General features: G+C 48.1%; 1 protein-coding gene across 1 annotated transcript; it reads left to right on the plus strand.

The window, feature by feature from the left end:
* The first annotated feature begins 57,002 nt into the window (after positions 1–57,002).
* Positions 57,003–119,038, plus strand: LMCD1 (LIM and cysteine rich domains 1). The gene is made up of 6 exons (XM_059663409.1): positions 57,003–57,294; positions 92,226–92,314; positions 97,221–97,476; positions 103,058–103,387; positions 116,959–117,174; positions 118,377–119,038. Exons 1-6 carry the CDS (start codon positions 57,253–57,255, stop codon positions 118,533–118,535), a joined length of 1,092 nt encoding a protein of 363 aa, XP_059519392.1. The 5' UTR covers positions 57,003–57,252; the 3' UTR covers positions 118,536–119,038.
* Positions 119,039–144,179: the final 25,141 nt, after the last annotated feature.

The raw sequence follows: 144,179 nt of genomic DNA on the forward strand, positions 1-144,179 counted from the left end.
ACCTTACCTGGCGAAGGATTTTACAGACTTGATTAAGTTAAAGATCGTGAGATGGAAAGTGCTATGGACTGAATTGTGTGCCCCTCAAAATTCGTACAGTGGAGCCCTTAATCCTCCGTGTGACTGCATTTGGAGAAAGGCCTACAAGGAGGTAATTAAGGTTAAATGAGGTCATAAGGGCAGGGCCCTAATGTGCTAGGATTAGTGCTCACAGCAATTCTACTTCTGGATATTTATCCAAACAAAACAGAAACAGAACTGGAAAGGATATATACACCCCATGTTCATTGCAGCATTATTTACAATATATTGCCAGGACATAGAAGCAACTAACAACCTATGTGTCTATAGATGGATGAACGGATAAAGAAAATGTGATATATAGATATGGATACAAGTATAGGTATAGGTATAGATATACACACATACACATACAATGGAATATTAAATCTTGTCATTTACAACAATGTGGACGGACCTTGAGGGCATTTGCTAAGTGAAATAAGTCAGACAGAGAAAGAGAAATGTCATACGATGTAACTTATATGTGGAATATAAAAAACAAACAAAACCCAAACTCATAGACACAAAGAACAGATCAGTGGATACCAGAGGCAGAGGGCAGGGTAATAAAATGTGTGAAGTGGGTCAAAAGGTATAAAATTTCAGCATAAAATAAATAAGCCATGAGGATGTAATGTACAGTATGGTTACTCTAGTTTAAAAAAAAGAAAAAGAAAAGAATTCTGCCAAGTAGATATTCTTGTTACAATCTTACGGGTAATAAAAATACAAAGAATGTATTCACTATTGTGATAACAGCCATCATTATTATTAGTTAAGTGTTTACTACATGGCAGGTGTTATACGAAGTGCTCATGTGTATATACACTGGATCTTGCTAACTCTAAGGTATGGTCACTTATAAGACACATGATTAATTTAAAAGAAGAAATGTTATCTCTATATATAAAAGCCAAGCTACCAGAACACTGGAACAACTAAAACAACCGGTTGCTATGATGCGTACTACTGCTGACCAACAGGCCAGATGCGGGGAAGGGGAGAGGGGGGCGGCCCCTACCCTCCTCCCCTCCCCGGGCTCCAGCTGGATCAGGGGTGGGGCTGTCCAGCCAACCTCCCACGGCCCCTTCCCCCTGCCTGGCCCCACCCTCAATCGGCCCCCACACTGCAATTGGGGGCAGGGCCACTAGCCAACCACCCACGGCCCCTCTCCCCGGCCAGCCCCTCCCTAATCAGGCCCTGATCAGGGGCTCAGCCAGCGGCCAACCTACCGTGGCCCCTACCCCTGCTGGTCCAGCCCAATCAGCCCCCATCGCGGTGAGCCAGTGGGACCCCACCCATGCATGGATTCATGCACCAGGCCTCTAGTAAACTATAATAATAAAACACTTATGGGATAACTTGTGTCCTCACAAAATTGATATATTAAAGTTCTAACCCCCAGAGCTTCAGAATGGTAATAGAGTCGTTGCAGATTGCAGATGTAATCAGTTAATATAAGGCCGTACTGGAGAACAGTGGACCCCCAATCCAATATGACTGGTGTCCATTGAAAAAGAACGCCATGTGAAGAGACTGACACCACGCAGGGAGCATGCTGTGAAGACTGGAGTTCTGCTGCCATAAGCCAACGAAGCACCAAGAGCTCAGACAGACCCTTCCCTAGCACCTTCAGAGGGCGCATGGCCCTGCCAACACCTTCACCTCAGGCTTCTAGCCTCCAGAACATGAGAGAATAAATTGTTTAAGCCAATCAATTTGTTGCACTTACAGCAGCCCTAACAAACTAATATACGTTGGAAAATTTGAATTATGTGATATTAAAATGTCAGTTGTCCAATCATGAAATAAGGTAGTTTGGTCTTCACAACAAATCTATACATGCATAGGCAATGCCTCGTTTAAGGGTGATACGAGTTCTGTCAAACCTCCAGATGGCCCACAGGCACGTGAAAAGGGGCTCAACAGCACTCATCATCAGGGGAATGCAAATCCAAACCACAACGAGATACCGTAGATGGAGAAACTGAGGTACTCAGTATCTTACACAAGATTCATGCTATGCACTGATGGAGCCAGGACTGAATGCAGCACTGGGTTCTTAAATAATATCCGTGCTGCCTCCCAGAGGCCCCGATAACTACACATGTGCATGCACACATGCGTGTGTACACACACACACACACACACACACACCCCTCTAGATTTATACTTAGGTCCTCAACGTTTAGACCATTTAGAACTAGTGACAAAGTTCCATCCCCAAAGAGGGATGACCATATGCCCACGGGGACTCACAGCTTACTATTCTTTTTCACACTCTGTGGCCAAAACCAGGACAAACTTTGCTCTTCGCTCAGGCCACTTCTGTGCCCGGAGCTTTAGCTCTTCGCTGAGTAACGGACATTCTCCAGGCCGTCCCTCAGTAAAATTTTAACCAGGAGCAGATCGGAATGCGTTCTCCTCAAGGGACACAGCAGGAATGCGGACAGAGGCCACCGCCTGGCCCTCTGCACAAGTGGGACACAACGTCTCACCATCCCTTTCTGAAGCCTCCCACATGGCTTAGGGGACATTCGTGCCTGGCCTGGCAGCCCTGCTGAGTTCTGGGCGTGCCTCTCAGCACTTAGCCCATTCCCTATGTTCTTTCCATTTTTAAACGCATCTTGTGGAAAGGGCATTTGCAAGAGCCCTTAGAAATAGTCCACGTGGTGAGGAATGGGGAAAATGTAAAGACAGTGACTGCGGGCTTTGTTTAGGAGTCCAGGATAAAGTGCCAGGGCTCCACGCACACCAGGCGGGTCAGCAGCGGCTGGCCGCCCGTCCGCAGCGGGAGGCTGGCTCTGCCTGCTCCCTGCAGTGTCCCAGGTGCCTGTCCTGGAGCCTCGCACACAGCAAGCACTCAACAACCCTCACAGAATTCGTGAGAAGGGAATGCCTCCTGTTTCAGGGGTTTTCCAGAGTCCCCTGGCTGTGCCTGCAATTTTACACTCATTCCTTTGGACTCAAATAAAAGTCTCCTAGTCCAATGCACTAAGGACCAAAAGTCAAATATCTTACAAGAAGAAGGGAAGAAAGAAGAATGAAGAGTGTAGGCAAATAGAAGCCCGAACAAAGAAGAGACAAAAACAAGACCTCCTACGTGCTCGGTACTCTCCAGGCAGCTCCCCTGCATTTAGGGGGACCACACAGTAGCTTTGCCCTGAACTGACTAGGTTCCCAGGAGGAAGGACTTTCAGGCTACAATCAGGGAAGTCCCAGGCAAACTGGAGAAAGTTGGTTATCCTGCTTGTGTCCTCTTATTGAATCCTCACAACAGTCCTAGATGGTACATATTGGGAGTCCCACTTTACAGATGAAGAAACCGAGGTTCGGAAATGTAAAGTCTTGCCTAAAGCCATATAGAAAGTTGTTCATTTGGGCAAGACTGAAATCAAGACATGTCTAGTTCCAGAGACCAAGCTTACCAACCAGACCCTGACATGAAACCCAACAGACTTCATAGTTTGTCCAAATATCATTCCGGCCTCCTAATCCTCCGAGGGCAGCAAATCCTGGCTCGCCACCTTTGAGAACTTCCTGGGATAGGTCCCAGGCCTGCACAGGGCAAGTCTTCAATAAAAATCTGTTGAATGAATAAACGGTCAGTTGGGAAACCATCCTCCTCCTCCCTGCAGTCTAATCTGCACAGTGACCTCTACCTTTGGGCCTCAGTTTCCCTGAGGTTTTCTGAAATGGAAGGACCTGGAACCAGATCTTCAAAGGTAACAGGTTTGAGAGTGCAAGGAGGAGAGGGCGAGTGCCAGGAGGGCGGAAATGCATGGACATGGCCGGGAGAAGGGGCGGCATGAGCAGGAGGTGTGAGTAAAGCAGACTGGAGACGCATGTGTCAGAGCGATGGGCCCAGAAGGCAGAAGGCTCGGGATGCCAGGACTAACCCAGGCTTTTCAAAGTGAGACAGCACAGCCCAGGAGGACAGAGATGAGCCTCTGGGTAAAGCAGAAAAGCTTTAGACACCTATTTGTTTACCTTTTCTCGTTGTTTTTAAATTGCCCTTTTGTATGCGTTATAATGAAAATAATGTGTTACAGAAGGGGGACACATACGACGTATAAGTAACATACATAGGCATACTGGGGTCTCAGGTTTTACAGCTGAGGTGCAGTCAAAATACTGGGAGTCACTGTATTTGACTAAGGGGGAGCTTACTTTTTTAAAGCAGGGAAATGAACTGGTCAAAGTCCACACTATAACTAACTTCCTGTTCGTTTGACCTTTATACCCCCAAAAGCCATGGCACTTTTCTTCCAATTTCTGGTTAGTTATTGTGCTGTATTATCTCAGTTGAACCAGCTATAGATTTGTGTCCATTCTGACTCTTGGTCACATTGGAGATCACTTAGGATATAATGCGAAGAGAACTAGATTAGTGCTGACTGGCCAAAAATGAGCCGAGGGGACTGACATTGTGTGCATTCATGACTCTTTTGTGTTTGACACTGACAAAGGTATTGAAAAATACATTGTTATTTAGAAGATGCTGAGTGTTGGCACCTGGAATACAAAAGAGGAAGGAAGTGAGAGTGAGAGGATGAAGGGGGGGAAAGAAGTGGAAGGGAAATCTCCCTGTTTAATGCAGACTCAGGCATGTGAATATATTGCTACAATTCAATGTAATATGTATGATATATAGTGGGTTTGCAGTAAACAGTATTGACTAAATGAGAAGAATATTTTAAAAGAGTTAAACAAAAGGGAAATAAAAATGTCTTGAAACCCCAGAGGAGCAAGTGCCTGGCTTGGTCTGGGCAGAGCAGGGAAGAGTCAAGGTGGGCGGTGACATATGAAGAATGACTTTGCAGGCAGAGAAAATGACGGTGGGCTTGCAAGCCCAGGGAGCACACTCAGTCACCAGCGTGGAAGCCTCCGTCCCAGGCATCCCAGCAGTGCCCCTCTGGGGAGAGGGAATGGGTCAGGGCCAAGGTAGGTGAGGAAGGTTGGAAGATAGATGCTGCCTGAATCCAGAGGTGGAAGAACAGAGACGTCAAGGAGACAGACAGGAGGGGGGCAGCTTTTCAGGAACCGGTGGGGAAGGTAGAACAGGGAAGGGAAGAACAAATCCAGAGCTCTGCCTTCTGCTTTCACAACTACCTCATCCAACCACTAGATGTCACCAAACACAAAACCTGCTGGAAACTCAGGGGGAAGGAAGCCAGGGAATCTGATCTTAAAGAATTCCTGGTCTCAGCGCCCAGGAATTATCTTAAAGCTAAAGAATGTTACACCCAAATCACTCTAGGTCCAGGAGGACTGATGTTCATAACTGTCGCCGAAGGAGATGCCACAGCTCTGGTGTCTCGGTATCACGGTATCTCACTAAACGCTCAGAACATCCCCGAGGGGCAGTACCCCGAGTAGCCCCATTTTACAGGTGAGAACACTGAGGGCCTGAGAGAGGTTCTCACGTACTCAAGTTCACACAGCTAGGAAGTGGATGAACTAGGATCAAACACAGGTCTTTCCAACTTTGCGTCTAGGCTTTTCATCTACACAATGACATGCGTCCCAGGGAGGTGGCAAGCTGTCACCAGCACCGTGAGTCACCGGGCACAGGCTCCGATGCAGACCAGAGCGATTCTTCCATTCATTAACTCCGTTATTCTAATACAAGTATCTCCCCCGGTTTTGCAACAGCTGGAGGGGAATGATAGCCTGGCTCACCCCAAACAGGAGAACTTTTTTAAACTTTTTTTGACCTCCATTATATATGTTGCACTTTATTCGCGGGGATGAGAGAGGTATTGTGTTTTTAATCAATTTATTTAGCTTCTCCGTGTTGTCTGGTGTGGGATATTATTCAGCTGAATGGATATGTTGTCTGATGCAGGAGGTGGGTGAGAATGTCGGCAAAAAGAGAGACATGGCCCACTACGAGGCCTGGAAAGCTCAGCCAGGTTCAAACTGCCATTCCAACCTCAGAAGTCGAGGGACGACACAATTTGGAGTGGAGATGTGCTACAAGCCTAAAATAGACAGATTTTGAAGACTCGGTGAGATCAAAGAAAGTAAAATATCATTAATACGTTTATATTGTTAGGCTGTTAATAATGATATTTGGGATATATTGAACTAAATAAATCTATTTTATTAAGCTCACCTGCTTGAGTTGACTATTTTCCTGTGGCTCCTAGGAAACTGAAGGTGGCACCTGTGGCGGGCACTGCGGCTCCAGGGACAGTGCTGAGGTCCTGGGGCACAACGGCATTGAGGCCGTCCTAAGGGGCTCGGGCTCTTCTGGCAGCGGAGGATAAGCTGTGGTTTAGAAGCACCGGGGAGAGGCCGCCTGGGCAGGGAAGCTACGGGCTGGGAGAGCACTCTGGGGGGGTGTTAGGATTTCCCAACTGCGGAATGTTTAGGACCAAACAAAGCAGAGAAGGGAAACTTGAGGGAGCTGTTTCGGAGGAGAAAACACCTGCCGGGTCAAATTCAGATGATAGCACGCAAAAGGACACCTGATCGGTTACAGTCCTTTGGAGGGAAGTTTCTACTCCTCAGCCAATCACACCATCAACCCTGGCCAGCTGAGGTAGAACGGGACTGAGAAGAGAGTTTTCAGGGCGCAGGGAAATACAGCGAGAACGCCTCGGGGAAGGCCTGCTCCTGTTTCCTTGTTAAGGATCCAAGAGAAAAACCCGGCCTCCTTGGGCTCCAGACAGCAACACCCAACAGTGCGCTCTTCTAAACCTCCCCGCGAGGCCGCTGACAGGAAAGGCCGTCGCCATGGAAACTGGCCCCCGCCGGGAAGCGGAGCGGCGCAAACACAGACAGTCTCACGGCCCGCTGGGTCCACAGCGCCGACCAGTTGGTAAATATTACACCAGGCACATACCAGAGACGCAAAGCAAACAGTAAGTCATCCCGAGGCCTCGCCGGCCGAGCTCCGCGAGGAGATGTTGGACTTGGAAACTGGGTGGCTCGCTTCCCAGCTTACAAAGGACCATCTCCCAGCGCGACAGGGTGACGATGGGGCACCTCGGCATTCGCTGGCCCTGGAGCATCAGGGGCCCGTTTTTCTGCCGTTGTGGTGGGTTTTTTTCAATAAATTCAGTCGGTCCTGCATATCTGCGGGTTTTGAACCCAAATGTTTCGCACCCGCAGATTCAACCGACCATGGAGGGAAAACAGTGTTTTCGCATTTGCAGGTGCAGTTTCCCAACCGCAGACTCCCATCCAGGGTGGCTTGACTCCACAGAGGCAAAGGGCCAACTGTAGCGTCAAAAGTTATTGACTTGTCAGTCCTCCCAGTTAGTTCCGGTTTATTAGATGGAGGCCACAGCTCTGGTCCAGCAAGAGCAGAAAGCTGTCCTGTACTCTCCGAGAGCCTGCGATCTGAAATCGTGTTTTTCAAAAGGTGGTCTCCTAACCGCCCTTAATCCGAATGAATGGAGGAGATGATCTAAAATGCAGGTCCCAGGCCCCGTCCTGGACTAACTGAATCAGAACATCTAGGAGTGGTACCTAGAAGCCTGTATTTTCAGCAAACTTCCCAAGTGATACTCATCCCCAGTAAAGTTTGAAAATCAATTCTCCCTCCGTTGTTTTTGCATTTCTGAAATGAATTCTTGGAGCATCCGCATTGGAATCCCCTGGATGCCTGTGTGTGACCATCACCCATATCTCAGAAATCCTCACCTCTGGTCTCGGGAACCAACATGTAGACTGAGACCTCAGGAGGTTCCTGCCCACAGAGAGGTTTGAAGCACTGGCCTAACGCAGTGTGAAGCAGCGCTCCTCAGCCCTGCACGCACCGGAGGCTGGAGGGCCGGGGAAGCAGAGAGGCCTGCCCGCCTCCAGTCTGGTGCACTAGGTCTGTCTGGGAGGGACCGAGACTTTATATTCTTACAAGCTCCCAGGTGACGTCGATGTTGCCCATCTGCAACTCAGGTGACCCTGAGTAGCACTAGAGTAAAACAGATTATTCTTTATTTTTAAAATATACCTGTGCATAAAAAAATCAACACAGAACCTATTGAAACAAAAATAGCCATGCCTTTTCTTTTTTCTGGTGGTTGTGTCTTTTTCATCTCTTTTAATATAGAAAAGTGGTCACCATGGGTGTTTTGAGTGTGTGTGGGGAGGGGCGGGGGGATACACATAAAAATTTACCATTTCTAAGTACAGTTCAGTGGGCATTTATACACTCACAGTTGCTGTGCTACCATCACTTTGATCTGGAGATCCCATACTCATGAAGTAGTCACTTCCCAGTCCCCTGAATCCCTGGTAACCACTACTCCCTTCTCCCACTCTATGGATTTGCCTCTCCTGGACATTTCACATAATGGCATCGTGGAACATTTGTCTTTTGGGGTCTGGCTTCTTTTACTTAGCAGCATGTTTCTGAGGTTCATCCACGTTGCAGCAGGTACCAGCACTTCAGGCCTTTTGATGGCTTAACAATATCCCATTGCATGGCTAGACCACATTTTCTTTATCCGTTCATCAGTTGATGGATATTTAGTTTGTTTTCACCTTTTGGCTAATGTGAATAGTTACTACTATAAACACTCATGTACAGGCATGTCTCGTTTTATTGCTCCTGGTTTAATGCACTTCACAGATAGTGCCTTGTTTTGTTTTGTTTTGTTTTACAAGTAGACAGTTTGTGGCAGTCCTGCATTGAGCAAATTGAAAACCTTCTGGAGAGGGTTCTCCATTTTAGAGTCTATTAAGAACATCCGTGACACATGGGAAGAGGTCAAAACAGCAACATTAGCAGGAGTTTGGAAGATTTTGATCCCAACCCTCATGGATGACTTTGAGGATTTCAGGACTCAGTGGAAGAAATAGCCAGAGATGTGGTGGAAATAGCAAGAAAACTAGAGTTAGAAGTGGAGCCTGAAGATGTGACTGAATTGCGGCATCTCAAGATAAAACTTTAATGAAAAAGGAGTTTGCTTCTTGTGGATGAGCAAAAAAAGTGGTTCCTGGAGATCCAACCAACTCCTGATGCAGATGCTGTGAAGACTGCTGAAATGACGCCAAGGGACTTAGAATATTACACTAAGTTGGACTATTACACTAATAAAGCAGTGGCAGGCTTTGAGAGGGCTGACTCACATTTTGAAAGAAGCTCTATGGTAGGTAAAATGCTACCAAATAGCATCACATGCTACAAAGTATGATGGATGCAGCCAACTTCATTGTCTTGTTTTCAGAAATTGTCACACACCCCAGCCTTCAACAACCACCACCCTGATCAGCCAGCAGCCATCAACCTCAAGACAAGAGTCATGTATTTTTTGGTTTCCCAGTGCATATGACATGCTGTATTGCTTTATTTCCTTTGATGTGGTAGTCTGGAACCAAATCTACAATATCGCTGAGGTATACCTGTACAAGCTTTGAACACCATTATCAATTCATTTAGGTATATATCCAGGGATGAAATTGCTGGGTCATATGCTAATTCTGTTTACTAGTAATTTATTGAGAGACTGCCAAATCGTTTTTCACATGGATATCCCATTTTACATAGCAACCAGCAATGCATAAGAGTTCCAATTCTTTCACATCCTCACTAATACTTATTTTCCTTTTGGTTGTTGTTGTTATGGCCAACCCACTGGGTGTGAACTGTTTATTTCATTGTGGTTTTGATTTAGTATTTCCCTAATGACTATTGACATTAAGTAACTTTTCATGTGCTTGAGGGCCATTTTATCTTCTTTGAAGAAATGTCTATTCAAATCCTTTGCCCATGTTTTAATTGGATTGTTTGCCTTTCTGTTGTTGAGTCATGTTATTTATATAGTCTTGATACTTAGACCCCTATCAGATACATGATTTAAATAGTTCATCCCATTCCGAGGGATGTCCTTTCACTCTCTTGAAAGGCCATACCGTCTTGAAGATTAATTAAATTCCAAGGCAATGTCAATGCTACAGAAGTTCATAACAGACAAGGGCCTGGATGCTTCCAGTCAAAAACATTCCAAGAAGAAACTGAAGCCTAGAGAGCTACAGTGGCTATTCCAAGGTCTCGGGGAAACTCGCCAGTATTAGAAAGGACAAGAGGATATTCAGTCCACTCCCTCAACACCCAACATGCATATGCAAACATATACACATGCATATGATATCTTTTCATGTCCGGAATGTTAAGGGCACTGAAATACACCCATAGAAAGTCACCTCTTCTCAAAAGTCAAAGTGCAATACACCTTTAGAGTTTGTTTGTTCATACCCCACTTCCTTTTCAAATGGGTTTTGTAGAAGCCAACAACAAAGGGTCTCATGAGGTTAGTAAAATAAATACAGGAATAGGGAACTAGACAAAGGAAAAGGAAAGAAAGGAAATAGGAGGCACAGTAGTATAGATAACATAGAATCTATGAGTAGCTCCGAATTTTGCTGTGAGCTCCCTGGCAGCCTGGAGGGGGGAAAAGAAAAGAAAATACTACATAGTTCTTAGTATCAGGGCTAGTTATTCTTAACAAATACTTCTCCTCATGGCAATTCCCCAAACCATCATCAGATAGTTAGAAGGTCTCCTCATGATTTAAACACATTTTGGTAAGTGTTTCTGAACACTGACAGTCTCCCATTCCACCTTCCCCTTGATATTTTGCAGTAGAGCAGCTCATGCAGACACAGAAAGCTGCGTGCTAGCGCTAAGGGAAGATGGCGTAGTAATCTTGGGAAAGGACTTGGAGGGCTCATGCATTCAGCTGCACACACCATCCCCGATACAGCCATCCTCAAACATCACGGACAGTCTACACCACACATCTCTAGGAGTGGAACGATTCCAGAATCTTAGATAACTTTCCAGGAAAACAGAATGGGTAGTCTCCAAGTCCAAAAAAATTAACAATTCCTTTTTTGGAGAGAGAGAACTGCATCTGAGACATGGGAAAGATAAATCTGTGGAAAAAGTCCAAATAGACGTCCCCTAGTAAGATGATGTCTTCTGAAGCAAGGAATTTTCCAGTAGCCGATGCTTAGTGAAGTAGCAAAGCAAGAGTCTTTCTCCCAAGGGGACTGTTCACTATTTTAGTTAATTAATCCAACACACCCTAGCGACAGAAAACTGTCAAATGAATGTATGTGAAGGTGGGGAAGAAGGAGGAAGTGGAGAGTCAGAAACCAGGAGAAGTGATCATGGTCAAGCAGAGTTCTCCTTTCCATTGTGTCTACGGATACTTTTTAGTTCTTTAGTTAGAGACTCCAAGTCATAAAATTTAACAGGTGAATCACTGTATTCATTAGAGTCTTTAATCAAAGGCAACAGAAACTGATTCAGATTAACTGAAGCAGAGAAGAAATTTATTGAAGGCTGTGGGTGACCCCAAATGAGAGGAAAACTCCGGATCAGAGGAGGAAAAACAAGGCTTAGTCTCTTCAGGACATAGCATTCTTAATTAATCACCCCCAGCCACGTAGGCTCTTGTATCACTGGGCAAGAGTGAAATTCCTGGGCAGGAGAGTCTGACTATTGCAGCTCCGGTCAAATGTCCATCCCCCAGCCAGGGGAAGGCAGGTCACCTGACCAGCGGTTCTCAGTGGGGGGCGATTTTGCCCCCAGGAGACACTTGGCATTGTCTGGAGATGCTGTTGGGCATCAGTGAGCTGTTACAACCAGGGATGCTGCTGAGCATCCCATGATACACAGGCCAGCCCCTACCACCAAGAACCCTCCCACCCCAACTGCCAATGGTGCGGAGGTTGAGAAACCCTGGTCCCGACTGATTGGTCCCAAAGGAATGCAAAGAGGACATCCCATCAATGAAAAACAGGTGTACAGGGGACACGTCCAATGTCTGCTCCGTTCAGCTTCCCTTGAGCCCCTTTGGCCTCGTCTCTTTCTCCTGCCCCAGCGTGTTTCTACCAGCGCCCATGTGCAACTTTCTCCCAAGGATGCTGCTTGGGCTGCTGGAGCCACTTGCGAGCTCAGAGAGCTGGGGGACTTGGAGTGTACACTTCCCATGGGTGACCCTGCGTTGTGGGGGGTGGGGGGGAATTCCGCTCTCTGGCCTCAAGTCGGGTGCAGTTTACACTCCAGAGCTCCCATGGAATCAGGCTGAGGATAGGGGGTCCCTTGCTGGGCAACTCCTCCTGTCCCAGGCCTACTTCCCAACTTCCTTACCAGGTTCTCCTGGAAACACTTTCTTTTTCTTATTGGGGTGACACTGATTAATAAGTGTATTGGGGTGATGCTGGTTAATAAATGTATTGGGGTGACACTGGTGAATAAACATATATGGGTTTCAAGTGTACAATTCTGTGATACATCATCTATCTATTGCATTGTGTGCCCACCAAAGTCAAATCTTCTCCCTTCACCATATATTTCTGAATAACTCATTTGAACTTATATCCCCTCTGAGGGTCTGCTCTGGGGAACCTGGCCCAAGCCAAGGTGCTCTTCCCAAAAGAAAGGACAGAAAAGATCTTGCTGGGCCGCCCAAAACAACAGAGACCCACCACAATGCCATGAACCTTCTTCCTGCCCGGCTCCCAGCTCTGCCCTCGCTACGCGATAGCACACTGGGTGGCCCAGGGTTAAGTGCATGGGCTTTGCCGTCACCCCTGGATCTGAAGCCTGCTTTTGCCACTTTGCAGCTCTGGGAGAGCTCTTTCCTCCGTTTCCCCCTGTTTCTACCTATGAAACAGGCATAATGCTGGGACCGCCCTCACAGGGTGGTCTTGAGAATTAAAGGGAAGGATAAGAAAGAAGCCTTTATTCTGGTGTGGCGTCCTGTTTGAATGCTGATCAAATGGGTGCCCATCCACTGCAGATGCTGTGATTACTAATAACTAGAAGAAGAATCTCTTGCACAGAGCAAGGAAAACTATGCCTGTAAATTCATTAGAGCTGCACAAAGTCAGCTTTTTCAATGTGAATCCAGAAAGGAGGGATTTGCAGGAAGGTGACCAAGACACTTACAGTTTGTGAAGTAATGAATACCTTCGCCTCACTGTTTTTATTTTAAAACCAAACCTGTCACAATGTCTACCATCCACAAATTAACAAACAGCAAATGTTGGCCAGAACGTGGAGAAAAGGGAAGTCTTGTGCACGGTTGGTGGGATTGAAAACTGGCACAGCCATTGTGGGAATCAGTATGGAGATTCCTCAAAAACTTAAAAGTAAAATTACCTTTTGGCCCAGCAATTCCACTTCTGGGTTTTTATCTAAAGAAATGTAGAACACTCATTCACAAAGACATGTGCACCCCTATGTTCATGGCAGTGTTATTTGCAATAGCAAAATATGGAAGTAACCTAAGTGTCCATTGATAGAGGACTGGATAAAGAAGAAGTGGCGCATATATACAATGGAATATTACTTGACCATAAAATAGAGTGAAATCTTACCATTTATAACAACATGGGTAGACCTAGAGGGTATTAAGCTAAGTAAAATAAGTCAGACAGAGGAAGAAAAATATCATATGATTTCACTCATATGTGGAAGCTAAAAAAAAACAACTACACAAAATAACTGAACAAACAAAACAGAAACAAACTCATAGATACAGAGAACCGACGGATGGTTGCTAGACAGCAGGGGGCTTGGGAAGCAGGTTGAAAAAGGAGAAGGGATTAAGAAGTAAAAATGATCACAGGGATGAAGTACAGCATAGGTAACATAGTCAATGCCATTGTAATAACTATGTGTGGTGCCAGGTGGGTACTAGACTTAGCAGGGGGATCACTTTGTAAGTTAAATAAATGTCTACCCACTATGCCGTACACCTGAGACCAATGCAATATTAAATGTCAACTCCGATTGAGAAATAAAAAGAAATTTTAAAGTACATGGTTACCTTCTGAAAATCAATAATAAAAGCAAAAGAAGAAAGAAAGAGGGAGGAAGGAAGGGAGGGGAGAAGGGAGGGAGGGAGGGAGGGGAAAAGGGAGGGAGGGAGGGAGGGAGGGAGGGAGGGAGGGAGGGAGGGAGGGAGGGAGGGTCATTATATTTAAGTCAGCTAAGAAACAGCAGCCAGGAAGTGCCCTGCCTAGAGGGGTTCTGATGGGTGGGCTGCAGGCCAGCTGTTATCTAGAATGACACCTTCATAAGCAGAAGCAGAGACTTAAGGCTCCAAGATGCTTTCTCATTATTAACAACAGGTTGTGCTTTCTAATCATTACCAATACATACAGCAAAATCCCCTCTGTGGCCAGCCCAGGCAACATCCCTTCGGATGGCTGGAGAGGCAACGGCTCACCCAGGCAGGAAGAGACGATTAGACAGAGGGAGAATTACGGGGCTTAATCACAGCAAGGAGATGTGGAAGGCACGAGAGAAACCACAGTGTGGACCCCTGGGAAGCTGAATTGCTAGATCCTTGTGGAAATCAGAGTAGCTGAAGTGCAAGGTGGAGATAAATGCCTTATGAATGAAACATAAGAGGTCGCTAGTCTGCAGCTAAGAAAATTAGATGTTTGTAAGCAGCAGAGATGAGCAGAGGAAAGCCAGCAATCCTCACGATGTGCAAACAAAGTCCTCCAAGTGGATGGAAATCAAACAAAGGCTATTACGGGAGACCTAGGGTAGGGGCAGAAAGCTGGTCCCTGGGTGGGAAGGGAGGAGGAAGAGCTCAGACAACTCTCATTTCTCTGCCTTCTCTGCTGCTTGTCTGGTAGAGACATAGGGTTCTCAGTGAGGTGAAGAGGATGCCTTCTTCTAAGGCTCTGCAACTTTAGGAATTCTGATGGGTGGGCCGCAGGCCGGCTATTATCTATTCTAGAATGACACCTTCGTAAGCAGAAGCAGAGACTTTAGGCTCTAAGATGCTTTCTCAGTATTGAAATAGCCACACGTGGCTAGTGGTTCTGATACAGGAGGCACCAGCCACATGTGGTTATTATTTAAATTTAAAATATTTAAATTAAATAAAAACAAAAATTTCATTTTACAGTGGCACGGGGTGCTAATTCCAGCTCGGTGGCTTGCTTAAGCAAGCCGCATTCCCCCCAGACCTCGGAATCCCTCCCGGTAAGCAAGGTCTGCATGACCTCTTCCAGCTCCAGTGTCCTCTGCTCTTCAGTCTGTCCTGGCAAGCAAGTCAGGAGGAGCATCACAGCTAAACAGCCACACACCTGCGCCTGCAGTCCCAGAGCTGTCCGAGGGCATGGCCTTCCAGGCACAGCCTGTCACTTAGCACTTAGAGTGTGCTGGGCACCGTACTCAGAGCTTCACATCTATCCAGTTCTTTAACCGCTGCAACAGACGTGGAAACCGAGGCTCGGAGAGGTAAAGTCACTTTCTCGAGCTCACAAAGTGGGGAAGTAGAGCCAGGGTTTACACACAGCAGGCTCCGGCATCCGTGCTCTTGACCTCTGATGACTCACAGCATCAAGCACCACCAGCAGCACTTATTCAAAGTAAACATGCTCTTCCCAATTGGCACCCCCACCTTGGCCATCCCACAAAGCAGCAGGAGACTAAGGGGGTGAGGAGAAGAGACAGGGAAGGGAGGAGAGTGAGAGAGGGTACAGGAAGGAGATGGGGAGGGAAAGACGCCCGACAGACAGAGATGGCTCAAGTTCTCAGCCAGGGGTGCCTACAAGGGACCTGTACTATTTGGTTTTCCAGTCTGACACCTGACCAGGTGATGGATGAGTGATTCCTTCCACTTGCTGGGAGGAGAGAGCAGTGAAGACAGAGGCAGTGGACAGAGGCTGGGGGCAGGATAAGTGAGGTCCCGTTGGTTAGGAGCATCTAGTCCCTGGTAGAAGCACTGCTGACCTGCACTGACTCATTTAATCCCCACAACAGGCACTTCTTGATCCCCACCGTGCAGGTGAGAAAAGTGAGGTGCAGAGGGTGAAAGGATCGCCCACAGTCACACGGCCAGGGAGTGCTCCCCTGAGTCTCATCTCTGCTTAGTGAATTATCTTCAGTCTCCATGATCATGAATTACTGTTGTAGCACTTCGTCCAAGTGCTTGTTCCCGGAGGAATGGAAGGAAGTCTGCGCTAGGAGTCAGGAGACCTGGGTCTGGGGCCACGTCTGCCTCCAGCAAATTCTGATCTCCACAGGTTCTTTCTTCTCTCTCAGCCAGCATTTCCCCATTTATAAAATTACCATCTACACTAATAAAAGAGAAACATGGTAATTGGCGTACGACCGCTACACTTTTCATTGGCTAATCAGCAAGATATGCAAATTAGCCAAAACCGGTTTGGCTCAGTGGATAGAGCGTCAGCTTGTGGACTGAGGGGTCCCAGGTTCGATTCCGGTCAAGGGCATGTACCTGGGTTGCGGGCACATCCCCAGTAGGGGATGTGCAGGAGGCAGCTGATCGATGTTTCTCTCTCATCGATGTTTCTAACTCTCTATCTCTCTCCCTTCCTCTCTGTAAAAAATCAATAAAAAAATAAAAAAAAAGATATGCAAATTAACTGTCAGCCAAAATGGCGGCCGGCAGCCAGGCAGCTTGAAACTAACATGAGGCTTGCTTGCCTCAGTGATGGAGGACTCCAACGTTCCCCGCCTGCGGCTGCAGGCCTCTGAGCAGGCAGTTTAAGAAACATTGTAACAAATACCACCGGACTTCAGCCAGCAGATTTGCAACATTGTAAGCAAAGGCCAGAAACCTACTTTCAGCACCGGAGGCCTAAGAGCTGGAGCCAAGCCTCAAGGTAAAGCTGGCCCAGGATAAAAATAAAAAAAATAAAAAGAAGATCGGTTGGGAACTTCAGTCACCCCCAGCCTGAAAACAGCCCTCAGCCCCTCACCCAGACTGGCCAGGCACCCCAGTGGGGACCCCCACCCTGATCCAGGACACCCTTCAGGGCAAACCAGCCGGCCCCACCCATGCACCAAGCCTCTACCCTATAGAGTAAAAGGGTAATATGCCTCCCAGCACCGGGATCAGCGTGACAGGGGGCAGCGCCCCAACCCCCTGAGCAGCCCTGCTCTGTGCCTGATAGGGGGGAGCTTCCCAACCCCCCCCCCCCACGGGCTCTGCTCTGTGTGTGACGGGGGCAGCGCCCCAACCCCCTGATTGTCCATGCTCTGTGCGTGACGGGGTGGTGCCGCAACCTCCCCATCGACCCTGCCTTGAGTGTGACAGGGGATGGTGCCCCAACCCCCCAATTGGCCCTACCCTGAGCGTGACTGAGGGTGGCATCACAACCTCCCAATCTGCCCTGCTCTGTGCATGATGGGGCGGCGCCCCAACTCCCCAATCGGCCCTGCTCTGAGCCCGACCAGGGGCTGCACCTAGGGATTGGGCCTGCCCTCTGCCACCCGGGAGCAGGCCTAAGCCAGCAGGTCGTTATCTCCCGAGGGGTCCCAGACTGCGAGAGGGCACAGGCCGGGCTGAGGGACCCCCCCTCCCTCCCGAGTGCACAAATTTTTGTGCACCGGGCTTCTAGTACTGATATAAATGATGAGCTTATGTAGGAGTAGCAGTAGTAATAATATTAAAAGTACTAGTGGTGGCAAAAGAAGAACTAATAGTAGATGCAATAGTGATTGAAGTAATATTAGTAGTAATAGAAGTAGGAGTAATAGAAATAGCAGTGGAAGTCATAGCAGTAATAGAAGGAGGAGGAGGAAGAGAAGAAATAGTAATAGTAGTGATGAAGGAAGTAGTACTAATAGAAGAAAGCATAGTAGTAACAGTAGTGTCATAGACATAGACATAGTGACAGTAGCAATGGAATTAGTAAAATATAGTATTAGTAACAGAATATGTAATAGAAGTAGTGGTAATAATGAGAGAGGTAATAATAATGAGTATAGTCAGCGAGGAGGAAGAGGAGGAGGAGGGAAGGAGGAAGACACTGCCAACATTCACTGACAAGCACTATGTGCCAGGCACCGTTCCAGACATCATGCTGAGTGTGGCTTGTGCACTCACTCCTAACATCCCTTGTTAGATAACTACCTATAATTATGCCCGTTTTACAGATGGGAAAACTGAGACCTGGAGACATCAACCTGTGCAAGGGGGTGGTAGAGTTTGTGCCTTGACAGTCAGCTGTGTTGCAGGTTCCCAGGCGCCCCCACCAGGCCTGGCTGCCTCTCTAAGGCCTCCCTACAGGGAGTAGCTCTGTCCTCGCAGCTTTTACTGTGCTCATTCCAAAAGTCTTGCTACAAAACCTAGCAATTTGGTCCCTTGTCTTCTGAATTAGAAGGAAGCTTAGAACTCACTTCCCTCAGATAAGGTTCTGCATAAATACTTTCCATGGAATGCCCTCTCTGCTTTGTTTGAAAGATCCACATGAGACTGGTTGTCACCCAACACTCTGTTGACATTTCCTTTTTAAAGAACATAACGTACATTCTTGGGCTGGATTCAAACATTCTTACATTTTGTATTTTTATTTTTTTTAAAAAAAAAACTATTTATGGAAAAACACAATCTTTGGAAATGTTAGGTGGAAGCCCGCTTCCTCTGTGATGAGGGGCATGAGATGTCAGCCCTCGGCAATTCTAGGGGCATTCTCCCCTCCCCCGCCCCAGGAGTGGCACAAAGCTTCAGAATAAGAACATCAACTGAGCACTCAGTGTGTTTCCGGGACTGTGCAAAGCATTTCCATGCATCTTTGTCATTTAATTCTCTCCATAACCTTATGAAATAGGGTGTTGCCATCAGCCCCATCTATAGGTGGTGAAACTAAAGCTCCCAAACGTTAAGAAAATCTCCCACGGTTGTAAGTGACAAGGAAAAGAATCTTAAATACAGGCCTGTGTGAATCTAAACAGGACTCCCGGATTGACTGGGAATAGCTGCAAATAACCAGCTAAGGGAATGTAAGTAACTACAGAAGGAATGAAATCTTCATTCAGTAACACACACACACACACACACACACAAATGGGCATGAGAGGTCACTGGTAGCACCCACCCAAGTAAGATGGGAAGGCAGAGGCTCTGTGAATATCTTCACAGTCATCCATTCATTGTTTATTCAACAAACATGTACTGACCACCTGGAATGCCAAGCAAAGACCTAAGAACTAGGGATACAATGGGAGCCAAGACAGGTATAGTACAGTCCTGCCCTCCCAGGAGCTCACAGCTGAGGGGAGCCAGCAAATCAATAAACAGTTACAATTCAGTGGGAGAAATGAAACGCCTAGCTTAACACAAAAGACTATAGCAATCTGGGAGGAGACCTGATACAGCCTAGGGGGTGATCATAATAGCATTAACTTACAGAATTTCTGGGAGGACTAAATGACATCAACTACACAGAAAATGTCCAGTCCAGCACCTCCCACAATTGTTTTAGAATCCCAGCATTAATCACAGCTATTTGTGGATGTGTGTGCACCAATAGATTGTGAATTATTCTGGGGAGGGACAACATGCTGTTTCTCTCTGTATTCTCGTACCTCGGACATAGTAGCTGCTCAATAAATGCTTGTCAAACCCGGCTGGCGTGGCTCAGTGGTTGAGCATTGAGCTGTGAACAGGAGGCCACAGCCCAATTCCCGGCCAAGGGCACATGCCAGGGTTGCGGGCTCAATCCCCAGTATAGGGCATGCAGGAGGCAGCTAATTAATGATTCTCTCTCATCATTGATGCTTCTATCTCCCTCTCCCTCTCCTTTCCTCTCTGAAAGCAATAAAAATATATTAAAAATAAATAAATAAATACTGGCCAAATTACATTGGATGCCACTCTAACAGGACCCAGGCATTTCAGTGGCTTCAGTCTTCCTTCTCCTTGACCTGCGGCTGTCAAAAGGAGGCAAACCCATATGGCTCATGTCTTAAGCAAAACTTTAAGAAATGCTGCCAGCCATGAGAAAATAACCATGCCCTGGGTTCCCACACCCAAGGAATTGTTTGCAATCACGTGCCTAGTCTGCACTCTGCCCTCTGACCCGTGTTTGCTAGTGTGAGCAATCAAGAGGCTACTCTGAGAAATTGCACGGAGCGAGCAGGAAATAACATTTGGTTGGTATCTGAGCCTCTGGTCGCTCTCTCTGTGGATGCGTTTTCACATTCACTTCTCAAGCAGAGGTCTGTTCCCCCAAAAAAACTGTTCTGAAGACACAAGACCTAATGTCCTAGCCCTCTGCTGCCTAAAATTGCCAACTGCTCCCTTCTTCAGCTCAGGAACTGCGTCAACTTTCAGATCCTAACCACAGGGCCACAGAGGAGCCAGACACGCTAACCAAATATTATTTGCTTCCCTGGTTTCTAGTGCATTCTACAGGAGCATTCAGCTCCCAGAGACCCAAGACTCTGTGAATTATGACCCCAACCCTTCACCACTCACTCAGGCACCAGTCATATTCTCAGACACCTCAGGTGGCTCCAGCGTCTCATTCCAAGTGTTGACTATGCTTTCTTTTTCCAACGTTATGAATGTGCTTCTTTTTAAGACATATTTTGCTTGGAAGGATCTGCATGTCCTCACTACCAGTCTCTCAGGCTTCACCAGCAGAATATGCCCCTTAAAAAGTCAAGCACAACTGATCAGAGAGGTTCAGTGCAGACATTCAGCAGGAAGGCAGCGAGATCTGCTACCTCGTTCTAAGACAGTAGTGGGGTCAGGAGGGGAAGGCTGTGAAGGGCATGAGGTCACAGACGTGCCATGGGGGGACCATTCTTCACTCTGAAAATTATCATTTACTTGGAATACCTCTTCTGTTCCATGGACGTGAGGCGTGTTTTCTTGTTCAATGAGAAAATGGAAGGAATAGGTCATTGAGGCCTTCCATTTTTCTCATTCTTGTCATAGAAGCATGCAGAAACCAAAAATGCTGCTAAGTTAGGGCAGCCCAGGGATATTTTGAGCCTGCATTTCTGGCCATTTCTCTCTGTTTTATGTGGCTTCCTGCTCTCACATCTGATGAAAATAGCTCTTTCCATAGCAACACCACATAGAGATATGGCAGGTTTTGGTTTCTTTTTAAAGCAATACTGTTTATCTTGAAACTGAACAGAATTCTCCCCCTCTTTCTCTCACTCCTCAATCACACCAGTGTTGGCAGGCTCTCTTGAGGGCATGTGAGGACACCTTAGCCATCTTTACCAAGAGGCGATAGTTCTTTCTCTAGTCTCCCATATGACATTAATCCTGTGTCCTTATAAACAGTTCTGAAATTTGAATGTTCAAGTCCAAGTTCTTAGGCTTGATGTTCAAGGCCATTTTCACAATGGCCCAGCCTGCTTATAAATTTCCATGTCCTAGCACTGCCTACATTTTACTTGGCATGCCAACAATGCCATGATGCTTATCTGGGATTCAAATGTACCTGGACTTCATGGTCAGCCCACCATTTCATTACAGTCAGTTTCAATATATCACTTCCTATCAAACACACAGTTGCTTACACACACATAAACACAAATACATAGACACTAAAATATACTCTCTATTACATTCAGACAGTAAAGTAGAATTTTACTGAAGGTCTGTGGAGAGAAACTGAAGAAAGGCATTAGGTTGTGATCCATTTGGCCAAATCCTTTAATAATTCTTTTAACAATATTTCCTCCAAGTACCTTTCCCTATGATAACTGTCAAGTTTATCTCTCCCCTCTTTACGCAAAAATCGTTCTCCAAAAGTTAAACTCTTTCTCCTCACCCCACACTCAGTTCAAATATCCACTGAACAAAATAAGAGCCAGGAAACCAGCTTGGAGGTTTCAGTGAAACCAGGTCATTAGGCATACCCTGGTGACCCAGCGTTCCTGGTGAGTCGCTGGCTGGGAGAGGTGGGTGCTGATGCTCAGTTCACTGTGTAGAGTTTACAAATACATCAGGCAACTCTGACTCCACAAGTGTAACCACTGTTCCCTCTTCCTGGAATGCCCTTCCCACATTGCCTGTCTGATGAACAATTTAAGGCTTCAAGATCCAGGTCAAGAATCACTACTTCTGAGAAACTGTGGGGATTTCAGACATGTTTCCTCATCCAAAGGGAAAATATGGAAGTCCAAAGCAGACCACTCTGACTTAGCACTGTTACACAACCCCTGGGTTTCATACTTGTTGGCATATCCCTTGGCCCTATTATAGCATACATTTCTTAAAGGGGAAGTCTTCCTACCCAAATCTCAGGCCAGCACAGTGCCTGGCAGAGTGTATAAATATATCAATAAATGTTTGTCATATGTAATTTTATTTTTACCACACACCTGAGAGTTAGGTGGAGTGGGGGTATATATGAATAGCAATCACTGGGCAAATTCCTTTCCCTTTCTGAGACACAGGATATATTGTGTGTGCATGCTGTAAACACTTTCCACGCATTAACTCATTCAACCAACACAATAACCCTATGAAGTGCACACTATTATCATCCATGTTTTACAGATGGTGAAGTTGAAATTTAAATTTCCCTTCCACAGATTTGTTTTGTTTCAAATACTTGTCTCCCACCCTGGGAGGCCCCTCTGCAGGAGGAATATGCACTCAAGCATGACTATGTGACTTGCTTTGACCTATGGAGAATAAGAAGTGGTATGTGTCGCCCTGGCCAGTGTGTCTTAGTGGGTTGGAACATCGTCCCATACACCAAGAGGTCGTTGGTTCGATTCCCTGTCAGGATATATACCTAAGCTGCAGGTTCGATTCCCCAGTCAGGGTGCCTGTGGGAGACAAACAATCAATGTCTCTCTCTCTCTCTCTCTCTCTCTCTCTCTCTCTCTCTCTCTCTCTCTCTCTCCTCCCTCCCCCCCCCAAAAAAATCAATAAACATATCCTTGGGTGAGGATTTTAAAAAAAGAAGTGTGTAATTTCCAGAACTGCAAAAATCAGTATGTCTCAATTCCCCCAGCCCTACGAGCAGCCTCTGCTCATCACCCTACCATAAAGATCATGTAATGAGAACAGAAATAGAGCTGACCCCATGTTCAAATAGTACAAAAAAATGAGCCTTTGTTTTGACCATGACTTGGGGGTCAATTGTTACCTCAGCATAACTTAGCTTAAACTTATGAACGAACTCAACTAACCTGGTCTTTTTTCAAATGAATGAGACTAACATCCACCTATCCACATAAGCCATGAATCTGGAATTTATCTATGGTGCCTCTTCTCCCTTCCCCACCCCCTCCCCCCAAAAACAAATTCCAAGTCCTGTCAGTGTGCTTCCTAAAACTCCCTTAACTGGAATACCATCTTCTTAGGTCAGGCCACCGCCATTTCTCCCCTTGGCTACTGAAATGATATAGCTGAACTCCCCAACCCCACCACCTTTTCCTCCCTCTATACTACCCTCCACGGATGCTTTAAGGACAGCACCAATCATATTACCCTGGTGCTTGGAAGTCTTCAATGCCTTCCCATTGCTCTCAAAAGTGGGAGACAAGTCCCTCTGTGACCTGGCTCTGCCCACCTCCCCAGCCTCATCTTACCCCACCCTCTCACTTAGCCTCAATGATCCAGCCACTATGGCCTTCTTTCCACCTTAAATAGGTATCTTCCACCTTCAAGTCTTGCATATGTTGCTCCTTCTACCTGGGGTTCTCTCTCCACTACCCACCATCAACCCCCACCTCACTATTCAAATGTCACTTCCTTGGGGGAAGCCTCCAGGACCCCCATAGTTTGGTTCTGGCCCCTTAATTAAGTCTTTCATTGGATCATATACTTCCCTTTCATAACATTTTTCACATTTGCAATTTTAGATATATTTATAGGATTGCTTTATGGAGCCACCTTCTCAACTAGACCATAAGCTTCATATTGAGAATCATGCCAAATTCATCTCTTAATATGAATGCCCAACCATTTCTGAAACATGGAAGCTGCTCAAACATTTGGCGAATGAACAAGTGAAATAAAGTTCCTTTCCATTTGTATATTCTAGCGCTCCTCGTAATGCTTGAAAACCCTCCCCATTCAATTTGTTGGGTCCAAATAAACCCCAGATACCACAATAGTAATATTTCATTAGTGTTTCTCAAGGCCCTTTTACATTAATTTCATTTACTTAGGTCCTCTGGCCATGCAGGTAAGTTAAACTCAGGGCTTCTCTGGATCCTGGCCCTGCGCTGAAGACAATAAGATGAACGTGAGTACTGGCAAGTAGGGCTGGGTCTCTGCAGCCTCAGAGTTAACTCGGTCAGGAGCTAAAACGGACTGTTTTTCTTTGGGAATGCGTGAGGGTGAGGACCAGAAACGCAGCCCTGGCTGATATTTTTCCCTCAACAACCAGCCAGGGATTTGGACATCCCAAGGGCATGGTCTGAGCGGTTTCATATAAACAGTACCAGAGGCCCACAGCGAGGCCCCTGTGTTTTTCTAGGCCACTGGTCATGACATTGGCTGTGCCACTGTTCTTACTGATGGTCGTCAGAGGAAGGAGGGCTGGGCCAGCCGCCAATAGAGGCTCCGTGATTGGGATAGCTGTTTATCTCAGAGTTCCAACCCGAGTTCCCAAAAGCACCCTTGTTGAAGGTCACAGGACAGGGGAGCCCAAGCGTCAGCAGCATGGGGTACAAGGAAAAGCAGCAAGTTTCTCCAGTGCTCCTGGGTTCAAATCTCAGCACAGCCACTTAGCAGGGATGTAAACTCGGGAAAGTAACTGATTTCTTTGAACCCTGGTATCTTCATCTGTTGAGTGGGGACCAGGGTGAGGATAATTCTTTCTACCTCTGAGATTATTAAATGCATACGAAGCACCCAGCGCATAGGAGGTACTCAATAAACATCCACATCTTCTCTCCATCCCTAATTCTTCTTCTAGCAGAGTGGAATTCTCAGCTTTTACCCAAATGGCTAAGAGAGTGATTCTTTGCACCTCATACTCTCATCCTTACTTTAATGGAAAAGGCAGAATGTCTTTAGTTCCTTTAGAAGAATGACAATGGGGCGGGGCAGGGGGGGTGGCAGTGAACTGTATGAGAATCAACAGAACATTATAGAAATGACTGAACGTTAAGAAATAGCTTGCCCTGGCCAGTGTCACTCAGTGATTAAAGTGTTGGCCCATGCACCAAAGGGTAGTGAATTCGATTCCTGGTCAAAGGGCATGTACTTGGGTTGCAGATTTGATCACTGGCCCAGTCGGGGTGCATGTAGGAGGTAACCAATCGATATGTCTCTCACATCAATGTTTCTCTCTGGCTGTGGAGAAAAAGGAACACTCGTGCACTGCTGGTGGGAATGCAGACTGGTGCAGCCACTATGGAAGACAGTATGGAGTTTCCTCAAAAAACTGAAAATGGAACTCCCATTTGACCCTGTGATCCCACTTCTAGGAATATATCCCAAGAAACCAGAAACACCATTCAGAAAGGATATATGCACCCCTATGTTCATAGAAGCACAATTCACCAAAGCTAAGATCTGGAAACAGCCTAAGTGCCCATCAGTAGATGAATGGATTAGAAAACTGTGGTACATCTACACGATGGAATACTATGCTGCTGTAAAAAGGAAGGCACTCTTACCATTTGCAACAGCATGGATGGAACTGGAGAGCATTATGCTAAGTGAAATAAGCCAGTCAATGAAGGAAAAATACCACATGATCTCACTCATTCATGGATAATAGAGACCATTATAAACTTTTGAATAATAATAGATACAGAGGCAGAGCTGCCTCAAACAGATTGTCAAACTGCAGTGGGAAGGCTGGGGAGGGTTAGGGGGCAGGAGGGAGGGGGGTAAGAGATCAACCTAAGGACTTGTATGCATGCATATAAGCATAACCAATGGACATAAGACACTGGGGGATAGGGGAGGCTAGGGGACTGTCAAGGGCAGGGGGGGGGAAAAGGACACATATGTAATACCCTTTGTAATACTTTAAGCAATAAAAAAAAAACTCACAAAAAAAAATGTTTCTCTCTTTCTCTCTCTTCCTCCCTCCCTCCCACTTTCCATTCTCTAGAAGAAGGAGAAGGAGAAGGAGGAGAAGGAAGAGGAAGAGGAGGAGGAGGAGGAGGAGGAGGAGAAGGAGGAGGAGGAGGAGGAATCTCTCCTCCTGTTGCAGAAGTATTAATATCAATGTCTATCTTGTCCTGGGCCAGTGGGCCAGGCACTGAGCTGAGGGCCCTGCATGTCTGCCAGCAGTGTGACGGAGGGCAAACCACCCCGCTATGCCTCCATGGCACGTGCTGAATAAGGATGATAATGACAGCTCATCATAGGGCTGCCGCGAAGAGGAAGTGCTTAGAACTGCACGCATAGTGAGTGCTCAGCAAATGATAGGTCCTGTCTTCACCCGTGTGCATGCTGGAGCGAGTGTGCTGGTTTCCCAGAGCAGACACAGGTACCTCCTCCCAACTCGGTGCTTAGCACATGGCGTAGCTTGAAATCAGCTATCATGGCATTTACAGCACAGAAATCAGAAAACACTACAAATATTTTTTTTATTTTCAGAGAGCTTGTTATCAGCTATCTACCAGAACAGAGCTCTAATTATTCTTTCTGTCACCCATGAAGAAAATGGCTCTTCTGGGGAGGTTACGTGACTTTCCCAAGGTCACGCGGCCAGTAAATGGCAGGGTTGGGAGTTATATCAAGTCTGTTTGGCATCAAATGTCATAGTTTCTTTCTACAACAGATGTGCTGATATTTAGAATAAAGGAAGAGGTAGCAACTTGCATTTTTAATAGGTTCCGTATATATTGTGACGGTCTTAAAAAGAATCAAAATATCTAACCAACTATTGTTAATTTAGCAAACTCCTTTATAGCAGGTGCTTTCACTTTCTAACAGCGCCTCACAGTATTTATTCACGAAATCCTAGCCATGACTGAGGTCCTTTTTACTGTCGTCCCACTTTCTAGATGAGATAACAGAGGCAGAGGGGAGAGAAGCAGCTTGTTCAGGGTCACGCAGTGGAACAGAGATGCTGCACAGAATCTACTAGTAACTCCAGAATCTGCTGTGCTCTCAGCCATGGGACTGGACTGAGCCTCCATGATACCGAGGAGCGCTGGCCTCGAGCTCCAGCACAAAACCCGCCGCACTCCTCTGCCCCTTTGCCCCGGGAACTCAGTGGCACTGTGTTTTTACTTCTTGAATCACAGAGAAAATATTTACGGAGGCTCCACAATCGCACCCAGGGGGCAGAAGTCAGTTTGCACAAGGGCCTCGCAGGTGGACTTCTTCTGTCAGCAACATTCTAACTGTGTCACGAACCTCGCCTTTGGAGCAAGGCCTCGCGTTGCCGAGGGTTGGCGGCTGCGGCCTCTGAGCGCGTGGCCCGAGGTGGTGCATGGGAAAGATCTATACTGATCACGTCCTATTTGAAAACTGAATTCTGTGACTCCCAAATTTAGGAGGTAAATGAGGCAAGTCCAAGTAGATTCGAATTACAATCACTTCCCCCCAAGTCTATTGCTGTGACCTCGGACCTGGGTGATGGTATCACGGCCTGTGGTTGACTTTAGATGGGTCTCCTGGCTTCCATTCCTGCTGCCCACAACTCTGTTCTCCAGAAATTAAACACAGTGAGACTCATAAGGTATAAACGACATTACATTACATCCCCACTGAAGCCCTTCCGTGCTTTCCCCTCATGCAAGAATCAAATCCAAACTTTTACCATAGCCCATCAGTCCCCAAGAGATCAGCCATCAGCCAATATAATATCCTCAACCTTATCTCCCACCATCTCCCTCTATTATCTCAGCTCCAGCCAATGGGTTTCCTCTTCCAGTTCCTCCAACAGGCCAATTCCTTTTCACCTCAGGGCCTTTGCACTTGCTGTTTTACTACCTTAAGTTTTTTTCCAAATGGAGATATGGCTCTTTGTCACCATTCAAGGCTCAACTCTAATACCACTTCCTCAGAGCACTCTCTGTGAGCGCCCCATTTAAAGCGCTTCTCTAGCATGTTCTATTCACACTCTATTTCCTTCAGAGCCCTTGTCACTTGCTTATGCATTTCCTGGTTTGGTTCTTTTTCTCCCGCCCCTCCCCACCCCAAGCTAGAATATAAATTGCATGAGAAAAGGACTTTGTTAAGTTCACAACTGTCTCCCCAATGCCTGAAACAGTGCCCAGTACCAGATAGATGTTTAATCGATATTTGTTGGATGAACAAATAACTAGTGATGAAACATAAGCAATGGCTATGAGTCTACCCAATGTGGAGTCACAGCCTCCAGATCACAACCAGAGACAGACAAACAGGGACCTCAGTCCTATTTCCCGAATAGCAGGGCTGTTGTGGAAATGTCCTATGGCAGTGGTCGGCAAACTGTGGCTCGTGAGTCACACGCGGCTCTTTGGCCCCTTGAGTGTGGCTCTTCCACAAAATACCACGTGCGGGCGTGCACGTACAGTGCGATTGAAACTTCGTGGCCCATGCGCAGAAATCAGTATTTTGTGGAAGAGCCACACTCAAGGGGCCAAAGAGCCACATGTGGCTCACGAGCCGCAGTTTGCCGACCACTGTCCTATGGTATCATTTTTTAATGGAAGGAGAGGTCTCCAGAACTGATTGACATCCAGCCCAAGTCCTCAGGAAAGCAAAGTGATTTGTGGGATGAGGAGGTACCTGCCATTCTGCCTGTACCACATCTTCAGATTGGAAAGAGGGGGTGACAGACAGAGCCTCCCTCATCAGACCTTTGTACAGTGTGGCAGGAACTGTGACTTCTTTCTAACTGAATGAGCAGAGCAAAGGTGACAGCATTTCATTAAACAAGACTCCACCTCAACAGACTGGAGTGAAAGACGCTCTCTCCATTGCTGGCTGCCATGTTGTGAGAGAGCTACCTGGCAATGGCCAGCAGGCATCCTCTAGAACAGTGGTCGCCAACCTTTCGGACCTCGCGAACCACCAGTGGTCGACGGACCACCGGTTGGCAACCACTGCTCTAGAAGCTGAGGGTGACCTCCAGGTCACAACCAGAGACGGACAAACAGGGCCCTCAGTCCTACAACCAGAGCGGATGGATTCCGCCCACAACCTGAGGAGCTAAGAGTAGTTCTTTCCACAGTCAAACCTCGGATGAGACCACAGTCCTGGCTGGGAAGACTCTAAGCAGGGGACCCAGCTGAGCTGTGCGGGGACTCCAAACTCACAGAACCTGTGAGGTAATTAACATTGATGTTGTTTTAAGTCACTGACTATGTAGTAGGTTGTTACACAGAAATATGAAGTAAATTTAACACAGAGGAAGTTAAAGCCATTCATTCATTTATAGAAAGGAAGGCCCTTCACTAAAGATGTCTGCACTGAGGCCAAGTCAGAAGCGATTAGAATTTATACCGTAGAGCCTGACATCAAGAAAATGAAGAACACAAGGCATTTATTTGCCACTTCAAAGACAAGTTTGGTGAACCAATGGCCAGTGCGGTTGTGATGCCCCCTGGTAGTTTGCATTAAATTAAGCAAAATCCCCTATGGACTTGTCTTCTGGAGCAACCGGGGGAAAAGACAGCCAGGCCTGGGGGAGAGATTCCTAAGAGATAGTGCACATACTGAGAAGAGAACAGAGCAGGCTGAGACCCTGGGCCTGGGAGAAAAGGAAGAAAACGTTCTGCTGAGCACAACAGGGGCCCCCCATGTAACGGGAGGCTTAGCAAGAAAGGGCCATGGGCTCCCAGGTAGCAGCTACCCTCTCTCCTGTCTCTCTCTGGGAACAGCGACAAATAGCTTCAGATCACTGACTTGCTTGGGCAGGAGCGTAAGGAAGGGGGTGCCAGGGCACACGTAGTCTGGGTCTCCCTGGCAGTCCGGTTCGCTGGGTGAGCTGGGTGAGCTGGGAGGTACACGATGATGCTGGAGAGCACCAGCACTGGGCTGAATTCTGAGGATGAGTTAGGTTTCAAGGCCAACCACTTCCCAAACTCCGGGGTAAGTTTCATAACACACTTGTTATGATCCCACGGGAATCATCCTCATCCCTCGCAAGTCATTAAAGTCAGTGCCTGGTGATGGCTGCCACCAGGCACCAGACAATTTTGGGAAGTGAAAGTACAAAGATGTAGCCCAGATGCCAAACAAATAAGCCATCATGAATAGAGCCAAGGGACCCATCTACACCCTAGGGCATTATCTTCACATCGCCTGGCCATCTCTTCCCACAACAGGGCGTGTTTCCTCCTGGAGGTTATGACTCAGCTGCCCGGCTGTGGCTGGCGTGTCTGTCGGGCAGGCTCCCGTTATGCCCTGGGTTCTCGCATCTTCTAGGAGCGAGGAGGACACATGGCAAGGGGCTAGGGAGGAGAAGGAAGGCAAAGGAGCTCTCTGGGCAGTAGAATCAAAGAAATGAATGGGACTGAGGGACAAAAGGTGTTGGAATAGGACTGGCATGAATCCAGAGGGGAGAGGGCGAGACCCAGCCCAGGCTGGATCAGCACTAAGGACCAGGAGCTGGCCTTCAGAGATAACCATTTCCCGCGAGAAGTGGTTCTCAAACTGCAGTTCCTGTCTGCACAGCATCAGCATTACTTAGAAATTTGTTGAAAGTACAAATTCTTGGGGCCCATCCCAAACCTACTGCATCAGGAATTCTGGAGGTGGGGCCAGTCAGTCTGTGTTCACGAGATCTCGGGGGAGTTTCAATACCTGCTAAAGTTTGAGAACCACTGCTCTTGGGTACTCAGGGCCCTCACATTGTCCAAATCGAGGCTCTACCTGGGAAATAACTGGGTTTTGTCTATATTTTTCTCACCCGCCTTCATGGAATTGTATGAGTCCTATCTGCCAGGCCTTCTCATCACTACTCTCTCCTCTCCCTGGTCTAAGCCGCCTAGTTCACGCTCAGGTGTTAATGCTTGTCATAGAATGAATTACCGGCCCCACTTTTTTATCCCTCCTTCTAACTGGTGCCTTTTGCCATGAAATCATGCAGTCCCTCTGCAAGAGGCAGATTATATGACCCCATCCCTTTCCTTTGGGCTTGGTCCTATGACTTGCTTTGGCCAATGGGATGCTAGCAGATGTGATGCAAGCAGGGGCCTGAAAGGTGCCTGTGCTTCCCAGCTTGCCCTCTGACACCTCTGCCATCCCAGGCGATGGGCTCCCCAGGGAACCACCACCCCTCAGCCTGGGCCCAGAACAAACACATGTACAGCAGAGCCTGTGCCATCACATAAGCCAACGCACTGACTTACAAGCAGAATTGTGCACCCCAGGATCCTGGGTTGGTCTGTTGCCCAGCCAGCAGTAGCTGGCATTGGGCACCTATGGATCTGGGTGCTAGTCTCCTGGGTGATCTATCTCCCCATGACATCAGGCTCCTGAAATCCCAGCATCTTATAGCAGAGTACCCTGCAGGCACTGGGAAGGACACAGTGAGGTATATACTGAGGAGGATCAGTTTGAGGGACCGAGAGCTCTCGACGACTCTCCAGGTAACTGGGAGCAGAGCTCCCACAAGACACTACCGAGTCAGACAATGAGCAAGACAGACAACAGTGGGTTTGAAGAGCATCTATAAAGTAAATCACTTCTTAGAAGAGAAACATTATTAAAAATGTATTCCAGCCCTGGCCGGTTCGGCGCAGTGGATAGAGCGTCGGCCTGCGGACTCAAGGGTCCTGGGTTCGATTCCGGTCAAGGGCATGTACCTTGGTTGCGGGCACATCCCTAGTGGGGGGGTGTGCAGGAGGCAACTGATTGATGTTTCTCTTTCATCAATGTTTCTAACTCTCTAGCCCACTCCCATCCTCTCTGTAAAAAATCAATAAAATATATATTTTTTTAAAAATGTATTCCAAAGGGTCACACTTCCCCAGCCTGAAAATATCCAAAGATGGAGACAAGAGAGGTAAACTGGAAGAAACAGAAAGAGCCATGTTCTATGATAGTTTCCTTAGTTAATCTGAAATCTTCATGAGCTGAGAGTAACCCAGGAGGGGTTTCCATGTGGGAATATCAGGGCTCCCTACCTAAGTTCATATCATAATAAAGAAAAGTTTTTTATTTCTAAAAACCTGCTTTTTCTGTTTGGCTTGGCCTCACCTGCCTAGCATCTACTCTCTCTTTGTCTGCAAGCATCACCCTGTTTTTCCTGGAGGGAAACCACCCAGGTGCTTCCCCTCCCACTGCCATGGCACCAGATGCACCCAGGCCTCACCAAGCGGCGTATTCTCCGCCTGACCACAGGGACTGGTCAGGACAGGCTCTCAGCTCCATCGGAGTCACTCACAGGGAGCCTGAGGCTTCTCCCTTGCCAGTGCCTCCAACTGCAGGGGGGGGGGGGGCGGGGGGGGGATGGGGACTGTCACAGGACCCCACCAAGGGGCAAACTGAGAGATGGGTGTGGGGACTGGAGCTGGACTATTACAGCCACTTTGGCCAAATGAGCAGGAGTAACCCTCCCTTTCCCTGTGTGGCCAGACCTGTACTGTGAGGCACTTGTAATTTCTCTACCAATGGCTAACGAAGAACTCTTAATTAATTTAATATTAATGAGTAGAATCCGGGAGAGGCCCACAAACAGCAACCTCTATATCCTGGGGTGCTGGACTGGAAATCTAATATTAACTAAGCACCTTCTATGTCCCACAGCCTGAGCCAACCATTTTCTTACCCTGAGGGCAACTATACTTGCTTCTACCCAAGGGGTCCTCCTTACTGAAAAAATCTCTCTGCTCTTCTCTATCCAGTGCACTCCTACTCATCCCGCAAAACCCTCCATCACCTCCTCCTCTAGAGTTAGGTGCTGCCTCATCTGGGCTCTCACAGCACCAGCCCAAAACTCTGTTACCACCTGTGTCATACTTCCTTGTTTTATTTATTTATGTATTTTTAATAATTCTTTATTGTTTAAAGTATTACATATGTTCCCTTTTTTCCCCTATTGTCCCCCCTCCAGCCTACCCCCCGCCACCCCCACCCCAGGCCCTCACCTGCCCCCATTGTCTATGGCCTTGGGCATGCATATATGCCCTTGGTTGATTACTTCCCACCCATCCACCCTCCCCGCCTTCCCTCTGAGATTCCGCACTCTGTTCCATGCTTCCATGTCTCTGGATCCACTCCGTTCATCAGTTTGTGTTGTTACTTAGATTCCATATATGAGTGAGATCATGTGATATTTGACTTTCTCTGACTGACTTATTTCACTTAGCATGATACTCTCCAGGTCCCTCCATGCTATCCTTCCTTGTTTTATATCTAACATGTGGTGATCTTTTTATTACCAAAATATGAGTTATTCAATAAAAAAAATATCCTAAAAAAACCACGAAGGAATAAGATAAAAAGTGAGATAAATTCTCCCTTTCAACACAGTGTCTCTCCCCAGAAGTAAGCATCAACAACACTCAGTGTGAATCCATCCGATGCTTTCGCTCGCATGCAGTGAACTGTGCATCTGTCCCAGGACCCATGAACTCTCCAAGGGCAGGAATCTGGCTTCCTCGCCTTGTGCAGGTACTGTGGGGCCATTCTGCCTGGATTCCAACCCTGGCTCACACACTCACTAGTCTGCAACCTGGGATGAGTTAACTCATTCAGACCATTTCCCAAGACCATGCACACACTGTGGACTGGACAAGATGAAGTGGGAGCTGGCAGGACACGTTCCTTCCTCAAAACAGCAGCCACATCGGTACTTAAAACCAGTCAGAATGATCTTAGCTGGTCTGGCTCAGTGGACAGAGCATCGGCCCGTGGACAGAAGGGTCCTAAGTTCTAGTCTGTTCAAGAGCATGTACCTCAGTTGCAGGCTCCAATCCGGGGCCTTGGTTGGGGAGCATGCAGAAGGCAACCAATCCATGTGCCTCTCTCACATCCATATTGTTCTCTTTGTCTCTTCCCCGCCCTTCCATTCTCTCTAAAAATCAATGGAAAAATATCCCCAGGTGAGGATTAGCAAAACAAAAAATCAGTAAGAATCAAAACAATTAGAGATAGGTCCACAGAGCTTTGCAGGAAGAAAACTGAAGCCCAAAGACATAGGGGCCGATCTCTCAGCGGCTGGTGGTTCAGCAGGGGCAAGAACAAGACCTCCCAGCCCAGGTCCAGACTTTGCAGTAGAAAGACAGCGAGGCCCTGGTGCCCTAGATATACAGCGGGTCAGTCAGGCCCTACCTGGATACCTACATGACCTTGAACAAGTAGGACCCCCTCGGTTACTCCATTGATAAAATGCAGGTACTAATTCTTTCATTGAGTTAGTAACAAGAACATATAAAAGCCCTCAAAACATCAGTAAGTAAAATACAACAAAGGCAATAGGAAACGTGGGCAAAATAAACAGACAATTCACAAAAGAAGAAACGTAAGGCCAAAATATATATATATATATGAATTAATATTCCATATCCTTAGTGCTCAAGGAAATGCAAATCAAAATTACAATGGGAGACCACTTTTTTATGTCTATTAGCTTGGAAGCAATTTTCAAATATGACAGTTTCAAACATTGCATTGGACGTAATCTGCGGGCTCTCTGATAGGTTGCTGGTGAGTGCATACATCAGGGAAACCACTTTGGAAAACCAAGATGCACACGAATGTTCAAAGGCCATGTTTACAAGAGCAAGAGTCTGCGATCGCCCAAAAAGTCCTGGGGAGAAGACTGAATGAACACACCGTGGGATACGGTAGTCATGCATGCAGTAGTATGTAGGGTAACTTTCTACAGCCGTCATTCAGATGAACCACAGAGAAGTCATCATATGGATGGATCCCAACAAAGTATTACATGGAAACCAAGTCCCTAAAATTAGGTAAAGTGTGGTAGCCTTTTATATGCAGATAAAAAAAGAAAATGAAATATACACATATATACTTATGAATTTACATACATTCTTATGCCTGTATAGAGAGGAAAGCCAGAGGGTGGGGACATGGGATTACCTCTGACAATGGTTACCGCTGATGGTGTGAAGGAGAGAGCCACACTCTTAGATGTCGGGTCAACTCCTGAGCTTGTGTTTTGAAGTCCAGGTCATGAGTGTTCATCTCATCGTTAAAATTTGTAATTTTGGGTGTGTGTCATAAACCCAGAGTCATTATTAATCTAATTCTGTGGAGCTGGGGACCAATGACAATGCGGACAAAGATTCCACTTGGCGGTGAAACGGAATTTTTGGCCTGGAACACGCATGTTCCCCTGGGAAGGATCGTTCCCTGGAGTCTTTGTCCACCAGAGTCAAAGAATGAATCTATGGACGGGAGGTGGTATAGCAAAGGTGGAAATTTATTGAAGAACAAGTACAGACTCCCACGTGGGGAGGGAGAAAGAGTCCCACTGAGTTCCTTTTCCCTGAGGCTTATAAAGGCTGCAGATCTTGGTGCCTTGATATCCCCTCTGATGGGTCACTATTCCCTTAGACTGGTTACTATAGTAACTCCTGAGCTCCCCCCACCTCCTTCCTTATTGTTTTCCTATTCCCTTTGGGGTTTCTTCTTCTCCTTCTGGATGAAGGGCTTCCTTCCCTTTATCTTGTAAATATAGACCTTTTGCTGTCCCCAGCTCCCTCATTCTATGGAAATGTGCCTGTTGCAGCTTTTCAGCTTCTCTATTCTGTGGAAATATACCTTCTGCTGCTCTGCAGCCCTGTGCTTCTTCCATGGTCCCCTTAATTTCTAAAATTTCCTAAACCTGTCTTTTTCACCCCTAAAAATTCCTGCTTCAGCAGGTGTGTCATGAGGGTTCAGGAATGGCCCAGCTCTTAGGCACCTCCTTAATAGCAGCCAGCTGGGGGCGGGGGGGGGGGGGGGGTGGGGGGCGGGGAACTGGGTGTTGTGTGCATATGTGGCTCAAAACCAGCTTGAAAGGAGCTAAGAAAATAAAAGTCCTTTCACACCTTCTCCATCCACCTGGGGGCTCAACTGATTTTGTGAATCAATACCATCGCTTGGCTCTTTGGAGCTCCTGGTTTGAAGATCACACAACTCTTGTCCGGTGGATAACAAGGCCCAGTTACTTCCCAAAGTCTCCAGTGGCCCTTTCTGAATGGTCACTGTCCTCTTTAAAGTTCTGTGGCGGGTCGGCACTGCCCTCCCTTCGGAAGGAACTCTCCTAGTCGGGTCTCTGGCCCAAGGATTTCGCAGGCCTAGACTTTGGGTTAAAAGAAAAACTGCTTTTGGCAGGAAGGGGGTGGGGACACCTTGTTGACACTGCTCTCCCTCGGGCTGGAGGTGAGATTTCTTTTTCCTCCCACACAACACAGGGAACAGAGAAGTCATTTAAGCCTCATAAATACTGGCAGGCTCCAAAAGCAAGTCGCCAGCCTTCAAAACATGTCTCTGTTTCCTTTGGCCAATTTGCAAATCCAGTCATATTTTCAGATCACAAGGTAAACAGAGGGCGGAGAAGAGTAAGGAGGCCTAACCTGGGCGGGCCAGCATCTTCCCAGAGAAGCTAGGAGAAACGGCCCTGGATAGAAGAGCAGCCACGCCCATACTAGCCCCAACGCCAGGAGGGTAATTTTTTTCTCTGCATCTTCAGGGGGAAAATCAGAATGTCCCTGAAAAGGGTGCCACACCTATCCCAGTCTCGGGGCTCAGAGGCAGGGAGCAGGTGGTGGGGGAGGGGGAAACTGGTCCAGTCTGTCATCTCTAAAGCTCTGGGATGGAATGGGCAGCCTGGAGAGGTAGAAAGTGACCCCCGTCTCTTTAAAAAACACAACCCCCTGCCTTGTGGTGAGCCCCTCTGAGCAAAGGTGCTGGGGAATGTTCCCGAGGGGGCAGAAGCTGGAGGGCGGGAGGCTGAGACCAAAACCCTCTGAAACTGAAGGCTGAGCATAAGCTCCAGAAGCCTGTGACTCCAAGACAGACAATGAACCAAGAGACTAGACGATCTTGAAGTTTCTCCCCCTTCACCACCACCACCAAACCCCTGGACTTACAATCAGTTCTCTGTGTTCAGGCTGTTCTATGAATTCAGGCTGTTCTATGATGTAAAGTGAGAGGGCAAGGGCTACGCCCTCCATCTTACCCCGGATCCTCCATATTTAGGCAGCAGCCATCAGCCATGTGCTCGGCAAGCAGCTTCTTCCCAGAAGCCCAAGCCTCTGCATTTTAAACTAACCAATGACGATCAAGGGAAGTGCGCGCCATAGACACCACCACATCCTGTGTAACAAGACCCCGACTTGCAACTGGCCAATCGGCAGGGCCCACAGTCCTCCCTCCGCCCCTTACTCCACCCCCCTATAAAACCCCTCCTACCACAGGACTAGCTCGCTCTCTGCCCCTTGCTGCGGCATCGACGAGTGTGGTCGGGGAGCTGAGCTAGCTCGAATAAAGACTCTATCTGCTTTTGCATTGGACTTGGCTGGCTCCCTGATGGTCTATTGGGGATCCTGAAATCTGGGCTTAACATAAAGCTCTACCCTAACTGGACTGTGGGCTCCATGGAGGCAAGGATTTCCGGGTGTTCGCATCCCTGTTACAGCAGCTACAACAGTGGCTGACACTAAGTACTGGGGAAACATGTGTTGATGAATATGGAGGAAAGAACCCTAGCCAAGGCCTCGACTTCTTTTCCGTAGGTGATCCAAGGACAGACAATGCCTCATCTGGCTGCCGGTGGCAGTGGCTGGGCTGCAGCAAATGTTCATCTTTGGAACGTCTCTGCACAGATTCACAGAGTCCATGAGTCTAGCCATAGCCACACCTGGGGATGTCATGTTGGAGCAGCCCTGAAATGTCCCTCTGCCCCAACACTCGAAAGGAAGGTAAACTGTGGCCCCGGACACCAGATGTATAAAAAGACTTCCGCTGCCCTGGACTTCAAACCTCCCCATGTTGTTGACATTGAACCCTAATTATGTTGACATTGGTCTCCAAGGTAAACAAAGCTTACAGGGGAAATGTTTGGACCTCGAGATTCCTGTTTGCTCCAAGTTTGGACTAATGGCCGGAATAATGAACATTACCATTCATTTCCTTTTAAAGTGCTGCTGATAATGGAGCTAAATGGACAGCCCCAAACCATTTCTATTGGTCAATTATCAAAAACAGTCTCTGGAATGCCATCAATATGCCCCACCCCTGTGGAATTTCTCCTGGAGGAAATGCCAAGAATGGTACCTCCATGAAGGCCCCAAGGTTCTGAGAGTAAAAGCAAGGAGAGAAAGGAGAAGAAGGGGAGGGTAGGAGAGATGAGGATGCCAGACAGCAACAGCTCATCTGATCTGCTGATCTCCGGCCAAAGTATTGTTACAGAATTTACCAGGCGACCGGAGAATATGAGCCTGGTACAAAATTAAGCCTCTGAAGTACCTATCCTCACTGAACCCTTCAACAGCCCCAGACAAAGATTTTACACTCTCCATTTACCAGATGAGAAAACTGAGGCCCAGAGACCTGTCCAAGGTCACACAGCTGAGGTGTGACCAGGCTGGGACTTCTGCTAAAGTCTGTGCTCTTGACCACGGGTTTGCCCTGTCTTTGTGCCCAAATCCTGCTCCTCTCTTGTCTCCACATGCATCCTTCCCCATCCTCTGAGGATGGTTTCTGAGTGGCACTGAGACTCCTCAGGCCTGGAAGAACAGAAAGGGAGCATATGAAGTAAGGACTAACAGAGGTTCCATGTGGCTGGGTAGTAGACTGCAAAGGCTGGAGATGGAAGCAAGCTTTGTGGGTAAGCCAATGAGCTGGCCAGGGCAGGGTTTGAAGTGGGGAGGAGTGTGGCCAGGACTGTGTGTTAGAAACATCATGCTGACTGTGGCGTGCCAACCCTCCTGGGGCCCCAAGAAAGACAGAAACCGGGAGGTGGAGGAGTCATCTGGCCCACGGCACTCCCAGAAGGGGCAAGCCTGGACACCTCAGGCTAGTCACCCAGCCTGGGAAGCCGGTCCCTGTTGGGTCTGGCCAGGAGGCGGTCATGAGCTCAGCAGGAGAGAAGGCACTGCAAGGCTCTGCTCCCGAGTCACAGCTGGGCCATCGCACAGAAGGCTGGCCGAGAGCCAGAGCTGCCTTTGCTTCTGACACGGTGGTGCTGCATCAAACTGGAGTGAGGCTCATCCTTGGTACATGAGGGCTTAAAGCTCTGAACATGAGCACCAGAAGCGTTGCTGCTCTGAGTACGGTCCAGAGCCCAGCAGCATCAACATCGCCTGGGGGCTCCTCAGAAATGTAGAATCTGCCCTGGTTGGTGCTCTCAGTGGTTAGAGCATTACCCGCAGACCAAGGAGTCAAGGGGTTCAATTCCTGGTCAAGGGCACATACCTCGTTGCAGGTTCCATCTCTAGCCCTGGTTGGGGTGTGAGCGGGAGGCAACCAATTGATGTGTCTCTCTCACATCAATGTTTCTCTCCCTCTCTCTTCCCCCACCTCCTCCCTCCCTTCTACTCTGCCTAAAAATCTTGGAAAAAATATTCTCCGGTGAAGATTAAAAAGGAAGGAAAAAAGAGAGGGAGGGAGGGAGGAAGGGAGGGAGGGAGGGAGGGAAGGAGGGAGGGAGGAAGGGAGGGAAGGAAGGGGAGAGGGAAGGAAGGGGAGAGGGAGGGTGGGAGGGAGAAAGATTTGCAGAATCTCAGACTCCACCCAGACCAGCTGACTTGGACTCTTCAAGTCAGAAACGCTGTCCCAGAGCTGCCTACGTTCTGCCTACGTCAGAATCCCAGAGGCGCATTTCTGGAATCTGCTTGACATATTAAGCTCCCCAGGTGAACTGGATACATGCGGAATTTTAAGAACCAGTATGCGACACCTGTGAAATGTCTTAAGGACGTCAATATAATGGCATTCAAACCACATCTTTCAGATGCCTCCCCGACCCAGGAGAGTCACAAAAGTTCCCTTTGAGATGCCATGGAAAAATACCATCCACCTCTCAGAAAGGATGTGTGACAGCTCATAAACGGAGCAGGTGGGCAGCTAAGTAGAATGAGTTGTAGGAAAACTCCACCAGCCCACAACCCACTACGCACCTTTCTCCACATTTGGACGATGACAGAGCCCCAAGTCCCACCTCTGGTTTACGTCCCCGCGTCTTATGTAAAATCACAGGTTTTCCCAGGGAGAAAAAGCACATTTGCATTCAGACGAAGTTGTTGGTGACTTTTCAGAACCTGCTTTTCCCAGTGGCAATCTGTCAGCAAGTCTCATTCTACCTCCAAAGAAAACCTTGAGGGTTCCACTTCCCCACACCTCCATGGCTGCGTCATGTCTCGTTCGCATGTCTGCCAAGAGCATCCCAGCTGGTCTCTCTGCTCTGACTCCTGCCCCTCTCTGATCTCCGCCCCACGTGGCACCCAATGTGGTCACTGAAAGATGTAATTCACATCATGTCATACTCTAGCCAAGGGCTAAGAACTGCCTGCATCACTCTCCTTGGCTGGAACAAATTACCACAAATATGGTGGCTTAAAGCCTTATTGTCTCACGCTCCTGGAGACCGGAGGCCCAGCATCAGTATCACCGGGTGGAATCAGCCTGTCCACAGGGCCACGCTCCGCCTGGAGGCGCGAGAGAAGAATCTGTTCTTCGCCTCCTGCAGCTTCTGGAGGCCGCCAGCATTCCTTGGCTTATGGCCACATGAGTCCAATCTCTGATTCTGTGGTCACACTGCCTCCTCCTCTGTCTGTGGCAACTCTCCCTCTGCCTCCCTCTTTATAGGGACAAAGGTGATGGAATTTAGGGCCCACCTGCAGAACCCAGGATAATCTCCCCCATCTCAGGATCCTTAACTTAATCACACCTGCAAAGTCTGTTTTTGTCCTAACATCACATTTACAGGTTTTAGGAATAGGAAGTGGATATCTTTGGGGCTCATTACTCAGCCTGCCACACTGCCTTTCCATTGCCCTTGATAAAATCCAAAGTCTCTTGACTGTGGCCCCACATGACCTGACCTCTCACCGCCACTCAGACCCCGTCTGGCTCCACCTCCCTCCTCTCGCAGCCCATGCCTCGTTTGCGTTTAGATCTTCAAGTATGTTCCTGCCACAGGGCCTTTGCCCTGGTGGTTCCTTTTTCTTGGAATGCTACTACTCTTGGCCTCATTTGCCGAAAGAATAAATGCGATATTCCCAAGAATTCAGAAAACAAGTTGGTGGGAAAAATAGAAGCAGCAACATGGGTAGAGCTTAAACCAACCTACTTCTCTGTTTTGCCTATAAAGTTGTTTGGCTAAAGGTGCTTGTACCTGTTTTTTGGTTTTTTGTTGTGGGTTTTTTTTTTCAGTTGCCTAATACCTCTAGTTACCTGTAGGTTCCCTGGGAAGGAGTTGCTTACCAGCAGTCACCAACCAGTGGTCTGCAGACCACTGGTGGTCCGTGAGGTCCAAAAGGTTGGCGACCGCTGGACTAGACAGCAGTAGCTAAGCTACAACTGGGTATTGAGAGGAAGCTCAGATGGAACCATCCGCAGCCTCCTTGTTCTTAAAAAAATAAGACAACCCTAGGTACAGAAAGCTATTTTGACTTCCAGCAATAATTTCAATGATGTTTCTTCTTCTAGTGATCCATGAGTGCTCGTTGTTGATTTTGGTGGCAATGTGTAAAGGCCACTGCTAATGGCTGCATCCTGACCGACGGACGGGAGCCCTGCCTGTGGTGAATGACCTGTGATTATCTCCTGACTCTGAGGGCAGGTCTGTCGTTAAATGGCATTCCCAGGTGCTATTGTGATGAAAATGTACACAGATGTTCTTTCTTGCCCCAGAGAGAAGTCAGTTCTGTATAGTTATCTGAATCAACAGCAGCCACTGTGTTATAGCTGGTGAGTGGCCCAGAGTGATCATTCCCCCTGTTCCAGTTTGCCTGGGTCCCTCTCCATTAGCACTTTGATTCCTGCATCCCAAGTGATCCCTTAGTTTCCGGTAAACTGGGATGACTGGTCTTTCTAGTGGTAACTAACAGGCCTATCCTTAACACTTGAGGGACCCAGGGCAAAAGGGTGTAAGTAGAGGTCTCCATAGTGTCTGTCTAAACATATAGATGTTATAAATCAAGTTAACGCACTGCTCAATAAACGTGTTCCATCCTCCTGCTGTGATAAATGTCTTCAAAGCAACCTGGAAGGCCAGGCTTGAGCTCTGAGCTCTAGGACTCCCACCTGGCTTCCAGTCTACCTCTATCTTCTCTTCTCACTCCTAGCTGCCCCCCCCCCCACTCCCCCACCCCCTGCCCCCCATGGGTCTTGCTCATTTAAGTGCAGACACTGAAACTCCATCCACGCCCATAAACAGCCACCTCTTGTTTCCCCCCTCCCAGGGTCGGGGGTCTAGGGGTAAGTGTGATAATGTCCATCCTTGGAGGAGATGCCCCCAGGGAAGAAGCCCACTCTGCCCTGGAAGTGGGATTAGGGCTCTTCAATCAGGGTGCTCTGGAGTCCAGGGGACCTAAGCCTGGCCTGCAAGGGGTGGGTCACCAGAGGGCCAGAGTGGGGTCCCCAAGACAAGAGCCACTCTGCCTGAGTCTAAAGGCAACATTAGGAATCACCATTCACTGGAGGCTCCTTGAAATGAGAAACCGTGAGATAATTTTCAATTACCAAACACACCACCAGGTCCTACTGGGCAAAGGTTAGAGTTGTTCAACTCAAAGGAAAGTTTGCACAAAGCTTTATAGATGCTCTCAGACTCTTCCTGGAAAGAACTAACTAAGGTCCTCACTAGAGGAAATGAAATACTATAGCAGGGAATAGAAGTGTGGCAGTGAGGAGGCCAGGAGCTTAAGACTCGCCCTTCTGAGTCCATGCTAACGCAGGACTTCTCTTTTCCTTCCTGGGGTTTACTTTGACGGATGATGCAGATTGTGGTCAAAGCATCAGTAGGTCAGAAGCACTGCACACTGAAAATGACTGGTCCGCTCTGGCAGCTCTATTCATGAGTGTGGCGGGTGTCAGGCAGCTGGTATTACACAAATAACAGCACAGAGGTGATCTATTGTGAGGTGGTGGAAAAGATCACGAAGGCAGAAACACCGATGTCATGGCTAAAAGCATACTGCCAGGTAAGCTGGATTTAGATAAGGCCTCTGCCATTTGCTAATAGCAAGTCATTAGGTGAGTTACTTCGCTTATTTGAGCCTTGGTTTTTCTTGCTGTGCAAAATCGGGATCCAAATAAGATCTACCACATGTGACTGGTATGAGGACTGAGATACAACATAGAAAGAACTTAACCAGTGTCTCTAACATGGTAAGTGTTCCAAAATACTGCATGCTTGTAGTAAGAGAAGAGATGGTGATGGTGGTGATGTGATAGTGATCGTGGTGAATGTGACAGTGATGGTGGCGGTGAATATGATAGTGACAGCGGTGAGTGTGACAGTGATGGTCGTGGTGCTGGTGGTGGTTGGTGATGGTGGTGGTGAATGTGATGGCGACGGCGGTAACTGCAGCATTGCACTAGTAGAGTAGTACTAGCTGTTGTCAAGAAGAGGCAGTACCATTGTAGTTATATGGGGCTTAGGCAGATTCTAAGGCTCACTATTCTTGAGTCTGGAAAGAAAGAAGACATCTTTATTAATAATAAGATAGTGGGTAAAAGAACCCCCTTTGACAGAGGAGATGATGAATGAACTAATCCTGTGGTAACTGCAGAATACCAAATAGATCTGCTGGGAGACACAGGGAAACATGACTCACTCAAGCCTTCATTGAAAACATGTGGCATAAACTCTGCAGTGCCCTTAGCACAGAATCATCTCAGGCCGCGCGAGGGACGCCAAGAGAAGCTGCTGAGGGAGCTCACCGTTGTAGTCGTGGTTGGTCGGGCTCAAGCTGAGTCATCCTAGCGATTCAGTGGCATCTCAAGCGATAGACGACGGATCACTCACAGGCAAGCCTGAATCACCACCTCCACCAGCAACTTACCCCATCCCTGGCCAAACTTAGGTACTACTCAATGTGTATAAATGAATCATTTCTAAATTAAGCATGAAGATTTCCAAATTAGCTCAAAATGATCTAACATCTGGACAAGAGATATATCTTACTGAGTTGGAGGAAGGGACATTAAGAGAGGGAGAGAGAAATAGAGAGAAGGCTATGTTCTCTAAGAAAACTATTTCCTTTTGAAATATTGGGTCTATTTTTATAAAAATGACTGACTCACTTTATTTTTCTGATCACTGAAAAAGAAGGGGAGTATGTGTAATGGATTGCTTTACAACCAAATAAAGATGTCATGTGGCCACCAGGCTTTCTAATTTGGTTTATATTATTCTAGCTACATTTAAAATGCACATGCGAGCACGAGATTCATTCCTCAGTTGGATTGCCCAAGGTCTTTCTACTGTTACAAATAGCTTCCCGCAAAGCTTTCGCATGCCTTCTGGGATGCGGGAATATAGCTCACCTCACAGCGCTCTCTGACCTGGTCACCCCAAGTTCTTGTTCTTGTTTCTGTGGACTGCGAGCCTCACCACAGAGCTCTTGGCTCTCGGGAATACACTAGGAAGGTCCAAAGGCTCTCTCTGCCCTGACTTCTCAGCGCCTTTTGCTATAGGTTTTCCAGTTCCAGGCCACAAGGGGGCCGGGGGGAAAGCATTCATAGTCATTTACCCTGAGACAGATCGGGGTTCAACTCCTGGCTCTGCCATTTCACTCTACATGACTACAAACAAGTGGCTTATCCTCTGGGAGCCTCAGCCTCCTCATCTGTGAAATGGGGACACTGAGAGTGCCTCACTGATTGGGAGGATTAAGTGTGAGCATATTTGTAAAGGGTTTGGCTCAGAGCCTGGCTACATGGCAAGCGCTCCACAAATGTTAGCTCTTAATCTTTCTAATGGAGGAGTATTTGGAGTTATTTATTCAGACACCCCAGAAGTAAAGCCACTTGAAACTGATGTTTTAGGTAATAAAAAACTGTAATCTCCGGCCAAACCAAACTTTCACCTCAGGGCCCACGCTTTTCCGATCATGACGCTCCCCATTCATCACCTGTAGTTGTAATTGCTTGTTTAAAGATCTGTCTTCCCAAGGAGAGTAGATCCTGTGAATCCTTTTTCATTGCACATGCCCAACACCCAGCAGAGCTCTTGGTACAGAAAGAGATATACAATAGTAATTTGTCGAATGACTGAAAGACTGAATGACTGATGCGCCGATGGGATGACAGACTGAATGAATGAACCACAGACCAAATGGCTGAATGACCAACTGAGTGACTGACTAAATGAATGAATGAATTGGTCATCTAAACTCAACTGGATGATATGAAAATACTTTCCTAGCATGACAAAAGATGAGACTACTAAATACAAGATTTTTAATTTGAAAAGATAGCATCTTTGGGGGGAGGCTATATTATAACTGTTTTTTAACATCTTACAGTTAAATTCTTTATTTCCTAACCTCCCCCCCCCCGCCCCCAAAGATGGGATAGATGTTAATATCCTACTGGAAAACATTACTCACTCCACACTCACGTGGCCCTCAAAATGCATATCCCCCAACCTCCATCATAACCCAGGATCTGCTTGACAGCTTCTGGCCTCAGTGTGTCTATCCATGTCAGATGACATCATGGCCAAACCATGTGTCTTGGGCTATGAGAACAACTGGGGGAATCAACAGGAAGCCCCAGACCTTCCACTGCCTGACTTCTGATAACTAAGACTCTTTCCTGAAATCTCCCACCCAGCCCTTTCTTCTGGGTGAGCTCATCCAGGCTCTCCAGAAAGGCTGGTCAGGGCTAAGGCATGGCTGGACTTTGTCAGGGGGATTTGGTGTCTTCATACCTTCTTCATCAGACACAGGACACACTCATCTTTCAGGAGCTCTGGAATCCTGCCATGGACGTCTGGACATTCCATTGCATTCCCACGGGGCCTCTTAGGGTGTGCATGGTTAAGCCATAGGAGATCCAAATTGTTTTTAAATTAAAACCTGCCTCAAATGAACATCTTAAAACAACCGCTGAACTAGTATTTTGACTAGTCTATCCTCCTACAAAGAATCTGTGATTGTAATGAAGTAAGTGAAACACATATTCAATGTCATTTTCCTGGTAAAAGGGAGGGGGAAACTCCTAAATTCAGGCTGATCAAAACGCCAAAAGTCACAGGGAAGATTTTCTAATAAGAGAACCAAACATGGTGACTGCCTACCTGGCAATTTGTAAATAACAATTACACAGCTGCCAGGAATCAAACACCTTCTCCAGGCCAGGCACTAGAACACATGTTTTCTATATATCAGAACATCTCATCTGCATGGCAGTACTATGACGCCGGTATTATTGCTTCCATTTATGGAGGGGTAAACTGAGGTTCCCAGGAGGTGCCCAGGCAGGAATTTGAAGCAAATTGTCTGACTTCAAAGCTGGTGCTCCTACCCCTCCACAGGCTGCACCACAGCCACCGAGATAGGAGGGAAGGATGACTGCCGATGAGGTGGGATGGCATGGTGGGATATAACTTAGGCGGAATAAAACAATGCCTGAAAACTGGAGGAAAGCATGGAGAGAAGATCACGTGAACACATGACCACAGTTTTCTAATAGAGCCACTGTCATCAACGGGAGAGCCCCTCAATGGGTTCCAAGGGCTGGAAAGCACAGACAGATGACAGCGCTGGGGACACAGAGTCAGCCCAAGGGAGTGAAGCACCTTCTAACCATGACAGCTGTCCAGAACTGCTGGCACCGACTGCTGACACAAGGAGCTCTCCGACATGGGAGGCATCCACGCAGAGGGTAGGAAACGTCCTGTGGAGGCCACCGAGGTGAGGGCGGGACGCCTCTGAGGTCCTGTCCTACTGTTTGCTTTGGGCAAATGCTCACTCATCGGCTAAGAAAGTGCACCCCTGCCTGCACGCAGCCGTTATCTGTCACTGATGAGCAGTAAAAGATCTGTTCAGGGTGACAGTTTCATCTCCTTGAAGGTGGAGGAAACAATGAGGGGACCTATTATTCTGAACCTATTCGTGATAAACAAGGGAGAATTGAGTGCACCTGAGAAGACAGAGGAATCTTGGGGAGAGGAAAGAAATATGGCCATTACTGCACACCAAGAAATGGGGTAGGTGCTTTACACAGCTTCACTCCTAAAGCTGGGTACCACCCCCTTGAGGTAGGGCTGATCATTTCCATTTGAGAGCTCGAACAATCCCAAAGAGAGGTTGGCTTGCCCATGGCCACATAGCTAATATGTGGTAGAACCAGGGTTCGGACTCAGATACGCCAGACTGCAAAACCCTCACTCTTTTCTCAACAGTGTGCTGCCAAACCCAGTGAGTTGGAGGCTGGCAGGGGCGCTGAGAGAATGGTACCTCGGGAAGGTAGATTTTGATGGGTAGAAAAAGGAATAATAATGTGGGGAGGCCTGGGACAGGAGTTGGCTGAAGACGCCTGCCCCTGCCTTGACTTTTCCAAACAAGTCTGAGCCCTCAGGTGTTTACTTAGAAACGTCCTTGCTTAAAGGACGCATGTATCTTCTCAAGGATTCTTACCCCTACTGATAGTATCTAATAGTTAATTTTAGTTCAAGCTGTTGTTACAATAAAGCCTAAGGAGGCAGGTGAACAGGGCTCTTTGCTCCTATAGCCAACCAGTCCCTTAGCCTCTCCTTCACAGAAATGCGTGTCAGAGTAATCCATTCATCCGTCGCTCAGGGGCTGACCAGCAGCCCCAGCAAGTGGTCCCCCGTGTGAGGAGCCCTGGCATAGTAAGGCTGCAGCATGGGTAGTACACAAGGAAGTAGGTCAGAATGGGATGCCCAGGCAGGTCAATTTAATCATAGAGGACAGACAAGAAGGAGAGAAGAGATGGATCAAGCCAGACATCACCCCCTTTGCACGTCAGTCTAATTTCAGCCCTGAGCCCAAGCACAGAGCTGGCCCCAAAGCACAAATGATGGAGGTTCACACACACAGGACCTCAGATACTTTAATCCAAACGAAATGCACACATGTCAACTCTGCCCCGAAGGTCACATCCGGAAACATCTTCACCATCATTTTCCAGAGTATAGGATGATTTCAATACCTCACGGAGAGATGTTACCAGGGAACGCAGGTTCACGAGGCTTTGGAAAATTAAAATGCCCGTAAGGCAAACAGAATGGAAAAGATGAGCGTGAGAAAAGATGTGAATGATGACTAACTACAATGATTTTTATCGCCTTTGTCTCCTAACTTCCCCTGAGAAACAAGGGTGCCATGATGCTCCGAGCAGGCCTGCTGAGTAGACTCTTATTCTAAAATTGAATTTTATTCTAAATAGTCCCCATAATTAGGTTGTGGAGGGTTACCTACAAATATAGCACAGGTAGTAAGTGTGGATGTGTGGCGGGGAGATGAAATTTCTTTTACTTCCATGCTAGGGATGCAGAGCCAATAGTGTAGGGATTACATGTGATTAGCAGAGCTTGGCAGGTGATAGACAGCCCAAGCAATGGTGCTGGTGCTTTAGTTGTTGTTTTATAGGTTTTATCCATAACAACTTTGGAGTCTGGGACACGTGGGTCCAAATGCAGGTTCTGCAACCTGAATTGTAACCTGGGGGAAATTACTTAATGTCACCAGGGCTCAGTTTGCTCTTCTATAAATGGGAAGAAGACCACCTGCTTCAAGGTGCTGGGAGGATACAGTGAAATCGCCCTTAGATAGAGAGCAAAGTCATGTTGATGGTAGCTCAGAAGTGGCACTTGGTACCAATTATCCTGGGCATGCCCCGTGAGGCTGGAAAACTCCCCTTTGAGAGGCCACTGTACACCCACCACCCAGGCCCCTCCAAGCTAGTCCACCCCGCCCCAAACACCCCTCCTCCAAAGATCAAAATCATCCTTAGACTAGGAACTTGAAGTCGCAGTACTAACCTCTAAGCCTGTATAGTGAGTCACACCAACACCTCACCCCCAATGGGCATGTAGAACACAACACGTAATTTGCTACATCTCACTGCCAACTCCATGCAGGTCAGCGGATCATAGTGATCCAAGCTACAGAGGGCCCAGCTCAGCAAAGTGCTCCACATTCCCCAGCGTCTCACACCCAAGCCTCATCCCCAAAGATTCAAGGCTGGCTTCCCGTTAGCTGGAACCCTGGCCTGGAGACACTCCACACTGGGAAAGGCCACCAGGGCTCAGACCCGGCTTCTGCACACCGCCCACACTCACTCCTCACAATGAACCATTTTTACAGATGAGGAGACTGAGGCACAGGGAGTGAAATACCTACAGTCACTTGTCAGTGGCTGAAGGAAAACTCCACAATCTTCTCATGACACAAGGGCAGCCATGTGAAGGCCCCCCAAATTTCTTTTTTGGCCTCTCCCAGCACTTCTACCTGGTTTTCCTGTTCCAATTAGTTGCCGAATCCCAATTCCTTTAACAAATTCACGTGCCAACAGCAAAAAGACTATATAAGAAACACACGGGGCAGCCTATATCTCAACAACCTAGGGAAGGTCGCCCAGGCCTCTCCTAGACCCCCCTTTGGCTTCCATATGTGTCAGGACCCTCCAGGAAGGGGGAGTAACAAAGGGCCTATTAACAAAGGAGAAAACAGGGTTCAAGGAACTCACTAAGGAGGAGGAAGCACCCCAGGCCGGTGACAGCAGGAAGCCAGGAAGCGGGGACGCCAGGCCCAAAGGGCTCAGGGGGAGAGCGGTCTCAGGCGGCCAGAGCTTCTACAGGCAGAGACACACCACCACCTTCAACACCCAGGCCGGCAGCGGGAAGTGGAGAAATGAAGTGCACCCACCTCTGACCTCCGCAGGAGCCCCTGCTGGCTGAGCCCGAGGGGAGTCCTTTGCTGGAGCAGGTCAGCCTCCCAGGCAGAGCGGGAGGAGCCGGAGCCAGGAAGGAGTGGCTCTGGAGGGACCTGAGGGCATCCAGGCGCCCCCAAGCCTGGGTCCTGTCTCTGCACCTCCCCCCAGGCCGAGCCCTCCCGCTGCCCCAGCGTCTCCTCCGTGAACCCAGCTGGCTTGGGATCCTGATTAGCTCTGAGGCTTGAGCAGAGCTTGTTTCTCACCTGTAACTGGAATCACAACCTGGACCACCTGGGGCTGCTTTCGGGATGGACAATCCAACCTCTGCCCCACCCACTCGCTGCAGGCGGTGTTTTCTGGGCCTGTTTGTGAGCAGCTCTTCCTTTTTATCCAACAGCTCAGCACCTGAGCGAGGCTGAGGCTGCAGCGGGAGCCCAGCTCTCTGAGCTTGCTCTGCCGCCCGAGGGGCCAAGAAGAAAGCAGCAGAGAGTCGGCCAAGAACGACAAAGACCCAGTGAGCAAACCTGGGACAAGGCCCAAAAGAAGAACACAAAGGCACGCTTCCCAACAAGCTCAGTCACCTAGTCGGGCGTCACAGCAACATGACAACCTCTGTCAGGAAGTTCCCAACCACCAGCTTAGAGCCCAGCCTGGTCACCGAGAGACTAAGGATGCTGGGCTCCTGGGCCAGGGCAGCCCTGCAGGAGTCCGGAGGGAGGGACTCCTTAAACCAGTGACCAAGCACAGAGCGCAAGGAACGCTGCGCCAGAAACACCGCGGTGTGCGTGTCCCAGCTGCTGGTGAAGATGCGTGAACAGCAGGTCCCACCAGCTGTACATTTTGAAAAATAAAACTTTATTAAGTCAAAAATTTAAAAAAAACAACACACACACAATTTAACCTCATAAGTACTGACAGCACACAGAAAATACCAGGCACGCATTCCCCTCACCTGTTCACTTCCTTCCTGCGACCCAGACGGGCTGCTGCAGAAACCAGAGAATAACACACACACACACACACACACACACACACACACACACACACACGCACACACGCACGATGGGTAGGCTGAGTGTAGCGTTAAATATTATACCTATGGAAATTTAATGTGCAATATGTTTCCACCACCACCACCACCATAACTAGACCCCTCTTTGAGATAAAGAGTAAATGCTAGTTTAAAAAGGAGCTCCTCAACACATGTAACTTTTTGCCCCAGGGAGCTTCAAGAATTATGAGAAGCAGGGGTATTTCTTTTAAAAAAAAAAAAAAAAAAAGAAGAAGAGGCACCAAACTTCACTCCAAGAAGTAGCAGAGGGAATAACAAAGTAGCAGAGAATTAAACCTTTAAAACAGGCCCAAGAATCATGAGAATGTTTTCTGAGCTGTCTACCAAAGGACCACAAACTCAGCAGCTTAGAACAACACTCATTTATCATCTCATAGTTTCCACCAGTTAGGAGCTCAGACATGGCTGAGAGGGGTCCTCTGCTCAGGGCATCACATGGCTACGATCCCGGTATCAAGGTTTCCGCTGGGGCTGCGTCTCCCCTGATGCTTGGCTCCTCTTTCAAGTTCATGTGGGGCTGGCAGAATCCATTTCCTTACAGATGTAGGACTCACCGCAGCTTCCTTAAGGCCAGCAGGATCTAAGCAGAGATTTCTCCTGTCTCCGACTTACACGGACCTTCTTTTAAAGGGCTCGCCTGGTTAAGTCAGGCCCACTCAGGACGATCTCCCTTTTGATGAACAGTTAGGGACTTTAATTACATTTGCTAAATCCCTTCACTTTTCCCCAAATCCCACCATCTTTGCCTCATTCTATGGGTTAGAAGCAAGTGACAGGTATCACCCACACTCATGGGGAGGGGATCACGCAAGGGCCTGGGTCATCGGAATTCTGCCCACTGTGGACAGTTATAGACGAACACGTGAATACACTTCGTAAGGCAGGAGGAGTAAAGATCATTATCCTCATTTTTCAGAGACTCTTAAATATATTGCCCAAACCACTGATCTCACCCCCATGACAGCTGAAACACACAGAGTTCTTCTGGGTCTGAATCCTGTGCTCTTCCCACTCCCTTGTCTACCTGGCCAAGAGGGTAATGGCTCCACCACACCATCAGGTGGGAGATGTATCTGAACCTCAGACCAAAGGGATCACTTGCTCCCGGTAAATAATAACAAATCTGTGTTGGACGTGGCCTTCCAGGTGATGGTCAGCCACACCACTGTTAGTGAAGCAAGGATCAAAATGCAGGGCTCTGGACTCCTGGTCCAGTGCTCCTTCACCATGGGCAGATCTCCTTCTGTCTTTCCCTGTCCCTGCCAAAGACAGGCTATGAGGCAGGGGGATACTCGGTTCCAACAATCATGTTTTGTTTTTATCCCGATGTTTCGGCCTTAAAGGCAACGTCTTTCTTGATCTACGGGGGCATCCAAAAATATGGAAAAAAATAAGTAGTTATTCTAAAATTAAAGTTACTGTAAGAATGGCAGGAAAGAAACCAAAAATTTTAAACTGTGAATAATTCACCGATATATGGTACAAATGATGGCCCAAGTGGATACAAATTAAAATACATTATGTGGTTCATGGTATATATATTTATATCAACTAGTACACATTAAAATATACTAGGTGAAAAAATATAGTATAAAAATCATAACCAAAGAGAACCTATCACTCAAGTAAGCCACGCTTGCTACATTGTAACAATTTTAAAAATCTTCATTGTGAGCGAGGGTTATTGGGATTTCCTAAAGTAGTTAGCATGAACCCAAAAGACCCGGGTTCAAGGTTTTGCTTGGCCTCCTTCTAGCTTCGTGATTTTGGACAAATGCCTGTCCCTCCCAGCACAGTGCTTGAAACAGAGTATACCGGACACTCAGCTATGGGTGCCCAGCCTCTTGGTCTCACCATCTGATAATGAGGGGCTGTTAGTTACTAGGCAGGTTTCTACTATTAGAACTTCTCAGGTGTCCTTGCTGTGAGTGAAATAGTAAATCAGATATTGCCACACCCCTGCTTGACACTCTTTATAATTTCCCTGTCCAGTACAGTAGCTATTGAGCTTTTGCAACGTGCCTGATCTCAACTGAGATGGCCTGAAATATAAGACACACCTAACTTCAAAGGTGTAGCATGAAAGAAAGAACGTAAAATATCTCAATAACATTTTATATCAATCATATTGCACAATGTTTGGGATTAAATAAAATATACATAGTTCACCTGTTTCTTTTCACTTTTTAAAATGAGGCTACTAGAAATCGTAAAATGACATATATGGTGCACATTATAGCTCAGTTGGAAAGCAATGATCTATAGCTTCTTACTGTTCTCAGATAAAAATTTAACCCCCCTTAGTGTGACCTACAGGGCCCAACACGACCTAACCCCTGACTACCTGTCTCAGGTCCTCTCATACATTCTCCATAGGCCGAGTGTAGCGTTAAATATTATAACTATGGAAATTTAATGTGCAATATGGTCCCACCCCCAGAACCATAACTAGAACCCTCTTTAAGATAAAGGGTTGCCGAAACCGGTTTGGCTCAGTGGATAGAGCGTCAGCCTGCAGACTGAAAGGTCCCGGGTTCAATTCTGGTCAAGGGCATGTACCTTGGTTGCGGGCACATCCCCAGTAGGAGATGTGCAGGAGGCAGCTGATCGATGTTTCTCTCTCATCGATGTTTCTAGCTCTCTATCTCTCTCCCTTCCTCTCTGTAAAAAATCAATAAAATATATTTTTTTAAAAAAAAGATAAAGGGTAAATGCTAGTTTAAAAAGGAGCTACTCGACACATGTAACTTGTTGCCCCGGGAAGCTTCAAGAATTACGAGAAGCCGGGCTATTTCTTTTTAAAAAGAGGCACCAAACTTCACTCCAAGAAGTAGCAGAGGGAAAAAAAAAGTAGCAGAGAACTAAACCTTTAAAACAGACCCCAGAATCATGAGAATTCTATTCCATGATTCAGAAGGAAGTGAGCAGGTGAGGTGATACTCAATGGCTTCGCTTCTATTCCAGTGGGGGGAGACATGTGAGGCAGGAATCTTTCCTGTCTTATTCACTGTCTTTTGTATTCACAGTTCAGGACCCAGCCCATTCTCCCTGACCCTCATTGCCCTCAGCCAGGCTGACCTTATGATCCCTCTGACGTAGCAAGCACATGTCCATCTAGGGTCTTTGTACTCATGACTCTGGAATTTTTCTGGAATTTTCTTTCCATGGTGGCTCTACTCATAGCTGATTCATTCTCCTTCTTCAGGTCTCAGCTCACATGTCACCTCCTCCATCAGGCCTTCCTGGACCACCTGCTTTGAAGGAGTCACACATCCAGTAAATTCTTCCTCCATTTGTGCCCCCCATGGCACTTGTTGCCAACCTTACTCAGTTACCTTATTTAATTATCTGTTCGTCTGCTAGAATAGAAGCCCTGTGAGGCCCGAACCTTTCCTGTCTTATTCACTGTCTTTTGTATTCACAGCTCAGGACCTAGCCCATTGTAGTTCTCAGGTCAACATTTGTTGAATGAATGAAGAAATACATGAATGAATGGTGAAAAGAGCATAGGTCAAAAATCCCAGTTAGGACAAACCTAGTTCTAGTGATGAGGACAACGCTACCATCTTACCAGGTGCCCACTCTTTTCCCCTATAATCAGTCCTTGATGGTCATTTTAGAGGCAGTGGGTATAACTGAAAGGACACGGTCTGGAGGTAGAAGCTCTGAGTTCAAATTTCAGTTCTGCCACTTACTGGCTGTGTGACCCTGGACAGAGCCCTTGACTGTCCCCGATCTCCATTTCCCCCCAGAGTGGTTGTCTTGAAGTTCAAATAAGAGAGAATCTTATAAATATACCAGAGAGCCCTGGGGGTATTTCTAAGACTAAGATGTTATTAAAAGGGAGAGATTCTTTCATTTACCTGGATGTCCCCAGTACCCAGCACAGGGTTTGGCTTAAGGCAGGTGCCCCAAACCGCTGGATGGAGGAATGAAGCTTCTAATGAATGAAGCCTCCAACAAGCCCCAGCATCACAAAGCAACGAACCTTGGGGAAGTCAGATCTCTCTGCTGTTCAGGCCTGGAGCAGAGGTCTCATTTGCTCTCCAAGGGAAGCAAGTGGACCTCAGAGTTGGAGTGAGGCTGAAGTGTACCGGCCACATCGCCTCCGTTTCCCAGAACAGCCCCAAATGACAGTAGTCTGTCCAGGTGTCCACGAAAGCTCTGTCGGTCTCCTGAAACATGTGGCTCCCGGTGTCCGGGTCAGCAGCCTCAGCCGGGAAGAGAGCGAGCTCCAGCCCGCGGCAGGATCACCTGTCAGCCACAACACGGCCTCTTCCAGAAAGGAGAGATTGGGCCACTGCAAGCAGTAGTTCCAGATTCCCACACTCTGTGAAACAGCCACGATAGCCGCTCCCTTCACTGCAACTGGGCCCAAGGGTAAAAATTAGGAGAGGAGGAGGGAGTGTTGTGTTTGGGGCTAACAGTGTTCAAGTTAACAAAATCAGGATGATTCCATGGAACAATGCTTTCTCAAGACTGGCAAGAAGGTGCCTGGGAAGGGAGTGGTTTCTGCCCAGCTTGCCGGGGATAAAGCTTGCCTTTGTTATTCTCCCGGCTGCTGAATTAGAAGGCCTCAGGCATGACAGCTCAGTGCAGCACTATTGTTCCTAGCATTTGCTACTGAAAGGCCTGTTCACGGGAAACCTCTCTCTGGCCAGGCTTCTGTTGGCTGCGGATTATGTGTTTACACACCGGCTTAACATGCAGCCCACCAGAGAAGTTTGGGCAAACCAGACCAGGGGTAGCATTGCACCATCTCTCCCTCGTCCACCTCGCCTGCTCGCTGCTGATGAAAAGCCAGCCTCCAGCCTCCATTCATTCAACACGTGTTTTGAACATCTGTTACCTGCTGTGTTTGGGGCTGTAGCTGGGAAGCAAGCAAGACACACACCAATGACAGCAGAAATCCGAGAAAGAGGAAAAGGCCATTCCGGGCCTTGCAACAAGGGAGTCACCACCAGAAAGCCCTTTCCAGGAACCTGGGGGTCACAATTTGGGATCACTGGTCCCGGTTTGTGATTGCTGGAGATGATGATGTGTTGAGAACCAAAAGGCTTTTAAGAAGGAAAGTACCTCCGATAAGAAGGTCTAGGACAGTGATGGCGAACCTATGACAAGCGTGTCAGAGGTGACACGCAAACTCATTTTTTTTTATTGATTTTTCTTTGTTAAATGGCATTTAAATATATAAAATAAATATCAAAATATAAATCTTTTTATACTATGGTTGCAAATATCAAAAAATTTCTATATGTGACATGGCACCAGAGTTAAGCTAGGGTTTTTCAAAATGCTGACACGCCAAGCTCAAAAGGTTCGCCATCACTGTCCTAGGGTGTGACCTGCAGCTCCCCCTGCACCCCCAAATCAGTCCCACATGATGTGCTTTGAAACAACACCACCCTTCCGCCCCTCCAAGGCCAGGTTTTATTTTAGACCCTTGAGCCTGGTTTCTAGCACGGCCAATGTGGGGTCCAGGATGGAACCCACACAAAGAGCAGTTTTTTTCCCCAGAGTGAGAAGGGGCTTCTGTTTAGTCCTCTGTCCTGGCATTGAAAATGCCTGTGGGAACCCAGGTCCCAGGTCCGTGGAACTGGCTCAGTAGAGGAATGTGGGCTTCGAGGCAGACAGCCGGGCGTGGAGGGAAACCGGGCCAGTGCTGTCCCATAGTTGTTGTTAGATGCTGCAGCACGAATTTCCTGAATTATGGCTTGTAATCCTGTGCTGCTTCTCCCCAGGTGAGTTCCCCCCCCTGGGTCCCCGGTGAAAGCCCTGCTGGAGAGTTCCGCTTCAGACCAGGCACCCTCTGTGATCACGTTTCTTCACCTGTCAAACGGGAGCGATGGTCCTCGTGGTAATGAGGTGACTACAAGGACATGGTAAGCGAACATGCGGGTGGGAGTGAAGACCTACGCCTCGGCATCCATAAAATCAGGACGGTCTTCGCTTCCTCGCGGAAGCAGGAGGCTTCACACCAGAGCAAGTTATGAGAGGCAGGCTCATATTTACAAACATCAAGTTAAAATACGCATCACTCGCTGGTACGCTCACCTCCTCTCCGGGGATTGGAGCATTTGCCCAGGTTGGGGGGAAGGGAGCCGGCCACGGCCATGCCCCTGCAAGCCACCTGCCCTCCCTGGGCTGCACCCCTCCCAGGACCATCAGGCAGGAGAGGCGGGAGGGGAACAGAGCTCAGCATTTATTTTTGGACCCAGCTCACTAAAAATATCTCTGCCTTCCTGTTTGATCACTCTCCCTTTTGACCTGAATGAATCGCGGCCGGCGGCCCGCCCCTCCCTCTGCCCGTTGTCCTTTAAAGGAGAAGGGCGTGGGGACGGGCTCCGGCCGCTGGAGGGAAGGGCGCGAGCGGCCGGGGCAGGCAGGGGCCGCAGCGCTGACATCAGGGCAGCCCCAGCTCAGCTGCAGCCTCCGGCCCAGCCCTGGCCGCCCCGAGGGAGGGGGAGGCTGCGCGCTGGGATTGGCTGGCCCGGTGCGAGCGCCCGCGCGGATTGGCTGGCGAGGTTTTAGAGGGAGTCCCACTCTCCAATTAAAGGGCCCGCCGCGCCCCGCTGCGCGCAGAGCTCCGCCCGGGCCCGCGAACTTGGCCATTCAGCCGGCGCGGTCCCGGCTGAGCGCCCTCGCGCCTCCGCCTGAGAAGCCGGGCGCTGTGTCTCCAGCCCAGAGAGGATGGCGAAGGTGGCCAAGGACCTCAACCCGGGAGTCCAGAAGGTGAGCCGCGACTTGTCTGTACTTACCCAGACATGTTCTTCTCCCCGTTCCCTCTCCCATGCGTTCCGGGAGACTTAGCTAGAAGCAAGAAGGAAAGTCATTAAATTCCAAGACTTCGCAGCAAACAAAATAGTTGGGAAAACTTGTTTAAACTAATAGGCACCCCTTCAGGAATAAAAACAAACAAACAGCAGCAACAAAAAGCCCTGGTGTGAAGCATTTGCAATGAGTCTTAGTTCTTTGGTAATGCTAATTAAAATTTAAACAAGGTGAAAACCTGCTTTTACATGGTCATCCAATGGTGTGTTGCCAGAGGGGGAGCCCTACCTCTCCCTCTCCCTCCCCCCTCTAGTGATGGAAGTGAAGGTAGGAGGGGGGGGAGCGAGGGGGGGGGACTGGCTTGTACTGTTTACTCACAAGGAATTCCCCCTTTCGCTGCCACCCCAGTGCTCTGTGTTTTCCACGCGCGGTTTTTTAGTTGGTGATGTTGGCAGTGGCAGCGGTTCCAGCTCACGGGAACTAATTTCTGTCCCCAAGGTCTGCACGTTTCCCTCTCTCCCTTTCAAGAAGGGCTGGCCAAGAGCCCAGGAGGTCATGGGTGAATCACTGCAGGAGGGGCCTGTAGCTCCAGCACCCACCAGGTCCTTACCTGAATGCAGTCGGGAGAGGGCACAGGCTGGAGGCTCACAGGACAGGAGCTGGAAGGGAGCAGGCCTCCTTGGCCAAGGGAGAAATGGGGCCCAGGGTCAGGCAGAGTTGGCCCCAGCAGGCAGCAGGGAATAAGGAAAGACTTAACATCGAAACCCTGGCCCTGCCTCTTGTTAGCTGCATCGTATGGACAGTCTCTTTTCCGAGCCCCTCTTTCCCTGTTTCCAATGCGAGGATGGTAGCTGTCCCCCCCCCCGCCCCCCCAGCAACAGTAACAGTGATGGTACAGTGTAGGCTAATCTCCTAAAGCTGTCTCTCCCTCCACCACCCCCTTTTTAAAAAGATCCAATCGGCTTTATTGAGGGATTCGTGAACCGGGGCAGAATCCTACGTACTAAATAGAGAGGTGCTCCAAGAAGTTCCACATCGGTTATTTTTAAACTCAGATTTCAGGGGGCTTGGTCTTGCAGGACAAAGTCCTCCTTAGATATCTGCCATTACCTGCGGGGTAGAATGAGAAGAAAAAAAAAGAAATTACGTCAGAATCAAAATAAAAACGCAAGCCCAGCCACTTAGAGGCGCAGCATTCAGGCATCCGATTTATAGCTGTGCCTCTGCAAGGCTGACCTGCACCGACTCCCACACAGAGGCCGGCGGACCCTCTGCACCCAGTCAGCCTTCATCCGGGCCTTTCTCTGGAATGCTCCATGCACCCCTTGCACTTGCCGGACTATTTGCAGAATCAAGCCCTCTCTCCTTCTGTGGAATTCTCGCCACACTTTTGACCCACTTTACAGTTGTGGGTCTGTGAAACCGTTTATTCTTGTATTATTTATTAGTTATTGTTTTATCTTCCATATGAACAACTGTAAACCTACTTTTGCCCCACCCTGCATATACTCTATGATGTGATCGCCGCGGGAAGTCTAGTAGCCATCTGTCACTGGATAAGTTCTTATGATATTCTGGACTACATTCCCCGCCTTGTTTTTCTTCTTCTTTGCATAGGAGAGTGTGATTATCTAGGTTAGAGGTGGGACATGTTCTCCTTGTCCCCTCTGGTGTCAGCTTCCTCGGCCTGCAAAGGGTTTATTTTTCATTTAGATCCAATTACAGGCTTAGAGAAGGAATGTGGTGGGTAGAGATGAAAGGGCAGATAGTCTTTACCTCTTGGGCCTATGACAATCAGTAGGAAGATCGCCACTTTGTAGCTTAACCAATGTCTTCAACTCAAAAAGTCAAGGGGGGCGGGCGGGGCGGGGGAGAGAAGCTCTCCTTGCTGAGCAAATACAGTGTCATATCCACAGCATGCTGAAAAGCTTTCATTGCATATTTACTTTTTAAAACTGCAACAAGTCGGGGGGGGGGGGGTTATAACATTTGGCATAATCACATTTCAAAATGATTTCATAGACACTTAGAGCGTCAAGGGACCTATTTACAAAATGAGAAATGATTTTAAATGGCATATAAGCTGTCTCTACTGCCCTACCCCCCCTTCTCTCCCCACCCCCAGCCAGAAGCTGGAAAGTCATAAAATGGTCTTCAAGAGAGAACATAAAATACATAACAACTGGAGTAGTCTTAGAAGTCCTCTGACCAACCCTAGACAGACCAAGGGACTCACCATGTGTCACAAACAGTTAGTGACAGAGCTTAGAAACAGCTCCCTACCTCCTCTCATCTGCGCCAAGTCCAGTGTTCCCATTGGATGGATGCTCTTGAGGTATTTGTTTTGCTGCTGGGGAAGAGAGGTCTTGTAACACAGAATTCCCTGAGAATGATGAAATAGCCAGCTCTGCTTGGTAACAAAGGGCCTTGAGTAAGCGGCTTGCCATTGAGAGGCAGGGGATGAGAAGTAAGGGCCTTGAGTCACGGCTCACACGCCATTTCTCTTGGTGCAATCAGTCATTGTTGTGGGTTTGTTCTTCTATTGTTTACTAAGTGTATTTAAGAATTTGGGGTACTGGTATTCTTGTAACCAGATCTGGGTTCAAATCCCCGCTCTACCACTTACTGGCTGTGTGCTCTTGGGCAAGCTAATTAGCGTCTGAGTCTGTGCCCTCAGTTGAAAATTGGGAGCCAATAGCAGCATCTACCTCCCAAGGTGACTGTGATTATTAAATGAGATGATGTATATAAAGGGACTTAGTACATGAGCTCTTAAATAGAGTCAGCCATTGTTATTGTCAGTGGCGGTGGTACATCTCCATGGGTGTGTGAATGCTGAAAGGAGTCTTTGGGTAAATGAAGGACAGACTTTTCTTTATAAGTGTCCAGAGCAATGAATTTCCATTCGGCTGAACCAAAGCCCATTGCTCTGCCTCGATGAGCTAGGACAAGACCAATGATCTCATCTGCATTCTAGCCCAAAAGATACATGGAACATGGAACTCTTGTCACCATTTAGATAAGGGCACTGAGGGCCAGAGGGATCGCGCTCCTTATCTGAGGTCACTGAGAACCTGTGCTGAAGCCCATTGGGCTTTGCAAGTATACAGGCCCCTCGGCTGCCAAGGAACTGGCAGGAATTCCAAAGGGACGAGGACAAAGAGACCTAAGAGCAGGCTCACTGTTGACTGAGTGTGTGCCAGTGGACTGGCTCCAAAAGGTTCTGTTTTTCACCCCTCAGCCCAATGTCAGGGGAGCATTCAGCGATGGTTCTTCTGAGCGCATTGCCAGCTGGGCGTCTCCCTCCACCCTGTCCACATCACATCCCTCTTGGCTTTCCTGTCCTTCAGCTTTCTCCCCCCCTCTGTACTCAGCCCTTCCTGCTTTCACCTCCAGTTCCTGCAACGTGCAAAACTGCTGGCACGTCGCCTGGGTGAGCAGATCCAACGTAAACACGGCTCCTCGAGAATTGTCGTTGGCTCCCTCAATCTTAAAAATATAGTAAGCTGTCACTTAAAGACTTTAATAGCCATAGCATTGGAGACATGCCCATAGGTGTATAAGCAACTTGGCCCACAAGAGAGCCTTCGTTGAGAGAGAGAGAGAGAAAGAGAGAGAGAGAGAGAGAGAGAGAGAAGAAAAGAAAAACGAAATAAATTATCTAAGACCTTAAACAATGCCCCAAAACAGATGCTGAAGTCTTTACTTTGTAAATTGTAGATGCTTGTCATATTGTGCAGACGTGTCGTGTCTGAATATGTAGGCTTGGGGGCTAATGATTGGCTTTCACCAATGTATCTGCCACCTGTGGCGAAGGGAGGCAGGGAAAGGCTTAATCACAAAGCATCTCTAGGCTTTCCTCTAAGCATCTCAACTCCAAGGCCTTCTACAAGTAGGACAGTGGAAAGGGGACTTTCTGTTCCCCTCTGAAGGTCAGTTAATCTCTCCACATTAACCGACCAAAGGTGACAAGGGTGAAAAAGAATAGGTTGTATTCAGCAAAGGCTGGGGACCAGGAAGGAGGGACAGGCTCATGTGTCTTTCTTTTTCACCCCTACTCCGCCACTTCCAGTGCGGAAAAGGTCAGGATCAGAGCAGTGGGGAACTAGCTCCCCTGCAAGCCACTAGAGTCAGCCTCAGAAGAGGAATTTGATTTGACTTTAAAAAGGAAATCATTTTTTCTTTCCAAGCCGCTTACTCAAAATAGTGTGTGTAAAATAAAGTGAAAATCTGTCATGTTAAGTACAGGCCTTGGGAGTTCTCATATCTCCAGTGTTCGTCCATCATGGTTTAAATATTTATTATAAGAAAAGTTTTGGGGCAAGGGGTTGAGTCATTATAACAACTGCAGGCATGTATGCACTGGGTGACATTGGACAGGCCACTTTTTCATGAAGTGGCAGAAATTGGATGAGAACCTTCTAGTACGTTGACCTTTCCTGTCTACCAGGCTGTTTCCCAAAAAACAAATCATTATGGAAAAGTGGGCCTAAAACTGTTTCACTGAAAGCAGAACTGTGGAGTAGCCTTTCTGGACACCCAGAAGAAGAGACAGTTGCTTTTTAAGTGCCTTCATCTGGAAATGCCTCCCCCCAGCTTCCCCCCACCTTCCCCCGAGCCCCCGCTTTCACTTGGCTGGCAGCTGCCATGATCTCGCCAGATGCAGGGCCACCAGGCACTTCTACAGGAGCCCCTCAAGTTCATGCCATTTCCTTAACTTCACGTGGAACTTGGGGTGTCCCGAACCCATCTCAGAGCTTCTCATATATCAATGGCACAGATCTACAGAAGCTCAAGAAATGTTTTCTATGAAGCTTTTATAGAAAGAGTTAAACAAGGGGCTGGGGCTCATATATGTCCACGTGAGACTCTTTTGGTGCCTGAAACTTATATTTGGTATCTAAGTCCAGATATCTGATGTGGAAATTCAACTGTTTTCACAAGAACAGAAACAATAATGCAACTGCAAAGCCTTGTAAAACTCCAGATCAACTCTCTGGCTCATTGTCTGCTCTTTCATGTGAGAAGCAAACCCTTTTACATTTGTGGTCTTACTTTCACCATTGATTTGGCTCTTGTCCCTTCAGGACTCCGCGGGAAGACTGATTCGTCTGTTCTCTGTCAGGGCAAACAAGTTTGAGGGAAGGCAAAAGAGAGGAAGGAAAGACATTTCTTAAATGCACACGGGGTGGTTGACATTTCTCACATCTCATTCCATTTAGCCTAAGGGCTGCCATGCGAAACTATCAATGACCTTTTTAAACGTGAGTACATTAAGACTAAGGGTTTAAATCATTTGCCTAAGATCAGAAGATGGCAGGTTAAGAACACAAACCCATTCTTCTCTGGTTCTAAACTTACGCTCTTTCCACTCCAAGAAGAAATGAAAAGGCTTTCATCAGAAGCAGAGGTCTGGTGGAGAGGAACTATGATCATTGCCATGAGCTTCACAGAGATCAAGGCCTTCCTACACAGTGATAGTCTGATTCAGGAACCACCCAGCATTTGCCAAATGTCACTACGCATCTGTACCTCTCTGATATCGCTAGGTCACCACCAGGTGTCTACTACCACCCACACCAAGTCAGAGCCATTTCCCAGGCATAGAGCAAGGGCTTCTAGATTTCTCCTGGTTCCTGGTTTTCTAGAAGCCTTATAGAATTCTCTAGGGAGGAGTTGTAGGCTGGCAGGGAGACAATTTAAGGCATCATATAATGTTACCCTGAAATCACTAAAGAAGCAGTAACTCCTGACAAAAAGAAGAAGAAAAAATAACCTCCCAGAGATCCCAGGCCCAGAGCTTCCAGGAAACTCTAGCCTAGGGATAAGCTTGTGTATCCATGCCTGGTCAGGCTGACTCATGTTCTACCGCTAGCACGTGAATCAGGACCAAGCAAAACATGGTGCAGGCCCCCACCAGGACATGCTTTAAAAGGGAATACGATTGCTGAGGGGGCAGGAACCAAAGGCTCCCTTTGGCAACTCACTCTCGACGGACAAAGCAACACCAGGGTCCGGCCCATGGTTGCTGTTTCGAAGCCACATGATTTCTTTGTGGATTGTTTTCCTTTTCTTCCTCCTGTTTTAAAATACTGGCTTCTTTGTGAAATCAGTCTTTGGAGAACATGCAAATGAATCACTATATAAAAGAGCTGAGCCAAATGTAGCGATCTGCTTGGTCAGTCCCTTAATGTTGGAGATGGGACATGGGGGAGAGAGCTGGTGTAGCCAAAATTTACATGTGACGTGACTGAGAGGTGCATTGACTCACAGCATCTTTGATGAATATGAATAAAGGAGAAAAGGGTATCTTCTATGTTCCTTCGCTTCCATGCTCAGAATACTGTGATTTCAACTTCACATCCTCAGAAGGTCAAGTGAACATTTTGGCTGTGAACTTAGCTTTGGCCACAAGGTTTAGAGGCCATTTAGAGGAGTGGTCAATCACATGACCTTTGCAAGCAAAACATCTAGATGTGATTCATGTTCTGCCATTTGCTAGGTCTGCAACCTTCGCCAGGTCGCTTTTCTTTCTGGACCTCTGGTTCCTCATTGGAGAGAGAAGAGTTAGTAGTAGTTCTACCTTTAAACAATAGTTAATGAGATAAAGCAGGTAAAGTGCCTAGATGCATAGTAAGTGCTCAAAATATATCCCCTCCTGCTGTTGTCGGCATCCCCATCATTAGCACAGTGCAGGAATCCCAGAGGTAGTTGAGTGCTGGAACGTGGAAGAGCAAGTCCAGCTTACCTACGTCACACGTGGCTTCTAAGCTATCAGATTGCAGGACCTTCTCTTTGTAGCTAAACTTAGACCTCGCCATAAATATACTCAGGCCTCATCATATGCAAAACCATGTCAATGACAACCATTTGCCCTGCGGGTCTGCTTGCTACACTTCCAAAAAAGCAGCCGTCCCCGGAGAGGCAACCGGTCATTGGCCTCGGATGTGTGATCTTACCCAGGCACTTCGTACCCTCACCAAGCCTTGGATGTCTTACTTATAAGTCAGGGTAGTAGCCACTCGTTTCTTCATTTAGAAAATATGTTTTCAGTGCTTATTATGTGTCAGGTGCTGTGCTGAGTGCTGAACACAAGACAATGACTGAGAAAGTCTTGTTCTCAGCCATGTGAACTTGAGTCTGATGAAATTCATTTCTCAAAGATGGGAGAAAGGCCAAATCATGCCAATGACCTATGATTCTTTGTCCCTCGACCTCCGCCACCACACACACACACACACACACACACACACACACACACACACACACCTTTTTCTCCTCTTTTGATACCCACCCTCAGATTTCCCAGCACTGCACACATCTGAGCCAAATCCCAACCCTGCTCATCTCAACAGGGTAACAGTGGAATGAGCATGATAATTCTTCTCCCAGTTGCTGCACCTTAAACAGAGCATTGAGTGGAGAGAAGTCTGAGGCAAAGGCGACTGACCACCACTGGCAGCTCTTAGGTACCACTGGTAACCAGTGGCCACTTACGCCTCCTTCCTGACCTGTGGTGGTAGACAAGTTGTCTGTGCTCAGTCTATGTCTTCAGAGGCTCTGTCCTTCGTGGTGTTGATGTCAGGGGCACCAAAGGGCAGGAGCATAGGGAAAAGGCTCTTGGCTGACTAACACCCCATAATAAACCTGCCTTAAGAAGACAGCATCTATTTGGGCTGCATGACTAAGTGGCATTTCCAGGTCTGATGCTGAGGCTGAGCACTGAGGTGACTGGCCTGGTTCATTGGCTGGCTGGAAGGGGTGGAGGGAAAGCGACAGCCCTGCCCTCATCCCAGAGCAGAGCCACCCACCTGCCTGCCACCACCTGTGCTCCCCACCCCAGCCCTGGCCCTGTGGTCTTCAGTGTCCTTGTTAAGATGGTCTGGCCCTAATATGGGGAGGGGTCAGCACTTGGGGCTTCTTATTTTTAGATGAAGTCAGGGAGAGAGATTTTTTTAATCTTTTTAATGGATAGAGGTGACGTTAAAAAAGGGATCTGTGGATAGAATTGAGGGTACCCAGAATGAAAATGCATCTTTACATCCGCAACATGAAACTGAAATTTAGCAGTTTCTTCAATTATGAATGAAGACAAAGCCCTGGCAGACAAAGCCCTGGTGTCTTCTTTTTAAAAAAATAAAATAAAATAAAGCTATTGTACATGACATTTACATTAGAAAAAGATAGCTAGATACAGGCCCTGTGTCCTTGACACCAATGGAAATCTGGTATTTTCATAGCCTATTCCAGCAGTGGGAGATGCCCAAAGGACCACTTCTACTGGTCCCATGCTGAAATAGTAGTAATTACATCAGCTGCAAAATTAACTTAATAAAGGCACAAATGTTACTAACTTTGTTTTTATAAATGTTTGTAATCCTATATATTTTATTATATATGTTTAACACATTGTTCTGGGAAGGAACGCTTTCATGTTAGTCAAAAGAACCCAGCTATATTAAGACCTCCATTGAAATAAAGCTTTACATGCATATATATATATATATATATATATATATATATATATATATACATACACATATACACACACTAGAGGCCCAGTGCACAAAAATTTGTGCACTCGGGGGGGGGGGGAGGTCCCTCAGCCTGGCCTGTGCCCTCTTGCAGTCTGAGACCCCTCGGGGGATGACCACCTGCTGGCTGAGGCCCGCTTCCTGGGGGATCGGGCCTAGGCTGGCAGTCAGACATCCCTCTGGCACCCTGGGAGCCCTCAGGGGATGTCCACTTGCCAGCGGGGAGCAGGCCTAAGCTGCAGTCGGACATCCTTAGCACTGCTGAGGAGGCGGGAGAGGCTCCCACCACCACCGCTGTATTGGCAGCCATCAGCCTGGCTTGTGGCTGAGCAGAGCTCCCCCTGTGGGAGCTCACTGACAACCAGGGGCAGCTCCTGCATTAAGCATCTGCCCCCTGGTGGTCAGTGTGTCATAGTGACCAGTCATTCCCAGTCGTTCTGCTGTTAGGGTCAATTGCATATTACCCTTTTATTATATAGGAGTGCCTGGCCAGCCTTGGTGAGGGGCTGATGGCTGTTTGCAGGCTGGCCACAGCCCCTTCAGGGTGGGGGGGGTCCTGCTGGGGTGCCTGGCCAGTCTGGGTGAGGGGCTGAGGGCCGTTTTCAGGCTGGCTAAGCCCCCCAGTGGGGACCCTCACCCCATGAGGGTTTGGCCAGCCTGGGTGAGGGGCTGATGGCTGTATGCAGGCTGGCCACAACCCCCAGCCACCCAAGCTCCCAGTGGAGGCTGGCTGGAAGCAGGTATCTGGGATTTATTTGTCTTCTATAATTGAAACTTTGTTACCATGAGCAGAGGCCTCAGCCGGCTCAGGGCTGGCGGGAAGCTTGGCTTCCTCCATCACCCAGGCAACCAAGCCTCCTGCTTGCTTCAGCTCCGTGGCTGCCGGCCGCCATCTTGGTTGGGTTAATTTGCATATAGTTGCTCTGATTGGCTGGTGGGCATGGCTTAGGGCATAGCGAAGGTATGGTCAATTAGCATCTTTGTCTTTTATTAGTGTAGATATATATATATATATATATATATATATATACACATACATACATATACATACACATACACACACACACACACACACACACACACACACACAACTATAGGGGATTGAGATCTGAGGTACTTGGCATAGAAAAACTGGGTTTCAATCCAGTTCTGCCACATGTTTCCTATTACCTTGGACAAGTCACATTAGCTCTGAGCCTCAGTTTCTTCATCAATTAAATGGGCCTAAAAGTTTTCCTCACACCAATTATTTATTTAGTTCTGAATACAAAACTTGGCAAATAATGAATGTGTGTAAGTTAAACATGAGTTATCACCCTAGTTGGTTTGGCTCAGTGGCTAGAGCGTCAGCCTGTGGACTGAAAGGTCCCGGATTCGATTCTGGTCAAGGGCTCATGCCTGGGTTGCGGGCTCGATCCCCAGTAGGGGGCATGCAAGAGGCAGCCAGTCAGTGATTCTCATCATTGATGTTTCCATCTTTCTCTCCCTCTCCCTTCCTCCCTGAAATCAATAAAAATGTATTTAAACAATAAATAAATAAACATGAGTTTTCACTATTAAAAGAACTAATGAGTGAAGTGGTAAAGAGAATAAAAACATTGTTTTGATTTATTTTATTTTATTCATTGATTTTAGGAAGAGAGAGAAGGAGGGAGGGAGAAGTGGGAAGAGAGAGAGAGAGAGAGAGAGAGAGAGAGAGAGAGAGACATCAATTTATTGTTCCACTTACTTATGCATTCCTTGCTTGATTCTTGTATCAGCATGTGCCCTGACTGGATATCAAACCTGCAACCTTGGAGTATGGGGGCAACGCCATAACCGAGTGAGCTACCTCGCCAGGGCCAAAACATTATTCTGATGAAACTTATTACCTACCTCTGATTTTGCAAACTTTAAAAATTTACTTTGTGCAAGCACATATGCCATGATTATGTGCCAGGTACTGAGCTGGGAAGTGGAGAAGTAAAAGGAAAGGAATCCCAGGAAAGGAACAGCCAGTTCAGCCATCCAAGATTATACCGGTATCTAAAGGCCTTGATCAGAGATACAAACATGGGCCTCAGAGATCAGAAGAGGAGGTACTCAACTTACCTGGCGCTGTCAGGGAAAGCTTACCCAAAGGCGACATGTGAGCCAAGTGCTGAAAGACAAGGATGGATGAGCTATTAGGATCGGGTCACAGTCCAGTTTTATGCCTTCCAAGTCTGACACCCAATGTTTTCCATCCTATTTAACTTCTAATTTGAGGGATATCATCCATCTTACACTGTGGAGAATGCATTCCCCTGTATCCATCCATGATGCACATCTATGATTTTCCATCTGAGAACTTGCTGTTCTTGCCTCTCGACCAGAACCCTTTGGGGTGGTGGGATGGCAGGGCCTGCCGAGCTGGCCTGCAGGAAACTTCTAAGCCCAGCAGTGGAGTGCCAGCAAGCGCAGCCCCAGCGAGTTTGATTTTTTGCAGGAAGATGTAGATTCATGTTATATCAGAAGATAACTGAGGATAGACGAGAGAGAGAGAGAGAGAGAGAGAGAGAGAGAGAGAGAGAGAGAGAGAGAGAGAGTGTCTACCCTCAGTTATCTTCTGATATAATATGAATATATGGAAAGCAAGGACAAAACACACACACACACACCCCAGTAGGATTCTTCGGTGAACTGAGAGGAAGAAAATCAGCCTTTGAAATAGGGGCACTTGATTGACAAGATCCAGAATCTTGCAGCAAAACCATCCCTTTTGCACTGCTCTGATTTCCCATCGCCGACGGGTCTACAGTGTGGGCCCCTCCTTGTCCTGTTGTGGAGCAGATGATGCATCAAAATGAACAACACGCTGCTTGGATATTAAAATGCCACTGCGGGGATTGTTCTGGATTTTTGTCAGTTGCATATGGTACGTTAAATAGAGAAAAAGAGATCCCGCTAATTAACTAGAAAAGGAAATTATGGGGATCCTCCCTGTGTTTGCAAGGACCTGAAGAAGAGGCAGGTTTTGATGGAAAAGCTGTGTCTCTTCGTGTCTGTCCTAACAGCCAATAGGCCCAAGCAGCCTGCGGGAGAACGTGCTGTAAGAAGATTCATGCTAATTAGAGCATCTACACTTACCCACTTGGCACTTTTCCTGGGACCCAGCCCAGACTGGGGCCCTCACAAGGGAAACAATCATATACCTACTTGAAGAATTCTTATACTGTACTTTTCAGCAATTAGAATTAATTTTCAACAGGGGGAGTGGGCTTTGGAGATTCTTGAGGTCAACTTCCTTGTTTAACAGATAAGGAAACAGATCTGGCAGGCCAGGTCAGAGAGCTTGTCAGTAGAAGAGCAAGGAGTAGAATTTAGGGTGTCAAAGTACTTCAAGTCCAGAAAGACTTAAAAACTCTATTTTGGTCCAAGTACCCCATCTAATACCTTAAACATGAGATGAACTGGGAAGCTAAATGCTGTAAGAATACCACTGGTGAGCACTTATTCCTCCTAAGGCGGTCTGTTTTTTCTTAATCCCCCTAATTATTAGGTAGCTCTTTTTTTATTTGAGCTAAAATATCTCTCTCCCTCTCTCCCTCCCTCCCTCCCTCCCTCCCTCCCTCCCTCCCTCCCTCCCTCCCTCCCTCAGACTTCTCACCCTTAGTTCTCTGTTTCCTTAGTTCAAGCTGCAATGGCCATTTCCTGTTCAGCATCACTTCTGTGCGCCTCCTCCATCTGAGCAGGGTCTTCCCTCTCCTTCCTTCTTTACTCGGTGGGCAAGGCCACTCCCACACCACCAACTATCCTGTTTCTCAGGGGAGTCTTTACAGTGGGAAAATGTGCCAAGACAAGGGAATCGGACATTTTAAAGCACTAAGAGAAGTACTCCAAACCCAAGTCGTAAATACTCATGAAAAATTAGCACTGTTCCACAGGCCTCATTCATAAAAAGGAGGAGAGAGTAATATGAAATCAGAGAAGGCTATGGAGGAAAAGATGAAAAACTTGGTTAATAAAGAAAATATCTTTTAAAAGATTTTTTTAAAATATATTTTCTTGATTTTTTACAGACAGGAAGGGAGAGAGATAGAGAGTTAGAAACATCGATGGGAGAGAAACATCGATCAGCCGCCTCCTGCACATCTCCTACTGGGGATGTGCCCGCAACCCAGGTACATGCCCTTGACCGGAATCGAACCTGGGACCTTTCAGTCCTCAGGCCGACGCTCTATCCACTGAGCCAAACCAGTTTTGGCGAGATTTTTAAATTATTTGCAAAGTTGTCATAACTTATTACTTACTATATGGAATGCTAAAACAGTAAGAGAGCAATCTAAGTTTTATGTCCTTGTGACTTTTCCATCTAAAGGAAACGCTCAGTAAATAAATATGAGCATTTTAATGAGCTGGCCATTAAAATTAACTCTCATTTAAAAATACCTCTAAGAAAGTGAAAGACAATCCACAGAGAGAAAATGTTTACAATGCATATATCTAACAAAGGATTGTATCCAGAATGTGTAAATAACTCCTATAAATCAATAATTTTTAAAAGCCAACCCAATTTTTTAATCCTCACCTGAGGATATGTTTTTTAATTTATTTTTAGGGAGGGGGAGAGAGAGAAAAAGAGAAATATTAATGTGAGAGAGAAATATCGATTGGTTTCCTCCCATACACACCCCAACCAGGGATTGAACGCACAACCTTTTTGGTGTATGGGATGAATGCTCCAACCAACTGAGCCACCTGGCCAGGGCAAGACAATATAATTTTTAAAAAAATAAGGGATGACTTACTGAACAAGTATGTCACAAAGAAAGATGTCTAAATGATTAATAAGTGTAGGAAAAGATACAAAACCTTATTATTCATCAGAGAAATACAAATTAAAAGGACAATAAGATAGCATTATGTACCCAGCTGAATGGTAAAATTAAATAATGACAATAGCAAGTGTTGACAAAGATGTGGAGCAACTGGAACTCATACATTGCCAGGGAGAATGTAAAATGGTACAATCACTTAGGAAAACTGGTAGCTTCCAATAAAGTTAAATGTATACCTACCCTATAATCCAGCAATTTCACTTCTAGGTATATACCCAAGACAAAGGATCGTCACTACTGTCCTCAAAAAAAGCTTGGACAAGAGTATTTGGAGCAGTTTTATTCATAATAGCCAAACAATGGAAATAATTCAAACCTCCATCAATAGAAAAATGAATAAACAAATCCTTTTATATTTATACAACAGAAAACTAATTAGTCATAAAAAAAATATCTAATATTTGCAACAACAAGGGCAATCTTAAATATATTTGATGGAAGTGAATCACAAAAGCCCACCTACTGTGGTCTTCCATTGATGTGATCTCCAAAACCGGGCAAAACCAACCCACAGTGATCGGAGTCAGAAGAGTGGGTGCCTTTGTAAGAGGCTATTATTGACTAGAATGGGGCATGAGGGAACTTTCTGGGGCACAGGACGTGTGCCGTGTGTTCATCCGGACGGTCGCAGAGAATATCCGTGTAATCAAGTGAATACTTGAGATGTGTGAATTTTCACTACCTGTAAATTTTCCTTGAAATACTGTTAGAAAGTAAAAAAGAGCCCTAACCGCTTTGGCTCAGTGGATAGAGCATCGGCCTGCGGACTGAAAGGTCCCAGGTTTGATTCCGGTCAAGGGCATGTACCTTGGTTGTGGGCACATACCCAGTAGGAGGTGTGCAGGAGGCAGCTGATCGATGTTTCTAACTCTCTATCCCGCTCCCTTCCTCTCTGTAAAAAAAATCAATAAAATATATTTTTTTTTAAAAAAAAGAAAGTAAAAAAGTCAATGTTTGATAAATAATTGGGAAGTGTCATGTATCCAAACAGAAGGGTGTGGGGACAAGGAGCTGAGGGCTGGGCTCTTGCTGCAGCCCGTGGAGCAAGCATGTGAATGGACCGCTTTGTCTCGGGGACCTGCTCCTAGGGATTCTTTCCAATGTTTCCATGGACCTTCGTTTGGAACTGAAGTTTCTGTGTGACGGGTCCCTTTTCAGCTTCACCTCTCGCTACAACATTCTGCCTCCCCCACACTGATTGGCCACTCGTTCCCTGACCGTATGCTTTCTGCCTCACATGCATGCAGCCAGGCCTTCTTCTCTATGGGACAAAAACCTCCCCCTTCCCCAGGCCCCTCCTCCATGAAGCTGTCAGTCCTCCGGACTCCCGGTGTGGATTTACTCCCTTACTGAATGGACAGTTTGAATGTCCCTGGAACATGTACACTCAGCCTTGCCTGCTTAACTCCTGTGCCTGAATATCCTGTTCATGCCTAAATTCTCGTTTTAGAAGTCCTTGGCTCCGAGACCATAGCTTATTCTCCTTTGTGTGCCCCCACAAAGCCTGGCATACAGTAAGGGCTCAACAATGGCACTGGATAGACAATGAAATAGAGTGAAGGATACAGGAGAGAGAAGGAAAGGTTTCAAAGGAAGTCAGAGCAACTGGGTTCTCCATCCTGACAGAGGGGAGGGATCCTGCAGGGATGGAAAGGGGGAGAGAGAACATGAGGCCAGAGGATACGAGACAGACGTGGAGTAGAGTGGGTGAGACCACCGGCCACTTCCAGTTGCCCCACACATGGAGCTTAATCTAAAACCTGATTCGTGGACCGAGATCAGGAGAGGGGTGAGGGGAGAGGGAAGGACTTTCCTTGGTGCTGTTGTTTAGGTTTAGGAAGGATCTTGAGATGAAAAGGAAATGAACCTGAGAGGGTTGGGGAAGGCATGATTCCAAACCAGACCCTGAACTTCTAATGTCTGGTTCCAAGTTTATGATCCTCCTTCCAGTTTGTCTACAAAAGGACTGACTTCAGGATGGAGGATGTGAGCCAAGCCTTTGCCGTGTTTCCTTCCTTCAGACAACTCACTTGAACCTTCATCTGAACCCGAGGCCCCCGTTTCTGGCCGGGAGTCTCTTGAGAACAAACGCCAATGGTTTGCCTGGTCTGGGAGGCGGTTGGCTCAGATCTCGAGACAACAGCAGCCCCGTCTCGGGAGAGTTGGCCCTCCTGAGAGGCAGGAGCCAGCGAGGCGACTGGACACTGGCTGACGTTGAGTCCAAACCACTCCTAGCTCAGGCCCATATCTCCTTTAAGTTTCTAGTCCTTGATGAATATTTATACCCAAATAGGGCCAGTGGAAAAGTTCCATCTGGGTGGATTTTAAGAGTTTTGCCTTTGCTCAGCTCTGCTGACCAAACTCAGGAAAGTGGTGGAATCTTTGCCAAGTGCATGCTCTTTGAAGTGTAAGAAATTCTGAGAAGGCGCTGGGTCCATCATATTTCTTCTTATCCTGAAGACTTAGAGTTGGCACTCCCTTTTTTAAAAACGCTTAATATCAACACCTCTGGGCTTTGTAATTTTAGCCAAGCCCTTGACACCGAGCTGACTGCGAATGCTCTTTTGAAACAGTGGGTGACAGCCCATGCTAAGTTGTGCTGGGGCTGAAATTGCTTTCTTAGTTGACATTTTCCCCATGTTTTAAAAATCATAATGGTTCAATTAATCACTTTGCTTCTGCTCTTTACTTTGCTAGTAGAGAAACAGCCCCACATTTTCTCCTTAGTTTTGCTAATTATTCCATACTCGTCAGAACCAAAGCACCAGAAACTTCCACCACGTTCTGCCCTTGATATGAGGGGCAAAAATAGAAGGCTTGCTCTTGCACTAGGCCTAGTAGCTGCACTTATTAAGCATTTAGGCCACATGCAGGCATTGTTCTACATAGTTCTTTTCTAATGTTTCCACCAGCCTCACTTTACAGATGAGTAAACGAAGATTCAGAAATAAGATTTAGGGACTAAGTAAATTGCCATGATGATATAACTAGTGTGATGGATGTGAATAGTAAATGTAGGGAATCCAATCCACATCTGCACACTCTTCCCTCTGTACCTTTCCCATCTGTACCCAGCATGTTCACCCAGCAGGGTTCCAGAAGGATAGGCCGTGAGCATGCTGGTCATACAATGAATTCAGTTGGTACACAGTCATGCATTCACAAATTCAACCCCATGAGCATCTTCCTCCCTCTCCAGTTCCTCCTCCTTCAGATTATGTCAAGGAGACAGCCTCCACTTGGGGCTTAAGTGTCTCTAAGACCTCAGACACTTACCTAATTCCACGTTCAAGTATAAGTCTATGGGGGCAGGGTCCCTGCATGTCTAGTTCATTGCTCTGTCACCAGTGCCTAAAATAATGCCTTGCACATAGTAGGTCCTCAATAAACATCTGTGTGAATAGCTTACTTTATAACACTTTCATTTTTGCCTTTCATCAGTGCTTCTTGGTGCATTGATGGAGAGTGGGCCTCAGGCTCAGAGCGTTTAGAGCGCAACAGTATTAGCGAGAATTTAATAATGCTGTTTCATATTTACTGTATTTTTATGGTTACCTCCCATTTATATACATTTTAGGGATAAAGATTTCAAGAAATAAGTTTTTAAGAAGTGATTTGTTTCAAGAAGAAATATAAGTAAAGATACCACACAGATGGCATATTGGGGACAAAACTAATGAAGGAGGAAGATGAGTCCCTTAAATATCTCATGTCTGGTACTCTCTACTCTCTACAGCACTGTACAGTTTTCAGAGAATCTCATGTACATCATCACAGTTGATTCTCAGAACAACCCCATGAAGCCCATAGGGATTGCGATCCATTTTAAAGATGAGAAAATCGAGTTTCAGATGCAGAAACTGCTCGCCCGGGGCACATAAGCAGTGAAAAAAGTAGCCAGGGCTCAGGTTCAGCTCCTCAGCTCCAAGGCCAACAGTTCTCCCTCACCTCTGCCAGCAAATCATTTGAAGGGCGGGCGTGGATAAAGGGATATTCCAGAGCAATGCGCCAAGACCAGAAATGCCATGGAAAGTCTACAGAACTTAATGACTCTCATGGATGGGCCTGGCTTTCACAATTTCCTGGTGCTTGTATAGATTCTGTTTCATGGAAAGCCTGCGGTTGCCACGTTCTGAGTTTCTCTAAAGAAGTCTGATTTTCTCTAGTGAGGCACCTTCCAGAAAGTTCAGAAACTGGCACTCCCATCGGGGAACATCTACCTTCTGGGGTACCTCATGGAAGGAAGGACACAAACTAGAAATGGGCCCCTCGATGAGAAAAAGCCCGGTTCTGCCCAATCAGAAGAGCTTCCTTTCCAAGTCTACTTGCCTCGAGTAGCTGACTGGCATTCAGACCGCAGGTCCAGTGACTGCACGGGCAGGGATACCGTAAATGTGGGAGAACCAATGGGTTTGAGGGGCAAAGAAGGTGAGTGGGCAGTTCCATTGGTCTATACATGAAGACATTTTAGGAGCTTTAAACACCCCTGGAGATAAAGCTGAGATCTGGAGGGAAGAGTTGAAGCCATCTGAGTAGATTCATACATAAGAGAAGAGCATATTGAGAATGAAGAGAAGACAAGAGCCAGGGCTAGAACCTTGGAAGGGAAAAGGGAGCCATTGAGGGGGAAGGGTTGGCCTATAATCCTAGAATCCAGGGTGGTTCTTTTTCCTTCTAACACCTCCTGCAGGCATCAGCCTCAGATGTGTTAGCTTTTAATGCACCAAGAAGCATTGATGAAAGGCAGAAATGAAAGTGTTATAAAGTAAGCTACTCACACAGATGTTTATTGAGGACCTACTATGTACAAGGCATTATTTTAGGCACTGGTGACAGAGCCATGAACTAGACATACAGGAACCCTGCCCCCATAGACTTACAACCTAGCGGAAAAGAATGACATTAAAGAGTTATATCCACGACGAACTAATTAGAATTGTGATGCGTACAACTAAGAAATACAAGACGCAGGGTTTTCTAAGTCCATATGTTAGGGGTGTCTGAGGGAAGATTAGGAGTTTGTTAGGTGAAGGGAGTGGGAAGTGGTCCAAGCAGAGGGAACTGAATGTGGGCAGGCTCAGAGGTATACAGGAATGTGGCATTATTCCCGGGGCATATGGTTAAATGAATAATTCTAAATTTACTCAAGAGATAATTTTCTGGAAAGAAACTTGGCTTCTGTAGTTCTGATTTTACATTTTAATTGTGTTAAATGAGCTTCAAAGGTGAGATCTTAAAAGTGAATCATTTATAAAGTGAATTACCATGTACTAATGTCTGTTTCATAAAACTGGGCTTAGAGAAACCTGGCCTAAATATTCTCTTAAGGTATTTTCGTTTCTAAGAATCTGTGACTTTCTTTATGTCATATTTTCTTAAACACAGAATTCAACTATAAAAACTTTGTACAACTACTGCATTATATGAGTTAAAACCAAAGAAAGGAGGAAATACTTGAATGTGTATTGAATGTTAGTTTTAAAAACATATAACAGCAAAAAAGAGAGAAGGGGGAAGCCATTTATAAGAAAATACTTGTTTTAAATGAAAAAGTCTTGCTAAACATCATTACACTAAAACATAAGTGTTTTTTTTTAACATCAAGGCACCAATATTGGATGAAAGGGGTGTGTATGAGTGTGTATGTGTGTGTGTGTGAGTGTGTGTGAGTGTGTGTGTGTGGGGGGGGGTGAGTGTGTGTGAGTGTGTATGTATGAGTGACTGTGTGTGTGTGTGTATGTGTGTGTGTGTGTGTGTGTGTGTATGTGAATGCTTCCATTGTATGAGTGAACCTAAGAACTTGGGCCTGAGATTCCCAGCAGGAACCATTTGCATAAGCAAGGCCTGCAGACTTTCTAATAACAGAGCAGTACATGGACACAGCACATTTCCTTTTAAGACATTAAGATTCAAATAGGCAAGATTACAAATTCTCCAACTTGGTTTGCTAAGTCTCTCCCATTTCCAAAATTATTCCAATAAAAGTGTGTTATCATTGGAAGGATCAGAAATGCTGCAAGTTAAGAAATCAGACACCCCCCCCCCCAAATTACATCCTTATAGGAAGGCCTCAGGCCGCTGAAATCAGGAGTCCTGTAAAGGATGGGAGGTACAATGAGGAAGCATTGCTGGCCTCTAGCTTACAGTTTTCTACTTGAGGAGTCAGTCGATTAAGAGCTGAAACCTAACAACCATGAAGCCAATTTGATTTTAACTCCCAAGCACAACCTGAAGATACCAGGCCTGGGACTCCACAGCTTGTTCTCATTTAGGAAATGGGGTGGGGGGGCAGAGAGTCCCTACTCGGACTTTCTTTTCCTCTATCCTGACATCCCCGAGCCCCTTGGTAAATCTCTAGATAAGATTCCCAGAGGATCTGGGTAACTTCTGGCCCCTAGTGAGGCTGGTGGTTTTACTGATCTCTTCCAAAAAGCTGGCAGGGCCTGTCTAAGAAAAGAAGAAAAAAAAGACCATTTCAAGGAAAAAAAAAAAGATTACATTGGAGCCTCTGGAAACACTTAGTTTGGCAAGAAACGCCAGGACAGCTCTTGACCTGTGGGATCCCGTTCAGAGTGGAAGAAAGCAACGCCCCCTGGGAATCCGCGTGTCTGGCGAGGTCCATGGGAAGTCTGAAGTGCAAAGGCTGGGGGACCCTCCTCCCGCCCACTGTTTCCGTGAAGCAGGGAACCCCTCAAATAATGGGCCGACTTTCTAGAAACAGGGAGTTCTCAAAAACAGAGGGGGAAGGCTTTGCCCCTCCGCTGCTCCTGTCAGCCTGCGTGCGTGCACTTCCTGTGCCGTTGGCTGGTCAGAGGCTGCATCTCCTTCAGAGGGAGCTGGTGTCAAAGACCACACTGGTTCAGCCTTAAAACTCCTATCCCTGCCCGAGCCGGTTGGCTCAGTGGATAGAGTGTCGGCCTGCAGACCGAAGCGTCCTGGGTTCGAGTCCTGTCAAGGGCATGTACCTCGGTTATAAGCTCCTCCCTGGCCTGGGCCCTGGTCCTGGTTGGGGCTCGTGCAGGAGGCAACCAGTGGATGTGTTTCTCTCACATCGATGTTTCTCTCTGTCTTTCCCTCTCTCTTCCACTCTCCCTAAAAAAATCAATGGGAAAATATCCTCAGGTGAGGATTTAAAAAAAGTCCTATCCGTTCAGTGTAGCAGGGCCCCTCATACATGGACGCGTGGGCCTGATTTGGATACAACCGCGTGTAAACATCAGCTCTCAGCAAGAAACAAGCGGGGAAGAGGCCTCAACCCTGCCAAAGAGTGTCAGCCGAAAGGGTCAGCGTCCTCGCTTCTCGGTGGCCCTCGCGCAGACCCAGGGACCAGCGCCATCACCTTCGGGATCAAAAGATATTCTGCGAATACCTCGCCGCTGCCCGCTTTCAACTGGGAGTGGGAACCCCGCCTTGCAGACGGCTTCCTACAGTTGCTACAGCTCTTCCATGCAAGCGCCTCTGTGGCAGGCCTTTCCCAGAGCTGCAAACCCTTGAAAAATGTACTGATTCGAGTCTTATCACCTCTTTGCCTATATTTTATGAACGTGCTAAAGACACAAAAAGGTACAGATATCGAAAAGGCAGACTGGAGAAAGGAAAAGGAAGGGGCAGACCATCCCTATCTTGCTGGCGGAGCGTCTGCTGTGTGCTGCCAAGTGATAATGGGGTGGGAGGGAGACATTACTAACCGGCTCCATGGGGCTGGCAGGCCAGGCCGGAGAGAGGAGGGAACTGGGCCTGTAATCATTCATTTTTCGTCGGGAGATTTCCAGGATGCGGTTAAGAATGGGGTCACTGTCGGGGTGGGTGAGGTTTTAGAGGGAGTCACCCCCAGGCAGGCCTGGCCGCTCACTGCAGCCGTGGCCCGGGTCCGGGCATGCCCCCGTGTCTAGAACCAGCTGGGATGGGTGAAGCTTTGTGGCCAGAGCGGGAGGGGAGGCAAAGGCAGGGTCTTAAACAGAGAGACCTTTCATCTTATATTTCCCTCTCTCCACATCTGGACTTGCTTTTCCACTCCGTTTTCAGAGCTAGATTAACCCTTTGTGTCCACACCTTGGGGATCTCTGATCCTTTCCTCCCCTGGAGGGGAAGAAAGACCCAAACAAGTGATTACAACGATAGATGTTCCATAAAGTCTCAGGCCTGGTGGCTAGGAGCTAGCTCATGGGGGAGGGAGAGGTACCGAGCCTGGGAAAACCAAGGACCTCCCTGAGGAAGGGACATGGTTTCCAGAACTTTCCCAGGGGCATGTTCATCGAGGGCCTGGCAGATGATTAGGACCCACCCCTTCCCGAGGGTCTGGGATCCCTCCCCCGCCTCTGCGCCCCCAACCTGGCCCCAGCACAGCAGGCTTCTGTGACTCCCTGCTCCTGCCTCTCCGCCCTGATCTTACCTTAATCTTACCTGTGAAACACAATGTGTATAGTCTGTCCCAAACCCAAATTCTCCTAAAGCTGAGCCTGGGCAAACTATCTTGACAGACAAAACAAGACAAAACGCCATTTCTTATAGAGGGTAGCTGGTACCCTTTTGTTGGGCATTTATACAGAACTTTATTGGGACATCAGACACTGCGAACATCCTGCGCTAAATCCATCAAACCAGCTCTTCCTACCACAGCCGTCCACGCGATAAATTTAACATATACAGATCACCTAATAGGAAAAGAATGGAATCTGTACTGTGAACTACCAACAACCCAGGCACTTGTGCAATCAGAACAGCACCCACTAACCGTTTTCCCTCTTCTGTTGCTTTAAATAGGATCGGTCTTTAAAAACAAAACAGGAAAAAAAAAGATTTCCATCCATAGAAGTCTAAGTACTAGATCACTTGCGTTAATCTCAATTTGTTTAGTCTGTGCATTTCTGTCCTCATTACACAATTCAGGAAACTGTATCTAAATCGAGGAGATTTCTTCACATCTGTGCTTGCCCAGACAGAGTAGTAGAAACGGCCCAGGGCAGCCCCGGGGGAGAAAGGACACAGCCACACGCGGCCCTGCGCACACAGAGGTCACCTCTGATGCAGACGAGGACTTCGCTGCCGGTATCGGAGTAGCCGTGCTTTTAGGAAGCGCTTTATCTGAAGTGGTTTCCCTGGCTGATTTGCACGTCATCCTGGAGCCCACAGGTCCAATGGTCCAGAATGAAAATTCAAACAGGGAGAAAGACCGCCGGCAGCCAGCTCCGCACACTCCTCTGCCTGGTGCTACCGTAGCTAAGCCTGTGGTCTTGAGGCCAGAGGGGTTAACGCTAGACCCCTCCAGGATCTGGCGACAAGTCCCCTCTTCCCTCTCCCACTTGGGGAAGGACGGTTCTCTCGGCCACACCTGCAGCCCCGGCCTGAGGCCTCCGCAAGCAGCGGAGGAGCGTCAGCAGGGAGATAAGTGAGCCAGAGGACAGGCGAACACAGGGCCCCAGTTCTGCCCGAGACTGGAGTGGGCAAGACAGGGAACGTTCATTTCACATCAAAACAGGAAAATACATATGACGGAAATGCGTGCCAAAAAGCATCCTGATGAAAAGCAAACACAGGAAAGAGCCTTGTTGTTGGCCTTCCCAGCATCCCTGGGGTTCTGGGCCCGCTGCACCACCGGTGGCAGGGCCCGTCACAGGGAGGGTTTGTGGTCGGGAAGAGTGGCAAAGGGAGAGGCAGGTATTGTGCTGGTGAGTTACTGATTTCATTACTCTGTTAAGGTTTTGTAGGGGGCCTTGCTGAAAAAAAATGAAGTGATTAAGCAAACAAACACCTCATAGACAACAGTATGGTGATTACCAGAGGGGAAGGGGACTGGGGGGAGGTAGAAGAGGGGATAAATGGTGATGGGAGGAGACTTGACTTTAGGTGGTAAACACACAACTTTTAAAAAAAAGACTTGTAACCCCTTTTTAGCAACTCATGTTTTCAGTTGTTGGGGAGCTTCAAAAAGTGGAGGAAGTCCAGACCCCTGTCAAGATCCTGGGGTTCTTGGGCAGGACAGTGAAGTGCCCCCTTATACTTCCCAGCCAGGCCACTCCCGAAAGGACGAAACTTCCTAAGGGAAAAACAAACTGACAACTCTTCGTGCTGCAGCTGGTGACCATCTGGGGCCTCCGGTGTCCCCAGTTTGGGTTCCTCCGTCTGACGGGCTCTCTCAGTTCCCACCCCCCATGGCCCTGCAGGGTGGGGAGGACTTCCCTGTCCTCAGGCCCGGCAGAGGGTCTCCACAGCCAGCCACGAAACTTAGAGGAAGAGAAAGGGGGGTAGTTTCCCCTCTGTACAGCTGTTAAGAACGTTATTGCATTTGGCACAAAAGTCTATGAGGCAGGCTTGTGCCAGGGCAGCTGGGACCAAAATGAAATGACAACAACAGAAGTCAGACCTGCGTGAAAACTCACCTTGTAGGAACTGTGTCTGCAAGTTGAGTATGGTGGTGGGTGTGAAGCCAATGATGTCAAAATCCAAGTTGGAGCAGCTGAGGACACAACAGTGTGGCCCCGTTGTTTCCAAACTTATCTGCACATCGGAATCCCCTGCGGTTGGGAGGGTGAAAAGATCCGCAGGTGATCCTAACGGGCAGACAAGTCCCTCACTATCAACGTATGGTACCCGGGGCCTGGCAGGGCAGCTCAGTTCATTAGAACATCATTCCAAGAGGTCAAGCTTGCAGGTTCCAGCCCAGGGCACATACAAGAAGCAACCAATGAATGCATAGATAAGTGGAACAACACATCGATGTTCCTCTCTCTCTCTCTCAAATCAATATAAAATAAAATTAAAATAAAAAAGTGTGATCCCCAGGCCAGCAGCACTGGCTCCCCCAGATTGGCCAGACCAGACTCTGCATGTTAGCCAGATCCCAGGTGAGCTTTACGCTAATCCATGTCAGATTAATTTGAGAAGCTCTGCTTTTCTCCTTCCTGGCACTGATCACATGTCTAACTCTACATTTCTGTGAGTTATTTGAGAAAAAAAATATGGAAGGGCCCCCAAAGTATCTTGGAAATGGCTTCTTGGCAGCACTTGCAGGATATTGGTTAAATTAAGGTGGAGATTCCAGATTCAGAGAGACCTGGGTTCAAATCCAGGCTCTGGAGCTTTAATTTGACCTCTGTGAATCCTCTTCATTAGGGAGCCCAACTCCTGGCTTTGTCACTGAAAGTGTTTCATCCAGGCCCAGAATCAGTTTCCAGCAAAGCCACACAGCGAGTTACCCTTCAGTGGGCTCGTGTGCAACCTTGGGAGACCAGCAAAGATCAGTGGTTTTCAGACAGATGTTTACATCTAAATCCCCGGGAGGGCTTGGACAGCCATGCTGGGCCCCACCCGCAAAGTGGCTGGTTCAGTAAGTCCAGGGTGAGGACTGAGGATCTGCAGTGCTAACAAGTTCCCGGGTGCTGCTTGGGGACCACACCTTGAGGAGCCCTGCAAGGTAACCTATCTCATGCGGGTGTTGCAGGATTTGCATGAGCTCAGGCTTAGCTCAGCGACTGGAAAACCGCAAAGCCCAGTACTTGTTACAGCTGATATGAATTCTTTTTATTATGGAAAAATGGGACTTACTGTAATAACTACATACAGCCAGGTGGGTACTAGACTTATGGGGGAGAAGGGGGAAAATGGAGATTACTTCATAAATTATATAGATGTCTAATCACTGTGCTGTACTCCTGAAACTAATCTATACTAATAAAAGAGAAAGATGCAAATTGACCATCCCTCCATGATTGCCCACAAGCCACGCCCACCAGCTAATTAGGAGTGAGTATGCAAATTAACCCGACAAAGATGGTGGGTTAATTTGCATACACAGGTGTCAAGCGCCCCAGGAGGCAACAGCGGCCATGGGCTCCCAGGACCTTCGCCAGCCCCCGGGAGGTAAGGCCAGCCATGCCTAGCCACGCCTGCGGGCTCCTGGGACCATCGCCGGTGGAGAGCAGAGCAGGAGAGCGGGTGGAGAGCAAGAGGTTTGGAAGACTTGGCAGAGCAGGAGGCTGCTGGACATAGAGCAGAGTGAGAGAGAGGGTGGCTTGGAGGATGTGGCTCCCTCTGTCACCCGAGCTTCCTCATCACAGCTGTGGAAACTGACAGCAGGGAGGAGGAAGTCCCACCCCGTCAGAATCAGCCAGAATCAGCCATTGGTCAGACAGCTCTCAGCGACCAGACAGCAAGGACTCTCATTTACCTGCATCTCAGACCATGACAGTAGAGAGGAGGGACTATGTCTAAAGAACAAACTGTTGTCACAAGGTAGCTCTGCAGCCAAAATATGCTGGTGTTATCTACAGAAAATGTCTGAAGAGCAGCGTGCATCTGATCTTGAAAGAAGGCGGCGCCTGCGACAGATGTATCTGAATGCTACTGGAAAAACGCTCTGATGCCAGAAAACACCGGCATCATCGACAGAAAATGTCTAAAGACCAACGTGCCTTTGAAGTTGAAAGAAGGCAGTGGCAATGACAGAATATGTCTGGAGAACAGTCATCAACAAGTACTACCAATTCTGATAGAAACTGCCGTCTCAGCAAAAATGGAGTACATGAGGATGCAATTCTCGAACATAGTTGTGGTGGAATGACTGTTAGATGTGAATTTTGCCTATCACTAAATTTTTCTGATGAAAAACCATCCGATGAGAAATTTACTCGATGTTGTAGCAAAGGGAAAGTCTGTCCAAATGATATACATTTTCCAGATTACCCGGCATATTTAAAAAGATAATGACAAATGAAGATTCTGACAGTAAAAATTTCATGGAAAATATTCGTTCCATAAATAGTTCTTTTGCTTTTGCTTCCATGGGTGCAAATATTGCATCACCATTAGGATATGGGCTGTACTGTTTTAGAATACACAGACAAGTTTATCACCGTACTGGAACTTTACATCCTTCGGATGGTGTTTCTCAGAAGTTTTCTCAACTCTTTATTTTGGATACAGCCGAAGCTACAAATAAAAGATTAGCAATGCCAGAAAACCAGGGCTGCTCGGAAAGACTCATGATCAACATCAACAACCTCATGCATGAAATAAATGAATTAACAAAATCGTACAAGATGCTACATGAGGTAGAAAAGGAAGCCCAATCTGAAGCAGCAGCAAAAGGTATTGCTCCCACAGAAGTAACAATGGCGATTAAATATGATCGTAACTGTGACCCAGGTAGATATAATTTTCCCCGTGTAACTAAGGCTGCTGTTATATTCAGAAACGACGATGGAGAACCTCCTTTTGAAAGGGACTTGCTCATTCATTGTAAACCAGATCCCAATAATCCAAATGCCACTAAAATGAAACAAATCAATATCCTGTTTCCTACATTAGATGCAATGACATATCCTATTCTTTGTCCACAATTGAAAAAGGCTGGGGAACAGATAATGCATTAAGACTCAGAGACAACAGTGTAATCGACAATAATACTAGACAAAATGTAAGGACACGAGTCACACAAATGCAGTATTATGGATTTCATCTCTCTGTGTGGGACATGTTCAATCCTATTTTAAATGCAGGAAAATTAACTCAACAGTTTATTGTGAATTCATATTAAAAAATGGAGGCCAACCGGATAAATTTCATCAAAGCAAACCAATCTAAGTTGAGAGTTGAAAAATATAGTGGTTTGATAGATTATCTCAAATCTAGGTCTGAAAATGACAATGTGCCGATTGGTAAAATGATAATACTTCCATCATCTTTTGAGGGTAGTTCCAGAAATATGCAGCAGCGATATCAGGATGTTATGGCAATTGTAACGAAGTATGGCAAGCCCAATTTATTCATAACCATGACATGCAACCCCAAATGGGCAGATATTGCAAACAATTTGCAATGCTGGAAAAAAGTTGAAAACAAATCTGACTTGGTAGCCAGAGTTTTTAATATTAAGCTGAATGCTCTTTTAAATGATATCTGTAAATTCCATTTATTTGGCAAAGTAATAGCTAAGATCCATGTCGTTGAATTTCAGAAACACGGACTGCCTCAGGCTCACATCCTCTAATTAATTCCCTTTCAATGTGCATGAATTTCATGCACCGGGCCACTAGTATAAAATAATACTGAATGTCAATTGCAATTGATAAATTAAAAAAAAAGAAAAAAGATGGGACTTAAGATGGTCCCTAAAGAGTGGGTGGGGTGGAAGCCCTCTGGGGTTTAGGTGACCATGAGCAAAACCACCGAATGTATATGTAGGAGAACTTCTGGAGGCCCATGACTGGGAAGAGAACCTGGGTGGAAACGGGAGATGATGTGGGGAGTGGAATGGGGAAATGTGGACAGGTGAGGCGGCCACATCCTGGGAGCCTCCTGACATCGAACACTCAGCAGCCTTGAGCCCTTTAAACGTGGTTAGCATTACTTCAAGCAAGGTGGCTGCTCGTACCCTCAATATAAACAAGCTATTAAGAGTTGAGAGTAAACCCAGAAATAATAGCAAGTGGTTATGGTTTTTGTCCCTTTCTTTTAAGTGATGTCTCTAGGAAACAGATTCATCGTCACAGCTTGGGTCACAGTGTGACTCCAACTCCCCAGAATGGTCCTCAGCACAGCTGGCCAGGCGTCCCTTCGGGGAGAAGCCTGTAAATTAGGTGAAACCAACACCTGGTGATTTTCTCCCACAGTCACCGCTCAGGACTCTGATTCACTTTCCTCTCTGGCTGCCGCCTTGACAACTGCCCTTGAGGCCTGTCCGTTGCCTTGAACATCTGTCTACACTTTAGTTTATTTAGCAGAACAAGGTTGGATGATAGAAATCCCAGGGCCAAGGTGATCATGACATTTTCCTAGTGCTCCCACCCGAGCCCCTCCAGGACTTCCCGCCCCTGCAAACACACCCTCCCACCCCTTTGGATCCAACAGGCCTGATGCCCAGAGCCCAGGACAGACTCGGAGGAGGCTGTCGGGGCCTGGAGACCCCTGGTGTGGTGGGAAGTCACGGGATCTGGATTCCACAGACATGAGTGTGAATCATGCTCTGAGCAGCAAATCCCATCAGTCCTCTGAGCTTGCTTTTCTCATGAGCCAAACGCAATATATCCACAGCCTACGGCTGATAGGAACATACTTAGTAAACTGTAGAGAGCTCGGTGCAAAGTGCCACGGCAGAGCGGACGAGAGCCTAGCTCTGCAGTAAGGCTCCTTGGTTCCAATTCCTGCCTCTAGCACTTAGGAGCTATTAGATCCTAACCTCTCGGCCTGATTCCTCATCTGAAAACGAGGTTAGTAAAAGTCTCTCTCTCATAAGTTTATCAAGTAGCTTTAGTTAAATATGAAAATGCTGGGCATTTCCCCCCAACACATAAGGCGTACTCAGTAAATGTTAGTTCCGTCGTAAACATTAGGAGAGATCAAGCGTGTGCTTGAAGGCCAGTACAGATCCGTGTACATTGGAAGGTGCCACCCCCCCAGATGAGCACCAGTCCAGACCACTCTGAAGGCACAAGTTGCTTCTGTGCCCAGACACACTGTCTTGCATTGCCAGTTGACTAGCAGTAATGGGGACACCTCACCGGGCTGTCTTAACTGCTAAGGAAGAGAATGCTTAAGGGAAATCACCCCGTGGGCTGTCAAGCTGTTATTATTTTGGGATTGTTGGTGGTAGTGGGGTAGTTTCCGGGATCATTTTTCTGGATATGATCTCAGCTCTTCTCTGGACCTTCTCATAACTTCACTCCACCCCAGCCATTTCCACCCTCTCTCCTGGGAACCCTAGGGGAGGGTTTGTGTTTAAGTAGTGGAGCATGTTGACCAATAACCTTTAATAACACGTAAGCTTGTGGCGCCTACTTGCAAAAGACATGTCCGAGTAGTTGACTTGGAATAGAATTTAGTGCCAGTTCAGAACACCCCAGCTCAGAAGGCAAGCCCATGCAGAGTCAGGAGGGTATGGGATGGTGTTAAGGTATAATTTTCTAAAAGGTACAACCATGACTCTTGTGCAAATATGAAATAGAACTTAGCAAAGATTTTAGTCCACTCATTCGCTAATGAAAGAATCAGTAAGAGATTCCAATCAGTTAAAAAACCATTTAAGAGAAGCATGGAACAGAGAATCTCAGAGGGAAGGGTGGCGGAGGGAAGAGATTAACCAAAGAACTTATATGCATACATGCATTGCCCATGGGCACAGACAATGGTGTGGTGAAGGTCTGAGGGGGAGGAGGGGTGTGAGTAAGGGGTGGAGGAGAGTTACTTGGGGGGTGGGGGAAGGGGACATCTGTAATACTTTCAACAATAAAGATATATTTTTAAAAAACTTTTAAGGAGCTAGGTATTCATAGTCAATTTAATGTTAGGACAAGATTGATGGGTTAGGTACAAGACTAGTTCATGTCCTCTAGGACAGTGGTCGGCAAACTCATTAGTCAACAGAGCCAAATATCAACAGTACAACGATTGAAATTTCTTTTGAGAGCCACATTTTTTGAACTTAAACTATATAGGTAGGTACATTGTTATTAACTTAATTAGGGTACTCCTAAGCTGGCCTTTGCTAAAAACGTCCTCAATCTGATTGAGGTACGTTCACTGAGGTCACCCCTTCCAACTCTCCCATCCACACTCGTCGTGTATACTTGTTTCGTCTAGCTCCTTTACGAAAACCGACTTCTGCGCATGGGCCAAGAAGTTTCAATCGCACTGTACATGTGCGTCCGCTTGTGGTATTTTGTGGAAGAGCCACACTCAAGGGGCCAAAGAGCCGCATGTGGCTCGTGAGCCGTGGTTTGCCGACCACTGCTCTAGGACAATAAACCATAACCTTTGGAGTTATCTTCTTCAAAAGAACATCGCCACTGGAGAAAAAGCTCCAAGTTAACATGTCACACCGAGTCTTGGAGCAGAGCTAAGTACATTTCTCCAGATAATCCTCGAGGGTGTGGGGGCAGAGGCAATGATTTTTTAGGGAGAATAGAAGAGAGAGGGAAAGACAGAGAGAAACATCGATGTGAGAGAAACACATTGATTGGTTGCCTCCTGCACGAACCCTGCCCAGGGCCCGGGCTGGGGAGGAGCTTGCAACCAAGGTATGAGCCCTTGATTGGAATCGAACCCGGGACCCTTTGGTCTGCAGGCCGATGCTCTAGCCACTGAGCCAAACCGGCTAGGGCTGGATAATTTTTAACAATGGTAAATGATTATTCCACTTTATAAACAACCTTTCACCCTTACATGATGCTTACAACAGCATTGCTGAGACAAAAAGGGCAAGGAAACCCCACTTATCAGAGAGGAAAACTGAGTTACAGGGAGAGAAGCTGAGCTGGGCGGAGAACCCCCATTGCCAAGTCCAGGTCTCATGCTCACCCCTCAAGTCCGCATTGCATTCCCCCTTCCGGGGTCCTCTTCATCTGCAGCCCTACATTGTTCTTGGTGGCATTTTCCCATCTAAGATTTCCCTTGGGGTTCACCTGAGGTCCATGCTCAAAGGCAGGCGTCCCGGTCGCCCCGCCCCTTGCATCCCCAGGGGACTTGGTCTGAGTCCTTTTCAGCCACTCACACAATTAGGTTCCACAACATCAGATGAACCAGATCCTACTACCCTGAGCCAAAGAAAATTGTCAAAACATTTTGTCCTCCCCTCGAAAAAAAGGACAGAATCGATGCTACATTCCAAGAACCCATTTTTTTAAGTGACAGGTCCTTTTAAGCTCTTCTCTTCTCTGCTTAGCTACTGTGGGCCACTGTGCCATCTGTCATCAGAGATGCAGTCCGCATCAGACAAGCCCACAGTGTATAAGCCGGGATATCTCACTTGAACACTATTTCTGGTCGGCACCCCCTCTCCCCCCACCCCCCCCACACACATAAGCAGGATCGTTTTCTGGGCTGGAGATAGCTGGGCTGGCTGGCTCCGGGCTGATAGCACGCAGTGCACGGGTGGCTATTTAATGTGTGAAACAGTCTGCCAGGAAACTGGCTGCAAGTGTGGCCTGATGCCCCAAATCTATTTCTTCCTCACAACGCCATATATTTTCCTCTCCCACGGACTTCTGTCGCCATGGAAACTGTCCCACCAACAGGATGGAGACAGGGTCCAACCCTCCGCTCCCTACACTTAGTTACAGAGGCAACACGTATACGTGAAACCAAGTAGAGTAAGAAAGACTATGTATGGGTATGCAGTTAGGAAAGTAGGTCCCCTGAAGTCCCCTAGCATTCTGAAGCTGGGGGGGGGGGGGCGCGGAGGGGGTTATTTTGAGAACATCTGGGTCTCTCAGACTGTTTACACAAGATAGAATGACAACGACAAACAGTCGGTACAGAATAAGTGCAGGCTACGCCCTCCCATGCAGCACCCATTTCTCCCTCACAGTAACTGCACGGGGCAGGTGGTTCTTATCATCCCCGTGACACAAACGCAGAAACTGAGAGTCCCCAAGACCCATCACCTGCCCAAATTCAGCTGAAAAAGGCCCAAAATGGGGAGTAAAACCCTGACCATCCAACCCCGAAGCCTGGACCTCTAACACACAGCCGCCTGCTCCCCACCTCCCACCTCTCCCCTCACTTCCCATCAGGCCAGGCTTCAAAGGCTCCGGCAGCCAGTTCCATCCGGCGTCTCCCGTTTTCCTTTGAGCATGTGATCCTCCCTGCCCCCGGCCCTGGACCACTTTATCGCATCCCACAGAACAAGGGCTCTGCACAGCAAGATGTGGGCAACCCCGATTCCGCCAGGTTTCTCATTTTCCAGAGGAGCAATTTAGGCGGGGCGAGGAAATGAGTCGCCTCTAGCTGCACAGCTCATAAATGTCAGAGTTGGCACACCGGCCAGCCTCCCTCCCCTTCCCCGCCCCCCTCTCCCCCCCCCCCGCCCCTCATCCCCCCCCCCCCCCCCGCGCCAGTGCTCCGCTTGCTGTGTTGCCTCACATCACTGTTTCTAATCCAAACCCTGAGCCAGCAGCTCGACTCCCCTGGCCAAGCACCAGGGCTAATCCCCTTGTAGGCTGACGGTGAAATCAGCCGCTCATTAGAAGAACCATAAAGCTCAAGCATGCAGGGTGCTGGCCACTTAGGAGGTGCTTCCACACGGCTCTCCCGTTCCAGGCCTCGCTGCCCCTGGGTGCATTTAAAACAATCCAATAATGAAGCCCCGTTCACAAAGTGTACGCCTCCCAGAGTCACCTTCGAACTACCACGGAGTGTGAAAGGATCGCGGAACCTCAACCAGTGGAACCCAAGGTGTTCAGGACAAGAGGCAGAGGCCTGCAAGGTTTCCCACGCCAATGGCTCTAGGAGCAAAGTTCTGCCTGGGAACGAAAGCTCCCAGTTCAGGACGAGCGGGTGGCGGTGCGCTTCATCTTGTTTTTCCATTTTAACACGAACCTTAACACCACTATGAGCAGGCTTCCCTTCACATACCTGCAACATGGCTCTAGCTCCCCCAAGCTGTGAGTGCTTATTAGAACCAAGAGCGTGGACCCGGCGCGAAGAGCACGCTCAGACGGCGGCCCCCTGCCCGTCAGGTCCTTGTGTACCTTTCTGCCCTGGCACGTTCTCTTCCTTCTGCCAGGAATCCCTTTCTCCTTTCCTGCCAGCTCACCTTGCACTGCCCTTGTCCACAGTCACCGCTTCTAAGAAGCCTCCCAGGATTTCCCATATGGGTTTATTGAAACCTTATTCTCTGCTCCTAAAGTATTTGTGAAAATAACAGCAGCTACCATTTTTTAGTGCCTAATACAGTCAGACTCTTTACATGCATTATCTCTGTACCTGTTTGGCAGGCTCAGCTGGTCCAAGGTCAATGTGGCTGCTAAGTCACGAAGCTGGGTTTGGAATTCAGGTCTCTCAGGCTCCAGAATCCATGCCTTTCTACTACACAACTGGCAGCTTTCCTGCCTCAGAATTACCCCTTCCAGGAGCAGGTGATAAATATGTGTTTCCTGCTCCATCTGCCTGTAGACTGTGTCTTCTGGGGCGTACCTGAGTCTTACGATGTATCCCTGTGCCTGGCACACAGGAGATGCTAAATAAGTGGTTAAGTGGAGCCCTAGCTGGTTTGGCTCAGTGGATAGAGCATCGACCTGGGGACTGAAGGGTCCCAGGTTCAATTCTGGTGAAGGGCACATGCCCGGGTTGTGGGCTCGATCCCCAATAAGAGGTGGGCAGGAGGCAGCCGAGCAATGATTCTCTCTCATCATTGATGTTTCTATCTCTCCCTCTCTGAAATCAATAAAAAAAAATAAAAATAAATAAAATAAAAAATAAATGGTTAAATGGATCAATAGCTTATTGAATGATGAGCTTTTCCCTTTATCTAATTAGCTGATGGAGCCTTGTTTTTGATAAAATCATAATGTACCAAATCACACTCCGCACACCCCACTCCCAACGTACAGTCAGGTAAGTTTCTCAGCCAGCAGGTCCATATACTAACCCACTGCTTCTCCAGTTCTAATGTAATACAAGTCTCCTACATTTTTTTAATATGATGTCATTGATTTTTTAGAGAGAGAGGAAGGGAGAGGGACAGAGAGCTAGGAACATCGATGAGAGAGAAACATCATCAATCGGCTGCCTCCTGCACCCCCCCACAGGGGATCAAGCCCACAACAAGCACAGCCCTGACCAGGAATCAATCCAGTGGCCTATCGCAAGCATGTCAAACTCAAAGGCTAACACGGGCCAAATAAACAAGGTTCAAGTTTATGTGGGCCGCAAGAAACAAAAGCTTCCATTTTCATAGAAACATAGGTTTATTTCGATGGAGACACGCTGAATACAAAGGGCTGAAATTAATGAGTCGTCGTTAATGAGTATTCGTTGTGGGCTGCCCGTTTGACATGCTTGGCCTATGGGTTCCTGGCTCGACGCTCAACCCTTGAGCGATACTGGCCTACATTTTGTGACATTGAAGGTTCCGATTTAAAAGGGCCGGGTGGGGCCTGAGGGTCTGCATTTCTGGCAGACTTCCGGTGACGCTGCTGATCCCAAGACCTCATGTGAGAGCCGTTTGGGTCTAAACGCAGCAGCAGCAGCAGCAACCATCGAACTTCCGTTCCCTTTGGCTGGTAACGCAAAGAAACAACCTCACTCGTGGGTTGTGCTCCTTCCAAAGCAGGACCAGACTGCGAGTGCTCCTGGTTTTCCATGTTTTAGCAAAATGTCTAAGTTATGCTTTGGGCTATAAACATTTGGCAGCATGAACATTGGCTTGCACTTTGGTTTAATCACACCCTCCCAATAAATTACAAGTAAATGAGGGAGAGGGGACATTTGCTGGAAGATTCCATTCCAGTGACAAGTGGATGGGGAAGTGGAGGAGGGGGAGGGAGGTGGCAGATGGTCCCTCACAGGGCCTTGGCAGCGAGTGACAACTGCAGGCTGGGAGGGAGCCGCTGCACGTTTGTGGGAAGTGCCCCACGGCCTGCCCTTTCCCAGCGGGTCTCCTGGTAAACAGTCAGCGATGGCTGGTTCACCACCCCTTTGCTGGCATGCCCAGTGTTTCAGAGGTCAGGCATCCGGGTCCCAGATGTTTGGAAGGAAAACACCCTCTTTTCTGCTCCTTTTCCAGATGTCCCTGGGCCAGCAGCAGTCAGCGCGAGGTGTGCCTTGTTTGAGATGCAAGGGGACCTGTTCAGGCTTCGAGCCGCACTCGTGGAGGTAAGGGAGTTTGTCAGGAGGCTCCGTCCCCTGCGCTTCTGGGCTGTCCTCTCAGGGAACCCTGGTGATTCTCTGCTGGGGCTGCTTCGGATGCAGGCGTGCTGTGGGGAGGAGTGACCTCTCGGCCTAACTCAGAAATGCCAGAGAGCCCTCAGGAGCCAGGACGAGGCAGGAGTTTAGTTCTCCCTTAACCGTGTCAAGGCGGAGGCCCAGCCCAGCAAGCGCTGCCCCCGGAAGGTGTGGGCAGCTGTTAGCTGGTGCCTGGTCCACTCTGGGTAGAGCTCTGGCCTGGGGTTGGGTGCATGGGGCTGCTCTCGTCCTGCTGCACCATCATCCCTGTGGGTGAGTTCTGATCTAAGTGCCCCTGGGACAGAAGTCAGGGTGTCCACATCCCTAAAACCAAGACCTGGAATTCATACCCAGGGGGAGGACCCCAAGAGCCAGCTGGACTTTTCTTTCTTTCTTTTTTTTTTAGATATAGTTTTATTGATTTCAGAGAAGAAGGGAGAGGGAGAGAGAGATAGAAACATCAATGATGAGAGAGAAACATTGATCAGCTGCCTCCTGCACACCTCATGCTGGGGATTGAGCACACAACCCAGGCATGTGCCCTGACCAGGAATTGAACCGTGACCTCCTGGTTCCTAGGTTGATGCTCAACCACTGAGCCACACCGGCCTGGATGGACTTTTCTTTCTCTTATTCATTGAGGGCTCTGAAAACTGGAGGTGGGGTTGCCACACTGTATAGTCCCACTGTTCACACCAGCATCTCTGTGCCTGGCACCCCAGGAGCTGTGCAGGGCACAGCCTGCGTGACTGTCCCTGCAGCCCTGTGAGGCGCCGTAGGGCACGACAAAAAGAAAGCGCTTTTGTCTCCCCTGCCAGAGCGACGCCCTGGGAGGCACTCAGCGGGGGGGACAAAATTTGGGACATGTTTATCTTAGAGATATTAACTTCCACTGTGAGAAGGCAATTCCAAAAGTACTGAGCTGAGCTAAATCTTTTGCATTTAAATGTTAAAATAACCCTAAGTGGTGTAGGATCTCCATTCTGCAGAACAGGAAACGGACGGTGGGGAATGGGGAGATGGCGACTAAATGGCCATCTCACACTCGGGTCTGTGGGGAACCCCATCCCGTGCCGTGAGCCTTCACAGCACAGAGCTGTTTCTTCACTCCATTCCTTGACAGTCCTCCCTCACAGGAGCTCACGTGGTCTTCTGGATGCAAAGACCCTCAAAGGGTCATCCAATCCCAATTCCTGTCCCCTGCACAAATTCCTCCCACAGCTACAGCACTCCCAGGACGGGGAGCCCCCCACCCCCGTTTTGGCCACTTGAGCTCTTTCTGGCCTGGAGGAGAGTCACCCATTGGTCCTGAATCTGCCCGGAGTATCAGGGTGCCTGGTTTCGTAGAACAATGTTTAGAACCATCAGCTTAGGACCTTCAGACAGCTCCTTTCAGAGTTCTGGGGGCAGCGGGCTAATGATCCCCACATGCACACACACAGTCCATTCAGTAGCATGTCCTTTCTCACCAGGTTCACAGCCCCGTGCTTTCTGTAGTCTGACGCCTGAAAATGACTGTTTCCTATGGTTGGTCCAGTTTTCTAGGTGTTTCTGGGTGGCGGGCAATTCTGGGCCCGGGTTCCTCACGGCTGGAAGCAGACGTCTCTCAGCATCGTTTACATCCCTACATTTCCTCACCATCTGATAAATGATTTGAACATTGAGTGAGTGCATCCTTGAGAAGGGCAGCTTGCATCCTGTGAACTCTTTGGTTAGAACCACCTTAACAGGGACCTAAATTCAAGCCATCCAGGAGCAGTGAGGTCCCACCTTTAGGGAGAAAACTATGTCAAACCACTTTTATGCTCCAGTTCCCATACTCTCCTTAGTCTGAAATAGACGTGAAGATCCAAGTAGCCAGCCTGGGTTAGTGGGAAAGGCCCTCAAGTAAATCACAGGACAGCATTCACCATTCACGTGCCGACTCTGCCTGAACAGGGCTCCTCCCTTCTCTAAGCCTCAGACTTCCCAGCTGAGAAACGGGGGCGTTGGAGCTGAGGTGCTCTGGGGTCTCCTCTGGCTTTACAATCCCATCGTTTCAGGCAAATTGTTTATAATCAAACAAACGATTCACATGTTAGAATTAGAATGGAATTAGTGTCAGAAGCACAGAAGAGGAGCATCGCTTAGAGAGGAGGGTACAAGAGCAGGCTTTCAGAACAAACATATGATGAAAACAAGGGGGAGATTCCCAGTAGCCTTCCCTTCAGCATCCCGCTCTCCCAGTAGCCACACCCGCTCCTTGCCCACCTGGCAACCCTCACAGGACACTGGACTCCCCCCAAGGTGGGGCCCTTCTGGGACTCCAGGTGTTTCAGAGAGAGCCCAACGCAAGGTCCCTCCCCAGCATGCAAAGATTTCTTTATATTATTATTATTATTATTATTATTATTATAATCCTAATTAGCTTTATTTTTTCAATATACACTGCCTTCAGTGGGGAGAGAGAAAAAAACACCCTGATTTAAGGAAAACTGGAAACATAATATGAAAAATGGAAGAGACCACTGGCGTCAAGTTACAAAATGTTGCATTCTTCAGGGGGCGCCCTCCGGGAGTCCCCCCTGTTGGTGCCCTTCTCCTGCGGCCCTGACCCAGGCCAGCTGCAGCAGCCGCCTCCGATACAGTGTTAATTCTGCCCCTTCTCATGGGCAGGGGATCGTTGTAATTCCGCAGTAAAATAGCTGGGTTATTTCCTATGCTTTTCGAGGGACAACCTGGAGAAAGTCGCCCGGAGCTGCTTAAAGTCCCGAAAGGGACCAAGTGGTGACTGTCCCACTGGTGTGCATCGGGATCACCTCGGGAACAGGATCCCAAATGCCCAGCCCGGGGCCCATCCAGACTCATCCATGCCTGTGACTAGCGAGGCCGGGGCAGGGCATCTCCAAGTTCACCCAGCTCCCCGGGGGATCTGATACGCAGCAAAGTTTGGAGCAGGGGTCCTCAAACTACGGCCCGCGGGCCACATGCAAATACAAATATTGTATTTGTTCCTGTTTTGTTTTTTTACTTCAAAATAAGATATGTGCAGTGTGCATAGGAATTTGTTCATAGTTTTTTTTTTAAACTACAGTCCAGCCCTCCAATGGTCTGAGGGACAGTGAACTGGCCCCCTGTTTAAAAAGTTTGAGGACCCCTGGTTTGGGGACTCCTCAATAGACCAGACAGTCATCATCTTAGGCTTTGCAGGTCAAATGGTGCCCATCACACCTAGTCACCTTGGTCCTTGCAGCATGAAAGCATTAATTTATGTGAGGACATGGAAATTCATTCAAAATTTTTTACCCACTTAAAAATGTAAAAACTATTCTTAGTTCATGGGCCATCCAAATGTAGGATTTGGCCTGTAAGCCATGATTTGCCAGCCCTGATGTAGAACAGCCCTTTGATTTGATGAGTAAGAAACAGACCTGTGGACCTAGTATTCAGACCGAGATGAGATCCCAAGCCTGCGCCTTTTCCACAGTCAAAGGTTTTCTGTGACGGGCTGCAGAAATGGCCGTTTTAACACCACTGAGGACCCATGTATCTGTGTCCTCTACAATCCGGGTTCCTGGAAAGAGAGGGTGGACTTCTATAAAGCCCCAGCCGTGGACCTAGCAACATGAGAAGTATGCATAAAGGAGAAATGATGTGGAAGCCACCTCAAAGAACATCTCATTCGTTAGCATTTTTCATTTCAAAATTTGCGTTCCCACATCTCCACTAGCCCCGGGAAGTCTGCGTTAACCAGGAAAACAATGGCAGCTTCTCCTCCCAGTTTTACGTACAGACAGCACTGGGGAGGTCAGAGGGCCCATGGGAGACCGGGATTTCCTCCTCCTCCCACCTCCTCCCACCTCCTCTCACCTCCTCCCACTTCCTGCTGTCGCTGCCCACTTCAGACCCACGGTGCTGTGGCCATCTTCTTGGAGAAGCTGTCTCCTCCGTGCCTCGTAAAAGGGAGAGGCGAGAGGACGGTACTGATCAGGAAGAAAATGCCCCAGTTCCACAAATCACGCAGCCTCTTCTCATGAGAACGAAAAGACCCGTCTTTGCCCCGCATCGCCTTTAGGGTCATAGTCTCCCTTGAAGTGCCAGACTTATCCTTGAGTTTGTCCATTGTGACTTTTCTCAAACTGCGGCCTATGAATGGGAACTTGGGCTGCAAGTTTCTCCTGAAATAATGTCGCAGATGCTGCGTTCCTCCCCCACTTGACGGCGCACTGCACGTCAGTTCACTAGACAGGAAGCAGCTCACACTAAACAACGGGCTCCACCTCTGTAGCCCAGTTTTCCCAGCGCACCTCCACTGAGCCCTTGTCCTCGCGCCACACACTGACATCCTGTGGTCCATCCAGCGAACCCCCACAGCACATGCACCTCTCACAGGGCCCCACTGAGTCCACTTTACGTGATAGCGTCCACCCGATTCTCTCTCCCCTCCCACCCCACCTGGAAGTTCTTTGAAGGTTGTGAAGGGGCCTCCTTCCCCTCAGGTTACACCAGGGTTTCTCAACCTCAGTGCTACTGACATTTCAACTGGATGACTCTTTGCTGCAAAAGAGGGGCTGGGGACTGTGGGATATTTAACAGCATCTCTAGCCGCTACCCTATAGATGCCAGAGCACCCCACTGCGACAATCAAATGTGTCTCCAGACATTGCCAGGTCCCCCAAATGCAGTGCCATCCCAAGGGCCCATTGGCCTCAGGTTACCATGTGTCTGCTGCTAACCTTTCCAAGTGACTCAAGTTAAACTTTGCACTTGCTTTCAGAAGGGTGGATGCTGCCAGCAGGAGACCACCTCTCTTTCCCGGGGGTTGATCTCACTTGTCTCCATCTCTACCCGCCCCCAGGAAAATATGCAAGTCCTGCAAGTGCAGCCAAGAGGACCACTGCCTGAGCTCCGACCTGGAAGATGACCGGAAAATTGGCCGCCTGCTGATGGACTCCAAGTATTCCACCCTCACGGCCCGCGTGAAAGGCGGGGACGGCATCCGGATTTACAAGAGGAACCGGATGATCATGACCAACCCCATTGCCACTGGGAAAGATCCCACCTTTGACACCATCACCTATGAGTGGGCTCCCCCCGGAGTCAACCAGAAACTGGTAAGACAGCTTCCTCCTACCAAGCAGTTATTTTCTTGCCCTTGTAAATGTTAGCCATGCCACAGCTTCCCACATTTCAAGAGGGCAAGGTTACAGAAATAGTAGAAATGGCTGCTGTTTCATTTCTGTTCCTACCTTACTATGTGACCTTGAAGTGAAGACTGTCTGGGCCTCAGTTTCCTCATCCATAAAATGGGTACAGTTGTTCATATGACCTCTAGGGCCCTTCCAGCTCTAGTACCTGGCTGCTCATGGTTCCCTGTGGGCTCCTCACTTCTCAACAGAGGATGGCTTATCATCCAGACATCTCCAAGTGCTTGTCTGCATCTGAGCCCTGTTCATGTCCCCTCAGCATGGCTGGGATGTGCCATTTGCAAGCCTTAGGAGAGCAGAGAAATGGCTTGCTTCTCCCTCGCAGCTGAAGTCTCTTGGGCTTAGAAGGGAGAGCCAAACTGGCTTTTCCCAGCTGTGGGACAGAGGCACCCAGAGAAGGCTTGTGCAAATAGTTGGAGAAGGCCTGAGGAGGGCAGAAAGGATAAGGCCCACAGAGAATGGGTGACTTGCACAAGTCACCTGCCTACCCCCTGGAATCTCTGGGTCCTCCCTGGACAGCCCCTGGAATCTCTGGGGGCTCATGAAAGTCCCCATGTTGGGCATCGCCCCAGACCATTAAACCAGAAACTCCCGATCTCAGGGTCAGAATCCCCAGAAGTGAGCACTTGAATGCTGCCCCAGGTAGTGCCATGTGCAGCCACCTTCAAGACCCACTGGACCAGTCCAGTTCTGAGTGGACCACGCAAATTTCAGCACATAAATCACCTGGAGAGCCTGCCTAAATCAGCCGGGACGCTTGGGTCCTGAGATTCTGCACTCCTGACAGGCTCCCAGGCGATGTAATGCTGCTGGTCCCCAGGCCACACCTGGGACAGCAAGAGCCTAGGTCAGTGGTTAGCAAACTGCGGCTCGCGAGCCATATGTGTCTCTTTGGCCCCTTGAGTGTGGCCATGAAGTTTCAATCGCACTGTACGTGCGCGCCCGCACGTGGTATTTTGTGGAAGAGCCACACTCAAGGGGCCGCAGTTTGCCGACTACTGGCCTAGGTGATTTCTACATGTTAGTGAGCTAAAGGAGTTTTAGAGATGCAAGCCTGACATTTAGTTAAATCTCACCTGGGAGGAAAGGAGAGCCTTTGGAATCCCACCTGGTTCCGTCCCCACAGGCTCCTCCCACAGCTCCTGCTATACCCCTGCCACTCAGTACCCTGTTATACCCCTGCCACTCAATACCGTTATACCCCTGCCACTTAATACCCTGCTGCACCTGTCACTCAGTACATCACAGCCCACTGGCTGTCCTCCTTCCAGCTCGGAACACACTAAACTCATCCTCCTCAGGGATTTTGCACTTGCTGTTCCCTTCCTTGGCGTGTCCTTTCCCTGTCCTTGCATGGCTGGGGCCTTCTGACAGTCAGGTCTCTAACTCTCCAAACTGCAGAAGATGCCACCCACTCTTTGGCTCTCTTCTCTCTCGCTCTCCATTGTTTCTTTAGAAGCTTTTAGAAACAAACATAATAGTCTCATGAGCGAAGCTGGGCCCACGAGGGCATCCTGTCCTGTGCACTGTCCTGTCGGCCCCTTGCGCCGTGCAGGGCGCGTGGTGGGCGTGAGTATTTGTGCTGCGTCGCCGCCCTGCGCAGTGACACTCCACATGGGTCTGTGGACGGGGCCGCTGCACAGAGCCCTCGCAGCCAGTCCACAGTGAGAAGTGCAGCCGCTGAGAATAAATGTGGGGAAAGTTTTGTAGCGATTGACGTCCAAGGGTGTGATCCCTGTGGTCAGACTCCCGTGAAAGTCTCACGTGACTCGTGCGCCCTCTCATCGCGTGCAGGGGCCCACAGAGCTCTCTGCGATCGTGGGAGAGCTAGCCCGACACCAGCCCCTCACCACAGAGAGTCTGAGCAGCACAGCTCCGATCTACGCGGAAGAGGGGCTACCCCCTTTGGTTGAAGAGGACAGAGGCACAAATTGCTTTTTAAAGCTGTATTTTTGAGAGGTCTATCTTAAAAGAACACTTCAGCATTTGTGAGCTCAGCCACCCGGTGGGGTAGGAATTATTTTACGTGTAAGGACACTCAGGTGGTTACCTGGCCTTTGCCAGCTTGAGGGGCTGGGCAGGGGCAGGTCCCGGGCCACAGAGGGTGGCGCCAACAACAGCAGCGCCAGGACTTGCCGGCCGGTTCCAAAGGCGGGTCTGCCTCCGGTGCACAGGTCTGGGTAAGCCATCCAGTGGGCCTCTGAGATGTCAGTGGAAACTGACGCGAGCAGCTCTTAAAAGGGCTGGCTGTGGGCGCCAGGAGCTGGCTGGTGAAACCCCCCAGGGCTGGGCCCCAAACTAATCAGAGGACGGCACCGTCGGGCCATGGTTAATGCTGGCTCATACACCACAGGGTAGATAGGCCCCTCTGTCGGCCCTGCATCTGGCCTGCTGAGCAAGTCACAGTCTTGAGATTGGACGACTCTCCCTTCCTACTCAACTTCCCGACTTTGTTTTTTAATTCCCAAATGGTGGGGACTGATTATACTTGGGAAATGGGACCAAATTTTGCTGTCATCCTTCGCAACCGGAATTAAAGCCAGAGAACTCCTTAAACCTTTAAAATCTGGTCACAGTAAACCTAATTGCTAATATTTATTGAGTACTTACTGTGTGCCAGGCACTATCCAGGCATGACCTCACCTAATTTTCCAACCTTCTTAGGGATGTACTGTTATTATCCCCAGCTACAGGGGGGGAAACTGAGGCTCAGAGGGGTAGCCACATGCCTCCCAACTCCCCAGCTGATTTAAATGGCAGAGACAGGTCTTGAAGTCAGGGCTCCCTGACTCCAAAGCTTGGGCTGTTCCAGGCCAGGCGAACTGGGCAGGTGGAAGGGGAGGCAAAGAGACGGTGCCCAGCTGGGGCTTGGAGCTGGAACAGGAACACAGGGTCCCCGGGAAGGAAAGCTGCCGGTCCCCAAGGCCCCAGCCAGGAACCCATGAGCTCTGCAGGCCACAGACACCCGCGGCCAGGACAGAGCCATGAGAGGGCACTGTGGGTGCAGGGCTCGGCCACTGCTCCAGGCTTCCAGAGTTTATTTGTAAAGCTGAGCGGGAAGGGGTGCAGCCCTTTAAGGCCAGAGCCACAGACATATCCCGGGACCGGGGAATCCTGGCACCAGGCCATAGGGACCCAGTCCACCCACCTGACATGATGACAAAGGGAGACCCCCCGCCCCCGCCCAGTGATGGGGGACATTTTTTTCTCTGCAAATCATCCGTCTTCCAGAGAGGCGGAACAGAGGGGGCTGAGGCCAAGCTGCTGAGTTCAAAGCTGCCTCTGCCACAGACTAACCGTGTGACCCTGGGGAGTTGCTTAACCTCTCTGCGCCTCAGTTTCCCAAGAGGCACTATGAGTACCTTCCTGCTAGGGGTGTTGTCAGAAGTAAATGGGTTCACGTAGGTAAAGCACCTAGAAGAGCCTGGAACTCAGTAGCCGCCACGTCGTAGCCATTCCCATCATTCCTTAAACCACTCGGCTTAGGGAGTGGGCGGCCTTCATGGAGGAGGTGCCTCTCCCAGGAGCCGTGCCCTGAGGCTGCCTCACCACCCGGGCAGAGAGAGCCAAGCCCTTGTTCCCACTTCTCCAAACTCCTTCCTTCGGGCCTGGGAGCAGGGCAGGCCCCAGGCAAGAAGTGGGAAGCGCTGCTGTGGGCGTTTGCCTCCCAGGGACTGTCCCTGCCCAGCCTGTTGGTCGTGGGACTGTTGCTTCCCTCGTCCTCTGGATGGTCTCATCCACCCCCCAACCCACTGTCCCCAGAAAGGCCCTGGCCTGCAGGGGTGCTGCTCGGACGCACCCAGGAGGACCTGTGAAAGGGCTCACTTCCAGGCCCCTCCAGGTTCCTAAGTCCGAGCCTCTGGTGGGCCCAGGGGAGCTTTGCACAAGGCCTCCCAGCGAGTCCTATGCAGCATAAAGCTGGAGACGGGGTTCCTCAGACCTACCTGTCTGGCCTGTGCTGGAAGCCACCTGCAATCCCATTCTGGTCAAAAGAAAAACCATGCGTCACCCTGGTCTTCCCAAGACTGGTTCAAGGATAAGCCCTTCCTGCTGGGTAGTCAGCTGTGTGGCTCCATAGAGATCCTTGTTCTGCCATGTGTTGGGTGAAGGACCGTGGCCTCTTTGGCCACAAGAACCCATCACCCCCTTGGCCCCTTGCATGGGCTGTAGACCCAGGTGAGCGCTGCTGCTCATCTCTCTTAGCCGTGGTGGAGATCAGGTGAGTCACCACAGGCTTCTCACACTCGCCAAGACCATCATGACCGTGCAGTCTACTCTGAACTTTGCGGATGAGAGAACTGAGGCCCAGAGGGGTCGGCACTCTCTCGGTCTTCCACAGAGAGCAGCAGCAGGGCTGGAGCTGGAAACCCAAGTTTCCTGACACCCAGGACTCTGTCCACCATGCAGGCCATCTCCCGCATCTGGGAAAGCACCGTGAAAAGTGTTAGGTTCTGTGCAGGGATTAACAGGAGGTGCTGTGAGCCCACAGTATCAGAAGGCTCCTCAGCTGGTGTCCCTAGAATCCAGGGCAGAACCATGGCCACCATTCAACTGGTGAGTCCCACAGGAACCCAGGTCTCCTCCTCCCCTTTTCTAAAAACACTCTTATCCAGAACTCATTTATGATGAAACCCAGCATATACCAGGCTCTGGACTAGTACCCCCGCCCAGCTTCCTCACCCCTGCTCCCTAAAAGCAGATGACTGCTCATTATGAATTGCAGTTGATTCACACAATCCCCAATGATGAGATATGAGACAGGCAGGTTCTAAAACAGTAAGTTCAGCAGCAGCCACCTGGGCAGTGGGATCAAGCAACCTGGTGGTGTGTCAAGGTCATGCCCAAGGTCAGACACAGAAATGGAGAACAGTTGTCAAGGATAAGCACTTTGCCTTTCACAGTTCCTCGTGCTGCGTGACTCTGACCTTTACTTCCCCCTCTCCCCCATCCCCAGGACCTACCCAACTAGAAGATTTCTGTTCATTTATTTTTTTTTCTAAAAAGGCCAAATTGGTGGTTATTTCTGAACATATTAATATTCAGATGGTTACCATTCATACCCATGTGGAAATGTTACTGACTTCAGACCTTATTGATACTACTGTTGGAAGGTGCCTTTGCAGATTTTTAAATTAATAAACCATGAAAACCCTTACATCCATAATGATTTAATTATATTTTTCCAAGAAAAGCAATTTTAAACTAGATTGACTTTTTTAAAATTAGGCATCGACATGAGGTTAGTAAAAATACTCCATTTTGAAGGAAACAAAATCCATGTCCCAAAGCCAGAAAATCTAAAATGAACACCTGCTTACATCACACCATTCTCATCAAGGAAGTGACCTGTGACTACCACTTGGGTGTCACCACTCCTTCCCTGGGAATCCTTGGGTTCGGCCAAACCCTGAAGAAGCTGGAGGAGGTTCCCCAGTTCTCGGGTCTCTGCTGGGGCTGGAGAGTCACGTCGGTTTCTCCCCCTGCCCAGGGCCTGCAGTACATGGAGCTCATCCCAAAGGAGAAGCAGCCGGTGACGGGCACCGAGGGCGCCTATTACCGCCGCCGCCAGCTCATGCACCAGCTCCCCCTCTACGACCAGGACCCCTCTCGCTGCCGCGGACTTTTGGAGAACGAGCTGAAACTCATGGAAGAATTTGTCAAGCAGTATAAGAGCGAGGCCCTCGGTGTGGGAGAGGTGGCGCTCCCAGGGCAGGGCGGCTTGCCCAAGGAGGAGGGCAAGCAGCAGGAAAAGCCGGAGGGCACAGAGCCCACCGCCCCGACCACCAACGGCAGCATCGGCGACCCGACCAAAGAATACGTAAGTCTCTCCCAGGCCGTGCAGGCCTCCTCCCCTCATCCCTGCACTCATGCATGCAGTCAGGCCTCCAGCAGCGATTGGTGCTCATTCACTCTGCGCCTGGCACTGTCCCGTGGACAATAACACAAAGTCATGCCCTGCAGAGTCTCTCTGCCCAGTGGCAGTCACGGACAACCAAACTGTGGCAGCTTAGGGAAAGGGCATGTACGCTTGCTTGGGTGAAGGTGGGTGTGGGTTAGGAGCCCAGGGCCATGCTGGCCTCAGAGCTAGGAGCCGCCCAGGCCCTAAAGAGGTGAGCAGGTGCCATGAAAGGCTCAGAGAGCAGAGCGGAGGCAGAAGATGGAAGGAAGTCCCATGTGATTAAAGGCAGGGTGAGCTGGGGGGAGATGGACACCAGGCTGGCCAGGTCAGCGGGGGTCGCTTCCCGAAGAGTCAGGCCATTCATCCATCCATCCCTCCATCCCTCCATCCCTCCATCCATCCCTCCATCCATCCATCCATCCATCCACCCATCCACCCACCCATCCACCCATCTACCCATCCATCAATCCCTCCCTCCATCCACCCATCCACCTATCCCTAAGTGCTGATCAGCCTGTGCTGTTTGCTGAGCCCAGGAAATCAAGCAGCATACTCTCCCCACATGGGAGAAAGCCATGGCTTACGGCTTCACTCCAAGGGCCATGGGGGCGGTGGCAGGCTCCCCGGGAGGTATCGTGGGATTGGACCCCTGCTTCTGAAAGCTCTCAGAGCCAGAGTGAGGGTGATGTTGCGGGACGGGGCAGGGCGGGGGGGATCCTCTGGAGGCTGTTTGGGAACACACAGAGGAGCAGGGTCTGGGTGGCGGAAGCCTCAGGGATGGGTTTGCCTCATTCTGTCCCTCGGGAAGTGAAAGGACCAGCGTGAGACTTTGTCGTTGCTGAGTTTCATGGCTGCCAGCTCCCTTTTGCACCAAACCCTTCAGCAGTCAGGTGACCTCAGGCTTCCATTTAACATTTGGAGGTAGAAGTACACGGTCCTCAAGCACATCACCTGGCTTGCTGGGAACAGGCTGCAGTCACTGTGTGAGCCAGACACCCAGGGCAACGCCAGCCCAAATGGCCCTGTCCCCGCTGCTGCATTGACGCAGACTTGTTATCTCAAACCGAGGCCTGCGTCTCCCACCCCCGTGCTGTTGGCCCGCCATCTAGGATTACCATCTAATAAACTGTGTTTATCTGAGAATTAAGACAAAAGAACAAAGCTTACTTTCTCTCCCACACATCTGGGGGTGATGCTGAAAAGACCCATTTCTCGGGAGGACGACACGTCCCAGGGACTTTAAAATTAGATCCTGTTTTATAAACAAATCTCCCCCCTGACACTGCCTTCTTTCCACCCTCAAAGAGCTATTTGTCCTTAGGATTAATCCTGTGTGATTCCAAGTTGGAAGGCAACTTCTTTAAGTCGTTGTGACATTTCCCAGTTGCTATTCCCGAGAGCCACATGTTGATCTAAGAATGTTTTTTCTCTTGGACTCAGCCCCACAGTTTGTTCAGGGTGGAAGTGGGGCAAAGGTGGCTTGGTATCCCAGATCCCTGCCCATGGTCCACTTTCGGAAACACTTCTGACACTTAGGAAGCATTTAAACAAGACCAGACAGTAAATGGCAGATTCCGTAGTGAGAAAATAAAGTAGGGACTCCAAAGGAAGCCACCTGTGGCTGGCCTGGGCATTGTCCTTCCTTCCCCCACCTCCAGTCTTAATGCAATAACCAATTATGTGATTGATTATGTCACCAGCACTAGAGGCTGAGGTCTTGTCTTGTTCTTGTTCATCTCTGTCGCTGCAGCCGTGCCTTTGATAGACATAGCAGGTGCTCAGTAAATATGTGACCCATGGATGGGTGAACAAATGCATGAATGAATGAATGAATGAATGTTCATACTAAGTTGAGCCTGGAAAGATGGGGACAATCAGGATGGCCATGTTGCCTAGGGGGAGCAGGAGATCGAGGTCACGTTTATAAGCACCTGGTTCGAGCCTAATGCGATGCTCACTCTCTCAGGGTCTTTGTTTAATCTGAACAGTGGCCTGGTGGGGTGAATTTCACCAACGCCACTTACTGGTGAGGAGTCAGAGATTCAGAGAGGAGAGGTAATTTTTCCAAGGCCCCCCAGCTGCTAGGTAGAAAAACATGGATCTGAAAGTCTTTCTGGAGATATGAAACCCTGCTTGTCGTCTGTTCCGGGAAGAAAGGAGGCTGCTGCTCTTCTTTAACTCCCTCTTTATCTCCTTGAAGCCAGTGAGCAAATCCTGTCAAGGTAGCCAGATAGCCCGCCAGGCCATAGACGGTGTATGGACAGCAACGCCAGGTTTAGTGTGGACATGGCTGCACTCCCTGAGCGGTTCCGCCTTACCCCGGCGGGTGGCCGCATTAGGTAGACCTGGGGGCTGGCCATCCTGGGTGCTGTGCCCTTGTTTCTCATAACAGGGCAGTGTGGGCAGGTACCCAAGGCAAGAATCAGGTGCAAGGTCTGATTTCTGCTCCCCTGATGAGGGCAATGAACTTGACTCGAAGTGGTCAGGGCATTCAGTTTATCCTGGGGGTGAGGAGGAAATTGTAGGACTTGGTCTGATACCCCAAATCCAGAGTTTTACGGAGAAAATGGAGGTCAGAGGGCAGGCACGTGAAACTATTATCCTAGAACTGTATTGGTAACATATCGCCGCGTATCATCCTAATAGTGGTCATTATTACTGCTGCTAATAGCGACAGTTTGGTGGGCGTTGCTGGGAGGCAAGGGAGGGAGTGCTGAGCTCTGCCGTGTCTGAAACTCCCACACCCAGGGGCCCGAGGAAAGACCATGGGGTTCAAACCAAATGACAGACCCCAGTCCATCCTTCCTGCTTCCAAAGGCCAATTCCTCAGAGAGCGAATGCAAGGGTCGGGTGGCCATGTAAGCTTGGGAGGCCTCAGAGTGAGTAAAAACGAAGGGCTTTTCTAGGCTAAAGCAGTGGTTCTCAAACTAAAATCGCTAGACGCTTGTTCACATTCGGAGGACTGGGTGCCACCAGCGCTCCCTGCTTAGGAGGTACAGGCGGGGCCTGAGCATCTGCCTGTGTCACGAGCCCTCGGGGTGATGCCGACACTGGCCTGGGGGCCACACTTGGAAAACCACTGCTCACGAGTGTTACCAATGACCTTACACATCACCTCAGCGGAAGTGGCATCAGCAGTGGGTCTGTGGTGAGGGCCCAGGAGATGATAACCAGGCATTTCCTGGGTTTATGTGGCCTCCTGGCTTAGGGCGTCCAACTTGGAGAAGGCTACACATCAGTCTCACGTTTTCTGAGTTGCCATGGGGAGTTCTGGAAACACAGGCATGGCATTTAACACCCTGTTTACACCCGACCCCGACCCCTGTGTCCTTGACCACAGGACACTCAGCAATCAGGGGCCACCAACCAGCTCCCACTTTGCTAGTGCTGTGCCCCCGCCGGCACTGGGGGCCAGTTCTCCTGGGAGCTCACCTGGCTCCATTCTGGTGCAGCTCAGCCTGTCACAGTCATGACCTTCCTCAGGGACCTTGGGCAGGGCTCAGGCTCTAGTGAGCAAGGTCAGCTGCCGAGCCCCCTCCACCAGTGTCCTCAGAGGAAAGGCTCATCCAGACCAGAGGAGCCTCGCCGCCAAAGCCTTTCCCAGCTCGCCCCTGTGGGATTCCCACCCTCGGGCTGAGTTCTGAGTGAAGCCAGGTAACGGAGGGCCAGCCTCAAGGGCCGGCCAGGCTGTGGGGACAGTGCCATCTGAGCCCGACCCATCCTATCGGCCAGAGCTGCCCAGTCATTCGGATCTGAGCAGAGTTCGCAAATCTGCACCCCCAGCTTTCAACCCCCAGGCCTTCGGGCGACCTAAAATCAGCCGTGGCACATCTGAGATGACCCAAGGGCTGTGGCCGCCCACGCGGACCGCAGAGCAGTGCTCTAAATGTGTTACTATGAGACTGAGGTTAGGAGAGGCAGACACCACAGGTGAGGTCTTGAGAAATCCCTCCTCATGGGGACACACCACGGCAGAAATATCCCAGACACGAACTCACCCCCTTGGCCCGTCCAAATCATGCCCTTTCAATCAGTGAGGCCAATTAAAAACCCCAAAATGTTTAGCCTCCCTCTTGCCCTCATTGGCCCACTATGTGCTTGTGGAGGGGTGGGAACTCTTTACTGCACAGCAGGCCCATTCATCTCTTTGAACCCCCCCCAACAGCCAACTAGAGATGTTACAGCCATTTCACAGATGTGGAGCCTGAGTCACAGAGAGCTTAACCGACTTACTGATGAGAGATGTGGCTGGGACTGCATCAGACCAGTGGATTGTGAGAACTCCTGGGTGGGGCCCAGCTGTGTGGGTACACCAAGGCAAGGGGGGTGTATTTCGGTTTCCGGGGGTGGACAGCAGTGTTTGGAGTAACTCACAGCCCAGCCCAGTGGATACTTTGGGGACCTCTTGTCTGGGTGCCAAGAACAAGGGAAGGACTTGCCTGCCCCACCCCAGTCCCATCCACCATGGGTCTTGGGGCTTAAAGGGGTTCTGTGGCCAGGGAGCTGCCAACTCCAGCAACCGAGACCCTGTCACACCAGAATAGCGTGCCCCAGACTCCCTTTCCAGGCCCCCCACTGCTCCCCACCTCTCCCACCTGGAAGGAGGCTATGGGTGTCTGTGCACCCTGCGGACAGTGACCTTCCTGCTCTGGTTGTTACCATCTCCACCAAACCGTTTCCCTGCATTGAGGGAGCTTACTGGATATTCTCTCAGAAATGGGATCTACAGATTTCCTGGGCATGGTCCTTTTGCCCAGGCATTTCCGCCCTTCCCTACACCCCACACTTGTAACTGAAGAAGGGGGAAAGGAAGCCAGAACATAACATTTACTGCAACCTCCACCCTTTAGTGTTTCTTATTCTGCCCCCAGCCTCGCCCACATCTCCCTTTATCAGGCCAAGCCAGCCAAAAGAGTGACTCAGAGGAGGGGAGTAGGTTGAGAGAAGGGAAGACCTTCCTGGAAGTTGTAAGGATTTGTTAGTTTGGTCCAACGTGTAGCCTGGCCCCCACCCTCCTCTTCCCACAAGAATGCAGAGGAAGGACTGGTGTGGGCCCCGCCCTCCACAGAGGTCTGCCGCTCAGATGGAGACTCAGCAGCTGGCAGCTCAGCCCGACTCCAGCCCCAACAAGGGACATATTTGTGGGCAAGGGACTTCCAAATCTCTGTCCAAGCAGATGTTTGGCTCGTGGGCTTGGCACGCTGGCTTGCCTGCCAGCCCCTCTCTGGGAATATGAAACCACTGCCCGCCCCCCACCTTGTGCCCATCCGAGCTGGAGGACAGGAGGGTCCCGGGCCCAGAGAAGCAGCCCCGAAAAATCACCATGGTTACCAGGCTCCTCAACATCTGCCTTCCTCCTCCCTGTGGTGGAAATATTTTAATAACAGTAAAGGAGTTATTTTTTCACAGAAAATTCCCTTGATCCCACTTTTTATTCTTGTAAATACTTTTCCATGTTGCCACATAGGCCTCACAAGCATTTCTCTTCTGAAGTGGACCACATAAGATTCCATTGACTGAAAGAGGGATTGGCAAACTTTTTCTGTTAAAGGAAGAGAGTGAATATTTTAGACTCTGCAGCCACACGGTCTCAGGCACAGCTACTCGCCTGTCTTTGTAAAACTAATGCAGCCACAGACAGTGTCAAAACTGATGAGGATGGTTGTGTTCCAATAAAACTTTATTTGTAGACACAGGGAGTGGGCTAGATTTGACCCATGGAGGTAGTCTGCTGACCCCAGAACTAGAAGAACCATAAAAAAAGTAGTTTTTTTAATGAATGACTTTGGCTTTATCTGATTTTATTTTGCAATTATAGGTTAGTAGAAAATGGGGATGCTGATGATGATGTCATCAACCACCTAGGTTGTGCCAGGCACTGAGCCAGGATGTACATAGTTATTTTATTTAATCCTAAGAATTATCCTACAAGATATATGACCCCGCCTCCCTTTTTTGAAGACTAACATATTAAGAGAAGTTCTTAGCCAAGTTAAACAGTGTTTTCAAACTCCAGGTCACAACCTATCAGTGGATAGTAAATCAATTTAGTAAATCATAACCAGAATTTTTTTAAAAATTACTTTGAAAAAAATAAAACACAGAAGTGCTTCGGGGGTGGTAACTATTTTTCTGGGAACCTTTTGTCTCAGGGTGTGATGCGCACATGTGTGTACTACCTCGGGTAATACCATGCATTTCCTGCTCTGGATCACAGACCAAAAGAAACACGAGAAAACACAGTTAGGAAACTGTCTAGTGAGCTCGCTGGGGAGCGGTTAAATCAGACTGGAACGCGGGCCTGCCTCATCCCACGCCCAACACAAACTCCAAAGACCAGGCACTACGGCTGCCGGAGCCCCGTGATGACCTCGTGGAAGGTTCTCCCTGCTGGGCAGCCCCTTTGGCAGACGGTCCGTCGTTGCCCACACACTAATGAGCAAAGCTGGATTCGAGAACGCCCAGGCCCATGGTCTCCTTACAAGAGAAGCATTGTGAGCCTTCCTGGTTCCCTCTTCCCCTCCACCAGACACCAGCCAGGGAGACTCGGTTAGAAGTGCCTCCATCAACACACAGGAGGGCTTCTGGGATAGAAACTGCTTTCCTGGGGACCTTCTGTCTCCAGGGGGTGTGTGCACATGTGGAATGTGCCCCATATTCAACCACCTGCCCCAAGGACGCGGGAGGCCACGGGGGGCCAACCACAGTGACCTCACATGTAAAGCATTTCCCACGAGCAGGGCCTGCCACCTGCTTCAGAGGAGGAAAGCGAGGCTCCGTGAGGTGGGTGGCTTGTCTGAGGCTGAGCAGTGACAAAGCCATGGTAGAGGCCTTAGTCCAGAGGCCGTGGTCCTAAGCATGGCACCCAGCCGGCCTGTCCTGCCCAGGCAAGAGCCTCAAGACGGTGATAGTTACGGGGAACAGAATGCAACAGGGTAAAGATGCCAGAAATGACCAGGAGCCAGGAAAGAGAAGGGAAGGGAATCGAAGAGAAGGGAAGAAAAAGGAGAGAGGAGAGGAGAGGAGACGAGAGGAGGGGAGGGGAGAAGAGGGGAGGGGAGAAGAGGGGAGGGGAGAAGAGAAGAGAAAAATAAACACTGACTGGGATACGTAAGGCCGCAAAGCAAAGATGGTGCACAATCACCATAAGAGGAAATGAGGAGACGCTGTTTATAAGTGAATTGGGGAGCATTTGTATTGGAAAGGACCCAGGCCGAGTGCAAGGCCTTGTGCTAATATTTACTGTATTGTACTGGTGCGGCTTCACAAGGCACTCCGGGTTCGGGCTGGGTAGGCCTTTGGATAAGAGCCATCCAGAGGAGCCAGCGGGATGGAACAGGACTCTGGCAACCCTGACGGAGAGATTACCGCCGGTTTAGAGGGCTCTCTGTATCTGCTGATCCCTCTCTGAAGGCCAGCGAGGTTCGGTCCTTAGAGACAGTTCTTTGGCCGTTACTCTTGGCCACCGGCCTTAATCTGCTGTTGCCTAAAACTGTGTGTCTTGACCATGTCCATGACAGAAGTCTTCAAAATCCCTTGTGCCCACGCCTGACGGTCCCGTTACCTAAGGCTACGCATCAAACCTCCCCAGGATGCCGAGCAGGGGTGGGCAACCTCTGCCGGGGGCCATACAAAATGATCAACTTAAAAATTAGCTGCTATATTTGGTCAAACATTTAATGAACTCATCCCTACGGCCTTGGCAGGGCAGACCAAATGACGTTCCCCACCCTGGTGTAGAGGCTTAAAACAATAACCTCTGTTGGCGATGAGGGCAGGGCTCAGTGGGGAGAGCTTATCGCTGTCCTGTCCCCGCGGCATCAGCCAGAGCAGCTCACAGGCTGGGGCTGGACTCCTCTGACTCACACGTCTGGCCTTGGTGCTGGGAAGACGCGAGCAGCTGGGGCTGGGCCAGCCGTCGCTGCTGTGTGTCTTCTCCACTGGGTCGCCCCAGCCTGGAGGCCTCAGGACCGCTCCCGCCTGCGCTGGGCCAGGGTGTGTGCAGTGACAGGGGGAGCCCATGGAGGCTGTGTTGCCTTTTCTGACCTTCCTCGGGCATCTAAGAGATCCCTTCCATTGGACAGAAGCCAGCATTAAGGCGGGACCACATTCACAGGAAGGGGCTCAGACACCCCACTGGTTGGAGGAGGGCCCGAGAATCTGCAACATCATTTTCACACACTGAGGGACCCCAACCCTGCAGGGGTCTTAGTGGCTGAGGTGAATCTAAAATGCGCCTCAGCTTTCTCACAGCAGGTGATTTTACAGGTTACAAAGGCCCGAAGTACGGGACTTTCGAACTCTTTCAGTGGCATCCTCTTCGTTAAGAGGCTGGTCACCGGAGCAGGGGCAGGGCAGACCTTCATGGCACAGGGAAAAGGTCAGGTTTGTGCCGCCTGTGACAGGTTTGTGCCACACGTCGTCCCCCCGGGGGAACAGTCTGCAAACTGAGTGTATGGCAAACACTGGAAAGGGTCTCATGAGCAAGCTCTGATTTTTATTTTATTTTTTTTTAGAGAGAGAGAGAGGAATGGAGAGAGAGAGAGAGACAGAGAGACAGAGAGACAGAGACATCAATGTGAGATTGGAACATCGATTGGCTACCTCCTGCACCTCCCCCTTACTGAGGATCGAGCCTGAAACCCGGGCATGTGCCTTGACCAGGAATCAAACTGGCAACCCTTTGGTGCATAGGATGGTGCCCAACCCACTGAGCCCCCGTGACCAGGGCACAAACTCTGATTTTATATAGCAGGGAGTACGAGTAAGAACCAACTGATACGCTAATAAGTGCTCTTCTCTAAGCTTTCCAACACGGTCCCAGAGGACTCCTACTTGACCTCACTACCTCCTTCACAGGCAAAGCAGCCTAGGAGTGGCCACACCGGGCTTTCTTAAAAAGAGCCTAGAATGGAAGCACGCCCGGAATTCTAATTGGATTTCGCTGAACGCGAATCAAGTTGGTGATACCGTTTTTGCTGGGTTTATTTATAAGATCGTTCTGAAACACTCTCTGACAGTGGTTCTCCCGACCCCATCAGCATCCCCTGGGAACGGGCAAATTCCTATGCCCCATCCCAGACCGACCGAGTCAGACCCCCTGGGAGGGGGCCCTGCCGTCTGTGTGGACAAGCCCTCTGGGGGAGGCTGGGCAGGCTCCAGTCTGAGAGTCACTATCTAAGAGACGGTCGGGTTGGAGCGAGATCAGAGCAGGCCCACCAAGCCAGGCCCTGGTTGTAGCTGAGTCTGGGGTTGTCCCAGACAGTGAAACTCACACAACTCGGAAGGAATCCTGGGCCTCCTAAGCCAGCGCACACCCCGCCTTCAGCCTGTCTGTCACCGTGGGAAAGTGTTAACTCCTCTGAGCCTCGGCTTTCCCATCTGTGAGGGGGGCTGGGGCAGGGAGTCACAGGAGGTTTTAGCTAATGATTGTTGAACTCCCACCAAGTCCACTAACTGCGTTACCTCATTTCATCAGGCAACAACCCTATGGCGTTGTTAGTATTATTAGTAGTATCCTCATTTGACAGGTGGGGAAACTAAGGCACAGAGAAGCTGGGTAACTTGCCCAAGGTCACACCTCTCAGCCACCTCCCGCACTTTAAAGATTGTAAACCACGGCACCAAAGATTATCAAAGTAGACGTTTGTCCAGAGACAGCTGGGGCCGGGATTGTAGGACCCCAGCAGGCGAGGCATTCTGACTCTTGGAGGCCAGCCTGCCCCTGGTGGCCGGGGGACCAGCAAGGTGACCGTCAGGACAGTCGGCCCCAACATTCTTTGCGACGACAGGGAAAGAGGCACGGAAAACAGCTCAGAAGCGAGAAGGAGTAAATTGGTTCCTGACACGTGCTGACAGGGCTCATTAACCCAGACGTCTTACTTTCATAAAATGGCAGTGGCTCTGTTTACTGATAAGGGCTGGCTAATGTCAGCAACGCGGCCAGGAGCCAGGGGTGCCGGGAAACAGCGAGGGAAGAGGCCACCTCACAGAGGCCCTTGACAAAGGCCTTTCAGACAGCGGAGGAGCTGGGACCAAGCTCGGGAGCACGAATCCCTCCTCCTCCACGCTGCCGCCAGAATTCTCTCTCTGCAGTGCAAACCAGCACGGCATTCCTCGCCTCAAGAACCAGCAATGGCTCCCCATTACCTCCAGAGTGAATCCCAACCCATGACCTGGGTTCAGAGCCACCCATGATCACCTCCAAACTGCTCTTCTGCCCGCGTGTCACCCATTTCCTTCTCTGGGCCACGGGTGCCTGCTGATGCCCTAAGGCCAGCCAGGCTCACCTGTGTCCCTCTCCCTCCCCACTGAAGCATCATGGTGATACCCAACCTGGTGTCTTGGGACGACAGTAAGTCCCTCTGTGGGAGGAAAGGACTAGAAACTTCATTCCATGAAATTTAGAGAGCCAGACAGACAGACAACTCGCTTGGTACTCAGCAGCCCTTGCCAAATAGTTGACCCTTCCCAGCTACACTGAAGAGATGTTGAGAATAAACGAATGCTGACTCATCACTCACTTTTGGTTCAGACGTCTGATGGGTTCCTGGTGAGCTGGGAGCTGGGACTGGGTCGCGTGCAGCGGCACGGGGCTCCCACACCACTCATTCTTGTGGGCAGAACTGAAACCACAAACCCAGCCCATTCTCAGCACCATCGGCAGGCGTCGGACCAGTTAACATTCCTTCTCTGGATGTTCATCCCACAGCCAGGGCTGTGCTCAGGGACGGCACGTGGACACGCTGTCATTGGGTTTTCTTTCCCCACCTTCCACCGTGTTAATTTTTATTTCCCCTTCAGGCACAGGAGGATAGTAGGTATGTGATCCAAGTGTTTAAATTAAGAATACTAAGTGAGTAGGCTCTTCACACATGCCTACTCCTCTCTGTGTGGCAAAACAATAACTACTTCCATGGGAACTGACATGTAACTGCTGCTTAGTAACATAGGGTTCTCCTCCGAAGCCAGGTCAGCGAGTGTTTTGTGGAAAAGGCCAAGTTGCTAATATTTCAGGGGTTGTGGGCTAAGATCCAAATCAACGAAGTCATGTGGGCACTTTATGTAACAAGAGAGAAAACGAATTTCCACCATATTTTAAATATCTGTCATTCAAAATACAGTTGATCCTTCAACAACACAGGTTTCAACTGTTTGGGTCCCTTGCAGTTCAAACCCATGTTACTCCAGGGCCGACTGTATTTTCAGTCCACAGTTGGGAATCCAAACGTGCAGAGGGCCATTTTAAGTTCTATGCCGCTTTTCCACTGAATGGAGTGTAGGTGCCCTCCACCCCCATGTTTGAGGGTCAACTGTCTAACATTATAATTAAGCACACGCTTTTGTAATACAGGCTGTACTAGTCAGTGCAGGGTGTCATTACAGGGAACTGGGAATAGCACAGAGCAGGTGGCTTAAACAACAGGCATGCATTTCCTCACCGTCTGGCGGCTGGAAGTCCAAGGTGCAGGTGCCGGCAGGGCTGGTTTCTGGTGAGGCCTCTTCCTGGATTTCGGATGGCCACGTCCTCCGTGTCCTCTCGTGGCCTTTCCTCTGTGACATGCAGGAAGAGAGAGAGAAGTTGCTTGTCTCTGGTCTCTCCTCTTACAAGGACGCCAGTCCTGACTAGGGTCCCCCCTTTACAATCTAATTCAACCTTAGGTACCTCCTTAAAGGTCCTGTCTCCAAATACAGTCACCTTGTGGTTAGGGCCTCAACATGTGAATTCAACATGGAAATGTGGTGGAGACACAATTTAGTGCATAACACAGATATGCTTGTGAGAAGAACTGAATTTTTTTTTTGAGAAAACATTTCACTGAATTGGAGTTCAAACATAAAACCCATTCTTCTCTGGTGGGTCCTACAAGAACAGGCCATGGTCAGGTTTGGCCACAGCCACAGCTGTTGGCCACAGCAATGCCTGATCAACCCGTAGCGGAACCAACCTTAGCTTGAGACAAGTGTTCCAATCCCAGCTCTGTCTCCTGTCAGCTGTACTTACTGAGCAGTCGCTCAATCTCTCTGAACCTCAGTTTTGCCATATCTTGGGGGGAAATAATGACTTCCCTAAAAGGAAGAGAGCTCCAGCAGGGGAAACAATTCTCTGGGGTTCCTGTAAGAGGTATTAGTGATAATGCGAGTTCCTGAGCACCGTGCTGAACCCAGACCTGCCCTAAGGAAATGCTAGCCGCCATCACCACCATCGTTGTCATCATCATCATCAGAGTTCTGTGGAGCAGGAGATGACTCCCAAATGACTCACAGGATTGTATGGATTGAGTGTGTACTCTGGGTAGGATGTGATGAGGCTGGCAATTTACCTCTGTGGTTTTCCTCCCAATTTAATGATAACATCAGACAAATCCCTACTGCGCAGTGCTCCTCCAAACTGTCAGTCATCAAAAACAAGGAAAGTATGAGAAACTGGCACAGCCAAGAAGGAGACAGGACAACTACATACAATGTGGTGTCCCGGAGGGGGTCCTGGGACAGGAAAAGGACATTAGGTAAAAGCTAAGAATACCACAGACCAGGTAGCTTAGACAATAGAGATTTAAAGTTTGGACTTCAGTTAATAATCACATCTATATTATTCATTAATCATGGCAAATATACCAAATTAATGTAAGCCATTAATATGTGTCACAATTTTTCTTTAAATCTAAACCATCCTAAAATTTAAAGTATATGGCAAAATAATCATACATGGGCAAAAGTCCATTCCAAGTACAAGGTGGGCCAGTGGGTCTTCATGTAACAGGATGAAAGGCTGGCTGATATGCTTTCAAATTCCATAGTAACTGACTTTTGGGAAACTACCACTTGAATTTTAATGTGGAATCAAAGAAAACTATGTACAGTTTGCTGGGAAGGCGATTAAAATACCCCTCCCTTTTCCAGCTCCATATCAGTGTGCAGCCAGATTTTCTTCATGGAGTTTAAAGAAAACAGCATCATGCAAAACATGAAAAGGGGAGGCAGTGATCAGAACCCAGAGGCGCTTGTTGAGCGAGTCATTACAGGGATTTGCAAAACTGTAATGCAAGGCCACTCTTCTCACTACACTTTCTGTTTTGAAAAAACAGAATTATTTTTAATTACAAATGTTTATGTTAACATTCTGGCTTACTGTCTAATGGATTAATATATAATTATTTAATGTTTTCTCAGTTTTAATTTCTCTTATGGTAAATATCAATGGCTATCACTTTATGAACAGAAGTTTTTATACTCTTTTTAAGAGTGTAAAGCGTCCTGAGAACAAAAAGGTTGAGAGTCACTGTGCTAAATAAGTATTTTATTTGGTCCTCACACCAACCCCCTAAGTGGGCAATATGAACCCACTTTGCAGATGAGAAAACTGAGGAACGACAGTAACTTGCCTGAGGTCACCCAAGAAGGAAAGGGACTGGAGTTGAAGCTGGACCCTGTGTCCCTTTGCTCTCCTGACTGCTTTGTATCTTCGGGGTCCCCCCCCAACCCTCCAGGTCTGTGAGCTCTGCAAGGGAGTGGCACCCGCCGACAGCCCCGTGGTCTACTCGGACAGGGCCGGCTACGGCAAGCAGTGGCATCCCGCCTGCTTCGTGTGCACCAAGTGCTCCGAGCCGCTGGTGGACCTCATCTACTTCTGGAAGGACGGTGCGCCCTGGTGCGGCCGCCACTACTGCGAGAGCGTGCGGCCCCGCTGCTCCGGCTGCGATGAGGTGAGAGCCAGTGCGGCTGCGCGGCGTGGGGCACCCCTGCAATCGCGCGGGAGGACCCAGAGGCCAAGGAGTGTGTGGCTTCACTGGAGATGTGACCCGCAGAGAGGAAAACTGAGGCTCAGGCCGCACTCCATGCTCTCTGCCTGTTTCGCATCTGGAAAACGGGGCCAGTATTACTTTGCACCCCTAAGGTTGCTGGGATGGGTCAGACGCAGAGTGCCTGTCCAGCCTTGGCCTTGGCCCTTGGTAGGTGCTCAGAAGGACATGACAGGGGCTGTTAAGGGGAGGCACAGTCCCTGGCTCTGCATCTAGTACTTGTGTGGTTACCCAGCTCCTGGGCCTCAGTTTTCTCCCTTATAAAATGGGCAGGACAACAGTGTCCATGCCATGTTGCTATGAAGGTACATGAGATACTGAGTGAAAATGCTGGCATGGGCCTGGCTGAGTAACTAATACATGGGGGCTGCTGTTAGTCTTAGGATAAAGGAATATAGTGTGATATCACAATACAACGTTAATATCATATAATACAGTAGCTAGAGATGTTATGAGAGGGGTTCGACGCTCCACTATAGGTTAAGGCTAGAGGAACGCTAAGGTATATTAGTAATGACAATAATAACTACTGTCATCAGGCCTATGGTGACAGGAAACTCACTACCTTTATCGTTAGGTTGTCCTCACCGGGGTATTTAATATTATCTTAGAACAGCGGTTCTCAACCTGTGGGTTGCGACCCTTTGGCGGTCGAATGACCCTTTCACAGGGGTCGCCTAAGACCATCCTGCATATCAGATATTTACATTACTATTCATAACAGTAGAAACATTACAGTTATGAAGTAGCAACGAAAATAATTTTATGGTTGGGTCACAACATGAGGAACTGTATTTAAAGGGCCAGAGGTTGAGAACCACTGTCTTAGAGCGTAACTGGGGATTGCAATTGCCCCAAAGACTGTCCCAGAGACTAGCTAAGGAAAACCTGCTGATGGTGGAGGCCTTTTCTTTCCAACCAAGAACCTACGATGCAACCGTGACTTTCACCAGACACTGTACTCAGTGCCTCAGATTGGAGTCCGAGTTCTCCAGGGAGGCATGTCAAAGTCAAAACAAGGTCAAGGACAGGCTGAACCACCATCCTCCAACCTGCCCTCAACACACTGTCTCTACCAGGTTTGTCTCCTCTGTTCTCCTCCCCAGATAATATTCTCGGAGGACTACCAGCGCGTGGAAGACCTGGCCTGGCACCGGAAGCACTTCGTCTGTGAGGGCTGCGAGCAGCAGCTGAGCGGCCGCGCGTACATTGTCACCCAGGGTCAGCTTCTGTGCCCGACGTGCAGCAAGTCCCGGCGCTCCTGAAGGGCTGCCCGTCCACGGCCGGGACCCACAGGCGCCCACGGAGAAGGAAAGCCGGGTGTGGGGAGGCCATCCTCAGGGTCTGACGTGACAGCCAGCCAGCAACAAAACCCGCGATATTGTTTCCAGTGGGAATATATACGCACGTATATTCTAGGTTGGGTGGTGGTGGATCCTTGAGGGTCAATAGTTTCAGAGCTAGAAATGACCTGAGAAGTCTTAGGACGGAGTTTCTTTGTCTTTGTGGCTGTTGTGTCCCAGCTACTAACTAGAGACTCAGCTGGCATCCTGCAAGGGGCCTCCGGGGGGAGTTTCCCAGAATGCAGTTCTGAGTGATGGAACCGCGTAGCTGTAGAGAGCGCGTGCTTTGTGGTGAGCCTGGGAGCGCCTCCGGGAGCAGGCTGGGATCCCAACCACCGTTTGTTGCCTCCTTTCCAATGGAATTTGAATTTTAAATAAAAACTTTTTTGGCATGATAAACAGCAATAAACATTGTATGCAGTCCACACATGCCCTTATCTAATTATTGACACAGAGGCCGTGGTTTCGTGGCACCTGTTTAGCCCGTTCCCTGGATGCTGGTGCTGGCACAGGCATTGAAAGTGTCGGTGCGCCTCTTCGCCGGTGTGTCTCATCTGGCTCTTTGCAGATTGTAGGTCCTTGGGGCAGGATCCCCAGCCCCCGTTTCAGGTTTCCCCAGATCCCGGATGGAAATGTGTGTCGCAACAAGCAGCCTCCTGGGAATGATGAGCTGCTTAAAGAGAAGGGACCCGACTTCCTGCACTCAGAGCCCAGCAGGTAATGGGGGGCCCTGGGTGTATGACCAGGTAGAGTGTTGGGGAGCCGCCAAACACGGCCATGGGACACGGTGACTTGTGTGGACAGACCTTGCCAACTGAACACTGAATGACCAGATACTCTAGGTGCTGAGTGAGATTTTCTCTCTTTCTCTGGCCTCTCTGAGCATGTGCAGCTTCCAAGTTAATTTCTTTTCCACCATTTCTAAGAAAAGACATCTTTTTCTACTGCAGATACAAGGCACAAAAAAGGCATGAGTCCTAGAACTCCCAGTCCTGTCTCCAGACCTTCCTTCTTTCTTAAACTTCCCATCTGTTGCCAAGTCTCTTGAATTTTATCCCCCGGATTTCGCTCTCGCCATCTCTTATCTGCGGTCCCTCCTTCATGTGCTTTGCAAGTTTGGCCAAAGCTACGTCAATACCCTCCTGAGTTGGCTTTTGCTTCCATCTCCTCTGCAGCCATCGGTTTCCTGTCTTTTCACGTCTGACTCCTCAGAGAGAAGCTGTGAGTGCCGTCCTCCCTGCCCGCTCCCCTGGCGCCCCAGCGCCTCTCACATTAAGAACTACGTGTTCACCCTGACGTTTGAATCGTTCCAAAACTTGGCTGGTCTTTCTGGTCTTATGACATCGGAAACTCCCTTTGATCAAGCTCCCCCCACCATGCTTCTGCTAGCTCTGAGCTGGTTATGTGAACCAGTTCCTTCTGCTGAAATCCTGCCTGTCCTAGATGGTGCTTCTCAAGTAAAACCTGCTTCTCAGTCCCTTCCCAGAAACATCAATGAATACTCACTCATCTACTCACTCATTCATTCACTCCACGAATCTTCAGGGAGTACTACCACGTTCCAATTCCTATACTGGGTACAGAGGTATAACACTCTAAAAACAAACAAACAAAAACACTGGATTTTACAGTCTGCGGGGGAGATTCTGGGCAAATATCCCACAGTCAATGTGAAAATACATCTACTATTGATGCTGTAAAGGGGAGGTACATGTTGCTATAAAGTATATGAAAGATATTGGACCTACTCAAGGATGTCAGATGTGCTCTTAGGAAAGTGACTCTTAGAACTGATGTTTAAAGGGTGAGTACACCTGAGTAGGCAAAGAGGAAAGGGACAGTTAAAGATGGATATGAGGATGGCATGTGCAAAGGCCCTGGGGCTAAAGCGGCACCAGTTTATTCAATACCTATTACCTGCTCTTAGAGATACGGTGGTGAGCATGGCCCATGCTTGGGGCTGAAAGAAGACTGTCGGAGCAGGAGCACAGAGAGTGACAGGGGATTAGATCGGCACTGAGGCCTCAGACGTACTCCAGCTTTGTGGGTGACAGAAAAGGCTGGTCTCTGTTCTAGAAGCAATGGGGAGCCTTCAACGAGTTTTAAGCAGGGGTTGGTGACAGCTAGACAGAAAGATTACCAATTGCCCAATCTCTCCTCTGCTGAAACCCAGCATGATGCCTAGTGGATTTTGTCCACAAGCTGGTGGGTGGGAGTGATGACCCACAACAGACCCATGGACCCCACCCAGAGCATGCTCCTGACTTCCCGTGTCTCCTAATGACACCCCATCCTTGCATTCAGAACACCTGAATTCTCACTGACACCCCCACCCCTGATGGGTCACTTGGTACAGTCCTTTCTCTCCCACCATCTCTTTCCCTCCATCCCTGAGATCATATTTCACCTTGAACGTTTTCTGCCCAGCCTGGCAACAGTCTCCTAGTGCAGTGGTCGCCAACTGGTGTCTGCGGACCACTGGTGGTCCATGAGGTCTGAAAGGTTGGTGACCATGTCTAGTGGGTCTTCCCACCAAGAACTCACCCTCTGCACACACACAGGTGAGCTGCTCAGAAACACAGCCTCATTGTGCACTTCCCTTGCTCCCTACTGCACACACAGAAGTTGAAACTTCTTAGCCTTGCAATCCAGTTTCTTAATTTTCCTGGCCCCAACCCACCTTGCTTCCTGCTCCCCTTGCAGAAGCCAAATGAACAGCTTGCAGGTGCCTGTGTGCACCCTATTCCCTTCCCCGCCTCCACACCCCACCCCCACCCCCAGGTCCCCACACTGTGCTCAGCAGCCGCCTCTTCCCTGGGGTCGCCACAGCTGAGTGGGATTCTGTACCAGGATTGGAAGGACAGATGCTTAAATATGACAATGTTAACAGCTCCGTGATCCGCCCCCCATGTCAGCAAGAAGAGCGGTCACATTCCCAGGAGTGAATGTTCCTAGCAATATTTCCCTGGCCTGCCCTCTCCGTGGGGTATTTTAGGTTCATCTGTGCTGTCACCGTGCCCCCGGCTTATGGTGATTCCACTGTGCTGTATGTATTAGCTCCTGAAAGGCTCCCGTGGGAACTTCTTGAGAGGATGGGCCCTTCGTTGCCTCTCCAATCCGCAGTGCAATGCTAGCCACCAAATGAAAGAACCAACAGCCTGGGGCCCTTGGATGATTCTCGGCTGCTGAAGGCACTGTATTCCAAAGTGGCCCACACCGAAGGTAAAGACTTTGGACTGAGGCAGACACTGATGGCCGCCTACACTGCCATTCTCCACCCACACATCCTCTTCCTACCCACTTCCATTATATAAACTCACTTTCCCAGCCTCCTTTGCAGCTGGAGAAGCCACGTGACCCAACCCTGGCCAATAGGCTCCCCCATCAGGGGCTGCTTAAAATAGTTCCTTCCTTGCCCAGCCTGTGTGGCTCAGCGATTGAGCATTGACCCAGGAACCAAGAGGTTGCCCTTGGATTCCAGATCAGGGCATATGCCCGGTTGCAGGCTCGATCCCCAGGAGGGGGCGTGCAGGAGGCAGGTGACCGATGATGTTTCTCTCTCATTGATGTTGCGCTCTCTATCCCTCTCTCTCTAAAAGTCAATAACAACTCATTTTTAAAAACTTTTCTTAATGAAAAGAGACGCTCTGGAGGAACCTGCCTGCCTTCTTTTCCTTTTGCTGCCGTTTTAAACTTAACCAAAGGTTACAAGAAGAGAGCAAAGAACTCTGCTTCTTGAACCACTTGAGGATGTGGCTGACACAATGCCCCATCACTCCTGAATATTTTAGTGTGTGATTCCTACAAACAAGAACATTCTCCGACATCACCACAACCGACCATCAAAATCAGGAACTAACATCTATCAGCTAATCCTCAGATACAACTCAAGCGTTATCAATTGTCCTAATAAGGCCTTTTATAGCGGAAAGAGCCAGTCCAGGATTATGTGTCCCATTTAGTTATCTTGTCTCTTCGGCCTCCTGTGATTTGAAAGTGCTCCTCCTTCTTCCTTTGACATTTATGATCTTGACATCTTAGAATATTAAAGGCCACGTACTGAGTAGAATGTCCATCAACCTGGATTTTTCTGATATTCTCTCATAATTAGAATTCAGGTTATGCATTTTTTTGGCAGGAATGCCATGGAAGTGTTTCATGGCACCTGATCAGATAATAAAAGATTCTTATTTGTTTCATTAGTATTGGTATTAATCTTAAACACTTGCTAGATTTTGCCAGTGGCAACTAATTCTTCTTCTCTTTGTATTTAATGAGCATTTGGGGGAAGGTACTTTGAGACTATGTTAATATCCTGTTCCCCATAAAAATTCTACCCACTGGTTCCTTGTATATATTGATGTTTCTTGACTGAATTCATGATTACTGTAATAACTGCCAAATGTTGATCTCTCTAATCCAATCATTCCTTCAATGTTTATTGCTTAGCATTCTAATATAAGGACTAGCTCTATCTTCTCCTTGTTTATTGATACATTTATATCAGTTTGGAGTTATAGATGTCTTTTTCATCCAATTGTTTATCATCTGTTACTATCTTTATTTATTGATGCTCAAATTGTTCCAAATTTTGCCAAAGGAAGCTCCTTCAAGTTGGCTATGTCTTTCTGACATGTCCCCATCATTCTTTTTTTCTTTTTTATAATAGCCAATCACTCTTTCTTCTCTTCTTTCTTTTCTTTTCTTTTCTTTTCTTTTCTTCTCTTTTCTTTCTTTCTTTCTTCTTTCTTTCTTTCTTTCTTTCTTTCTTTCTTTCTTCCTTTCTTTTCAATATATTTTTATTGATTTCAGAGAGGAAGGGGGAGGGAGAGAGATAGAAACATCAATGAGAGAGAATCATTGATCGGCTGCCTCCTGCACACCCCCTACTGGGGATCGAGTCTGCAACCCAGGCATGTGCCCTTGACCAGAATCAAACCCGCAACCTTTCAGTTCGCAGGTCGACACTCTATCCACTGAGCAAAGCCGGCCAGAGCCCCATCATTCTTTAAATACAACTTCACATTCTGTCACGGTAAGAAATGCCCGGCTCATGTTGTATTTTCTTTGGACCAGCCTTGGAATCCGCTGTTTCTCAAGGAGTTCCCTCATCTGAAGCCGGTGCTGTTGGGTTGAAACTCCTGGTGCCACCTTAGAACCTTGAGGAGACACGGGAACTAAGCCAGTAGCAGGATTATGGAGCTGAGCGTTAAACAGAGCATAGGTCCCTGGTTATGTCCTCGAGCCAGTGACCTCGGCTCCAGGCTTCTTCTTACATGAGAATTGTTTCTTTATTCTTTAATGCGAGGTGATCTGTTTCCACATTGTCCAATATATTTCTTTATCAGACGGTTTCCCATCAGTGCAGATCTTGGTCACTGTAGCCAAAAGCAATGTGACTGGTACCCAAGAAGTTTCACGTTTCAGCTCGTGTGAATTACACATTTCTGAAGCCATTCCGCTCCTTCGTTGATTTGGGTTTTTAATCAAGTCTGTCCCATGGGGACGCGAACGACAGTGACATGAGCGCTGACTCACTGAGTTATCAGACTTTGGCTCCAAATGTTTGGCTTCAAACATGAGAAAGTTACATGAAAGACAAGACTGCAAGGGCATCTGTGCTGGCCGTTGACATGTCTGGGCCATTGACAAGCGATGCTGGAGCGGCTGCCGCGGGAGGGAGAGGATAAGAGGCTCGCTCACCCTTTCATCTCAGCTGCTGTTTGCATCCAGTCAGATTCTACTTGGGTGAAGCAAAATGATCTCTTTGTTTGATTCCTCTATGCTATGATAATAAAGCATGCGGGCATCGGCATAAAGTGTTTCTCTGTTCTGAGTTTGGGACAATGTTGGTTCTTAAACAACAGAAAGGATTTGGACTGCAAACAGAAGAACTATTATCCAGGCCTCTCTTGTTGCAAGTGAAGGAAATCCAATTCAAACCAGTTTAACCGCCCCCCCCCCCCCCCCTGCGCCCCCATGCCCCAATCAGAGGGAATCCACATTCTAGAATTTACTTTCTGGTCAGAAAGTTCAAGAGAAGGGCTAACTTCAGGAACAGCTGGATCCAGCCGTTCAAATTAGGAAGTGAATTCCTTTCTCCATCTCTCACCTCTCTTTTCCCCCATGGCGGCTTCACCCTCAGGCAGGCTCGCCCAGATGGTAGCAGACGAGGCCTCCGCAGCACCGAGGGTCCCTTTGGCCCTTGGAGCCAGTGACCCCAGTGAACAGGAAGTCTCTCCTTCTGGGGCTCTCAGGGGATGACTCTGGTTGGCCCAATGTGGTGGGTCACGCGCCTTTCTTTTGACCAATCACTGTGCCTAGATGGCCAGGGGACTGAGATGGGCCTTGATCACCGTGCCAACCCAACCAGCCAACTTGATGGGGAGGAGAAAGGATTCGAAAAGACAGCCACACCCACATCAGATGAAACAGGCCCCTTGTGGAAAAGAGAGGCCTTGTGAGAGCGGGAGGCCGCGAAGGAAAGCCCTCTAGGCCAGTGATGGCGAACCTTTTGAGCTCGGCGTGTCAGCATTTTGAAAAACCCTAACCTAACTCTGGTGCCGTGTCACATATAGAAATTTTTTGATCTTTGCAACCATAGTAAAACAAAGACTTATATTTTTGATATTTATTTTATATATTTAAATGCCATTTAACAAAGAAAAAATCAACCAAAAAAATGAGTTCGCGTGTCATAGGTTCGCCATCACTGCTCTAGGCAAAGTAGAGCTGGCTCGGTTCTCTGAGGAGGCAATGCAGGGGCAAAGCACAGGAAAGCGGCGGTCAGAGAAGCTGGAAGAGAACGAACCCACGGGACTCACGGGACTAAGACTCCCCGGATCGGGGAGTGGAGGCTCCTGGGAGGCCGGGAGGGGCGGCAGCAAAGAGCGAGGGTAGAAGCCAAGTCACAAAGCTCCTCTTGAAGCAATTATCATGCCACGAAAAATCTTATTTGTCTTTGATATCTTTTTAATTACTGGCAAGAAAAGGCGAATGTTTTGAAAGGCGGCCTAAATAAAATGGTATTCCCTAAAGGAAATGTCTACCAGGTTTTGTTGTGGCCTTTTCTGCTTAATTTCATGGAAGGTGATGGAGGCTTACTAAACTGTTTTTATGGGAAAAGTTTAATAAATGTGAGGGATGTACTTCCACGGGTTCAAATATGGAAAGTTTTAAAATAGAAGAGTGACACAAGCGGCAAATGGTCCCAATATGCTGGATTATGCAGGCTGCTGGCACAGGTTCCGCTTCTTAATCAAATATATAAATTATGAAATATTGTTGCAAAAGATCGCCAGCCTTGGCCCTACAAGGGAATAGCTTGTGCTTCGGTTGACAGGGAGCGCAGTGGCGTCCACCTTCCGCTGATAAGGGGAGAGGCAGCAAGAGCAGACAGGCAGGCATCCTTGGCCAACACCAGGGACCATGTGGTGCCAAAGTGGATGGAAGAACATGCTCCCGCCAAAGTCCCAGGCCAAACAGGAAGGCGTTTGTCAGCTCGGTGCGTTGCCTGTGTGGTCTCCCTCTGCAGGGGGGGGGGTGTCTGTGATTGCTTGAACAAGAGTTTGCAAACAATGAGCTTTTGGTGTTCGTTCCCATCTAAAAGGCCACCCTTCTGCCACCTCCTCCAGGAAGCCCTTGGTGATTCCTCCAAATGCTTAGTTTCAACTGACTATGTGATTGGTTTGGCCTTGACCAGACTATAGTATGTCAGACTCTGGGGATTATCTTCTGAGCAATAGGCAACTCGCTCACTCACTAGTTCATCCTTTCATTCATTCATTCCCTGCATTTACTCAGCACCTACTATGCCCCCAGCAGAATCCCAGCTTGTGCTCCTTCCCAAGACAGTCCCAGCCTCCTCACAAATAACTCTAGCCAGCCTGCTCTCTTCCAGTCACTCACCAAATAGACCCCACGTGCCTCGCAGGGCAGCGCTGTCACGGACAGTGTGGGGTTTGGAACTAGATGTCTCCGTTCTAATCCTGACGCTACTGTGTCGCCTTAGAGAAGACAGGTTGCTTTGTCCCCAGGTTTCTTCGTTATAAAATGGGGAGAGTGGTAATACTTGCCTTACAGGGTTGTTCTGAGGATTAAATGGGTTTATGCATGTTTAAAGATTTAGAACAGCTCCTGGCACATGAGTGTTCCCTAAGTACCGGCTTTTATCCTTATTGTTGTTTGTATTACCCAACAGTGGACCGTAGAGGAGGTGGCTCCATTGCAAGATCCTCTCCTCTTAGAAATAGTGGTTTAAAAAATTTGTGTGTGTTTTAAAGTCCATCAGCAAACTTCCTTTCCTTGTTTCTAGTCACTGAGACCTTCTAATAAATGCTCAAATATGACCTGCCCACAGAGAACATTTCAGCCTCGTGAATACACACACACACACACACACACACACACACAGTGAATGTGCTACCCCTGGCATGCAGATTACTTCAAGCAGAAAAACGTCCAACAAACTCAAGAGGAGTTCTTTTTTCACCTTCTCCTTTACCCGCCTAAAGGAACTCAGATAGAAAAACCTGCTTCGGGGAGGAAACCTTAGCATATTCTCCTTGGCATCTGTGAACTCAGTGTGGCAGCCTGGGAGGACCCGAGCACGCTACACTCCCCTCTGTGTCCCATGGTTTCTGGGGGCCAGCACATGTTTGCTTTTCCTCAGCTACCGTGAATTGCCTGCTTTCTCTTTGAAGCCCCAGACCTCGGCCTCCCTCTCCTTAGTCCAGAACGGCATTTAAGCCTCAATGCTCAGCATGTCCTCAGGTCCCACATTCCTCGGGAACCCCCATAGGTACATATGTAATAAGTTGGTCAATTTCTCCTGATGATCCATCTTGTGTGAACTGATTCTTAGACTAGCCAGAAGAACTTAGAAAGGTGGGAGGAAAATTTTTTTCCACCCCACAATACTTCTTCTTGGTCTACCTGCCATTTCAAAGCCAGGCCTTGCCTGTCCTATATTCCTGCTGTCAGACACACAATGGGTCCCACCAAGTTTTAAGAGAGAACCTGAGAGAAGGCTGGGAGACATTATACTAATAAGATCAGACATTTTATATCTTGTCTGACTCACCCCAGGTGTAAAGGCAACTCAGAAACTGAAATGCCCAAAGGCCTCCAACTTGGAAAGTGGAGACAGGCATTTGCTGCTGACATCACACCAGGAAGGTGACATTCCCGAGAAATGCGTGTGTGGGAGTTCCCTGGGGAGCTTGTTGAAAGGGGGTTCCGGTATAGCAGGTGCAGGTTGGGCCTGCGAGGCTGCATCTCCAACGAGCTCTGGGCGTACAAGCTGCTGGTCTGAGGGCTACACTTGGAGAAGCAAGACCACAGCCTGTGAGAGGCCGGGTGATCCAACCCCTTGCCTGAGAAGTGGGGAAACTGAGGCCAGAGAGTACAGTGGTTTTATCAGGGACACACAGCAAGCTCCAGGTAGAGCCAGCATCCTCCCTGATCCGCTAACCGGGGATGGGGTCCCACTGCCTACAGGACACAGGCAGTGAGATAAAGGATGAAGCAGGCCAGGTGCCAACTGCAGGGACCACGCTGCCCCTGTGCCTGCTGTTACTTCACTTTTTAAAACATCAGCAAAACATGCCAAAACCGGTTTGGCTCAGTGGATAGAGTGTTGGCCTGTGGACTGAAGGGTCCCAGGTTCGATTCCGGTCAAGGGCATGTACCTGGGTTGCGGGCACATCCCCAGTAGGGGATGTGCAGGAGGCAGCTGATCGATGTTTCTCTCTCATCAATGTTTCTAACTCTCTATCTCTCTCCCTTCCTCTCTGTAAAAAATCAATAAAATATATTTTAAAAAAAATAAAATAAAACATCAGCAAAACATACCTTTAGGCTATGATGGTCTGCAGGTGGCCAGATTGCATCCCCCATAACCTAGACTAGGACCCAGCAAGCTTTTTCGGTAAACAACCGGACAGTAGCGATTTTAGGCTTTGCAGGCCATATGGCCTCTGCTGCAGCTACTCAGCTCTGCTGCTATAGAGGAAAGCAGCCACAGACAGTAATGTAAACAGAGAAGCATGGCTGGGTTCCAATAAAACTTTATTTACAATATCAGGAGATGGGCCTGATCTGGCCTGTGGGCCATATTTGCTAACCCCTACCTTAGCTGATTAGACAAACTGGAGCGGGTGAGGGGCATGGTCTCTATTTATACAAACTGTGACTTATAAAATGGTATTTTAAAACGGTGGTTTTAAAAATTTGTGTCTTTCCAATAATGCTGTCTGTGAGTTTGTAGACATGGGGACAGAAGTTAACTATCTCGTTTCCGCAGTTCCAAAAGACACATTAAAGGAAAACATTGCATTCCTAAAATGAGGAGTCATCTTAGAGTCCATTTAATGTGCTAGAGTTTCTCCCTCCAGCCTCCACCAAGTTGTTAGTTAAGTGGATGGTATGGGCTAAAGGGAATTCCTTAAGCAGAAAAGAAAAGACCAAAACTAGAAATAAAATATATGAAAGAAAAGAATATCTCACTAGAAAAGGCAAACATATAATAAAGGTTAGTAGATCAGCCACTTAAAAAGCTAATATGAAAACAATTAAACTGGCAATAAGTACATGTCTATCAGCAATTATTTTCAATGTAAATGGTCTAAGTGCTCCATTCAAAAGACATATGGTGGCTGAATGGATAAAGAAACAAGATACATACATATGCTGCCGACAAGAGACACACTTCATATCTAACAACACACACAGTCTGAAAGGGGATGGGTGGAAAGAGGTATTTCATGCAAGAAGAAAGGAAAGAAAAGCTGGGGCAGCAATACTTAGAAGACCAAATAGACTTTAAAACAAAGACTGTAACAAGACACAAGGATCCTAATCATAAAAGGCTAATATGCAAATTGTCCCCTTGAACAGGAGTTTGACCGGGAGTTCAACTGGGAGTTCGACCAGGGGGTGAGGCTGGCCAACCCCCGAGGACCCCTCCCCCCATCCGGCCCCGCCCCTTATTACCCCCCCCCCCCCCCAATTGGGGGGCAGGGCCAGCTGGCCAACAGCTTGTGCCCGCCCTCCCCCAGCCGGCCCAGCCCAATCAGCCCCGATCAGGGAGGGCTGGACGGACCCCACCCATGTACAAATTCATGCACCAGGCCCCTAGTATGACATAATGACAGAGGGATCAATCCAACAGGAGGCTCTAACACTTATAACCATCTGTGCACCCAACATAGGAGCACCTAAATACATAAATCAAATATTAACAGACATACAGGCAGAGATTGACAGCAATACTATAATGGTAGGGGACTTGAACATCCCACCTACACCCCTAGAAGAGATCTTCCAGACAAGATCACAAGGAAATGTTGGCTTTAAGTGACAGTCAGACTAGATGGACTTAGATGTGTACAGGACATTCCATTCTCGAACAGTAGGACACACATTCTTTTCAAGTGCACAGGAACATTCTCCAGGATAGACCTCATGTTGGGCCACAAAACAAGTCAATAAATTTAAGAAGATTAACATCCTATCAGGCATCTTTTCTGACCACAATGGCATGAAACTAGAAATCAGCTATAAGAAGAAAACTGGAAAGAATAACACGTAGAAGCAGAACAACATGCTGGAAATCAAAAAACACCTTGAACAAATGAAAATAGAAGCGCTGTTACAAAATCTATCCGACCATCCAAGGCCCTTCTATGGGGGAAGTTTATAGCAATATAGGCCCTCGAGAAACAAGAAAAATCTCATGTAATCTAACCGTAGACCTAAAGCAACGAGAAGAGGAGGGAGCAAAGCCCAAAGTTATCAGAAAGAAGGAAGTAATAAAGACCAGAGCAGGAGTAAATGAAACTGAAGCTCGAGGCCTCGCTCTCCCTGATTTCAAATAACTAGAATAGCATGGTCCTGGCACAAAAGCAGACACATCGGTCAATGGAGCAGAATAAAGAGCCCAGAAATACCCCCCGCCTTTATAATCAATTAAAGTTATGACAAAGGAGGCAAAGGAAAAAATGGCAAAGGAAAAAATCTTTAACAATGTTGGGAAGCCCTAGCCAGGTGGCTCAGTTGGGTGGAGCATCATCCCATATACCAACAAGTTTGTGGGTTCGATTTCAGGTCAGGACACACACCTCAGTTGCAGGTTCCTTCCCCATTCGAGGTGTGTACAGGAGGCAACTGACTGATCTCTCTCTCACTCTCTTTTCCTCCCTCCCTCTCTTCCTGTCTCTCTAAAATCAATACACATATCCTATTATAATTATAAAAAATTATAATTATAATAATGTTGGAAAAACTGCAGGGCTACATGCAAATATATAAAATGTACCACTTTCTTGCACCATATACAAAAATTAACTCAAAATGGATTAAAGACTTGAACATAAGACCTGAAACCATAAAACTCCTAGAAGAAAACACAGGCAATAAACTTTGACATCAGGCAAGGGCAACAAAATGAAAATAAACAAATGGGACCACATTAAACCAAAACACATTTGTGGAGTAAAGGACACCATCAACAAAATGAAAAGGTAACCTACTGAATGGGAGGAGATATTTGCAAATGATATATCTGATAAGGGGTTAATATCTAAAATATATAAAGAACTATAAAACTCAGCATCAAAAATCAAAGCATCCAATTAAAAATGAGAAGACCTACACAGACATTTCTCCAAAGAAGACACAGAGAGTGAACAGACCCTTAAAAAGACACTGAAGATCATTAATCATTAGGGAAATGCACATAAAAACCACACTGAGGCCGAAACCGGTTTGGCTCAGTGGATAGAGCGTCGGCCTGCGGACTGGAAGGTCCCAGGTTCGATTCCGGTCAAGGGCATGTACCTGGGTTGCGGGCATATCTCCAGTAGGAGATGTGCAGGAGGCAGCTGATCGATGTTTCTCTCTCATCGATGTTTCTAACTCTCTATCTCTCTCCCTTCCTCTCTGTAAAAAATCAATAAAATATATTAAAAAAAAAAACCACACTGAGATAACACCTCACACCTGTCAGAGTGGCTATCATCCCCAAAAGAAAAGAAAAAAGAAGTGTTAGAGAGGATGCGGAGCAAAGAACACCCTCGTGCACTGATGATCCCACTTTGCAGAGGAGGAAATGAGTACAGAGCTGCCCCCTCCTCCTCCTCCTCCTCCTCCTCCTCCTGCTCCTGTATCAGACTCCCAGGTTCCTCCCAGTGAGGGCAGCGAGCCGGCCTCCATCACCCCCGACCCCCTGGAGCTCACAGTTCCCTGCTCCGCGCCCTCACACCTCCTGACCCCGTCTCCTGGGTGCTGTATCTTGGGTTGCACACACAAGCCATTCAGAGCAATAACCTGGATTCCAGGCGTTCAAGCTAAGCTACAGTTATGCCTGTGAAATCATAACTATGTTATGCTTGGCAGAGAGGCCGTCCAGTGGGGCCTAGGCCACAGCCCACCCCCAACATAGTTTAAACGTTTTTATTAGTTTAAACTTGTTTGTTAAAAATTGTTGACATTCCACACAGAACATCTAAATGGCCACACTCTGTTGAGAAGTCAGAAGGCCCGGCCCTATCAGCCTTGAGGGACCTGCCTCCCCATCACCACTGGCCCTTCACCAGGCACTCACTGTCACTCAGACGGCAGAGCCGCCCTCAGGTGTCCCTGCTCTCAGCCCCTCCAATTCCTCCTTCACCCCACCTCCCAAGGAATTCTACACCGGGCCCTGGCCACAGGGATCTTGTTAGAAAGTTCTGTCCGGCTACCCCCTTGCTGGAAACTGCTGATTCTGTTTCTCTATGAACGTCTCAACTTACAAGGGTATTGCCCCCTTCACAGCCTGGCTTCTGGCTACCTTCCCAGCCTCACTTCTTTTCACTTATTTTCAAAGCCATCTTAAGTGGGAAAGATAGACAATGAAGAAATGGATGAACAAGATTATGAAAGAGCTATGAAGGAGCTAAGCAGGCCAGTGTAGTAAATGGTAATTGTGAGTCACCTTGGGGTAGAGCCATCTGGGATGGCTTCTCAGAGGAGGTGGCCTTTGAGCTGAGCCCTTGGTGGACAAGCAGAGCTGACTGATGAGTGGTCCCAGAGGCTCATTCAGGTTCTCTGGGGTGGTAGGCTCCAAAATGAATCCAGTCCTTCATATCTCCCTGTCTCCATCCACACCCCTAGCAATGAGACTTTGCTGCCCTTCCCATCAAAAGTTGAGTCTGTTTCCCTATTCCTTGAACCTGGACTAGCCTTGTGACCTGCTTTGGCCAAGAGAATGAGAAGACTATACTTTCCCCATTGAATTGATTTGGCACCTTTGTTGAAAATCAGTTGACCCTATGTATGTAAGTCTCTTTTGGACTCTCTTCTGTTCCACTGATCTATATGTCTATCCTTTGCAAAACCAAACCACTGTGGTCACTATGATTTTATAGTAAGTCTTGAGATCTGGTAGGGTAAGTCTTCCAATTTTGTTCTATTCCAAAATTGTTTTGGTTGATTTGCATTTGCAATTTGCACATAAAGAAGTCATTTGCATTTGCACACAAACTTTAGAATCAACTCCTCAACTTCTACAAAAGTGCCTGCTGGGATTTTGATTGGGATTATGTTGAATTTATACATCAATTTGAGACAAATTGTCATCTCAACAATTTTGAGTCTTCCAATCTATGATTATGGTATATCACTCCATTTTCCTAGGTCTTCTCTCATTTCTCTTATTGCAGATGTCTTCCATTGTCTATGTCTTGGATATCTTTGGTTAAATTTATCCCTAAATTGTGGAGGATATTGTAATTTCTATAAATTTCATTTTCTAATTGTTTACTGCTAATATATAAAAACACAACTGGTTTTGTTTAGCCTTCGCTGGAAGCTGCTCACATCTGACCTGCACATGTGTTTTCAGTGCTTGGCCAGAGGCATTCGGGAGAATACAAGAAAGTTGGGACTTCCCCTTCTCCAGCTCTCGCCTGTCCCGGACTCCGCCCTCCGCTCCCCAGGGGTAACAGAAGCCCCAAAGGACCAAGTTCCTGTTCCCTGAACAGAAAGATGGTGGAATGGCTCCTGGAGTGTTAGCTACTGTTCATTTCACTGTGACTGCGCCCTGCCCTCAGGCTAAAGCCATAAAAACTGGAAACTACTGCACGTTGGTCCCTACTTTCAAGTTTTGACCCTTTTCCAAATCTGCTCATTTTAGTGCACTTTCCAGAGCCTTTTGGCACTGTTTTTTGTGTTTATCCAGAGTTTACAGTTGTTCTCTGAGGGAGGATCAGCCTGTTAGGAGCCAACTCTGCCATCCTGGAGGTGGGACTCATTGAAAAACAAACATACCACGACAAAAAGCCAAATTGCAAATGCAAATCAACCAAAACAATTTTGGAATAGAACAAAATTGGAAGACTTACCCTACCAGATCTCAAGACTTACTATAAAATCGTAGTGACCACAGTGGTTTGGTTTTGCTGGCAGTGATGTGGAGAAACTGGAACCTCTGTGCTTTGCTGGTGGGAATATAAAATGGTGCAGCCACTGAGGAGAACAGCTTAGCAGTTTCTCAAAACATGAAGCATAGAATGAGCAGAGGATCCAGCAAGTTAACCTCTGGGCATATTCTCGAGAGAAACAAATGCTCAGACTCCAGCAGATGCTTTTACACCAATATTCAAAGCAGCACTATGCACAACAGCAGAAGATGAAAATAACCCAGGTGTCCAACAGCAGATGAACGGATGAACAGAGTGTGGCCCACACGTACAATGGAATGTTTCTCAGCCATAAGAAGGAAGGACCTTCTTTCTGATACATGCTGTTTGCTCTGGCTGCCATAAGGCAGTACCACAGCCTGGGTGGCTTAACCAACAGAAATGTATTTTCTACAGCTCTGGAGGCTGGATGTCCGGGACAAGGTGTCTGCAGGGCTGGTTCTTTCTGAGGGCTGAGTGGGGAGGATCAACAATCCTCTCTCCTTGGCTTGTAGATAGTCATCTTTTCCCTGTGTCTTGCCCTGGTCTCCCCACTACACGTGTATGTGTCCAAACTTCCTCTTCTTATAAGGACAGCAGTCATATTAGATTAGCTTATAATGACCCCAATTTAACTTAATCATCTCGTACAAACCTGACCTCCATATATGGTTGTATTCTGAGGTCCTGGGGGTCAGGATTTCAACATAGGAATTTAGGAGGCACACAATTCAGCTCAAAACACCTACAACATGGATGAACCTTGAAAAATATAACTAAGCAAGTAAGCCAGACACAAAAGGACAAATACCATGAGTTTCCATTGATTAGGGGTACCAACAGTAGTCAAATTCAGAGACAGAAAGTAGAATAGAAGTTAAGGGGGGGGAGGGATGAGTGTTCAATGGGAACAGAGGTTCAGGCTGGAGGTGGATGGTGGTGATGGTTGCACAACAGCATGAATGCACTTAATGTCACTGAACTAAACACTTAAAAATGGTTCATGTGGTAAATTTTGTTATACTTTATCCATTTTACCACAATATACATGAATGCTTTTTAAAAATATATTTATATTGATTTCAGAGAGGAAGGGAGAGGAAGCAAGAGCTGGAGACATCAATGATGAGAAAGAATCACTGATCAGCTGCCTCCTGCACACCCCCTACTGAGGACTGAGCCTGCAACCTGGGCATGTGCCCTGACTGGGAATCGAGCTGGGACCTCCTGGTTCATAGGTCGACGCTCAACCAGGGGCCACACTGGCCAGGCTAAAAGAATACTTTAAAACAGTGATGGCGAACCTATGACACACGTGTCAGAGGTGACACACGAACTCATTTTTTTTGGTTGATTTTTCTTTGTTAAATGGCATTTAAATATATAAAATAAATATCAAAAATAGAAGTCTTTGTTTTACTATGGTTGCAAAGATCAAAAAATTTCTATATGTGACACGGCACCAGAGTTAAGTTAGGGTTTTTCAAAATGCTGACACGCCGAGCTCAAAAGGTTCACCATCACTGCTTTAAAAAAAATCTATAAAAAGAAATTATTACCTGAAGTTTCTATTGTTTCACATATGAAAATCGGTGTAGTAGTAGCAGTTGTTTCTATTTTGTTCCTGGGGGAAACAAGAAATTATAATTTCCTGGTGTGTTTTTTTTCCCTTTGAATTATGTACCTCAACACAGTGACATGGACCATTATTTTAAGACAAGTGACAGGTTAGTAAAAGCAAAATGAGAAAGAGGAAACAGCTTCTGAACAAGTGTTTTGAAAATGAGATTACAGTCAGGTCTGAGTTTGAACAGCGGGTCATCAATAACATCAATAGCCCGGGCATTTAATTTGAATAGTATACTTGAAATTTCCAAGGTGGTGGTGACCTGAATGTCCTGTTGCTCAATAAAATACCATCTTTTGGGCTGCAGCCTGAGAAGACTGATTTAACCCTGTGTCATTACACACTTAGAGCACAGAATGGCCCTAGGAGTTCAACATACAAGGACAAGCGACTCCTGTGGAATGCACTTCAGGGTCCACAAAGCATCTCAGACTCTTCCTTTAATATTCACAACAACCTTGAGAGAATAATAGTGACCCCATTGAACAGGTAAGACTACCAAGGCCCCAGTCTTCCTGCAGGAGGCTACACACAGCTTAATATCTGGAAAGCCTATGTTTATTATAAATCACTTCGGGAAATATTTTTATTCTTTCCTCTGATAGTTCCAAAATAACGGCCTTTTACATGTGTCTGTGCAGTTTTCTCAATACCACTTATTGAATAGACTGTCTTTACCACATTGTATATTTCTGCTTCCTTTGTCATAGATTAATTGACCATATAGGCGTGGGTTTATTTATAGGCTCGCTATTCTGTACCATTGATCTATGTGTCTGTTTTTATGCCAGTACCATGCTGTTTTGATTACTATAGCCTTGTAGTATCGTTTGGTATCAGGTAGCATAAAATCTCCAACTGTGTTCTTTCTCAAGATTGCTTTGGCCATCTGGGGTCTTCTGAGGTCCCATATAAGTTTTAGGATTATTTGTTCTACTTCTATGAAAAATGCCATTGGTATGTAAGTAGGCATTGTATTGAATTTGTAGATTGCTTTGGATAGTATGGGCATTTTAATAATGCTAATTCTTCCTATGCATGATCACAATAGAGCCTTCCATTTATTTGTATCTTGTTTAATTTCTTCCTGCAATGTCTTATTATTTTCCATGTACTTGTCTTTTACCTCCTTAGTTAATTTATTCCATAGGTATTTTATTCTTTTTGATACAATTGTAAATGGGATTGAAACTTGACCACTTTCTTATACCATATATAAGAATAAACTTAAAATGGATTAAAGACTTCAGTGTAAGACTTGAAACCATAGCACTCCTAGAAGAAAACACAGGCAGCAAACTCTATGACATCACTGCAGTGCTATTTTTTAAATATGTCTCCTCAGGCAAGGAAAACAAACAAAAAAATAAACAATAGGATTATACCAAACTAAAAAGTTTTTGCACAGTGAATGAAACCATCAACAAAACAAAAAGACAACCCACTGAATGGGAGAAGATAGTCACAAATGATATATCTGATAAGAGGTTACTATTCAAAATATATGAGGAACTCATATAACTTATAACCAAAACAAAAAAATCTGACTTAAAAGTGTGCAGAGGAACACAGCCTGTGTAGCTCAATGGTTTAGCATCGACCCATGCACCAGGAGGTCACAGGTTCAATTACCAGGCAGGGTACATGCCTGGGTTGCAGGCTCAATCCTCAGTAGGGGGTATGAAGAAGGCAGCTGATTGATATTTCTCTTCCATTAATGTTTTTCTCTCTCTCCCTCCTCCTTCCTCTCTTTAAAATCAATACAAACATTTTTTAAATGGGCAGAGGACCTGAATAGACAGATGGCCAATAGACACATGAAAAGATGCTCAAAATCACTAATAGTCAGAAAAATGCAAATTAAAACCACAATGAGATATCACCTCACACCTGACAGGATAGCTACTATCAATAAACCAACAAACAACAAGTGTTGGCAAGGATATGGAGAAAAGGAAACCCTCATGCACTGTTGGTGGGATAATATATTGGTGCAGTCATTGTGGAAAACAGTATGGGGGTTCCTCAAAAAAACAAAAATAGAGCTGCCATACAATTCAGCACTTATGGGAATTTATTCAAAGAAACCCAAAGCACTAGTTCAAAAAGATATATGCACCCCTATGTTTACAATAGCCAAGATATAAAAGTAACCCAAGTGTTTATCAATAGACTAGTGGATATAAAAGTTGTGATTCATATATACAATGGAGTATTAGTTGGCCATAAAAATAATGAAATCATGCCATTTGCAACAACCTGGATGAGCCTAGAATATATTACGCTAAGTGAAATAATTCAGTCAGAGAAAAGCCAATGCCAGGTGGATTGATGTTTCTATATCCCTTTCCCTCTCCCTTCCTCTCTCTGAAATCAATAAAAACACATTTTGCCCTAGCCGGTTTGGCTCAGTGGATAGACTGAAAGGTCCCAGGTTCGATTCCAGTCAAGGTTCGATTGAGCCAAGTTGCGGGCTCAATTCCCAGTAGGAGGCAAGTGGGAGGCAACCAATCAATGATTCTCTCTCATCATTGATGTTTCTATCTCTCTCTCTCCCTCTCCCTTCCTCTCTGAAATCAATAAAAATATATTTAAAAATAAATAAAAACACCTTTTTACATTAATATTATTTAAAAATAATAATTGCCTTTTCTTTCTAGTGGTGAAATAAAAGGGAGACTTAGATGATAGCTATATAAAATATATACCTGTATTATAAGCTTTGGATACATGCTTTATCACCTTTATCGATAATCCCAGGCAAGTTACCTAACTTTCTCATGCTTAGGCTTTCCTCAACTGTAAAATAATAATAGAGATAATAATAGAACTTAGCTGGGACATAGTAAGCACTTAATAAATATTAGCTGATTTATTATTGCACTGTTGATTATTGTTATACTAGAGGCCCAGTGCACAAAATTCGTGCACAGATAGGGTCCCTAGCGGCTGCCAGCCACCGGCCAGGGCCTTCATTCTGTGCTGCCCCCTGGTGGTCAACACATGTCATAGCGAGGGATTGAGCTCCCAGTAGGTTGAACTCCCACCTGAGGGAACAATTTGCATATTAGGCTTATATATATATAGATTCTTGGCAGTATGTCAAGTGCTTTAAGCATATTATGATCCATTTTATCTGTTTTTAAAAATAGACATCCTATTACTATCCATCTCCATCATCTAACAACCATCCCGCAGCTCTGCACAATAGACTCCTATGCCTGTCTTACAGGAGGGAAGCAGAGGCTCACACATTCTCACCACCCCAAAGCATGCACTGTGTGTTGGTTTTGAAGTCCAAGGTTTTACAAAAAATAACTGTGACTTTGAAAACCTGGTTCCACAAACAATCACTGGTTTATGATTTTCAGCAAGTCGCTTTGCCTTCCCCAACCTCATTCCTCATCTGGAAGATGGATAACCAGCCCCTGCCTCCTCCACAGAGTAGCTGTGGGCACCAGGGGCAGCTGTGGCTGGGGAGACACTTTCTCATGATGAGAGAGAATTCAAGCTTCCTGGGGGGGGGGGACCTCCACATCTGCTCTGTTGCTTACTGTCCCCGTTCCTAACGCACTGGGTGGAACATAGCCGGGCCCAATTAACACTAGCTGGATGAATGGGCAAAATAATTGCTATTGCTTCCACTGAGCAAAGGTGTCTCAGAGCAGAAGTTTCCTGAATAATTCCCCAAATCCCAGCAATCCTGTGGTCCTCAGAGCAAGAGCCTGGGAGGATGGTCACAGTATGTGTCCCAGTATTTCCTGTGACTCCAAAGAGGAAACACAGAGGCCGAGTTCCAGGAGAGACGGGGTACAGTAATGCCAGAGGCTGGTATCTTTGCAAAGACTGCCAGGACGTGCCCTGCTTGTCCCCCAAGCCCTCTCCACAGGGAGAGCACAGTCCACGGGGTGTCTCAGAAACTGACGTTCACACAGAGAAATTAATGCCGTTTCATTCATGACCTTGTTTTGGTAGCTCAGGCACCCTTTGGAGGCCCCCTCTCAGGGCACAAAGAAACGCTTTCTAAGTCACTCACTGACTGCCCTGTGGCCATCCCTGTATTCAACTTGGGTTTTTCCAATGCTGCTCAACAGAAACTAAAGTCTCACTAGTTTCCTATTTTATCGTGTACAGAGCGTGTATCTGAGGATGAATCTGCCTGAAAAAATGGGGAGAACCCTCCGGAGGAGCTGTTTGTTTGATTGCTGATAAAGTTAGAAAGGAAACTCACTAAGGCTTTTGTTTTTAATTTAGGTTTAATTTTGAAAGGCTCTATTGCCAAGTGCCCAAAGGAATATGTTTCCAGTGTCACAATGACATGGGCAGCTGGGCCAGAGGAGAGGAGCTGGGAGCCCAGTGGAGCAAGAGCTGTGCCCACAGGGGTGTGACCCTCCGGTCACAGTGATGGCCACACACATCGTTATACCACTCACTGCAGCATGCTGACTCAACCACCAGCTCTGCCCCTTGTCGGATGCTTGGCTGGACAAGGTGCTTAGCCCCTGTGAGCCTCAGTTTTCTTATCTGTAAACTAGGGGCCCGGTGCATGAATTTGTGCACCTTGAAAGGAACTGTGGGCCACAAGGCTGTGGTGGGCACAGGGGCAGGTCTCAGACCATCCTCTGTGCCCCCACCCAGCCCCTCCTGCTGCAGCCCCTGGTCCTTTGTCTGCCCGCCACCCCACTCCTGCCATTGCCACTCCCACCCACTGATGGCCCAGAACAATTGGGGCCAGCGCCGGCAGCGGGTGCGAGCAGTGGCTCTGGTGCCAGCTGCGGGTGCAAGCGGGGCCATCACCAGCAGTGGGTGTGAGAGGCGGTTGCTGTCCCAAGTCACCCCTCAAGAGCAGCGGGAGGTGAAGAAGTCGGGGCTGGCAGCAGCCCCTCGCACTCCCTGGTAGTGCCAAGCGACTGGGGCTGGCGCTGGGTGCCAGCAGCAGGTGCAAACGCCCGGCGGGACCACGGCATGCAGGAGCAAAAAACTTTCAGTAACCAGCAGAGGCTTGCTGCAATGACAGCGACCGGTGCCCTGCCTTGGTCTGGCACCCCCGCTCATCGCTCCACCATCCCACCGTGGCCCGCCATGTTCTGTGCTCTGCCGCCTGCTGCTGATGCCTGCCATGTTCTGTGTGCACCCCCTGGTGGTCAGCGCACATCATAGCGACTGGTTGGTTGTTCTGCCGTTCGGTCTATTTGCATGTTGAGTAACAAAGCGACGTTAGAAGTGGGGAAATGTTTATAAGAGTTTGAGCTTCCTTCGCTTGCCTCAGGTCTCTTCTTTCCCACCTCTACCACCCCTTCTCCAAAGAAACATTGCACCCTTTCAGGGCAAGGTCCATGTCTTGTCCAGAGGTGAAACTCAGCTCAAAATGAGCAGGCTTTTACATGAGACACGCCTGGACTCCCGTCATATTCCCAACACACTTGGCCATGTCACGCTGGGCACATTTCTTAAGCAGAGACTTGGTTTTCTCTTCTGGAAAATGGGTCATAATATTTTCCTGCTAATGGTATTGTGCAGATTAAATGAAATAACAACTGGACTGACACTTATTAGATGTTCTAATTGGATTTCCTTCTCCTTTTTCTTCCCCCAGTGCACTGGTTTTTACAATCCCACAGGTGCCAGGACAGGGCCCCTGCACACAGTGTGTGCCAAATTAATGTTTGTGTAATAAATAATTGGTGATTCAATAAGTAAGTGTTCTAGACCAGCCTGCTAATTCGCCTGATCTTGCAGTTCAGCAAAAGGATCATTTCCCATAAAACATTCTAGCCCCCAAGTGTCTTTGTGGGAAACCCAGAGGGGACTAATAGAAGTGGTATCCATTAATCAGCTGTTAATAACAATAAGCTATAGATTTCAATGGTCTGGTATGGAAATCAAAATCATCATCATCATCATCATCATCATCATCATCATCATCATGTCTTATACATCCCTAACCCCATGGCAGGCACTGTCCTGAGAGCTTTGTAAATATTCATTCATTTACTCCTCATAATGACTCTAGAAGATGCGGGTACTGTTGTTACCCCATTTCCCACATAAGGAAAACGAGGCACTGGAGCCTTAAAGAAGGTCTCCAAGCATCAGAAAGGTGAAATAATTCAATTCCCAGAGCCATGAAAGTGATTCCCAATTACATAGTTTTAAATACACACACACACACACACACACACACACACACGTAAAGCCACACACTGCGATGAGATCAGGCCAACGACAAAGTTAGAGACCACCGTTCCCAACACCACCTTTCCTCCGCACACCAACTGCAAACTCAGGAGGCTCCCGAAACCTCAGGTTCAATGATTCGCTGGAAGAACCCACAGAGCTCATGAAGGCCCCTGTGCTCACAGTGCTGGTTCCTTACGGGGAAGAGAGGCGGACTAACACCAGCCGAGAGAAGTACCAGGGCAGAGTCCATGGAGCGCCAGCCGGGGCTCCCACTGCCTCTGCCCGTGGGCCACGGACAGGCTGCTCTCCTGCACAGAGTTCGCCAGCAAGGGGTGCTCACAGGCGCCAGAGCTCAGTGTTTATGGGGCTCATTGCATCTGCATGACTGACTGACTGATGGATCGATTGCCCACCCCCACGGTTGGTCTAGTCCAGCGCTGTTCCACCTTCTCCATCTCGTGGCACACATACACTAATTACTAAAATTCTGCGGTACACCAAAGAAAGCAATGTATGTTTTGCCGCTCTAACAAAAAATAAAAGTATAGTTTTGATTGGTTCACACCGGATGGCTATTGTGTTGGCTGTTGTCATTTTTTAATTTGACAATCTAAGGGGGAAAAGGTCAGTGCCCCTGACTAAACAGGCACGTACTTCATGCTTTAAAAGTTCTGTGTGCCAGAGCACACCATCCGAAAACTGCTGCTCTAGTCAACTGACAGTGCAGGCCCCAAACCCCGCACCCTAAGTCATACAGTGTTCTTTCCAGCTTGGCCAGCCCCACCTTCAATCCCACTGTTACTCTCTGGCTGGCCCCAGGCCCCAGGCAAACAGAGATCACCTCCTGGTAATCAGGGGCAAAGGCCAGATTCCTTCCAGGCAAGGTTAAACTCTCTTCTGCACATTTACATACTTGTATTTGCATTTGTACTTACACAGACATGTATGTAAAGAATGCATAGAAGAAAGACTGGAAGGAAACACCAAAAAGTCAGCCATCAGAATAACATGAAATGGAACCTAAATATTTCACTCTATGTATTCTTCCCATATTTCTCTATTTTAAAATCTTTCCCGGTGAGAATATATTTGCATACTACTTATCAGGACAGTTATCTTTAAAACTTAGAGAATAAAGAAAAAAGGGGAAAGAAAACGAAGTCTATTGTGGTAGCCAAGCCGGCAGACCAGGCGCCAGTTCTCAATCACACATCATCCCTATAAATAGGACGAATTCTGCTGACTTGACTCCGTGCGGAATGGCATGAGCTGGCCATATGGCGGAATTCGGAGTTGGGAAATCCTAATGAAATGGCATGCTGCGGGGCCTTGGGAGGGAAGGGAAGGAGGGAGGCAAATCCAGGAGAGGAATGATGGTCAGTCAAGGGTCAGCTTGACCTGCAGGGCCCTGGCAGCGGGCTGGGCTGAGTCCTGCCAGGAGGTAAGTGGGACAGCGGCCAGGATGCAAACATGGACCTCAGATCCTGGCCTTGAAAATGGGGGAGGGAGGTGAAGGTCAGAGGAGTAGGAGGAATCGTCCCCGCTTTGCTCACCTTCTACCCACAAGCCTGGCCGGGAGCCCCGGGGAAGAGAGCGGGGAAGCCTCGAGTCCCTCCCGCCTGGCCCTCCATCACTGTCCCGTGCTCGCGTCCCACCTGCAAAAGTGCTTCCATCTCAGCCCCCTGGGCTCCCTGACTTACACCCCCCTTCTCTGCACATCCCTGGCCCACCTGTCTGTTCATCGGGAGGGGGGGTTCCCACACCCCTGCTGGGGAGGGGAGGCAGCTGTCCCACGCAAAGGCAAGGCCTGGGAGGGTTTTCCTTTTGAAATGGAGCTACACTTTGCCCTCTGAAAAGACTTTCTAACAAAGCCTAACAGTGAAGAAAAGCAAAGTTACCTGCGTGAGAAACACAAATTAGAAACCACTTTGAAACCGCAATGCAAGTATCCTATGGGCTCTACACTACTCATGTTCCTCACCACTGTTTTTCCTGGTTAGCACGGATTTTTAAAAAGAGCTTATGGTGCTATAGGAGTCGGGGCTGTGAAGTCACAAATACAGTGTCTGCTCTATGGCAGGAACTGTGCTGCTTGAATGAACCCTCATGGTGATCAACAAAGAAGAACCCATTTTACAGATGTGGCAAACGGAGGCCCAGAGAGGTTCACAGGCTCAAGGTCACACAGCCGGAGAGGAAGAGCCACGATACAAACCCAGGACCGAGTCAGCGTCTGCACTCTCGCCAGAAGGTCCGAAAAGCTGCTGGTTCTTGAGGTTCCCAGGCCAGTGGCGCACAGGGACCTGTGGGTACTTGTTCCCT

This window comes from Myotis daubentonii, chromosome 14, assembly GCF_963259705.1.
Source record: "Myotis daubentonii chromosome 14, mMyoDau2.1, whole genome shotgun sequence".
NCBI lineage: Eukaryota > Metazoa > Chordata > Mammalia > Chiroptera > Vespertilionidae > Myotis > Myotis daubentonii.

Excerpts from the sequence above, each read along its gene's own strand:
- LMCD1 (XM_059663409.1), top strand. The coding sequence starts at position 57,253 with ATGGCGAAGGTGGCCAAGGACCTCAACCCGGGAGTCCAGAAG. Across the intron at positions 57,295-92,225 it reads TCAACCCGGGAGTCCAGAAG|ATGTCCCTGGGCCAGCAGCA; the intron begins GTGAGCCGCGAC and ends CTCCTTTTCCAG. Across the intron at positions 103,388-116,958 it reads GCGACCCGACCAAAGAATAC|GTCTGTGAGCTCTGCAAGGG; the intron begins GTAAGTCTCTCC and ends CCAACCCTCCAG.